General features: G+C 51.1%; 4 protein-coding genes across 5 annotated transcripts; 1 reads left to right on the forward strand and 3 right to left on the reverse strand.

The window, feature by feature from the left end:
- Window positions 1-2,339: 2,339 nt before the first annotated feature.
- TICAM1 (TIR domain containing adaptor molecule 1) lies at window positions 2,340-4,712 on the reverse strand (the record flags this gene model as incomplete). The annotated part of the gene is made up of 1 exon (XM_079702805.1): window positions 2,340-4,712. The coding sequence occupies one exon, from the start codon at window positions 4,710-4,712 to the stop codon at window positions 2,589-2,591; it is 2,124 nt and encodes a 707-aa protein (XP_079558931.1). The 3' UTR covers window positions 2,340-2,588.
- A 23,593-nt stretch (window positions 4,713-28,305) lies between these two features.
- On the reverse strand, window positions 28,306-50,481 carry PLIN3 (perilipin 3). The gene is made up of 7 exons (XM_079702568.1): window positions 50,401-50,481; window positions 46,382-46,580; window positions 46,121-46,203; window positions 40,036-40,333; window positions 33,881-34,080; window positions 31,737-31,862; window positions 28,306-29,095 (listed from the first exon to the last, which is right to left on the reverse strand). The coding sequence occupies exons 1-7, from the start codon at window positions 50,464-50,466 to the stop codon at window positions 28,751-28,753; spliced, it is 1,317 nt and encodes a 438-aa protein (XP_079558694.1). The 5' UTR covers window positions 50,467-50,481; the 3' UTR covers window positions 28,306-28,750.
- Window positions 50,482-53,556: 3,075 nt separating this feature from the next.
- ARRDC5 (arrestin domain containing 5) lies at window positions 53,557-83,024 on the reverse strand (the record flags this gene model as incomplete). Its single annotated transcript, XM_079701454.1, has 5 exons — window positions 53,557-53,796; window positions 60,041-60,292; window positions 69,876-70,379; window positions 81,101-81,309; window positions 82,772-83,024. 5 exons carry the CDS (start codon window positions 83,022-83,024, stop codon window positions 53,557-53,559), a joined length of 1,458 nt encoding a protein of 485 aa, XP_079557580.1.
- A 4,818-nt stretch (window positions 83,025-87,842) lies between these two features.
- On the forward strand, window positions 87,843-119,297 carry UHRF1 (ubiquitin like with PHD and ring finger domains 1; the record flags this gene model as incomplete). 2 transcript variants are annotated; one of them, XM_079703082.1, is made up of 16 exons in its annotated part: window positions 87,843-87,995; window positions 96,703-96,975; window positions 97,598-97,758; window positions 99,890-100,105; window positions 104,738-104,838; window positions 104,931-105,117; window positions 105,667-105,790; window positions 105,882-105,989; window positions 106,250-106,354; window positions 107,396-107,502; window positions 109,900-110,062; window positions 110,135-110,272; window positions 112,114-112,255; window positions 112,349-112,491; window positions 114,209-114,307; window positions 117,789-119,297. In XM_079703082.1, 16 exons carry the CDS (start codon window positions 87,843-87,845, stop codon window positions 117,933-117,935), a joined length of 2,367 nt encoding a protein of 788 aa, XP_079559208.1. In that variant the 3' UTR covers window positions 117,936-119,297. The 2 variants fall into 2 exon arrangements, with proteins under 2 accessions (XP_079559208.1, XP_079559207.1); XM_079703081.1 differs by having other exon boundaries at window positions 112,114-112,491.
- Between the last annotated feature and the right edge of the window lie 2,599 nt (window positions 119,298-121,896).

The following is a 121,896-nucleotide window of genomic DNA, read 5'->3' on the forward strand; positions in this document are numbered from 1 at the left end:
CCGCAACTAGAGAAAACCCATGCTCAGCAACGAAGACCCAATGCAGCCAAAAATTAAAAATAAATAAATTTATAAAAATAGATAAATATACTGGGTTGACACAGGGACATGTAGGTACTGGAGTTCCAGACTGGAGGTCACTATGTCCATGGTACAGGTGAGAAAGATGAGGCCTGGAAAAGGGCTGTGACTTGCGACTCACAACATCTCAGGGATGAAATAGGGGCTCACATTCTGAATGGGCCCACTTCTCCCTCCTCTGCCTCCACCTGGTCCAGCCCCCATCCTCACTGGCCTGGACCAGTCCCCTCTGGGCCCCCAGCTTCCACCCTTGCTCCCCAGTCTGCCCTCCCCGCCCCAGCCAGGGGTAGCCCATGAACACCTGAGTCAGGCTCTGCCCCTCCTCTGCCCACAGCCCTCCATGGTCCCACCTCCCTGGGGGTAAAAGCCCAAGTCCTCCCTGAGACCCACAAGGTCCTGCATGAACTGCTCCATCCCCTCCTGGTCCTCACCACCCTCTCTCCTCCTCACTCACTCTGCCCATCCTTGCTGTTCATGCAACAACGCAGGCACGGTCCTGCCCCAGGGCCTTTGCACTGCCTGTTTCCTCTGCCCAGAAGATCTAACCCTTCCTTCCCAAGCTCTTTCTCCAGGTCTCGGCTCTAATGCCACCTCCTCAGAGAGGCCTTCCTGGTCACCTGGGCCAAAGTTCTTCCTCCTGAGGCACCCCCATCACCATGCATGCCCAGTTTATTTCTTCTGAAGTCTCCTCAGTTTCTGAAATTATCTTGCTTCCTCATTTGATGATTCATTCACCGCTCCCTTCCCTCCGCCTCTACCTGCGATTGAAAAGAGAGCAGGGGATGGTTCACATCTGTCTTCGTGCCCACTGCACCCCAGTGTCTGGGACAATCCTGGCACACACTAGGAGCTCAATAAATATTGGTCAACTGCAAAACTGGCCTGTTAACTGCAGCTGACTCTAGCCTTAGTGACCCGAAACCGTCTGTTTGGGAATTCCCTGGGAATTCGGCATTTTCACTGCCGTGGCCCAGGTTCGTTCCCCGGTCGGGGAGATAAGATCCTGCAAGCCACGCCAGAGCGGCCAAAAAGAAAAGAAAAGAAACTGTCTGTTTCCACAACCCCACCCGGAGAATCCAATCTCCCCAAGTTTCATGTCATGGCAGGGAAGCCGGAAGCAGACCTTCGACAAAATCTGAGTCAGCGACTAAAATAGTAAGTGGTGCGTGACAGTCTGGGTGACTCACACCAGGCCCGCCCTTTGGGGTGGCTGGTGGAGGAGGAAAGGACATGCTAAGTCAGTGTTCAAATCACGATGTTGGGCGAGAGGAGGCCTGCAGCTTCCTGGCTCACCTGGCCCACATACGCCCTTCCTGGGCTGGCTTTCATTCCCTCCCTTGGAAATTCGACTACTTCACTGCAATCTCTCCACTTCCAATCTGTGTGACTTTGGGGACCAGAATTCACCTCTCTCTGCCTCGGTTTTCCCCATCTGTAAAATGGGGAGCAGCAACAGAAGCTTCTACCGTGTGGGGGGGTCATTTTTGAGGATTAGAAGACGTTTAGATGGGACTTCCCTGGTGGTCCAGTGGTTAAGACTGCGCTTCCACTGCAGGAGGTGCGGGTTCAATTCCCTGGTCGGGGAGATCCCTGGTCAGGGAGATTCCGCATACCGTGTAGTGAGTCCAAAAATTTAAAAAGGTTTAGATTTAAAGCCTCCAAGATGGATAAATTGTGAGTGCTCAACAGATATTAATTCTATTCTTATTCTCAAAAGGTCTGAGACCCTGAAAAAGATTAATCCCCTTCATACCGGGCACAAAGTTAATGAGCACTTACACTGTCCCTGGTATTTCACTGTTATCGCACACGATCTGCTGATGACCTTGGAACAATGGCCTCATAAACCCATTTCTCAGATAAGAAAGCAGAGGCTCAGAGAGGTGAAGGCACTTGCTGAAGATTACACAGTGTGATCAGAGCCCAGCATTGGTGGGAGCATCAAAGCAGACCCCCGCTTCCCCCAAAAAGGGCTGCAACAGAAACAGCTAAATGTACTCACAATGTCTTTTCTGTCCACCTTCTCTGGCATTAGAACCAACACTTCTGGCAAAGCACGTGACCCATCAGAAGACTACATTTCACAGCTTCCCCTGCAGCCGGAGATGGACCATATGACTATATCCTGACCAATGAAATGAAAGCAAACATGCACAACTTTTGGTTCCTGTCCCTTTTATGGCAATAGCAGCCACATTTTTATCCTGACAAATGGCCAGGCAGAGGTCTCCCAGAGGACAATGGCGCTGTCAAAGCATTCAATAAATATTTATTACAATTAAAACACCATACCCATACCCCCAACCCATTCCCCACCACCACGGTCCAGAGAGAGGGAGGGATTGACTGAGAATTTGTAAACACATCCAATTCTGGCTATCTCGAGGGCCAGAAAGTCATGGGGTCAATTTTCCCGGCAGTGTCCTGAAAGTAGCAAATGACCCCATGTTCCACTGACCCCTGGAGATGGGGAATCAAGGCCGAGGCCATCAGGTCCAGTCACTTGGTCATTCCGTTTCTGGCGTCTTGTCCTCGGGCGCCTGCGCCCCTCTCTGGTTCCACATGTGGTTGTTGAGTCCCAGTTGTACCATCTGTGCATGATGTATGATGAGGGGCTGCAGGCCAGGGTTCTGAGAGTGCCCGGGTGAAGTCTGTGGGAAGTCCGGGGGCTGCGGGAAGGCCTGGGGCTGCGGGAAAGCCACTGGGGGCTGCGGGAAGGCCGGTGGGGGCATGCCCGCCAGCCAAGGAGGGAGGGGCGGCAGCTGATGGCCCGCCCAGGTGGGAAAGGGTGGTGGTGGGGCTCCGAGGGGCCCCGGTCCCCCAAAGGGCACCTGAAGCACAGAAGGCAGTTGAGTCCCAAATGGCATGTAGCTCTCGAAAGCTACCTGGAGCTTCTCCATCTGCTTCTGGTAGGACAGGTAGTTATGGAGGCAAGCTGAGTGCGCGGCACCCCACGCCGCTGCCTGCTGCCGCTCACCCTCCAGGTGTTGGCTCTTCTCCTGCAGGGCCCGGACATCCTGTTCCTTCCTCCACTTGGCCTTGCGGGCCCGCAGCTTCTGGGACTTGAAGGTGTTGGCCACCTTCCTGGCGAAGATCGGGGAGTGCTCGTCCAGCCACACCAGGCCGGTGAGCAGGCTGGACGTGCTGGGGCTGAGCTGGGTCTGGGAACTCTCCAGGGGCAGGAAGGGGATCACGCAATCCTGCCACCCGTGCCGCGTGAGGCTGCTCATCAGAGACTGGTTCGCCTGGTGCTGGCTCAGCCGGCAGTCGAAGTTGGAGGTGAGCAACAGGATGGTGAAGGCCGAGTGGTCTAAGGCGTCCTGCAGGCAGTGCAGCTCGCCGCGCCCTGGCACCTGGAAATCTTCGCAGAAGGTGGCGCCGTCGCTCACGCCCAGGGCCTCCAGCCTCTCGCGCACGCGCAGCGCGATGTGCTCGTCAGCGCCAGCGTGCAGCACCACAAAGTTATAGAACTTCTGGTCCGGCGACTCCAGCTCAGGAGGAGGGGGCTCCGGCTTTGAGATGGTAGGGTGAACCTTAGGAGGAGTCGATGGAGACGAAGAGGGCGGGGACGTTTGGGGGGCCGATGGAGTCTGTGGGCGTGGCTGAGCCGCCGGGTAAGTGGTGTCTTCCTCTGAAAGTTGGATTGGCGTCTGATCCGCGACAGGGAAGGCGTTTCTGGAAGGCGAGGGGAGAGATTTGGGAGCTGCTGGCACATCCGTGCACTCCACCGAGTAGTGACTGCTGGTTTTCGGAGCTTCCGGGTGGTCGTGCAGGCTGGCGGGGCATGCATCTGCGGCCACCTCAGGAAGCCTGGGGGCTGGGCTGTTTGGCCGCACCGGGGACCTGGCAGCCTCCACTGATGGGGGCCAGCTCATCTCCTCGGGCTCCTGGCAGCCCATAGGGGCAGGCTCGGGCACCGGGCTGGCCCGGGGCTTGTCACACAGCTTGCTGGGCACGTGGGGGCTGTGGTGACTGCTGAGGAGGGCCACCGTGGGCGACTGGCTAATTTCCAAGTTGCTGGCCAGGGAGGCTGGGCTGCCGGTGGATCTCAGGGAATGCCCTCTGCTCCAGTCCGAAAGGTCCTCGATGGGCCGTGGATCGCTGCGGGTCCCGGAGGGTGATGCCGAGGACGGCGGGAGGCACCCCAGATCGGAGTGGAGAGTTTGGATGGCCCCCAGGTCCCTAAGGACGTCCCATCCGCACCGGTCTCGGGCCTCTTCCTGGAGCTCCCCCAGCTGGGGGTCGTCCCTGGACCTGAAAGCACGGACGGCTGCCCGGTAGGCCTCCTCCCGCATTGGCGCTGGACACAGCCTCTCCTCGGCAAGAAGGTGGTACACCCTGGCAACGGCCCGGGACACGTCTGGGGGCTCCTCTGGGGCCTCAGTGCTGTCCACACCAGCCCACTGGCGGGCCACCAGCTTCGCCACAGCGTCCGCCTTCAGCGCCTCCAGGGAGATCCTGGCCTCGGTCTCCTGGCCCAGCTTTAGGAGCACCATGGCATGCAGGAGGTCCGCCCCCCGGCAGCCTGGCCGCAGGGTCTTCAGCTTGTGCTTAAGATACAAGAGCTTATCCTGGCCCGCCGCGCCTAGAATGTCAAAGGCGCCAGAAAGCGACGGCCCTGTGCTGGCCATGGGCGCAGGTGGGTGTGGCCTCCGGCGGCGGGAGAAGCACTGGGTGATGGAGTCATGTTCCACACGCCGCCCCCCTGCGCTGCAGGCCCGGTGTCCCTACCTGCTCACGGGTACTAGGTCCCCTGGGGGCTGCAGAGCAGACCTGTGAAGCAGAAAGACATGGTTATCACCAGAAAGGGGGCTCTGGGAGGCGGCCCAGACAACGCACCCCCTCCATGTCTTCAAAACCCACCAGACCTATCACCAGACCTTGACCTTGGGCAAGACTTCTTACCTCCCCCACCTTCCCTCTCCTCCTCTGCAAGAGGACAGCAGAGGCACCTGCCTGGTGTCACCCAGCGGGTAGCTGCTGCTATTTTCCCCATTCACAGAGGAAGAAGGTGAGCCAGAGAAGTGAAGTCATTTGCCCCAAGTCACACAGCCGGTGACAGATCTGGGATTTGTTTGTTTGTTTGTTTTGTCCAAAAGGCATGCGGGATCTTAGTTCCCCAACCAGGGATCAAACCTGCACCCCCTGCAGTGGAAGCATGCAGTCCTAACCACTGGACCACCAGGGAATTCCCAGAGCTGGGATTTGAGCCCAAGCTGTCTGGCTCTAGAGGCTGAGGCTATGTGCATAACTACAAGACTGTACTGCCTATTAGGATGATAATAAGCCCACTTATGGGATTGTTTCAGGGAGCTGAGTTGCGTTAACGTATGGAAAGCTCTGAGCCCAATGACTGGAAGTCACTCAGGAAGGGTCAGCCTCCTAGATAGCCCCCAGTGACCCCACATCCTGGTATTCAAGCCTTGGGTCATCCTTCCAATGTTGTCCCAGAGTTCTGTGAGATCGATAGAATATGGCAGAAGTGATAGGGTGTCATCTGTGACATTAGGTTATAAAAGACACTGGCTTCCTTCTTAGTCACTCTCTCTGTCACTCTCTCGGGGGTAAACAATGATGTGAGTGGCCCTATGGAAAGGCCCACCAGGGGAGGAACTGAGGCTTCCCACCTCCAGCCACATGGGGGCGCCAATCTCAGACTCCAGCCCCAGTTAAGCCTTCAGATGAGGCAGCCCCAGCAGACAGCCTAACTGCAGCCTCATCAGAGACCTAGAGCCAGAGCCACCCAGCTCATCTGCCACCAGATTCCTGATATTCAGAAACTATATGAGATAATAAATATTTGTTGTTTTGAAGCCACGAAGTTCTGGGGTAATTTGTTCCACAGCAATAGCTAACTGATACAGGTTGCATTATTACTATGATGAGTTAACCATGACCAAGGGCCAGATCTATGCCTAACACTGCTGCTAAGCCCTTTGGAGGCTCTTTCCTCTTCTCTCCATTTCTTGAAAAATGCCAAGCTGGTTCCCACTTCAGGATCTTTGCATGCACTGTTCCCTCTGCTTGGAGCACCTTACCCCAGACCTTTGCCTGGGTGACCTGAAGCTCATCCTTAGCCCCCAGGTACAATGGTGCAACCTCAGGGAGCCCTCCATGACCACCCCGGTTCTCTATCCCAGTCTGTCTCTCCATGTCCCCCCACAACAGAATTGGCCACTGGGTGACCTTTTCCTGTGTGTTAAACCTTCCACATCTGTCTGCCTCCCAGTCACTACGGGCATCAAAGGGTGAGGGTTTGTGGAACCACACAACAGGTACCTAACAAATACTTGTTGAATGAATGAATCAATGTATGAATGGGGCCAGCAATATTTCCTTCCAATACTGTTGATAAGAAAACAGGCACAGGGCTTCTCTGGTAGCACAGTAGTTAAGAATCCGCCTGCCAATGCAGGGGACACGGGTTCGAGCCCTGGTCCAGGAAGATCCCACATGCCGCGGGGCAACTAAGCCCGTGCGCCACAACTACTGAGCCTGACCTCTAGAGCCCATGAGCCACAACTACTGAGCCTGTGTGCCACAACTACTGAAGCCCGCACGCCTAGAGCTTGTGCTCTGCAACAAGAGAAGCCACCACAATGAGAAGCCCGCGCACCACAATGAAGAGTAGCCCCTGCTCGCCACAACTAGTGAAAGCCCGCGTGCAGGAACAAAGACCCAACACAGCCAAAAATAACTAACTAAATTAAAACAAACAAACAAAAAAACCCAATCCCTTAAAAAAATAAAATAATATAAACTCAAAATGGTTAAAGACCTAAATGTAAGGCCAGAAACTATCAAACTCTTAGAGGAAAACATAGGTAGAACACTCTATGACATAAATCACAGCAAGATCCTTTTGGACCCACCTCCTAGAGAAATGGAACTAAAAACAAAGATAAACAAATGGGACCTAATGAAACTTCAAAGCTTTTGCACAGCAAAGGAAACCATAAACAAGACCAAAAGACAACCCTCAGAATGGGAGAAAATATTTGCAAATGAAGCAACTGACAAAGGATTAATCTCCAAAATTTATAAACAACTCATGCAGCTCAATAGCAAAAAAACAAACAACCCAATCCAAAAATGGGCAGAAGACTTAAATAGGCATTTCTCCAAAGAAGATATACAGACTGCCAACAAACACATGAAAGAATGCTCAACATCATTAATCATTAGAGAAATGCAAATCAAAACTACAATGAGATATCATCTCACACCAGTCAGAATGGCCATCATCAAGAAATCTAGAAACAATAAATGCTGGAGAGGGTGTGGAGAAAAGGGAACACTCTTGCACTGCTGGTGGGAATGTGAATTGGTACAGCCACTATGGAGAACAGTATGGAGGTTCCTTAAAAAACTAAAAATAGAACTACCATATGACCCAGCAATCCCACTACTAGGCATATACCCTGAGAAAACCATAATTCAAAAAGAGACATGTACCAAAATGTTCATTGCAGCTCTATTCACAATAGCCCGGAGCTGGAAACAACCTAAGTGTCCATCATCGGATGAATGGATAAAGAAGATGTGGCACATATATACAATGGAATATTACTCAGCCATAAAAAGAAACGAAACTGAGCTATTTGTAATGAGGTGGATAGACCTAGAGTCTGTCATACAGAGTGAAGTAAGTCAGAAAGAGAAAGATAAATACCGTATGCTAACACATATATATGGAATTAAAAAAAAAAAATGTCATGAAGAACCTAGGGGTAAAACGGGAATAAAGACACAGACCTACTTGAGAATGGACTTGAGGATATGGGGAGGGGGAAGGGTAAGCTGTGACAAAGCGAAAGAGAGGCATGGACATATATACACTACCAAACGTAAGGTAGATAGATAGTGGGAAGCAGCCGCAGAGCACAGGGAGATCAGCTCGGTGCTTTGTGACCGCCTGGAGGGGTGGGTTGGGGGGGGTGGGAGGGAGGGAGATGCATGAGGGAGGGGATGTGGGAACAGATATATATGTATGACTGATTCACTTTGTTATAAAGCAGAAACTAATAATAAAAAAAAAAAAGAAAACAGGCACAGGGCTTCTCTGGTAGCACAGTAGTTAAGAATCCGCCTGCCAATGCAGGGGACACGGGTTCGAGCCCTGGTCCAGGAAGATCCCACATGCCGCGGGGCAACTAAGCCCGTGCGCCACAACTACTGAGCCTGACCTCTAGAGCCCATGAGCCACAACTACTGAGCCTGTGTGCCACAACTACTGAAGCCCGCACGCCTAGAGCTTGTACTCTGCAACAAGAGAAGCCACCACAATGAGAAGCCCGCGCACCACAATGAAGAGTAGCCCCTGCTCGCCACAACTAGTGAAAGCCCGCGTGCAGGAACAAAGACCCAACACAGCCAAAAATAACTAACTAAATTAAAACAAACAAACAAAAAAACCCAATCCCTTAAAAAGTAAAATAATATAAACTCAAAATGGTTAAAGACCTAAATGTAAGGCCGCACACTATAAAACTCTTAGAGGAAAACACAGGCAGAACACTCTTTGACATAAATTGCAGCAAGATCTTTTTTGACCCACTTCCTAGAGTAATGAAAATAAAAACAAAAATAAAAATATGGGACCTAATTAAACTCAAAAGCTTTTGCACAGCAAAGGAAACCATAAACAAAACGAAAAGACAGCCCACAGAATAGGAGAAAATATTTGCAAACGAAGCAACTCACAAGGGATTAATCTCCAAAATATACAAACAGCTCATGCAGCTCAATAACAAAAAAAAAAATCCAATCAAAAAAATGGGCAGAAGATCTAAATAGACATTTCTCCAAAGAAAACATACAGATGGCCAAAAAGCACATGAAAAGATGTTCAACATCACTAATTACTAGAGAAATGCAAATCAAAACTACAATGAAGTATCACCTCACACCAGTCAGAATGGCCATCATCAAAAAATCTACAAACAGGGGCTTCCCTGGTGGCGCAGTGGTTGAGAGTCCGCCTGCCGATGCAGGGGACACGGGTTTGTGCCCCGGTCCGGGAGGATCCCACATGCCACGGAGCAGCTGGGCCTGTGAGCCACGGCCGCTGAGCCTGCGCGTCTGGAGCCTGTGCTCCACAATAGGAGAGGCTGCAGCAGTGAGAGGCCCGCGTAACACACACACACACACACACACAAATCTACAAACAGTAAATGCTGGAGAAGGTGTGGAGAAGAAGGGAACCCCCCTACACTGTTGGTGGGAATGTAAACTGGTGCAGCCACTATGGAGAACAGTATGGACATTCCTTAAAAACTAAAAAGAGAGCTACCATGTGATCCAGCAATTCCACTCCTGAGCATATACCTGGAGAAAACCATAATTTGAAAAGACACATGCACCCCAATATTCATTACAGCACTGCTTACAATAGCCAGGACATGGAAGCAACCTAAATGTCCATCAACAGAGAAATGGATAAAGATGTGGTACATATATACATAATGGACTATTACTCAGCCATAAAAAAGAATGAAATAATGCCATCTGCAGCAACATGGATGGACCCAGAGATTGTCATACTGAGTGAAGTAAGTCAGACATAGAAGGACAAATACCATATCATATCACTTATACATGGAATCTAAAAAAATGGTACAAATGAACTTATTTACAAAACAGAAATAGAGTTACAGATGTAGAAAACAATCTTATGGTTATCAGGGGGGAAAGGCGGGGAGGGATAAATTGGGATACTGGGATTGACATAGACACACTACTATATATAAAATAGGTATATATATAGGTATAATATAAATATAATATAATAGGTATAATATAAAACTAATCAGGACCTACTGTATAGCACCGGGAACTCTACTCAATACGTTGTAATGACCTATATGGGGAAAGAATCTTAAAAAGAGTGGATATATGTATATGTATAACTGATTCACTTTGCTGTGCAGCAGAAAGTAACACAATATTGTAAATCAACTCTACCCCAATAAAAATTTAGAAGAAAGAAAGAAAACACACACAGAGGAAAGGTCTTTCCCAAGGACACAGAACAAAGACACCATGGAGAGTGTCCCAAACCGCCAAATTTAAATCCCCAGGCGCTCAATTTACGTCACATTCAGACTTGGAAAAAGCATAGCCTCACGTCCAGTCCAGGGGGCCGAGAACACTTTCTCTGCCCCTCAGCTAGGCCTCTACGGCCTGAAACCCGCTGGTGCCCACGTTGGGATCTGCCCCACCTCCGAGCCAAGAACAGTGCATCTGCACCAGGGACAACTCTATCCCCTCAGGGGACACATGGTGACATCTGGGGACATTTCTGTTGTCACCACTGCGTGGAAAAGTGCTCCTGGCATTGAGTGGGTGGGGGCCAGGATGCAGCTCAACATCCCACAGTGCCCAGGACAGCCCTTCAAGAGAATGACCGAGCCCCAGATGTTGCTAAGCGCTGACATTGAGGATGCCTGGTCTAGATGAAGAGCTGATTCATCCATCAACCCCCTGTGCTGATAAATCACAGACGTCACTGTATAAATGACTCAGCTTTTTTTTTTTTAAATTCATTCTGAGCGGATGTCAAATGGCCCAGGACCAAGGTCGATGGTTCCAGAGGTGTGACGGGGATGTGACCGAGCAGAAAAGTGGCCAAGAAGTGTCAGAGAGAGAGAGGCGGGGCAGAGGGGTGGTGGTGGTGCGGGCCGGGGGAGGAAGGACGCAAGGAGATGAGCGGCTGTCTGGCTGTTTCGAAATTGAAAGCGGCCTGACATATTGAAATGCTGCCTGACATATTGAAATGCTGATAGGGACGGGGAAATAGCAGAGACCCTAAAATGGAGCTGACTTCCTAGTATGGGGAGACAAATGATCGGCGGATACATAGTGAAATTCATGATATATCACAGTATAAATGCCGTGGAGAAACGAGGGAAGGAGAGTCATAAACTCCAAGAACGGGGGGAAGGGGTGCAGTTTTTGGGTTTTTTTGTTTTGTTTTGTTTATTTGGTTGTGCCGGGTCTTAGTTACGGCACGTGGGCTCCTCAGTTGTGGCACGCGAACTTCCAGTTGTGGCATGCATGTGGGATCTAGTTCCCTGACCAGGGATGGAACCCCGGGCCCCCTGCACTGGGAGTGTGTAGTCCCAGCCACTGTGCCACCAGGGAAGTCCCTGTGTGCAGTTTTAAACAACATAGTTTAGGAAGGTCTTGATGAAAAGAGAGATTTTGACAGGACATAAACATGGGGAGAGAGTGGGGACATCTGAAGGAAGAGAGATCCAGGCAGAGGAAACAGCCCGTGCAAAGGCCCTGGGGCAGGACCATGCCTGGTGTGTTGGAGGAACAGCGAGAAGGCCTGTGTGTCTGGAGCAGAGTGAGTGAGGGGGAGAGAGGGAGGAAGGGAGGGCAGGGAGGGGACGGGGCAGGTCGTGCAGGAACTTGTGGGCCTGAGTAGGGGGAAAGGGGGGTACTTGGGCTTTTACCTGAAAACCTAGAACCACCTCGACCTGTCTAAATGCCGTGGTCTTGCCTCATGTGTGTTGCCGAGAAGGAAAATGGGCTCAGTGGGACCACATCTGCTAACTTTTCAAGAGAAGCCAGAAACTCAGATTTTCAGAAATCTGCTCAGTTGTGTCAAGTTAGCAATCGATTCAAATATTTTAAAGAGACCTTGTGAGCCTAAAAGAAAAAAAAAAAATGCAAGCCAATGTGCCATCCGCAGAGTAAAAACTCTGAACATATTTGTTGCAAATAATAAATAAATAAAGTGTGTGAAGAGGCGAAAGTTATACATACACAGTATTCATTCATTCATTCAAGAAGTAATTTTCCAGCATCTGCCATGTATTGGACACTGAATGTATCAGGACAGAGAGAAGAATAAAACAGGAATCCTCTTCCCTCTTGGAGCTGACAGTCCTCCCAAAAAAAGAAGGAAGATAATTATTGCTTAAGTGCTTCCTTAGTTCCTGAATTATTTTTCCATAAAGAAAGACTAAATATGAGCCATATATTACTGCAGAGAAGAGTTCCTTTTTTCTTTTCATAAACTTTTTTGCTTCTTTCAAAAACAAATATCAATTTATGGCAACAAAGTGGGTATATGTATATATAATATTACAACCTAGTATATCATATCTCTTAATTGCCCCACTGGCCTTCCTGCTATCCTTCAAACTTGCCAGGCACAGTCCTGCCTCAGGGCATTTGCACTGGCTGCTCCTTCTGCCTGGAACACTGTTTCCCCCATGTATCCCCACAGCTCACTCCCTACCTTCCTTCAAATTTTTGGTCAAGCCTGCCCTGATGACACTGTGCACAACTCCCTAGGAAGGGGTCACAAAGTATGGCCCATGGGCTGTTTTAGTAAATAAAGTTTTCTTGGAACACAGACACGCTCACTCATTTACACAGGATCCATGGCTGCTTTGAGACTACAATGGCAGAGCTGAGTAGCTGCAACAGACACCATGTAGCCCATAAAGATGAAAATATTCACTCTCTGGTCCTTTCCAGAGAAAAGTTTGCCAACAACTGGGCTACGAAACAGGCATATGATTTTTTCCCCCCATTCCATAGAGGGGCAAACTTAGACTGCACAGCTAACGATGGGCAGAACAGCCCCATGGCACCAATGTTTGTAACCCTAAGACCAGATGCCTGTCTCTTCAGCCCATATAATTATTACGGGGGATAACTGGCTGTTATTGGTTGAACTGGGTTCCCCCCTCACCAAGTTCAGATGTTAAAACCCTAACCCCCAGGACCTCAGGATGTGACTACATTTGGAGATGTGGTCTTTACAGAGGTAATCAAGTTAAAATGAGGTCATAAGGGTGGGGTCCTAATCCAATAAGACTGGTGTCCTTATAAGAAGGGGAGACTAGGACACAGACACCCACAGAGGGAGGATCATGTGAGGACACAGGGAGAAGACAGCTGTCTGCAAGCCAAGGAGAGAGGCCTCAGAAGGAACCAACCCTGCTGACACTTTGATCTTGGACTTCCAGCCTCCAGACTGTCAGGCGATAAATTTCTGGTTTTTAAGCCCCCCAGCCTGTGGGACTTTGTTATGGCAGCCCCAGCTCCATGTGGCTACTGAGTACTGGAAATGTGGCTACAGCTACCGGGGAGAAAGTAAATATTAAATTTTATTCATATTTAGTTCATTAAAATGGAAAAACTGGGGCAGTGTAAAAAAAAAATGTTCCCCAATTAAACCCAACTTTGGGGACTTCCCTGGTGGCACAGTGGATAAGTCTCCACGCTCCCAATGCAGGAGGCCCAGGTTCGATCCCTGATCAGGGAACTAGATCCCACATGCATGCCACAACTAAGAGTTCGCATGCCGCAACTAAGGAGCCCGCCTTCCACAACCAAGACCCGGTGCAACCAAATAAATAAATAAATAGATATTTAAAAAAATAATTATCAAGGCTTTACCATGTGTAAAATACAATGCATTTATATAATTGTATGTATTAAAAAATAAATTCTGTAAGTACTATTATCTCCTCTTTAAAAAAAATGACCCAACTTTGTTTTCGTAGGATCAGATTTCACTTAAAATGTTAAAAATGTAGCATCTGAATTGAGATCTGAAAAAATACACACCAGATCTTGAAGAATTAGTCGAGAAAAGGTATGTAAAGGCCACAGCTGGATTGGAAGCCAGGCTGCCTGGCCCTAGAACCCACTGAGCCTGTGGTCTCCAAAGTGTATCGTCAGAGATTCCAGCTTACATGGACCTGGTTATATGGCCTGAGAAACAGACTTATCTAGTTTTAATTGAAACAGTCCCTGAAATGAGCTCATGGCCAGACTCCTGGAAGAAAGTGGAGGACAGACGTTGTTGCCATAATGCAGGCACAAGTGAGCAGTAAGAGAAAGGCAAAGTGGGGCTTCCCTGGAGGCACAGCTGTTCAGAATCCGCCTGCCAATGCAGGGGACACAGGTTCGAGCCCTGGTCCGGGAAGATCCCACATGCCGTGGAGCAACTAAGCCCGTGCGCCACAACTACTGAGCCTGTGCTCTAGAGCCCATGAGCCTAGAGCCCATGCTCCACAACAAGAGAAGCCACCGCAGTGAGAAGCCCGTGCACTGCAACAAAGAGTAGCCCCCGCTCGCCAGAACTAGAGAAAGCCCGCGCAGCAACAAAGACCCAACGCAGCCAAACAATAAATAATAAAAATAAAATAAATTAATTTAAAAAAAAAAAGAGAAAGGCAAAGTGTATAGTTTCTCTTATCTCTGATGTGAGCTTGCTGTCGACAACAAAATGGGATAAAAACGATGACGATCAGGTGGGACCTCAAGTCAGCCAAAACTTACTGAAATATCAAAACTCCTTGAAGTATCAGATATCTCCCTCTACAGCAATGACCCTCAGATCAACTGTTCTTTCCACCTGTCAGTGGCTACTGGGAACAGCTGCGTGTATAGTAACTTAAAAAGAAAAAATCACTGGGAACTCTACTCAGTACTCTGTAATGACCCATATGGGAACAGAATCTGAAAAAAGAGTGGATATATGTATATGTATAACTGACTCACTTTGCTGTACAGCAGAAACTAACACAACATTGTAAATCAACTATACTCCAATAAAAATTAATTAAAAAAAAAAGATGGATGGACCTAGAGACTGTCATACAGAGTGAGGTAAGTCAGAGAGACAAAGACACATGTATATTAACACATATATGTGGAATCTAGAAAAATGATACAGATGAACCTATTTGCAAAGCAGAAATAGAGACACAGGTGTAGAGAATAAACGTATGGCCACCAAGGGGGGCAGGGCAGGTGGGATAAATTGGGAGATCGGGACTGACATATATACACTACTATGTATAAAATAGATAACTAAGGGGACTTCCCTGGTGGTCCAGTGGTTAAGACTCCATGCTCCTACTGCAGGGGGCCCGGGTTCAATCCCTGGTCAGGGAACTAAGATCCCACATGCCATGCCACGCGTTCCAGCCAAAAAAAAAAAAGTTAAAAAAAAAAAAACGTAAGTAATGAGAACCTACTGTATAGCACAGGGAACTCTACTCAATGCTCTGTGATGACCTAAACGGGAAGGAAATCCAAAAAGGAGGGGGTATATGTATACGTAGAGCTGATTCACTTTGCTGCACAGCAGAAACTAACACAACATTGTAAAGCAACTACACTCCAATAAAAAAAAGAGAGAAAATCAATCACGTGGTGACATGCACCCTCCAATTTTTAACGAATAAAGGGCACAGCTGGTAAAGTGTGAAGGACGGGGCATGAATGGGGCCAGACATTAAGTTCTGCATCACGCACTGTTCACTCTGAAAATTCAAGTTCAGTACTTAGGATCTGTGTCCTATTCTGAATTCAGGTTCTAGGTCAATAAAATGTTAAAAGGAAGAAAAGTTCACCAACTCCTGCAACTACACCACGGGCAGCAGTGTGAGAAGAAAATTTGAATTAGCTGCCAACGCTGAACAGAGGAGGTGCTGTGTGAAACTCTGGTGTTCTGGGTTCTCTTGGAATCCAGACAGTCAGCAAGAACAGAGTGGCAGCTGCCCTTGTCCTGCCCTTGGTCACAGCCTGCCCCCTTTATGGGACACCCACCCGAAATGAGTCAGCTCCAGGGCAAGAGAGCAGTGGGTGGGAGCATGTGCTTGGGGTTCAAATCTCAGCCGTATGGCTTCCCAGCTGTGACCTTGGACAGGCCAGAAGCACATTGGTGCCTCAGTCTCCTCCTTTGTGGACTGGGTACGAGGATGAGCTCTTCCTGCGAGGACCGCCATAGGTCGAATGAGTTAATCCGTGTAGAAATGGCACAGAGCAGTGCCTAGCACACCCTCGGTGCGCCGTGAGCCTTAGGGTACCTGACAGCTGTCTGCCCCCAGCAGCACCCGAGCTGGAGGCTCCCGCAGCAGAGGCTCAGGGCTGGGCTTGTGGAAAAGCTCACAGCCAGACTCAGAATCAGCCAAGCAGGGACTTCCATGGTGGTCCAGTGGATAAGACTGTACACTCCCGGGGACTTCCCAGGTGGCGCAGTGGTTAAGAATCCGCCTGCCGATGCAGGGGACACGGGTTCGAGCCCTAGTCCGGGAAGATCCCACATACCGCAGAGCAACTAAGCCTATGTACCGAGAGCCCGTGCTCTGCAACAAAAGAAGCCACCGCAATAAGAAGCCCGCGCACCGCAACAAAGAGTAGCCCCTGCTCACCGCAGCTAGAGAAAGCCCACGCGCAGCAACAAAGACCCAACGCAGCCATAAATAAATAAACAAACAAACAAACCCAATGCAGGGGGCCCGGGTTCTATCCCTGGTCAGGAAACTAGATCCGCGTGCCGCAACTAAAGATCCTGCGTGCCGCAGCTGAGACCCACCGCAGCCATGTAAATAAATATTAAAAGAAAAAAAGAATCAGCCAGGCAGGCCCTCCCCTGCCTGCACTCCTGGCAAATTGCCTAAAGTCACACCGTGTTTCTCCTCCATCTCCTGGCCCGCCAGCCTGAGCCCCGACGCAGCGCCCCCTCCCCAGACACTGTGCCCTGGCATGTCCCCCGTCCACTCCATCTGCCCTGCCCAGCAGCCACCCCAACCTTCCAGAAACCTGGCTTTCATTCTACCCAACTTCCACAGCCTCCAGGGCAAAGTCCACTCTGCACCTGACAGTGGGTGCTGGGGACAGCGGGGTGGGGGTGGGGGAGCACCCACCGGGGTGAGGGACCCGGCTCTGCCACCTGCCAGCTGGTGGAGACTGTTTTCTCAGCCTCAGTTTCCTCGTGTGTAAAACCAGCAGGAGAGTGGCCCTCGTCCTGAGCGAGAGTTCAGAATAACAATATAAGAATCTGTACAAATCAGAAATAAATACTGGCAGAGTTTCTTTTTTCTCTTCTTTTTTATTTGTTCACCAAATCTGGAATCTGCCTACCCTCTCCTCTCCTGTCTACACTCTTGAGCAATCTCTTCACACACAGAGGGAATATTGAGCACCTACTGTGTGCCAAGAGCTATTGTAGGTGCTGCTGCAGACCTCCGGCCATCTTGGAGCTCACAGTCTAGTTGGGGGAGACCCGGGATGAATGAGAAAGTAGTTCATTGCAGAGAACGGAAAGAGCCATCAAGAAAATGAGCCAGGGTGGGGGAGGAAGGCAAGGACTGGGGGAAAGGCTGCTGAGAACTGGAGATCAAGGGAGACCTCTGGGAGGGAGTGACACACGGGAGCTGAGACCTGAAGGAGGTGAGGGAGCAACTCAGGTGCAGATCTGGGGGAAGAGAGTTTCAGGAAGTGGGCACAGCATGTGCAAAGGTCCTGGGGTGGGACTGGACCTGATGTGTTGGAGGAACAGCGAGGAGGCCCACGTGTCTGGAGCAGAGTGAGCGAGGGGGAGAGAGGGAGGAGGGGAGGGCAGGGAGGGGACGGGGCAGGTCGGGCAGGAACTTGTGAGAAGGAGGAGGGAGCCCTGGGGAGCTGCATGCAGAGCTGGGAGGGGACCTAACTCAGGTGCTCACAGGTGCCCTCTGGCTACTTCAGTGAGGGCAGATTTGGGGGTGGGGTGGTGAGGGCAGGAGAGAGGGTGGGAAGGAGACATGGATGGAGGTGACCACTGGCTCAAGCAAGCAATGATGGGATCCAGACCAGGTGGTGATCTCCAGGAAGGATCTCTGGAGACCAGCACACAGTAGGTATACTTACATAAATAAATAAGTATACCTTATAAATAAATACTTATTGGCTGAATAAATCAGTGAGTGGACAGAGCAGTGCCTGGCACACAGTAGGCACCCAATAAATGTTTTCTGCTTGAATCCTTCCTCCCCAAGAAGACAGCCTAATCGGCTCCTACCAGGACTGGCACATAGTAGGGGCACACTTCACTCCTTTTGGCTAATTAAGAAATGTTCCAGGGGACTTCCCTGGTGGTCCAGTGGCTAAGACTCCACGCTACCAACGCAGGGGGCCCAGGTTCCATCCCTGGTCAGGGAACTAGATCCCACATGCATGCCACAACTAACAGCTCTCATACCACAGCTAAAGATCCCGCATGCCGCAACGAAGATTCTACGTGCTGCAACTAAGACTCGGGGCAGCCAAATAAATATTTTTTAATAAATAAGTGTTTGGGCTTCCCTGGTGGCACAGTGGTTGAGAGTCCGCCTGCTGATGCAGGGGACACAGGTTCGTGCCCCGGTCCGGGAAGATCCCACATGCCGCAGAGCGGCTGGGCCCGTGAGCCATGGCCGCTGAGCCTGCACGTCCGGAGCCTGTGTTCTGCAACGGGAGAGGCCACAACAGTGAGAGGCCCACGTACCGCAAAAAAAAAAAAAAAAAAAAAAAAAAAGTGTTTACTGAGCACCTACTATGTGCCGGGCGCTGTGCAAAGCAAAGGACAACGCTGCGAGTTAAGACTATTTTGACTGCCTGTTTACCAGTAGAAAAGGGAGGCACAGAAAGGTGACTTGCCCGGGATCACACAGGTAGAAAGTAAAGGGGCAGTAATTTAAACCAGGCAGCGTGGCTGCAGGGCCCCTGCCTTTATTCACTGAGCACCTATTATGTGCAGTACCCCTCCCATGCCTGGATCTGAGGAATCCTCAAGCCTGGCCAAGGTACCGGACAGCTGCCCTCTGCATTTGGCACACATTACTGTGACAGGTCACACTTTTGCTTCCTGTGGCTCCATGAGGACACTATTTGTCCCCTACTGTGTGCCCAGGGTACTGAACAGTGTCTCCTGGCACGCAGCAGTTGCTCCATAAAAGTTTGTTGAAGAATGAATGAATGGCCCTTATTCGGAGAAGAACACAGAGGCCCAGGCAGGTTCTGCAGCCTGGGGCACCTACCAACCCTCCCCCAAACTCTGGAATCCAGACCTCAGCCTGCCTGGGTCACACTGTGGTGTCCCCTCCCCCAAACGCCTGCCTCAGCCGCAAGGAGAGGAAAGGAACACAGGTACCCTGAAGAAGTCCTGGGCCCAGCCAAGTGGTGCCAGCGGCCTGGGCAGACTTGGATCGACTCCTGGGCAGGTACCAACCAACTCCGTTCCCCATGGGAAGGGGTGGGGAGTGGGGGGTTGGAGATTCCCCGAGACCTATCTCAGCTGATGGATGGGACCCGCTGAGGGAAGCGCGCTTCCCCAGTGGGAGGGGGGGTCACGGAAGCCCCTGGATAAAATGGGGATTCGGGACCCTGGAGGAGCTGGGGGAGCGGCAGTGGGGGATGGCGATCACCGGGCAGGAAGAACCGGGGCTGGGGCAGAGAGAGCGCCCAGTTTGGGAAAGAAATCAGAAACGCGGAGGAGGAAAGCAGTATTGGAAGGTAGTACGTCATGTTGGGGTGGATTCGGGGTGTTGGGGAAGAGTTGGGGGGGAGGACTTGGGCCAGGGAGGGGAGTTGGAGCATTGGGGGGCGGGGGGCACTGAACACGCGACGCAAGGACGTCCAAAGCTCCCAGTGTGGGGCAGCTGGCTTCGAACCCTGGCGAGGGGCGCGGGCAGCCGGGCCCCCTGTAGGCCTGCGGGGGTCCCCTGCCCCTCCCCAGCCGGCCTTCGCCCCTTCCTCACCTACCAGGGATCGCGGGGGCGGCTGGCCGCGCCGCTCGTGTCCTCGGGGCTGGGGCTGGTGGCCGGACGGCCTAGCGGCGTGCCCGCGGATGGCAGAGAGCGAAGGGCACGCCGGTGGCTCCAGGCGCACGGCCTCCGACCGCCCCTTCCGCGTCCGGAGGGGAGGGAGGAAGGGGGTGAGATCACGCTTTCCCAGCGGGACCGGGAAAGTCCCTGAGACGCCCCGAGCGACGCCCTCTGTCCCTCCGCCGGCTGCCACTTAGGGGACGTTTGGGCACCTCCGGGGTGGCCGGGCGCTGGGGACCACAACGGGGGTCAAGGGTTACAACAGCCCTCGCGAGCCCACCGTCTAGTGAGAAAGAACCACAGCGTTTAAATTAGTTCATCTCAATTAGTAATTAATGTTTTCCAGGACACCGAACAGAGGGGATGGGATAATTGGGGGGGGGACGGGGGGGGGGAATCATGGCCACCCTGGAGGGATTTGGGGACGCCCATGTGGTTGGAAAAGGGACAGCAAGATGGCATACCTTTTTGGCCGCGCAGTGCAGCTCGCTGGGATCTTATTTCCCCCACCAGGGATTGAACTCCGGCCCTCCGCAATGAAAGCGCAGAGTCCTAACCACTGGACCGCGAGGAAATTCCCAAGATGGCATATCTTGAAGATGCAAACATGAAGTTTTAAAATTCACAGGGAGCAGAACTAACTAAAGCCTTTAACTAAAAAATAAATAAATAAATATATATATATATATAAAATAAAATTCAGGGGCTTCCCTGGTGGCGCAGTGGTTGAGAGTCCGCCTGCCGATGTAGGGGACACGGGTTCGTGCCCCGTTCCGCGAAGATCCCACATGCCGCGGAGCGGCTGGGCCCGTGAGCCATGGCCGCTGAGCCTGCGCATCCAGAACCTGTGCTCCGCAACGGGAGAGGCCACAACAGTGAGAGGCCCGTGTACCGCAAAAAAATAAATAAATAAATAAAATAAAATAAAATAAAATTCACAGGGGTCCTGAACCCAGGGCTTACATATCTATTGGGCAGAGTTAAATCACGGTGCTCAGAGCCCGTCATACTTCTGGGACCCACGAAAATGTTTTCATTTCTCTTAAAATCAGAAAGGAAAAAAAAAAAAAGAACAGAAAATGAATATAATCCAGCCTAAATTATATGTGTCTTTATACCAACACAGTTGTAAAATGTAATTTTTTTTTTTAAATATTTATTTATTTATTTATTTATTTATTGGCTGTGTTGGGTCTTCATTTCTGTGCAAGGGCTTTCTCCAGTTGCGGCGAGCAGGGCCCACTCTTCATCGCGGTGCGCGGGCCTCTCACTGTTGCGGCCTCTCCCGTTGCGGAGCACAGGCTCCAGACGCGCAGGCTCAGTAGTTGTGGCTCACGGGCTTAGCCGCTCCGCGGCATGTGGGATTTTCCCAGACCAGGGCTCGAACCCGTGTCCCCTGCATTGGCAGGCAGATTCTTAACCACTGCGCCACCAGGGAAGCCCCTGTAAAATGTAATGTAATTTAATTTTTTTTTTTTTAGTGGAGGAAGAGGCCCACAAAAGCCATAAATAATATACCTTTGGTTGGGCCACTTTGTCACCCAGAACCTCTTGTCAAAATAGCATTTGCTATAGAAAACAAACTTCTTGTTACCAAAGGGGAAGGGGGTGGGGGGAGGGATAAATGAGGAGTCTGGGATTAACAGATACACACGACTATATATAAAATAGATAACCAGGTCTTCCCTGGTGGTCCAGTTGCTGAGTCCGTGCTCCCAATGCAGGGGACCCCGCCCAGTTCGATCCCTGGTCTGGGAATTAGATCCCACATGCTGCAATGAAAGATCCTGCCCGCAGTGACGAAGATCCCGTGTGCCGCAACTAAGATCTGGAGCAGCAAAATAAATAAATATTTTTAAAAATAATAAAACAGATAACCAACAAGGTCCAACTGTACAGCACAGGGAACTATATTCAATATCCTGTAATAATCTATAATGGAAAAGAATCTGAAAAAAATATATATATATATAAAACTGAATCAGTTTGCTGTACATCTGAAACTAACATGACATAGTAAATCAACGATACTTCAATTTAAAAAAAATACCTTTTGTTAGATGCATCAAGCCCAATATAGGAGGTTACAGGGAAGTCCATTATGTTGAAATATACTTATAAAAAATTTCTTTAGGGGCTTCCCTGGTGGCGCAGTGGTTGAGAGTCTGCCTGCCGATGCAGGCGACACGGGTTCGTGCCCTAGTCCGGGGAGATCCCACATGCCGCGGAGCGGCTGGGCCCGTGAGCCATGGCCACTGGGCCTGCGTGTCCGGAGCCTGTGCTCCGCAATGGGTGAGGCCACGGCAGTGAGAGGCCCGCGTACCGCAAAAAAAAAAAAAAATTCTTTAACAACAACTTAGTGATCCATCCTTGGATGAATGGGGTCCACCCACACAGTGGAATATTATTCGATGTTAAAAAGGAAGGAGAGCTTCCCTGGTGACGCAGTGGTTGAGAGTCCGCCTGCCGATGCAGGAGACACGGGTTCGTGCCCCGGTCCGGGAAGATCCCACATGCCGCGGAGCGGCAGGGCCTGTGAGCCATGGCCGCTGAGCCTGCGCGTCCGGAGCCTGTGCTCTGCAACGGGAGAGGCCACAACAGTGAGAGGCCCGCATACCGAAAAAAAAAAAAGGAAGGAAATTCTGACACAGGCTACAAGGTGAATAAACCTTGAAGACATTGTGCTCAGTGAGATAAGCCAGAGAGGGAGGGACAAACAGTGTGGTTCCACTCACAGGAGGTCCCTAGGGAAGTCAGATTCATAGAAACAGAAAGGAGGTGGTGGGTGCCACCAGTTCGGAAGAGGGAGACATTGTTTCATGGGGACAGTTTCAGTTTGGGAAGATGAGAAAATTTTGGAGACGGATGGTGGGGATGGTTGCACAGCAATGTGAATGTGTTTAGTGCCACTGAGCTGTGCACCTAAAAAGGGTTAAAAGGTGGTACTTCCCTGGTGGTCTAGTGGTTAAGACTCCTACTTCCACCACAGGGGATATGGGTTCAATCCCTGGTCGGGGAAATAAGATCCCATATGCCACACTGTGCAGTCAAAACCAAAAAAAAAAAAAAAAAGGTTAAAAGGTGAATTTCATGTTTAGTATATTTATTTTACCACCACAAAAAATTGTTTTCAAATACTTGCAAGACAGTCACTTCAAAAAGACTTTTGAAATAGAGCTATACCGAAACAAACAAACAGGCTTAGGGTTCTACCTCTGTGTGTATCACCACATTAACTAACAAAATCTAATCCCCACAGTGATTTTTCAGTAATAACAAGGGTCAGCTGTATTTTGAGCCACCTGCAGCAGTGTGATCTGATATGGAAATGCCTGTGGTTTTCTACCAGAAACAAAGCCACAAGTCCTTCATTCATAATTGAGGAAATGGCAAATATCAGTTGAGTCAGTGCAAATAAAGATGTGAGGGTTTTTTCCCCTCGATTCATTGGGCAACCTGAATTTTATCATCAGCTCTCGCAAATGGTGCATGGATTCCAGGCCAAAGTTCACTGAAAGGTTCTTGGCAGGGAAATGCAAATGGTAGTTATCAGGATGCTAAGTCCCCCACCCCCGCCCTGTCCTCCCACCTCAGTGCCTCATTTAGTGCCTGTCGCCTGTGAGGGAGAAATTTTCTTGAACGCCTACTGTGTGCCAAGCATGTCTAGGTTCTGGGGATACATCGGGGTGGGGATGGGGGAAGAAGTGGTCCCTGCCTTTAGGGCCTCCTGAGCTGAGGCGGAGCAGGCATGAAACCCATCTTCCCATATGCCTCTCCACCCCACAACCATCACCAATTTTTGGAGCGTCCATTAGGTGCCTGTTTCCAGGCCAAACACATCTTGGTAGTCATCTGATCAATGTCTTTTATTTATTTATTTTTTTTTTGGTTGCGCTCTGTGGCATGTGGGATCTTTAGTTCCCCGACCCGGGATTGAACCCGTGCCCCCTGCAGTGGAATTGTGGAGTCTTAACCACAGGACCGCCAGGGAAATCCTTATCCATGTCTTAAAACAACTGTTCCTGGTAGGTTTGACCGTGCCCATTTTATAGGTGAGAAAACTGAGGCTCAGAGACGGTAACACGGCTGGAACATCCGAGGTTTCCACGGGAAGCCATGGGCTGCAGACGGATAAATTTGACCACCTGTAGACAGGTGTGGTTGTGCACCTCCCTTCATTTAAAGAAAAAAGAAGGTCCTGGTTGAGGTCCACATTCCTACTCCCACTTGGGGGCCCATTCGTTCCGTTTTCCGCTTTGGCACACACGTTTACACGCATCCATGAATGTGATATTTAGTATCCTTTGGTCTGGCTTTGCTTTTTATTCAAATTGGCCAGAAGTCAGCAAACTTTTTTCTGTAAAGGACCAGCTAGTAAAATATTGTCGGTCTTAGGCACCATAGTGTCTTTATTACAACTACCTATGCTGCCGCTGTAGCCCCAAAGCAGTCACAGGTGATACCTCAGTAAATGGGTGTCAGCTGTGTGTCAATAAAACTTTATTTACAAAACCAGGTGGCAGGGACTTCCCTCATGGCGCAGTGGTTAAGAATCCGCCCGCCAATGCAGGTTTGATCCGTAGGGATTCCACATGCTATGGAACAGCTATGCTGGTGCGTCACACACAACTACTGAAACCCGCGCACCTAGAGCCCGTGCTCCGAAACAAGAGACGCCACCGCAATGAGAAGCCTGCACACCGCAACCAAGAGTAGCCCCCGCTCTAGAGAAAGCTGGCGCACAGCAACAAAGACCCAAGGCAGCCAAAAAAAAAAAAAACAAACAAACAAAAAAAAACACAACAGGGCTTCCCTGGTGGCGCCGTGGTTGAGAGTCCGCCTGCCGATGCAGGGGACACGGGTTCGTGCCCCGGTCCGGGAGGATCCCATGTGCCGCGGAGCGGCTGGGCCCGTGAGCCATGGCCACTGAGCCTGTGCGTCCGGAGCCTGTGCTCCGCAACGGGAGAGGCCACAACAGTGAGAGGCCCGCGTACCGCAAAAAAAAAAACAAAAAACAAAAAAACAACCAGGCCGCAGGCCAGACAGTGGCCGTGGTTTGCTGGTTTGCTGACCCTGGATATAGATGGTATCAATACTTAGCTTTATTCTGTTGAAGATGTCTCCAACATTTTTCTAAGCCAATATATGTAGCCTGACCTTGTTCTTTTTTTCCTTTTTTTGGCTGTGCCACGCGGCTTGCGGGATCCTAGTTCCCTGACCGGGGATCGAACCTGTGCCTCCTGCAGTGGAAGCATGGAGTCTTAACCACTGGACCTCCAGGGAAGTCCCCCAATCTTGTTCTTTTTAAGTGTATTATGGTCTCACTAAGCATTGCCATATCACAGTTTGTTGAGTCCCCTATCATTGGACATGCTGGTTCCTGCCACTGTTCCCCCCAGGCAGGCATTAACACCTTATAAGTTGGTGGTTATGAACAGTGGGGGGAAGGGGTGAGGGGGAGGGTAGTCTGAGTGCTGGGTTCAAATCTTATTCTGACACTTGCCATGAGGTGGGGCCACAGGGGGGCCCGCTGAACCCTGCCTCAGTTTCCCTCTCTTGTAACACAGCGATCATTACAGCACCTGCCTCTTGGGGTTGATAAAAAGGATTAGGTGATGGGACTTCCCTGGCGGTGCAGTGGTTAAGACTCTGTGCTTCCACTGCAGGGGGCATGGGTTCCATCCCTAGTCTGGGAACTAAGATCCTGCATGCCTTGGGGCCAAAAAAAAAAAAAGGATCCTGAGATCACAGGATCCCTGTGACTCCGTTGACAGGGTTTCTCTAGGGTGGCTGCAGAGAAAGGGAACTTCTAGGACTTTTCAGACATGGAGTACATTCTCACTCTTACTAAACACCGCCAGATTTTGTGCAAAACAGTGTCCCTGTTTGCACTCCCCCCGGAAGTGAACAAGAGGGCTCATTTCCCCCACCGCCACCTCATGCTACTTTCTCTGTCTTAATTTGTGTTGACGTGTAATTCATAGGCACCAAAGTCTATAAAGCTTAAAGGGACAGACAGCTCAGTGGTTTTTTGGGGTATGTACACACTCCCTGTAGCCAACTCCCTGATTGAGATATAGAGGTCATTTCCATCCCCTAGAAGTCCACAAGGGCCCCTTCTCCATCCCTACCCACTGGGAAACCACCCTTCTGGTTTCTCATCATAGTTTAGGTTTTTTTCTTTATTAATTGAATTATTTATTTTTGCTGCGTTGGGTCTTCGTTGCTGTGCACAGGCTTTCTCTAGTTGCGGCGAGCGGGGGCTACTCTCTGTTGCATCGCAGTGCAAGCGGTTCTCGTTGTGGTGGCTTCTCTTATTGCGGAGCACGGGATCTAGGCCAGGGGGCTTCACTAGTTGTGGCGCATGAGCTTAGTTGCTCCGCGGCACGTGGGATCTTCCCGGACCAGGACTTGAACCCATGTCCCCTGCCACATTGGCAGGCAGATTCTTAACTACTGCACCACCAGGGAAGTCCCATAGTTTAGTTTTGATTTTGAAACTTCATCAAAAGAGAGGGGCTTCCCTGGTGGCGCAGTGGTGGAGAGTCCGCCTGCCGATGCAGGGGACACGGGTTCGTGCCCCGGTCCGGGAAGATCCCACATGCCGCGGAAAGGCCGGGCCCGTGAGCCATGGCCGCTGAGCCTGCATGTCCGGAGCCTGTGCTCTGCAACGGGAGAGGCCACAACAGTGAGAGGCCCGTGTACCGCAAAAAAAAAAAAAAAAAAAGAGAGAGAATCAGCGTGTGGATGCGTTTGTGTCTGCCTCCTCTCACTCAGCATCATGCTTGTGAGTTTCAGTCACATTGCTGTGAATATCAGTAATTCACCCTTGTTCACATCTTCTGTGGACTGGGAGAAATAGTTAAGTCTAAGCAGTAAAATGTAACAGGAAGAAGTCCGGTACAGTGGTCTCAAAACAGGTTGGCAAGCTATTCCTATAAAGGGTTAGATAGTAAATATTTTCAGCTTTGCGGGATACAGGAGGTCTGTGTTGTGTATCTTTGTTTGCTTTAAAACCCTCTTAGCTTGTTAGCCATGCCAACAGACAAACAAACAACTCTTTGGGTACTTTTGGCCCTCAGGCTATAGTTTGCAGACTTTTAGTCTAAATCATTTTACCACAGTGCCTGACATACAGCAAGTATCTATCACTAAGTGTCGACAGGCAGGTTTTCTGTGGCACCTAATTTTGAATTTGTCATTGCATGTTCTTTTTCATACTATTTCCCCCAAATGTTTAACCTTTTGTTTGTTTTCTTTTAAGATGTAATTGACATACAACATAGCATTAGTCTTAGGTGTACAACATAATGATTTGATATATGTATTCAATATATATCTGTGAAATGACCACAATATGTCTAGTTAACATCCATCATCTCACATAGTTACAAATATTTTTCTTGAAATGAGAACTTTTAAGATCTACCCTCTTAGCAACTTTCAAGTACACAATGCAGGGACTTCCCTGGTGGCGCAGTGGTTAAGAATCTGCCTGCTGATGCAGGGGACACAGGTTCGAGCTCTGGTCCAGGAAGATCCCACATGCCGCAGAGCAACTAAGCCCGTGCGCCACAACTACTGAGCCTGCGCTCTAGAGCCCGCAAGCCACAACTACCGAGCCCGCCTGCTGTGACTACTGAAGCCTGCATGCCTAGAGCCCCATGCTCCGCAATGAGAAGCCACCACAACGAGAAGCCCGAGCACCGCAAGGAAGAGTAGCCCCCGTTCGCCGCGACTAGAGAAAGCCCGTGCGCATCAACGAAGACCCAATGTGACCAAAAATAAATAAATAAAATTTTAAAAAATTAGCAAATACACAATGCAATATTGTTAACTGCAGTCACCAAGCTGTACTTTATAACCCCAGACTCGTTCATCTTTTTCTAAAAAATTAATTTATTATTTATTTATTTTTGGCTGCACCAGGTCTTAGTCGCAGCATGCGGACTTCTTAGTTGTGGCATGCAAACTCTTAGTTGCGGTATGCATGTGGGATCTTAGTTCCCGACCAGGGATCGAACTTGTGCCCCCAGCATTGGAAGCACGGAGTCTTAACCACTGGACCGCTGGGGAAGTCCCCCAGCCTCCCTCTTAAAAGGACCCTCGTGATGATGTTTAGGGTCCACCCAGATAATCCAGGACCATCTCCCCGTCTCCAGATCCTTAACTGAATGCCATCTGCAAAATCTCCTTTGCCACGTGAGGGAATGTAGTCACAGGGCCCAGGGATCAGGTCGTGGACATCTTTGGGGGTCGGCCTGCCACACGGTTCCCCAACATGGCCAGGGAGGCCCAGGACAGGAAAAGCAGCAGGCTTTCTCACTTCTGCTGGCTGAAGAGAACGTGACACAGGGGGTAAGACTCTGGCACGTGGGCGGGGGGAGATGAAAGACCCCCACAATCTGGTTCTCTCCAAGCCAAGCAAGCATGGTGAGTGCATCTCTGACAACCCAGACAGGCCTTGTTCGAGGCACTGGGCACAGGCCTTCAGGCCCGGCCCTGTCCCGTTCACGCCCTTGGGAGCAAAGCAAAGAAGGGGCTGAGAAGGTCACACAGAGACCCCAGAGTTGTTTAGCTGCTGAAAAATAAACACACACACATACAACCTGGACTTAGCTGCAGGTAAAATTTATCAAGGCAACACTGAAGCCCCACCAGGCAGGCCTCAGCCCCCTTCAGCTCTAGAATGAGTATCAGCTGCTCTGCCCCTACCCCATGCCCAGGAGGCCCACTTCACAGAAGCCCAAGTCCCTTAGCTCAAGGCTGATATCCAGGAGCCTTGATGTAGAAAAAGGAGTGGATGTAAGAGCTATATTCCTGGTTTTGGAGGAAGAAAAAAAAAGTTTTGGAACCTTCTAGAAAAAAAATTTTTTTTTTCTGGAAATCTCGTCCTAATGACCACTGTGATGCTCAGGACATGCTTCCTCCAAAGCTCAGACAGGGTGAGGGACTGGTTGGTTTTGAGGACCTCGGTTTCCCAAGGTGGCAGCTGAGGTGAACTGGAAGGGTTAGAGACGTGTGTTCCCAGTGAGGGGTCCCGGGCCCTAGGAGCCTCCCTCCTGCTTCTCCTATTTCTTCTCTTCTGGGGCTTTCTCGGTGATTCCGGGGGCGAAGGGTCCCACCAGCCACGTGATGGGCGTGTTCTGGGCCACATACTCCACCATGTGGTCGAGGGCCTCTCGGGCCCTGGCCACCTGCCCGCGGCTCTGCGTCAGGATGCTGCTGGACAGGTCCTTGAAGGAGTGGATGCCGGAGAAGGTGGCTTGGAGGTCCTCCACCTGGTGGCGAGCCTGCAGCGCCTGGTCCTTGACGTGGGCGGGCAGCCCCTGGAGGCTGGAGCCCAGCGAGGCGCAGGTGGTCTGCAGCTGCTGGGCGATGTCACGGAACATGGTGAGCGTCTGGGACTCAACCTGCTGAGAAGGCGTGGAGGGCGACCATCAGGACCCTTTGAGTTGGGGGTAACTGCACCCAAAGCCCGGGAAAGAGAAAATGGGGGTTCTACCGCCCACCTTGGGGAAAACCTTTCCCCAGGAGAGGATGTCGAGTACAGGTGGTTCAGAATACGGGCTCTTTGAGTGTCAAACTGTGCGAGATAATCACTGATCAAATTGAAAAACAGGTATAGACATTTTTCCAAAGAAATACGCAAATGGCCAAGAAGCACATGAAAAGATGTTCAACGTCGTTAATCATCAGGGAAGTGCAACTCAAACCCACAGGCAGATACCCCCTCACCCCCGTGCTGACAAGGATGGGGAGAAATTGGAACCCTTGTATCTTGTGGTGCAGTCACTTTGGCAGATGGTCTAGCAGTTCCTCAAAATGGTAAACTGTAGAGTTACCATATGACCCAGCAATTCCACTAGGCATCCACCCAAGAGAAACGAAAATACACGTCCATGCAAAGACTCATACACAAATGCTCAAAGGGGCATTATTCACAGTAGCCAAAAGTGGAAACAACCCAAACTGGCAAATGGAGACACAAAATGTGGTCCATCCACACACGGAACAGTCTTCAGCCATAAAAAGGGGTGAAGCACCGACACTCACTACAATGTGGACAGGCCTCGAGAACACAATGCCCAGTGAGAGAAGCCAGACACAGAAGGACCCACAGGGTGTGATTCTGTTTACATGAAATGTCCACAGAGACAAAGTACATTTGTGGTTGCCAGGAATGGAGGAGGGTGTGGAAACGGGGCCTGACTGCTATTGGGGAGAAGATCTCCTTTTGGGGTGATAGGGATGCTCTGAATTACAGTGATAGTAACACAACCCATGAATTGTACACTTTAAATGGGTAAATTGTACAGTATGTGAATTATACCTCAAAACCTTTTTAAAGTACAAGATTCTGAATTTTATATCTCCATAAAATTGTTTTGTTTTGTTGTGTTTTTTTTGTGGTACGCGGGCCTCTCACTGTTGTGGCCTCTCCCGTCGTGGAGCACAGGCTATGGACGCGCAGGCTCAGTGGCCATGGCTCACAGGCCTAGCCGCTCCGCGGCATGTGGGATCCTCCCGGACCGGGGCACGAACCCGTGTCCCCTGCATTAGCAGGCGGACTCTCAACCACTGCGCCACCAGGGAAGCCCAAATTGTTTGTTTTCTTTTTAAGTTAAAAAAAATGAGAAGGTCTGGAAGAACTTTCTAGGCAGAAGTTATAAGCAGTGGGGGAGGCTGCAGTTGAGATTGGGTCCTTGAAAATTCCCCAGGCCGGGGAGGAGATATAAGCAGGCTGGGAGGCAAGACTTTGCCCTGAGCCTGCTCACCTGAGGACTCTGGCTTTGAACCTGGCAGGGAGGTGCCGAGAGAATCAATATCTATTTTCTGGCTGCTGCGTTCAGCAGTTGAGGGGGGAAGGGAGACGGTTTTCCGCAGTTGGGGTCTGAATGCTGAACAGTTTTGCACTTATAGAGACATTCACTATACCTTATAAATATTATTTTTTAGCACTTACTATGTGCCTTACATGTCAATGTGTGTGTGTGTATATGCATGTATATAAAATAACTCACATACCAGAAAATTCACCCTTTTAAGTGTACATTTTTTAGTACATTTACCAGGTTCCGCAACCAGCACCTCTAATTCCAGAACATTCCATCACCCCAAAGGAAACTCCCTCTCCATTCCCCCTCTCCCAGCTCCCAACAACCACTAACCCACTTTTTCTGTGTCTATGTATTTGCCTGTTCTGGATGTTTCCCATCAATGGAATTACACACTGTGTCCTTCTGTGTCTGGCTTCTCTCACTGAGCATCATGTTTTCAATATCTGTCCTTTTGTAGTGAGTGTCAAGGCTTCTCTCCTTTTCATGGCTGAGTGACGTTCCCGTGTGTGGAGGGACACATTTGTTTGTCCATCATCTGTTGATAGACATTTGGGCCGTTTCCACTTTTTTGGCTGACGTGACTAATGCTGCTGTGAACATGCGTGTTCATTTCACCTTAACAACCTGGCAGACAGTCTTATATCCCATTCACAGATGGGGAAATCAAGGCCCAGAGAGGTAAAGCTGAGAAGCTATTGTGCTAGGATATTATGAGTCCCTAAGAGAGAGGGACTATGGTTCAGAATGAGGCATGAGAATTGTCTAAGGCACTGATTCAGTGAAAGCTTAGATGAGTGACAGCACAGGTGGCAAAAGTCAGGGCTCCTTCAAGAGGCCAATGCCTGGGATAGATTGGAGGGGCCAGAGCACGTTAGTGAGAAGCTGACACTCAGAACCGGGCAGGTGAATTTGAAGGATGTGACGGGACACTGGGATGGAGTAGGGAAGGAGTCAGGACTCAAGTAAATGGGACATGGCTTAGAATTCAGCAGGTTGAGACCCATCACTATCAGGCGTCCCATGGTTCAGAAGCAACGCCTATACCCAAGAGTGGAAATCCATGCAGGCTTCCTGGAGGAGGTGTCATCAGGTCCTGAAGGCAGTTAATGGGAGGCGAGGCTGGGGAAAGCATCCCAGGCAGGTAGGTCCATCAAGCAGAGGTGGGGAGAGGGAAGTCAGGGCCCCAGGTATCCCATGCCGCCCCCGTGGTGGGTACCTCTGGCTTGGCTGCATCCTCCTCTGGGCCCTGGAGCTGCTTCTGGTTCCAGCTGAGCCACATCTGGTGTAGTTTCTCCTGACCCTCCACTAGCTTCTGGTCGACACCCTGCTTGACGGTTTCCATCTGGAGTACAGAGAGAGAGGGTGGCTGCCTTGGCGCTTGACCAAAACCAGCAGAGTGCAAGGGAATCCACAGGAATCCTGGGAGATGTGGGATTCCAGAGGGAGCAGGGGCGGTCCTTTCATCTGAGATGGGGAGAGAAGGGGGAGGGATGCTGCTTTTCTCACAGAGTGTTTCCACAGCCTGTGGGTTTCAGGGTCATCAACATGCTTGTGCCCTGTGTGGTACTTGCAAAGAAAGTGGCCACAGATTCTCTGCAGCTCCTCCCATCTTGCCTGTTTCTGCCCCCCCCGCCCTGCAAGTGGGCCTGGCCACATGACAGGCTTTGGCCAATGGGACACAAGCAGATGGAGCGCAAGCAGAGGCTTAAAAAGCACTTGCAATGGAATATTTTACTCAGTCTTAAAAAGGAATGAGATTCTGACACTCACTACAACATGGATGGACCTGAGGACATGGTGCTCAGTGAGAGAAGCCAGACAGAGAAGGACAAATACTGTCTGATTCCACTCACAGGAGGTCCTAGAGGAGTCACATCCATTGAGACAGGAAGTAGATGGTGGGGGCCAGGGGCTGGGGGAGGGGATGGGGAGTCAGGGTTTCATGGGAACAGAGTTTCAGTTTGGGAGGATGAGAAAGTTCTGGAGATGATGGTGGGGATGGTTGCACAACAATGTGAAGGTACTGAATGCCACCGAACTATACACTTAAAATTGGTTAAAATGGTAAATTTTATGTGGATTTTAGCACAATTAAATTTTTTTAAAAAGAGAGAGGAGACAGTACTGAGTAGAAGCTAAGCACACAGGGAAAGAAATTAGAAATTTCCCTCTTTAGAGAACAGAAAAATTAAAAACTTCAGGGGGCAGGATTTGACTGCAAAGAAGCAGGAGGAAGGGGGCTTCCCGGGTGGCACAGTGGTTGAGAGTCCGCCTGCTGATGCAGGGGACACAGGTTCGTGCCCCGGTCTGGGAAGATCCCACGTGCCGCGGAGCGGCTGGGCCCGCGAGCCATGGCCGCTGAGCCTGTGCGTCTGGAGCCTGTGCTCCGCAACGGAGAGGCCACAACAGTGAGAGGCCCGCGTACTGCAAAAAAAAAAAAAAAAAAAAAAAAAGAAGCAGGAGGGAACTTTTGGGGTGATGAACATGGTCCACATCTTGATTGCAGTGGTGGTTACATGTCTGTTTATATTTGTAAAACTCCTCAAACTGTATACTTTAAAAGGGGTGATGTTCATTGTATGTAAAATGTAAGTTATACCTCAAATAAAACTGACTTTAAACAAACAAAAAAAGTGCTCATCCCGAGTGCCACAACTAGAGAGAAGCCCGCGCACCGCAACGAAAGATCCCGCGTGCCGCAGAGACCTAACACAGCAAAAATAAATTAAAAAAAAAAAAAAAGTGCTCACGTGTTCCCACTGTACCTGGATCCCTCAGGCCACAGCTGGGGGAGAGCCTGAGGTACCCTAATGGAGGAGGAGACCACACCGAGAGACCCAGCCTCCAGCCAACCTGTCATGGGCTGAACTGTGTCCCCTCCAAATTCATAGGTTGGAGCCCTGACCCCCAGGACCTCAGGATGTGACTGTATTTGGAGATGGATCTTTAAAGAGGTAATTAAGTTCAAATGAGGTCATTAGGGTGGGCCCTAATCCTATATGACTGGTGCCCTTATAAAAAGGGGATATTAGGACACAGACATGCATGGAGGGATGACCAGGTGAGAACACAGAGAGAAGACAGTCGTCTACACACCAAGGAGAGAGGCCTCAAAAGGAACCACCCTGCCAACACCTTGATCTTGGACTCCCAGCCTCTAGAACTGTGAGGCAATAAACGTCTGTGTTTAAGCTGCCCAGTGTGTGGGACTTTGTTTCAGCAGCCCCAGCAATTCATCCAGGACCACGGCCTCGTGAGTGAGCCCAGGCGGATGTGTGGGGAGGAATAAGCCACTAGGCTGGGGAGGGGTTCGTTGGCACACACGCTGCTGGCCAGCGCCCCCACCACCGCGGGCCTCACCAGGCTGAGCGTCTGTGAGAGCTGTAGCAGGGCCTCCTGAGCCCTCTGCCTGGTGCTCTGCAGTTTGCCCAGAGAGTGTTCATAGGCACGCTGGCGCAGCCTCTCTGACAGGGAGCCCAGACGCACGAAGTAGCTCTGTTCCTGCCGCTGCTGGGCCACTGAGGCGATGTCGAAGCCCTCCAGGGATGTGGCGAGGCGGGCTGCATGGGGAAGGCAGGAGAAGCACTGTGAAGGCCAAGTTTGTGCCCCGGGTGTGCAAGTGGAAAAGGATTTCCCTGCCTTGGTTTTCCCCATCTGCGAAATGGGTATGATAGGGACTGACTATCCCAGGATTAAGAGGCCTTATACTAGGGACTTCCCTGGCAGTCCAGTGGTTAAGACTCCACACTTCCAACGCAGGGGGCACGGGTTCGATCCCTGGTCAGGGAACTAAGATCCCACATGCTGTGAGGCATGGCAAAAAAAAAAAAAAGAGGCCTTAGACTAGCGTGAGAGTCTGAAAACTACGGCCCTCGGGACAACCCGACCCATGAATACAACCGTCTATGTTCATTATACGTTGTCTATGGCTGCTCTCAAACAACAGAGGTGGCCTCTGGAATATGTGGCCTCTTAGCCTGCAGAGATTAAAATATTCATTATCTGGACCTTTACAGAAAAAGTTGGCCAGTTCTGCCTGTATTAGCGCCTAACATATATTAATAGTGGCCAATCTTTCACAATGTTCTAGGTGCTTTGTGGGCATTCTTGTTAAATCATAACAGTTCTAAGAGGGAGACACCATTATCCCATTTTTACAGATGGGGAAACGGGGACTCAGAGAGGTTAAGCGACTTGCCAAAGGTCACATAGCTGGGACGTCACAAATCAGGATTTGAAGCCAGGCCCCACATTCTTAACCATGATACCTGACGGGAGGAGAAGTCTGAGCCATAGGAGAACCATCTTCACAGCCTAACGGGAAAGTCCGGACTATCTAGTCCAGAAAATACTCATAAAGTTACAAGGCAACAGGATGGAAATCCACCTGTCTTGATAATTTGATCCTATCTTATCCTGCTCCCTTTAGACTTTACTATAGTAGTGATAAAAGTTTGAGCTTTGTAAGTAACCCGATCTGAGTTTAAATCCGGTCCTAATAAATCACTGGCTTTGTAAGGCCCTATGGCAGGGTCTGCAAACTACAGCCCCTGGGCTGAATGCCACCTGCCTTTATCAATAAAGTTTTATTGACACAAAATCACAACCATTCATTTACCTACTGTCTATGCTTTTGTGCTACAATGGCAGAATTGCATAGTTGCGACAGAGACTGTATGGCCCAAAAAAGCCAAGATTATTTATTACCTGGCCGGTCAAGAAAATGTTTGTGGCCCCCTAGATGCAGAAGTGATTTGGCCAATAAGCCTCAGCCTCCCTTCTGTACCACCCGCGTTAGAAATGCCTAAAATGTGAAATCTGGGGAATTCCCTGGCAGTCCAGGGGTTAGGACTCCACGATTTCACTGCCTTCAGAAAGGCACACAAATGAACGAGTGTTTAGCTATTCTTATTACCTATTTGTAGTTTATCTGTTTATAGTAAGTGATAAAGTTCCCTTTCTAAAAGAATCTGGCAAAGTTGATTGAAAGAATAGCAAATAAACAGAACAGGGAGTACACAGGACCAAGATAACACAAGAAATGTGCTCTGGTCAGGCAGGAACAGTGGGGCTGGTATGATGAGTGAGATCTCCACTTTAGCCACCTAAATACGTCTCTCCTTTGGATTGGGCACTGTTCCAGAAATGAAAGAAAGGGGAAAATCAAGCAACAAAATTCCACATGGTGCCATCAACCCCTTGCTCAATCAAGGTAAGACTTCAGTCAGGGGAATTCAGTTGTTTCTATTGATAAAAGAAATGTTCACATATTAAGATATAGATAGGGAAGTCATTCTGGCTTATACCTGAGTTAACTTGAATTTGATGCTACCTAAAATAGCCTTTTTGTGGCCTATCAAACCTACATTGTACATCTGCTTTAATTATTAAAGAAAAGAGCACATTGGCCAGAAGTAAAGAATGTCCATGTTCAAAATCAAGATTAAATGCCTCCCTTCCTGGGACACCAAAATGCTGGTCCTCCTTTGATGATAAGATTCCTTCCTAGGTGGCAAGGCCATACTGACTCGTGTACATGCTGGTCTGTTCCTTTTTTTCTTTCTTTTTTTGAAACCTTGAAGAAATGTAACCCTGACTTGTTTAATGTTTTTTGTTCTGACAAGATAAAAAACTGTGCTGAAATCTCTGCTTCTCAGGAGCAGTTTCTCAGAGTTATCTGGTAAGCAGGCTTCCGGGGTATAGTTCTCAGTTTGGCTCAGATAAAACTCTTTTCTCTTCTTATTATTGGCTGTTTATTGATTTTCATTGACACTATAAACATTACAAAATTCTGGAAGAACATACTCTTATCCAGGGATTAATAAACTTTTTCTGTAAGAGGCCAGTTCAGTCAATATTTTCAGCTTTGCAGGCTCTACTGTGCAATTAATCAACTCTGCCATTGGTATTCAAAAGCAGCCATAGAGTAAATGTAAATGAATGGGCGTGCCTGTGTGCCAATAAAAGTTTATTTACAAAAGCAGGCAGTGGGCCGGAGATGGCCTGGAGGTAGTCTAACATAGTCAGCTGGGGGACAACGATGTCACAGAAGAGTCACTTCATGATGACATTTTAAAAACTGAACAAAATAGATAACCAACAAGGACCTATGGTATAGCACAGGGAACTATATTCAATATCTGGTAGCAACCTATAACAGAAAAGAATCTAAAAAAGAATAGATATAACTGAATCACTTTGCTGTACACCTGAAACTAACACAACATTGTAGATCAACGAAATTTCAATTTAAAAATTCTTTTTAATTAAAAAAAAATAAAAATGAATTACAAAAAGATTAAAAAATAAATTAAAAACTGAACAAAAAACCCAAACACCTGGGACATTTAGAGGCAGCGAAAATAAAAGCTGGCATCTTGGGAAAAACAGACTCTGCCCCATTCTCCCACCAAAGGCAGGTTTGCAAAGACTAAACCCAAACCAGCAACATTTTGAACCCATCCCAATGGCCAGAACTTCTCCTCCACGGTCCTCTGGGAACCCGGGAGCTCTGCCCTTGGAAGTGAAAGCAGCTTTGTTATTTAGGCCAAGGATGTCTGGCAGAGCCTAGGCATGTCAGAGCAAGCCGGCAGGGCCCCTGGAGGGGGGCGGTGCCCTTGGCAAAGGGGAGAACTGGGGGAGGGGGGAGCAGGCTGTGCTCCTGCCCCGAGCCCACGAGTAATATCCTAGCTCTAACAAGGCACCTTTACTCACAGACCTCCCCAGTACCTCAAGCACCCCTGTGCACAGTGATTTCACCCTTAGTGGATGGACACAAAGGAAAGCGCAGAAAGTCAAAGCTGCTCAGACAGATCTGTTCTCTGAAGTGGCTCCCAGGCTTGCTTCACAACTGCCTCCCAGCAAACCCTGCTTCTCCCCCTACTTTTGGGGGCCAAGACCCATAGCCAAGTGTTACTTGGTCTGAGCACTACAAGAGGCCAGCAGGCACTGAACTTGGGATACAGGACGGAAGACATTAGCCAGGTCCCTTCCTTCAAGAGGTTTGGAGTCAAGTTTTGAAAACACAAAGGACAAGCGACACGCTATGCTCAAGCCACACGCTGCAGGGCTTAAGATCATTTGCCTGGAACGTCGCCCCACCAGGAACATCACCCCACCTAGAACATCGAGTTTCTCCAGAAGGCAAGGGACCATGACTTTCTGCCGAGGATTCCCAGGGAGAATCATGGGGTCTCAGAGTCAGCTCAAGGAGGGCTCCAAGCAATCGAAAATAATAGGACAAGTGAAGCGTCAATAAAATAAATACCTCGGATCGCAATACGTCGTGTTAATCTTCATGTTCAAACCTATAATGTAAAAACTCACTACGCACTCTTGGAGGGTGCTGGTGAACCAGGCTGCGATGCCACAATAAATAAAAAGGGGGAACGTTAACTACTTGCCCTGCTTTTCCTCTATAAACCGTACCTTGGGGTAATCAAGATTGCAACCAAGAACTTTGTTCATGGAAGTTTTCCAGATAACAGCTAGAACAGTGACACTTGCAATCCCAATGGAAAAAGAGATTGGAGATGATGATTAGGAGCTGTCTACCCCCAAGGGAATCACGATTCTTCTTTTTTTTTTTTTTTTTTTTGGCTGCACCATGTGGCTTGTAGCATCCCTGACCAGGGATCGCACCCGCTCCCTCGTCAGTGAAAGCGTGGAGTCCTAACCACTGGACCGCCAGGGAATTCCCATATGATTCCCTTTATATGAAGTTCTAGAACAGGCAAAGCACTGGTTCTCACTTGGGGGTGATCCTGCCCCCAGGGTATACTGGGCGATGTCTGGGGACATCTGTGGTTGTCACAATTGGGGGTGCTCCTGGCATCGAGTGGGTGGGGTCAGGGAGGCTGCTCCACACCCCACAGTGCCCAGGACGGCCCCCCACAGAGGATGACCTGGCTCCAGTGACAGTTGGGAAACCCTGATCTAGCCTGTCTTCAACTCTTTCCAGTCATCCCAAATATTTGGCATCTCATTCAAACAAACCAGCTCTGGCTAAATTTGGCCGGAGCCGAGAGGCTGCTCTCCCTGGACAGAGCATGGTGTCTGGTTACACATGGCCCTCGTGGGCCCCTGCTGCTGTGGGCACTGGAGTCTGCAACTGCTGGCCCGGCTGGAAGTTGCCGGTATGTGTGCAAAGGAAGGCCATCTCTAGAAGGCGGGGTCAAGGCCAACCCCAAAAGCCATGCGTATGAGACCATGAGTAAGACTGGCTGCTTTGTCTCAACACTTTTATCCCCAGTTTGTCTATTTCTCTTTATTCCTACCACCACCTGGTCCAGCCCCATCACAGCTCACCTGAACCCGGATTCCCCTGGCTCCCACCCTCTCCTCACCCGGAGTCTGTCCTCCCAAAAGCAGCCACCAGAGGGCGTGAGTGAGTACCGAGTCAGGCCCCGCCGCCCCCGCCCCCTGCCCACAGCCCTCCAGGGTCCCACCTCCCTGGGGTAATAGCCCAAGTCCTCCCCGTGGTCCACAAGGCCCTGCACGACCTGCCCGGTCCCCTCCCTGCCCTCCCCCTCGCTCACTGCTCCAGACACACGGGCCTCCTTGCTATCCCTCCAACAGACCAGGTACGCCTCTGCGCCCGGGTCTGTGTTCCCTGCGTCTCTGCCCTGACATCTGCACAGCTCATTCCCTCCCTCCATGCACGAAAGGGCAAAGTCACCTCCTCAGAAACATCTCCTTAAATCTGATTGCTGTACACGTTAGACTTTAGGTTCTACGAAGGCAGAACTTTGTTCACTGACATATCCCTAGGACCTAGAGAGGGCTTGGCATACAGCCAGTGCTCAAGGAACATTTGAACAAACAAATATATGCCTAGGGTGGGGTGGGGGAATGATAGAGAAGAGTTTGAGTGATTTTGTTTGGGGATTTCAGCACCTGCTAAGTGCCAGGCCCCGTTCTAGACTCAGGAAGGACACAGCTTCTGCTTTGTGGAATTGACGACCAGTGCTGAAGAGAAAAATCAGAGCCGGGCCTGGGGGGAGGTTTCAGGACACAACATGCATGAGGGACGGTGCAATTTTAGAGGCCTTATTGGGAGGTGGCATTTGAGCACAGAGCTGGAGGTAGAAAGAACAAGACATCTGGATGTCAGGGCAGAGTTCCTGGTAGAAGAAACAGCCAGTGCAAAGGCCCTGGGGTGGGAACACGCTCCAGGATGGGCAAGAAGGCTAGTGTGCCTGGAGTAGAATGAATGAGGGCAGGCAGGTAAGTACAAGGGAGCTTCCAGGAGGATTTGGGCTTTTACCCACCGGAGGTGGGAGGCTTGGAGGGGCCTGACTTGAGTGCTCACAGGCGCCCTCTGGAGGCTGCTTCAGGGAGGACAGGCACCACAGACCAGGGCAGAGGGAACCGAGCTGGTCCAGGTGGGCTAAGATAGATGGGAAGAGGGGGCAGGGATGAGATGACAGCATGTGATGGACAGACTCCTGGTGGCCGAGAGGGACCCCACGTCGGGTGGTCTGGGGAGGGGTCCCAGCCCTGTGGGCTGCACTCACCAAGCTCAGCGTCCGTCATGGGCAGGTGGTTGTCCACCCACTCCTCCGATTTGCCCAGCACCGTGTCCACCCCGCTCAGCACCATCTGGCCCACACGGGAGCCCATGACCGAGTGGACGCCACTGGTCACCATGGACTTGGTCATGTCCACGCCACTCTGCACAGCACCCCGGGTCACCTCCACCACCTCGGTCACCCGGGAGGCCATGGTGTCCTTGGCGCTGGACACGGTGTTGGACACAGCTTCTCGGGCTCCCGACACTTTGGACGACACGAGCTCCTTGGTGTCCTCCAGGACCTACGAGAAAGGGCAGCGTCAGCATCTCCGTCCTCCCTGCGTACCTGGGTACCCCCACCCTGCACCCTGGGCCGAAGGGAGGAGTTCCAGCTCCAGGACGACCCTGAAGGGTGAAAGCAGTTAAGATCATGTGCTCTGGAGCCGGACAGCCTGGTTAGAGTCCTTGGCTTGATATATCCTAGCTGTGTGGCCTCAAGCAAGTCACTCGACCTCTCTGGGCCTCCACTTCTTCTCCCCATGGTGTTATGGGCTGAACAGTGTTGAAGTGCTAACCCCCAGGACCTCAGAATGTGACTGTATTGGAGATGAGACCTTTAAAGCAGTAAATTAAGGTAAAATGAGGCCATTAGAGTGGATCCTAATCCAGTCTGACTGGTGTCCTTATACAAAGAGATTAGGACACAGACACGCACACAGGAGTGACCACATGAGGACACAGGGAAAAGATGGCCATCTACAAGCCAAGGAGAGGAGCCTCGGAGAAACCAGCCCTGCCGACACCTTGTCTCGGAATTCCACCCTCCAGAATTGTGCAAGCACGAATGTCTGTTGTTAGGGGTACTTGTTACAGCAGCCCTAACCGGCTAAATCACAGGGTTAGAACAGTGCTTGGCTCAAGCATTGAATCAGTGTGACACCGGCAACTAGCGACATCCCTAGAAGGGACCACTACAATCCCGTACTAAGAACTGCAATCCTGTTTGAACAGGTAATCAGTATGTTAAGTCCCTCAGGACAGCACTACTCATCCAGGGTGTTTCTGCCCCCAGGGAACACTGGGTGGTGTCTGGGGACATCTGTGGTCATCATGACTTGCCGGGGGGAAGGGCTCCTGACATTGAGCGGGTGGGGGCCAGGGATGCTGCTCAACACCCTACAGCTCCTGGGATGGCCCACACACAGAGAATGACTGGCCCCAGTGTCAGTGGTGCTGAGGGAGAGGGACACCCCCTTCAGAGTGAGACGCTCAGAGCTACACTAAAGCAACAGGAGGGGAATTCCCTGGTGGTCCAATGGTTAGGACTCTGTGTTTCACTGCCGAGGCGGCAGGTTCAATCCCTGGCTGGGGAACTAAGATCCCACAAGCCGCGTAGTGTGGCCAAAAAAAACCCAAAAGCAGGGCTTCCCTGGTGGCACAGTGGTTAAGAATCCGCCTGCCAATGCAGGGGACACGGGTTCGAGCCCTGCTCTGGGAGGATCCCACATGCCGCGGAGCAACTAGGCCCGTGCGCCACAACTGCTGGGCCTGTGCTCTAGAGCCCACGAGCCACAACTACTGAAGCCCGCACACCTAGAGCCCGTGTTCCACAACAAGAGAAGCCGCCGCAATAAGAAGCCCACGCACCACAACGAAGAGTGGCCCCCACTCACCACAACTAGACAGAGCCCGCGTGCAGCAACAAAGACCCAATGCAACCAAAAAAAAAAACCCAAAAAAACCCAAAAGCAAACAAACAAACAAACAAAAAAAACACCAGGAGGGATTTTATGCACCTGCCCAAATAACCAAACGTTTTGTCTCCATTAACTGCCAATTTAACACGTCAACTACCTTAAACTCCCCATTGCGAACTGGTGACGTGCCCAAAACATCAGAGCATTTTGTGGACCCCCGAAGCCCGTATCAAGACGTGAAGAACCAACACTCAGTAGCGGGCGATAAATTGGGAGATTGAGATTGACATATACACACTACCATATACAAAATAGATAACTAATAAGAACCTACTGTATAGCACAGGGAACTCTACTCAATACTCTGTAATGGCCTATATGGGAAAAGAACCTAAAAAAGAGCGGATATATGTATAACTGATTCACTTTGCTGTACACCTGAAACTAACACAACATTGTAAATCAACTATATGCCAATAAAATTAATTAAAAAAAAGAACCAACACTTAGTTTGTTCTCGGCCTTCAGGTGATGAACCTAACCCACTTCAGCAAATCTCCAAGACACAGGAGTGTACACATTCCCCAGAAGAGAAAGCAAGGCCAGGGGAGGCTGAGCAGCTTGTGTTGAGGGCTGTCTAGCTGCTAAGGAGCAGAGCCTGAATCTTAACCTCGTATTTTGATTCTCCTGCCTGTAACCTTGACTGGTTAAAGGGGGTCAGCAACTTTCTCCAGGAAAGGCCAGATGGTAAATATTTTCAGCTTTGCAGGCCAGAGGGTCTCTGTCCCAACGACTCAAACCTGCCAGTGTTCAGGCAAAAGCAGCCATAGGGCTTCCCTGGTGGTGCAGTGGTTGAGAGTCCGCCTGCCGATGCAGGGGACACGGGTTCGTGCCCCGGTCTGGGAGGATCCCACATGCCGCTGAGCGGCTGGGCCTGTGAGCCATGGCCGCTGAGCCTGCATGTCCGGAGCCTGTGCTCCGCAACGGGAGAGGCCACAGCAGTGAGAGGCCCGCGTACCAGAAAAAAAAAGAAAAAAAAAAAAACAGCCATAGATGATGCGTAAGCCACTGTTTGCGGCTGTGTGCCAATAAAACATTATTTACAGAAACAGGCAGAAGGCCAGATTTGCCCACCTCTGGACTAGCTTTGCATTGCATCCTTGGAGAAGCCGCTTGAGCACACAGTGGGCACTGGTTGATCCATGCCTGGTGTTCTCGAGTCTAAGTCTTTAAATAGATCTCTACCCACAGAGCACTCTGGAAAGTTAAAAACCATGCCCCCTCCCATCCTACCCTTCTAAGCTGGCGCCCCTCTTAACACCTAAACCCTCCTATTCATGGGAATCAGTCTCTTTTTGGGGGGAGAGGGCACGGTTGTCAGATTTGAACACCAGCCCTAAGCTCACTGAGCACACAGTGGGGCTGTCACGTAGCTCACGCTGGCCCGGGTTCAAATCCCAGCTCTGACAACACTGTTGTCCCACAGGACCAGGCAGAGCTACCTCGTTCTGAAGGGGAACCTCACAAGGCCCAGAATCAGGACAGCCTCCCACAATGGGAATTCCCTGGTGGTCCAGTGGTTAGGACCTGGGGCGTTCACTGCCAAGGGCCTGGGTTCAGTCCCTGGTTGGGGAGCTTAGATCCTGCAAAACGCAAGGCAGGGCCAAAAAAAAAAAAAAGAAGAAGAAGAAGAGAGAGGCTCCCAGGAAGTCAGGAGCTCAGAGCGTCCGCTCTGTTGGACAACCTTGTCCAATGTCACCCTGAGCTCATCCCGTCTATAAACAGAAGGAATGCTGGCCTGGTGACACCCGCAGGACAGGAGGAGAATGCAAGCACTCAGCCCTAAGGAGGTGGCTCCTGGGCGATGATCCTCCATCCTTCTTTGGATGTGGCCGTTTTCACCTTCCACATGCCCAACTTGTTAATACCCTTTGTGGTAAGATATGGGTTCAGGTTCTGTTCCAATGCTCCCCAGCCCACTCCGTTTCTGTGTAACGGGGCTGCCCTTGGGGGACATGACATATCGCGGTCCCTGGCCAACAGGAGGCGCTTGAGAGCTAGCGGGTGAATAAACTGCCTGACAAAGTAGGTGGTCTCAGCAGAAAGCCTAAGGGAACTGGAGGAGTGGTTGGCGTGTCCCACTGCCCCCGACCAGGGAAAACCTATTTCTGGTGGGAAGATTCTCAACGTGAACAGGTTTGCCTTAGTGCGGCACTTCGGTCCCACCAGGAAAAAGGGGCAATGAAGCACCTGAGTGTTTAATAAGCATCTCCTACGTGCCAGGCTGTGTGATGGGCACTTGGCACAGCAACAAAGCAGACAGTCTGTGCCCGCACTCCAGCTGGGGAGACAAATAAGCAGTTATGTAACACACTATCTGAAACGTTTTTTAAAAGTTAATGCATGGAATTCACTGGTGGTCCAGTGGTTAGGACTCCGCGTTTCCACTTCAGGGGGCCGGGGTTCGATCCCTGGTCTGGGAACTAAGATCTCGCAAGCTGCGTAGCACAGCCAAAAAAAAAAAAGTTAACGCAACTGGTGAATGCTGCTGCAATGAGCATGGGTATATAACAGCCCAAAGGTGAAAACAACCCAAGAGTTCACTGATGGAAGTATGGAGAAACAAAATGTGGTCCACCCAGAAATTCTGACACCTGCTACAACATGAACCCTCAGGACGCGATCTTTAGTGAAATAATCCAGACACAAAAGCACAAATACTGCCTGATTCCACTCACAGGAGGTCCCTAGAGGAGTCAAACCCACAGAGACAGAAAGTAGATGGTGGTGGCCGGGGGCTGGGGGAGGGGAAGGAGCTAAGGGATTTGGGATTTGTTTTTGGGGTGATGAAAATGCTCTAAAAGGGATGATGAAAAATAAAATAAAATAAAATAAAAGGGGTGATGGTGGCTGCACAATCTGAATGCACTAAAACCACTGGGTTGTACATTTCAAATGGGCGAGATATATGGTACATGAATTATATCTCAGTGAAAGCTGTTAAACCAAAAAGCTGGAGGGGGATCGGTGGGATGAACTGGGAGCCTGGGATTGACATATATACACTACTATGTATAAGATAGATAACTAATGAGATAACTAATGAGAATCTACTGTACAGCACAGGGAACTCTACTCAGTGCTTTGTGGTGACATAAATAGGAAGGAAATCTAAAAAAGTGGGGATATACGTATAACTGATTCACTTTGCTGTACAGCAGAAAAGTAACACAACATTGTAGAGAAACTATATTCCAATAAACATTAAAAACAAACAAACAAACAAGCTGATGTAGTGTGAATGATGCTAATACGGGAGCCACAAGCCACATGTGGCTATTTCAATTTAAAATAATTAAAATTAGCTTTTTAAAATTTTAAAATAATTAAAACTAGGGACTTCCCTGGTGGTGCAGGGGTTAAGACTCCACACTCCCAATTTGCGGGGGCCTGGGTTCGATCCCTGGTCAGGGAACTAGATCCCACATGCATGCCGCAACTAAGAGTTTGCATGCCACAACTAAGAAGCCCTCAAGCCACAACTAAGGAGCCCACCTGCTGCAACTGAGGAGCCCGCCTGCTGCAACTAAGACCCGGTGCAACTAAATTTAAAAGAATAAATAAAAATAAATTTTAAAAAAGAGAATAATCCCAATGTTAAAAAAAAATAATTAAAATTAGTATTTGAGTTCCTCAGTCACACTCGCCACATTCTAAGGGCCCAGCAGCCACATATGGTTATTGGTTTCCATATTGGATGGTGCACAGAAAGAAGGTGTACAGAAAAAGTTCTACTGGGCAGAGCTGAACTGGAAGGACCTTCTTTAAGAGGGAAGGGAAGGCCTCTGAAGAGGTGAGATTAGAACAGAGACCCAGAAGCCTGGTCCACGAAGAAGGAACAGCAGGTGCAAAGATCCTGGGGTAGCACTGAGATGGGTGTGTTCACTATTTGCTTTCCCCGCTTCCCTGGAATGAAAGTTCCATGAGGGCAAGGACTCTGTTTCCATCACCGTGTCTGGTACCTATGGACGCTGATGTGACTGAACAGGAGGATGGAGGCCAGCGCAGATGGAATGGAGCAAGTGAGGTGGGCAGGGAGGGCAGAGAGGCAGCGGGGCCACATTTGGTGGGGCCATGAGTAAGGCTTTGGCTTTTGCTCTGGGCCAGGTGGGAGACACGAGGGGGTTTAGGGCACATCTGGCTGGTGTTCAGAATGCTCCTGCAGCTGCCTGGTGGGGGTCTGGGGACAGACAGAGGAGGGGTCAGGGAGGAAGCTGTCCCACTCATCTGCTCTGGTTAAGGTAGGACCACAGACTCGATACCTAGGCAGGCCCCCGTCTCAGCTGAGCATCCCACCCCCCTCGCCTCCCCCCACTGGCGGCGGTCAGTCACCTTCTCCGGTGGCTGCTGCAAGATGGGCAGATTCTCCTCCAGTTTGTCCAGCCCCCTGTGGGCGTATTCACTGGCCGATGTGACTGCGGAGCGGCGGGGGGCGGGGAGACAGACAGCTGATGTTACGGCGCATGCGCATCCCTCTGGCCGGGCAGGTCCTCAGGCCGCCTCCCCGCGCCCCGCCTCCCCCACCCCCACCCCCGCCCTAGCCTGGGAAATAGCCAGGAGGGGCGGGTTCAGGCTCTCCCAGGCTTCACTCACGCTGGGGCTCCAGTTTGGACAGGATGGGCTGCGCCCCGCTGACGGCGACCGCTGTGAGGGTCTTCACGCCCTTCTCGGCTGCATCGCACACAGTCTTGACGTGGGGGTGGCTCTCCTTGGTGGACATGTAGGTGGCGGACACCATGTGGCAGGTGGAGCTGATGAGCGGCATGCCGGCCACGCGGTCCACCACGCTGGGCTACGGGCAGGGCAGTTCAGGCCAGTGAAACGGCTCGCCTCCCCTCCCCCTGAACCCACGCGGTTGCACAAGTCAGGAACTCCGGGGTTCCGCCGGGCACTTCCTGTATCTTGGTCCCCACCTGAGCAACTAAGCCCGTGTGCCACAACTACTGAGCCTGTGCTCTAGAGCCCATGCTCCGCAACAAGCCCACTTGTTTGAACATGACCTTGCCACCCACTGTGCGCCAGGCAGTGACATGACACAAGAACCTATTGTCCTGGAGCTCAGGGTCTACAACTGAAGCGAGGAAACTACGGACCCCTGGGGGCAAAGTCCCGTCCACCGCCTGATTTTTTTCTTCTTGCCTGTTTTTTTTTTCCTAGCAGCACTACTGAAATCTAGTTCACAAGTCATAAAATTTCACCATTTTGAAATGCACAAGTCAGAAGTTTTTAGTGTATTCACAAGGTTGTGCAACATTCACTGTCTAATTCTAGAACTTCTTTATCACTCCAAAAAGAAACCCTGTCCCCACTGGCTGTCACGCCTCTGCCTCCCAGCCCCTGATAACCATGAATCCACTTTCTGTCTCTGTGGATTTGCCTGTTCTGGACATTTCACATCAATGGAATCACACATGTGGCCTTTTGTGTATGACCTCTTTCACCGAGTAATATTTTCAAGGTTCACCCACATAGTAGCGTGTCTCAGTGCTTCATTCCTTTTTTTAAAAAAGTGTGGCAAAATACACATAATTTAAAATTTACCATTCAAATAATTTTTAAGCGCACATCAGTGGCATTAAGTACATTCACACTGTTGTGCAACCATCCCCACCATCTGTCTCCAAAACTTTCTCAACTTCCCAAACTGAAACTCTGTCCCCATGAAACACTGACTCCCAAGCCCCTCCCCCAGCTCCTGGCCCCCACCATCTACTTCCTGTCTCTATGGATTTGAATCCTCTAGGGACCTCCTATGAGTGGGATCACACAAGATTTGTCTATTTGTGTCTGGCTTCTCTCACTGACCATATCTTCAAGGTTTATCCACATTGCATTGTGTGTCAGTACCTCATTCTGTTACGTGGCTGAATAATATCCCACGCTACCTGGTTTTGTAAATAAAGTTTTATTGGCACATGGCCACACCCATTCATTTACATATTGAATATGGCCACTCTTAGCCTAGAAGAGCAGAACTGAGTACTCAGGACAGGCCTTCTGAGCCTCGGTTTCCCAATCCATAAAATGGGAAGTCATTTCTGTCCTGAAGGAGTTGCAAAGATGACCCGTGTGAAGGCACAGGCAGAAGACTTAACTCTCACAGGGGCTATTTGTAGAATTTGTGTTTTAGCTCACTTAATTGCCAGTCCCGGGAGATTGCGAGTATTATTCCAACATTATGGAAGGGTAAACTGAGGCATGGAGAGGCTAAGGAAGTCACCCAAGATCACAAAACAAGCCAGTGGGAAAGCTGGACCTTGGACTCAGGCAGTCCTCCTCCAGGGTTTGCCCAGGAGCTCTCTTCAGAAATTAATGACAAACTTACCACACAATCTAGCTCCTAAGATTCTACCCTAGAGACAGGAAAACACACGTCCACATAAGACTCGTACACGAATGTTTGTAGCTGCCTTATTCACAATGGCCAAGAAGTGGAAACAACCCAAATGGCCATCAGTTGGTGAATGGATAAAGAAAATGTGGTCTAAAGCATGTTTTTAAAAATACATAGTCTCCAAATGGCTAACAGGTACAAGAAAAGATTCTCCACATCGCAAATCATTAGGGAAATACAAGTCAAAACTACAATGAGCTACAACCTCACACCCTGCACTCGCTGGGATGGCTACTATCAAATGAACAGAAATTTAAAAGTAATGGTGAAGATGTGGAGGAATTGGAACCTTTGTATGATGTTGGTGGGAATGCAAAATGGTGCAGCCATTATGGACAACATTATGGTGATTCCTCAAAAAACTAAAAGTAGGGACTTCCCTGGTGGCACAGTGGTTAAGAATCCGCCTGCCAATGGAGGGGACACAGGTTTGAGCACTGGTCCGGGAAGATCCCACATTCTGCGGAGCAGCTAAGCCCGTGCGCCACAACTACTGAGACTGCGTGCCACAACTACTGAAGCCTGTGCGCCTAGAGCCTGTGCTCTGCAACAAGAGAAGTCACTGCAATGAGAAGCCCGCGCACTGCAACAAAGAGTAGCCCCCGCTCGCCGCAACTAGAGAAAGCCCGTGGGCAGCAACGAAGGCCCAACACAGCCAAAAATAAATACATAAACAAATTTATTTTTAAAAAAAGGCAATTCTGACAAGATCTACAACATGGAAGAACCTTGAGGACATTATACTCAGTGAACTAAGCCAGACACAAAAGGACAAACACTGTATGATTCCACTTATGTGGTACCTAACACAGAAGGTGCTACTTTTATAAAATGATTCCACTTATTCTACTTATATGAGATGTCCAGAAAAGGTAAATCCATCAGCAGGAAGCAGATTAGTGGTTGCCAGGGGCCGGGGGAGAGGGGAATGGGCGTGACTATTAATGGATATGGGGTTTTGATTTGGGGTAATGGAAAACTTCTGGAATTAGATAGTGATGATGGTTGTACACTGTGAATATACTTAATGCCACTGACCTACACACTTCAAAACAGTTAAAATAGTATATTTTTATGTTATGTGTATTTTACCACAAGTTTGAAAAAGGAACACGATAGTTAATAAGAACCTAATGTACAGCGCAGGGAACTCTACTGAATATTCTGTAATGACTTAAATGGGAATGTAATCTAAAAAAGAGTGGATATATGTATATGTATAACTGAATCACTTTGCTGTACACCTGAAACTAACATAACATTGTAAAAATAACTATACTCCAATAAAAATTAATTTTAAAATAAAAATAAATTTAAAAAGGAACAAAGCACCGACAGATATTACAATGCAGATGAACCTCAAAAAGATTACGCTCGGGCTTCCCTGGTGGCGCAGCGGTTGAGAGTCCGCCTGCCAATGCAGGGGACACGGGTTCGTGCCCCGGTCCGGGAAGATCCCACGTGCCGCGGAGCGGCTGGGCACGTGAGCCGTGGCCGCTGAGCCTGTGCGTCCGGAGCCTGTGCTCCGCAACGGGAGAGGCCACAACAGCGAGAGGCCCGTGTACCGCAAAAAAAAAAGATTACGCTCAGTGAGAGAAGCTAGGTACAAAAGGGTCTCATAGTGTATGTTTTCATTTCTATGAAATGTCCAAAATAGGCAAATCCATAGAGACAGAACCCAGAAGAGGGGTTCCCAGGAGGAGAGAAAATGGGGAGCGACTGCTAATGGGTATGGGGTCTCTTTTGGGGGAGATGAAAATTTTCCAGTGTGGTGGTGATGGCTGCATAACTGGGCAGTTTACTAAAAATCACTGAGTAGTACTCTTCATAAGGGTGAATTTTATGGTATATGAATGATACCTAACTTAAAAAGCTGCTTATTAAAAGGGCTTTTATTTAAACTGGGGAAAGGAGGTGAAATAGAAACTGGCTTCCTAAAAGGAGGACCCTAAGAGAACCTGTAGAGACAGGGAAGGTCTGCCTGGGGGGAGCCAGGCAGTTTCAAACAGAGCTGTACCCCTGCTCTCCCAAGAGCCCTTGGAATCCCCAGTTCTCCCACCTCCACCTATTAGTGGGGCACCTGTTAGGGGCTAGTATAATGGCTCTGCCCAATCCACTCAGAAGGGTGTCTCTTGACCCACCCTGTGCTGCCATCAGCTCCCTGCCAAGGCACCACCAGGTGGGAAGCCTCATCCCACAGATCCCAGACCTTCCTCACCTGCTGTACCGGTTCTTCCGCTGACACCTGGGTGCTGGCAGTGGCTTCTGTCTCGTTGGTAGACATTTCTCAGAAGCAGGCGCTGTGAACAGAAGGGCCAGTCAGGGTACAGCCTGCTCCTCTCTTCCCTCCAGGGGGATGTCCGGGTTCACACCTGCCCTCTGACCACCCCTGCCCCCAATTTCCTAGAGTCCTACCTCTCAATTGTTGACACATACCTGTGAGCCTGTTCAAAACAGGTGCTCATTCAGCAGAGCAAAAGTCTAACAAGCTCCCAGGTGCTGCTCATGCAGCTCATCCCGGGGCCACACCTTAAAGGGCAAGGTCTGTGCACAGCCCTCCAAGGGCTCACCTCTATCAATACTATGGTGCAAAACCCCTGTAGATGGCAATTTGTCGATTACTATTGGGTTTTTGGGTTTTTTTGTTTGTTTGTTTTTTTGTGGTACGCGGGCCTCTCCCTGTTGTGGCCTCTCCCGTTGCAGAGCACAGGCTCCGGGCACGCAGGCTCAGCGGCCATGGCTCACGGGCCCAGCCGCTCCGCGGCATGTGGGATCTTCCCGGACCGGGGCACGAACCCGTGTCCCCTGCATCGGCAGGCGGACTCTCAACTACTGCGCCACCAGGGAAGCCCCCTACTACTGGGTTTTAAGAGGCATCTTCCCTTTGACCCAGAAACCTCACTGCGGGGACAGTCCCACACTGGTACTGCCATGTGGACAGAGATGTGTGTACCTGTGTTGGCCACAGACACTGGAAACAATCTGATTGCCCAATAGAAGGGGACTAAAGGAAATAACAGTGGTAGCCCAGGGCAGTGGCTTAAGTGTGGAAGCTTACATGTAATTGACTGGGACCAAGATATTGTTAAGGGACAAAAGGTGTGAGTAGGGCTAAAGTTTTTGCTTGTATTTGACAGAATCTTTAAAGAGACACAGGAAACTGTTACAGTGGCCACCTTTCAGGGAGGAAGATCGGGTAGCTGGGGCAGGCCTCTGGCTTTTTGAGCCAGGTAGATAACATTACCTGTTCAAAAAAAAAGTTAAGTTTTTTTTTTTTTTTTTTTTTAAGTTAAATTAAAAAAAAAAAAAGAGGGGCTTCCCTGGTGGTGCAGTGGTTGAGAGTCCGCCTGCCGATGCAGGGGACACGGGTTCGTGCCCCGGTCCGGGAAGATCCCACATGCCGCGGAGCGGCTGGGCCCGTGAGCCATGGCCGCTGGGCCTGCGTGTCCGGAGCCTGTGCTCCGCAACGGGAGAGGCCACAACGGTGAGAAGCCCGCATACCGCCAAAAAAAAAAAAGAGAGAGAGACTGTTCCTGGCCCCTCTGCAGACGGTCAAGTCAGTCTCAGGGATGTGGGGAAGGCAAGGGAGGCTCCTCCCTGGGTGAATCTAATGCACACATTTGCAGGCAAGATGGCAGCCACATGTATGCTCCATTTTCCTGGCCAAATGAGATGAGACAGCTAGAGCACTGTCAGATTAGGTTTCAGGAGTCCCAGCTCTACCCATGCTGTGCTATGTTGGGCAAGGAGCTTCCTCCCCCCTAGCCTCAGTCTTCTTATCTGTAAAAGGGGGCTAAGCCTGCCTTAAGTCTGGTTCTCCAGGTCCTTTTTCTTTTCTTTTTTTTGGCTGCACTACACAGCATGTGGGATCTTAGCTGACCAGGGATCGAACTCATGCCCCCTGCAGTGGAAGCACAGAGTCTTAACCACTGGACTTCCATGGAAGCCAGCCCACCCCAGGTCATTCTGGGATAAGCCTGTGGTGAACCCCTGACCTTGAGTTTGAGCATTTCCTTCCAGACACCGTGTTTTGCTATCCCCCAAATGGAACCCAGCAAACTGATGTTTTGAGAGCACCAGTCCTACAGTCCAAACTGGGTTCTAATCCCAGCTTTGCAACTCCCTAGCTGTGGGAGATTGGGAAGGCAGCACCCCCTCTCGCAGCCTCACTTGCCACGTCTATGAAATGGGGATAACCGTTCCTAGCACAGAGTCCCTGTAGACTGGAGGAGAGTCTGGAACGTAGCTTGGCGCCTGGCACACAGTAGGTGCTCAATAAACAGATCCATTTCACACCACTCTGCCTGCCACAAAGAAACGGGTGAAACTAGCCAGGATTGAGCTTCTGCTTGGTACAAAGGTCCCCCAACTGGGAAGTGGGGCAAGGAGGCACATCTACCCCTAGTGATCATCACCTGGCTCCTGTTCTTCCCCTAACCTTCCCTGCAGCCTGAGCTCACCTGGGCAGCTCAGAGGTCCTCCCTCCCATCCCTTTTCTCCATCAACTCCTTTGGAAATGGTTTAACCAAGGACGCCCATTGCAGATGTCAGCACCCCCATTAAAGTCCTTGGGGTCAGCAACCTGCCTGCAGCTGGCCCCAGCAGCGAGAGCAAGAACTGGCTGAAACTGGCTGGAGTCACGCAGTCGTTCAGCTGCAGCCAGGGAATCCAGGGAATGTGAAGATCCAACTTCCGAAGTTTCCGGGACGGACCCCAGGCCTAGGCTCTGGTTTTACAGAGGTCCCAAGGACTCAGATAAGGGGGTAGGCCTTCCCACCACCACTTTGTGCAATCCACTGGCCATACCCACCCAGGAAAAGGGGGCGGGATTTGCCCCAAGACCTCGCCAGGCTCAGCTGGGGGGCGTCAGAAGATCAAGGGAGGGGCCGAACCCCCAGGCGGCAAAACCGTTTGGAGGGGGAAGGGCTTTGCTAGGCAGAGAGACTGCCCCCTGTTGCGGGGAGGGAGGGGGCCCGCTCTGAAGACCCAGAGAGGGAGGAATTCCTGTGCGGAATGGGCTGTGGCTTGCCTCCAAAGTGCGTTTGCAAAGCTCAAGAGAATGTGGTTGGGACTGAAGACAACCCTCCCCCACCGCTTGATACTACCACTTCTAGGGGGCTCTTTCGCGCACCGCCCCCCCCTGGAAAGTCCTAGATATTGAGAGGAGAGAGTCTGAAAGTCTGAGCCTGTTCCAAAAGTTGGATTTTTTGGCGGGGGGGGGAGGTGTGCTCAGCCCAGGCTGGAGACCCCTCCCCAGGCCGCGAAGACAAGCAGAGCCCCCAGGAAGACCTTCCTGCCCTTCCTCCCCTGGGGCACCCCAGGACTCGGCGGCCCCCGCCCCCACTTAATCGGGGGCCCTCGCCTCTCACCCTGGTCAACGGGACGTCCAGGGAACGGTGACCACTACTTCAAGGCCAGCTCCAAAACCGTCCTGGGCCAGCCCAAGGCAGGCTTTTATGCTTGGGGGCGGGCGCCCGGGACTGACGGGCTGAAGGACCAATCTGGTTGGGGGGGCCGCCCGCCGCCAGGCCACGCCCCTCGCCCGGCTCCGGACGTTGGAGCAACAAGTGAAGTCCGGGAAGGGCCGGAATTTCGCGGGCGCGCGCCCTGCCAACTGTACACCCAGTGGGCGACCCCTATACGACGCCGGATCCAGCCAAGGGACGCCCCTCCCTGCCAGGGACCCTAGGAATTCGGCCCTGGGAGGTGAGTGCGATCCTGGGGTCCCCCGCCCTTCTTTCTCCAGTGGCCAGATCGAGGCAGTGGGAACTCAGAGAGCATCGCGTAATGCCTCCCGCGTGTCAGGGGCCACCCCTCCCCCCTCCTCCCCCTCCGCCCCTCCTCCCCCTCTCCCCACTCCGCGTGAGGGTGATGGAGCCAACCTGGACCCAGCATTACGAGCAACTTGCCCTGACCTGCGTCATGCCACTTTATCCTCCCAACACTGTGTATCACTTTATCCTCCCAACACTGTGTATCCCTTTATCATCCCCATTTTACAGATGAGAAAACCGAGGCCCAGAGACAGTCATCCAGGGACAGTGCAGGGGCCAACTCTTGGATCTCTGACTCCTGGATCAACCCCTTCCTGAAGGTGCTCACTTGCATTTTCACCACCCCCCACCAAAAAAAAAAATCCTTTATTCTCTTCGTCTATAAACCAAGCTCTCAAACTCAGATGGCCCCAGGGGCCAGGCAGGAGGTAAAAAAGTGACAGCATGCCCTGCCTAGAGGGAGCAGAGCTTTACCTTGGGGGAGACCCACCCAAGTATTTACAGATCCATGGAGATTCCAGACTGTAGACAACGTGTCCTGCCTCTTAAAAAAAAAAACCTCTGGACCAAATAAAACCCAATGGAGCCATATCCAGTCCAGGGGCCACAAGTTTGCCACCTCTGCTAAATTATGTGTGTTGGGGTAGGAATTCTGGAACCTCCGGAAAGAACATGGAAAAAATTGGGTGTCTGTGACTAGTGCATTTGTTTTCTTTTTTTTTTGAGAGGGTCTATACTAGCACTGTGTGATAGAGCTTTCTGAGATTAGAGGAATGTTCTAGAACTCTGTGCCACCAATATAGTGGCCACTGGCACCATATGGCTGCTGCCCACCAAGAAACTGAATATACATATTTAAGTAACCACATGCAGCCTGTCCGATTCCTAAGTGACTCTGAAACCCCCAAATGATTAAAGCAATTATATAAAATTATAGCAGATAAAAATTTCACATATGCGGCAGGCCTTTTTTCCCACTCATTCATTCATTTTTCCTACTCATTCATTCAACAATTCTTACTGAGCTGCTGTGCTGGGGAGGGGAGCACAGAAGTGAGTAAAATAGATCCCAGCCTTGTGATGCTCACCACCCAGTGGGGAAATGGATGATAAACTAGATAAATGAGTGGAATGCATAACGGGTCAGGTGTTGGTAAATGCTACCAAGAAAAGCAAAGAACTGGGATTAAGAATGTGGGGGCTACACTTTTTAGTAGGGTGGTCGGGGTGGCCTTTCAGAGTGCCATTTGGGCACAGAAATGAGGAAGGAGAGGAGGCAGCCCCGTAGAGATCCGGAGAAGAGTATTCCTCATGACGGCAACAGCACGTGCAAAGGCCCTGAGGCTGTACCATGCCTGAATTGGAGATGCAGCCAAAACCCTATGTGGCTGAGGCAGAGTGAGGGGAGGGAGAGCACTGGAGGAGAACGGGTCTGCAATGTGTAGAGCTCAGAGAGGTAAAGTGACTTGTCCAAGGTCACACAGCTGGAAAGTCACCGGGAGATATGCCTGGTAGCCTTCAGCTTCCAAGTGGCCTTCAGTGCTGGGATGTGGTCAAAATATCCCTGGTCAAGGGGATGTAACTCAATTCTGATTTGGAATATAAAGTCCTGATGATTTTGCCCCACATCTTCGGAACAAAAGGAGAACAGCCTTGCTCACCTTCTTCCCTGGTGTGGAGATCAACCCCACCTCCAGTCCCTTGTGAGCCCAGTCAAGGGTGCACATGTAGGTGGGGGAGGGGAAGGAAAGGTGGCCACACCATCAGCTCTTAGCACCACTGCCCCTTCCTCCTGGAAGCCTTCCTGCCTGCCTCCCCAGGCTCCCCCAGGCTAAGGTTGCCAGATAAAATACAGAATTCCTGATTAAATTTGAATTTCAGGTCAACAACAAATACCTTTTGGGAGTTTAAGTGTATTCCATGCAATATTTCGTATATACTTATACCAAAAATTTATTCATTGTTGATCTGAAATTCAAATTGAGATGGGCATCCTATTTATTTTGTTGTTTTTACTAAACCTAACAACCCTACCCCCAAACCCATGTCCACTTCTCTGCCCCAGCCATGTCTTCATGAAAACTCTGTCACTTCCCAGCCTTGGGGGACTCCTTGAGGACAGCACCTGTCCAGGAGTCCTAGGGTGGGTGGTAAGAAATAGCTGCTGTTTCTGAGCTATTTCATTACGTTATTCAGAGGCCAGATTTGGATTTCCCCCATTTTCTAGATGAGGAAGCTGAAGAATCAAAAGATGATGTAGTTTTCCCTGGGACACACAGCCACAAATGGGTGGCTGTGGGATTTGGACCCAAGGTCTTCGTTTCTAAGTTCACTGCCTGCTGCTTCCTCCTCCTCTTCCTCCTCCTTTTCCTCCTCTCCATCCCCTTCCAGTGGAAAGCCTCTGAAAACTCACCAGAACTTTTCCACTGAAACCTAAGCGGGGGAGAGGCAGGCAAGCAGTGTGCCACAAGGCGGCGCTGCTGGTCCCAGATTGGTGTCCTGGTCAATCTGCCTTCTGACCCTCCATCCATCCATCCATCCATCCATCCATCCACCATCCATCCATCCATCCATCCATCCATCCATCCATTTATCAAGCATCTCCTATGATGTGTGAGCCAGGCCTGGCTGTGAGGACCCAGCGATTCACTGGATATTCAGTTATTCAACACAATTATTAAGTGCCTGCTGTATGCCAGGCCACTGCCAGGCAGCCGTGGGGACCCAGTCTCGACCTCTGCCTTTGCAGCACTCATAGTCCAGTAGGGAGACCTACATGGGATCAGCAGGGCCCCTTTAAGAACTTCACGGGGGAATTCCCTGGCGGTCCGGTGTTTAGGACTCCAGGTTTCCACTGCAGGGTTCAATCCCTGGTCAGGAACTAGGATCCCACATGCCACAAGGTGTGACCACAAAAAAAAAAAACCCCAAAAAACCCAAAACAACAACAGCAACAAAAAACCTTCATGGGCCTGAGGCATTTGACGCCTCCCTTCATGAAAAAATATTACAAATGATCTCTTACAATTGAATTGGTACTATTTTATTCATTGTTTCTTTTGATTTTAAGAGAAATTAAAATGAAGCCATTTTGTGGGTTCCTGAAAGTGCTGTGGACCCGGGGTCTCCTTTGTCTGATGACAAGTTGCCTCTGGTGACCAGGTGGATAAAATAGAAGTGGTCAGGGCTGTGATGGGGATGCTCAGGCATGGTGGAGCCCAGAGGAGGTGCTGGACTTAGGTTTGGGTGGTGGTCCTGGAAGGCTTCTAGGAGGAGGTGATGTCTAATCTGAGGCCTGAGAGATGAAGTCAGGTGAAGGTACTGGAGAAGCTGTTCCAGGCGGAGGGAACAGAGAGGGTGAAGGTGCAGAGTGAGGCTGGAGGGTAGACCATGGCCAGGGGATGGGGAGTATCGGTGAGGGAAAGATGGAGCTAGACAGGTTGGCAAGGGCCAGGCTAACAGAGTCCTGAGGGCACTGGAGAGCCACAGAAGGTTCTGAAGCAAGGTCAGCAGGGGCATGCTGGAGCATTCGAAAGCTATCTTGGGCCATCCTGTGGATAAAGGAAACCTGGGAGAGGAACACGAGCCCACCTGCTTCAGGTAAGTCTCGAAAGGTGGAAGGGGGTGTGCAGGAGGCTGTTCCAGAAACAGTGATGGTTATTCATTCCAGAAGTATTTATTAAACACCCCTTGTGTACCCTGCTCAGGATATAGCAGTGAACCAAACAGAACATCCCTGCCCTCACGGAGCTGACGTCCTAGTTGGGGAGACAGACCACGTGCAACAGTCAATGCATAGTATATTAGAAGATGATAAGAGTTGTGGAGAAAAATAGAGCAGGAAAGGAAGATGGGGAGTCGGGGTGGTTTACAGTTTTAAATAAGGTAGACCAGGGACTTCCCTGGTGGTCCAGTGGGTAAGACTCTGCACTCCCAATGCAGGGGGCCCGGGTTCGATCCCTGGTCAGGGAACTAGATCCTGCATGCATGCCACAACTAAGAGTCTGCATACCGCAACTAAAGATCCCGCGTGCTGCAACTAAGACCTGGCGCACCCAAATTAAATAAATAAATAAATAAAATTTTTAAAAGGTAGACCAGGGAGATCTCACCAAGGAGGTGACAGTTGAGCCGAGACCTGGAGGAGGGAAGGCTGTTGGACTGTGTAGCTTTTAGGAGGAAGTGTGCTCCAGACAGCAGTAACACCATGTGCAAAGGCCCTGGGGCAGGACTATGCCTGGTGTGTTTTAGGAACAGCAAGGAACCTGTGTGTCTGGAGCAGAGAACAAGGGGGAAGAGAGGGAGGAGGTAAGGGCAGGGAGGGGACAGGGGCAGGTCGTGCAGGACATTGTGGACCCTGGGGAGGACTTAGGTTTTTACTCTCAGGAAGGTGGGAACCATGGAGGCCTGTGGGCAGAGGAAGGATGGGACCTGACTGAGGTTGGGAGTGACGGGCCATACCTGGGGACCTGAGAGAACAGGCAACTTTTGGGAAACCACAGCTCATTTGAGGAGGGGGGCGCTGGGAGTTGGGTATAGGGGTTTGTTGGAGCCCTGCTGGGGAAAGGGCTTCCAATGTCCAGCAGAGGTTTTGGGCCTTTATTGTGGGAGCAGTGGGGAGCAACTGTCGGATTCAGAGCAGAGGAGGGGCCCCGTTCAGATCTCTGGGGATGGAGGCATGGAACCTTTGAGATTCAGGGAAGGGGGCCCAGATATCTGGGGGGCAGACAGGAACTCATGGCCCCCTCTGCTGAGGATGAGGGGCAGATGGGAGAGAGACTGCAGCGGGAGAGTGACGGGCCAAGGTTTGGAAGGTGAGGCTTACACGGGCCTCTGGCTGGGAATCCAGTGAGGGGTGAGGGTGGAGGGACAGTGGGACCACCCCTGAGGCTGGGACCAGCAGAGGAGCAAGTCTGGGGGGATCTCGGTAAGCAGTTTTGCTTCTCCCAGAGCCCCTGGCGTCGGGTAGTAGATTTAGCAAGTAAAAATATAGGACCCCCAGTTAAATGTGAATTTCAGATACACAGTGAAATTTTTTTTAGCATAAGTATGTCCCAAGTACAGCAAGGGACATACGCTGAGTAATTACTTGTTTACCTGTGGGACCTGTACTTTTTTCTGGCAACCCTACCCCAGCCAGGACAGATCTGCCCACGATGTCCCCCCAAACCGCAGCTCTGGCCAGTGGGTGGACAGCCTGACCGATTGTGGCCCCAATGGCCGGAAGACAAGGTTTTGTCTCCTTGGCCCGCTCGCAGCAGGAAGCTGGGGGTCTTTTAACATGCAGGCCCTGGCCCGTCCCCGCCCTGGTGGCGCCAGCTGCCCGCTGCCCCCTGCGTGGCTTGGGGGAGGGGAGCTGCTCCCAGAGCCACTGTCCCCTGGGCTGGCCCCTCCCGGGCTGGGGTGGGGTGTGGTGTCCCACTGGGTACCCCCAGCCCCGGAATGCAGGGCCAGGGGTGCGGGCAGCAGCAAGGCCTCCACGTGGCCTTTGTCCCCCTCCATCCTGGTGGCCCATCCAGCTCAGAGCCCGACATCGGAGGCCCCCTGGCCTTTCTGTGAAGTTCTGCAGGCAGAGCCAGCAGACTTCCTCGTCAGAATGTACTGGAAGGACAGAGGCCTACGGGCAGCTGACCAGGAACCAGATCCCTCGGGACGGCAGCCACTCCATCCCAGTGCTCCCATACTGAGTGGCGTTGTGTGGGGTGGCCAGGCCCAGAGGCTCTGGCCCAGCCCTCCGAGTGCCAGCTGCCAGGATGTGCCAGTCACGTTGTCGGGGAAAGAACATGCAGTCCTTGGCTCTCCCGGCCTCCCCTTTGTTCCCGGGAAGAGGAGGGGGCTTTTGTCCTGGCAGCCAGCCCCTCCCTCCTCAAACTGTCCCTTGAGGTGAAGATCGGAGGCACCTCGGGTCTGGGGGTTCTGGCCAGAGAGGGTCCCTTGTCACCCAGCATGGCAGAGGAGTCCCCTCCCCCCAGCCAGCCCTGCCTGCTCAGAGCTCCTGTGTCTGGACCTTGGGGGAGGCCAGGTCACCCCCTTGGGATCAGAATGCCGGAGGTGGCAGCAGCGGGGGGTTGGGGGGGGACATACCCAGCGGGACAGGCGCCGTGGTGGCAGCTGCTGGCCCCCGCCTGTCCTGCGTCCCCTAAGTTGGAGGCTGCAGCTGGCGCGGGTGGCTTTGGTTTGGGGGGGCATGTTATTTTTGGGGTGGTGGCAAAGGAGCGTGAGAGGCGCCTCCACCCAGGGCAGGAAGTGGGGCAGCCCCAGCTGCGTTCTCCCGTTGGCACACCTGGCCCAGCGGGCACTGGTGGCCACCGCACAGGAAGCGTTCCCAACGCCCGCCTGTGTGGTCCCCCAATCGGAGGCCCGGAGGGGAGGCGGCCAGCAGGGAGGGTGCAGGGGCCCGCTGTTGTGGGCCAGAATCTTCCAGAAGACCCCCCACTGGGGTAGCAACGCTGCCTCTGGAGTGAGTGCTTACTGTGGCTGATACCGGTTATAGACGTTAATCCAGAGACTTCGGGAGGGAGGGGCTGTTGATGCATCCGAGTTCTACAGATGAGGAAACTGAGGCTCAGAAACGGAAGCGACTCCCCCAAGGTCACACAGCACAGAAACTGGAGAGCTGGGAATCTCAGTAGCATTTAGTATCAGATATACTAACTCAACATAGGCCTCCAACCTGATAGTGTGGACAGGGGGTCCCAATCAGGGCAATCCTTGGGGTGTCTGGAGACATTTTGGTTGTCTCGATTGGGGGTACACCTGGCATCCAGTGGGTGGGAGCCAGCGATGGTGCTCCACACCCCACAGTGCCCAGGACCCCTCCCACAGAAAACGGTCCAGCCCCAAATGTAGAGTCTTGCTGAGGTGAAAAGTAATAATAATATTATTAATTATTATTAAGTATAATCTTCATTTTATTTTATTTTTAAACAAGGTTTGTTTGTTTCTTTTGGGGCCACACCTCACAGCTTGTGGGATGTCAGTTCCCTGACGACCAGACATTGAACCCAAGCCCTCGGCAGCGAAAGTCTAGAATCCTAACCACTAGGCAACCAGGGAACTTGCTCATCTTCATTTTATTTATTTATTTTTTAAAGTCTTTATTGAATTTGTTACAATATTGCTTCTGTTTTATGTTTTGGTTTTTTGGCCGCGAGGCATGTGGGATCTTAGCTCCCTGACCAGGGATCAAACCTGCAGCCCCTGCACTGGAAGGTGAAGTCTTAACCACTGGGCCGCCAGGGAGGTCCCCTTAGTCTTCACTTTATTTTTTTTACTTTTTTTTATTTTTTATTTTTTTTGTGGTACGCAGGCCTCTCACTCTTGTGGCCTCTCCCATTGCGGAGCACAGGCTCCGGACGCGCAGGCTCAGCGGCCATGGCTCACGGGCCCAGCTGCTCCGCGGCATGTGGGATCTTCCCGGACCGGGGCACGAACCCGTGTCCCCTGCATTGGCAGGCGGACTCTCAACCACTGCGCCACCAGGGAAGCCCAGTCTTCACTTTAAAGATGAGGAAACTAAGGCCCAGAGAGCCTGTGTTTTGGACTCCTGGACCCCAGGTACCCATTTCCCTTGGCTGCTTCCTTACTGTCCTTTCAAGCTTTGCAGTAAGGGAAACTGAGGCCCAGAGAGGAGATATAAGTGAAGACTGGAACCCACAGCCCAGCACAGGCCCCTCTGCTCCTTCTCACAAATCGAGCCTGCAGTGGCTGTGTGGGCTCAGACTCTCCAGGGTCCCCATCGCAGCTCAGCCACTCACTGACACCCAGGGACCCTAGCAGGCAATGTCAACGGCCTCAGCTGTGTGTCTTCCTTCTCAGCTGAAGCAGTAATGATAACCACTGTGGTTTATGGAGAAGCAGCATGTACAAGGGTTAGGGCATCTAATCCTGGCTGCAAGCACTTGGGCAAATCACTGCTCTTCTCTGAGCCTCAGTTGTCTCAACTGTAAAATGGGGTGATGATCATTGTCCCTAACTCACAGATGATGGAGGGGATCAAATGAGGTAACACCATGAGCTTAGCATGGTGCCTGGGACATGGGAAGCACCATATAAGGGTTGGATATTAAAAAATAAATTTTTTAACTGTGGTAAAATACACAGAACATAAAATGTATCATTTAAACCATTTTAAAGAGCACAGCTCAGTGGCATTAAGCACATTTACATTGTTGTGCAACCATCCCCACCCTCCATCTCCAGAACTTTCTCATCTTCCTAAACTGAAACTCTGTCCCCAGGAAACACTGACTCCCCAGCCCCTCCCCCAGCCCCTGGCCCCCACCATCTGCTTCCTGTCTCTGTGGATCTGACTCCTCTGGGGACCTCCTGTGAGTGGGATCACACAGTATTCGCCCTTTTGTGTCTGGCTTATTTCTCTGAGCATCATGTCCTCAAGGATCATCCATGCTGTAGCAGGTGTCAGAATTTCCTTTTTTTTTTTTTTTGCGGTACACGGGCCTCTCACTGCTGTGGCCTCTCCCATTGTGGAGCACAGGCTCCGGACGCGCAGGCTCAGCGGCCATGGCTCACGGGCCTAGCCGCTCCGCAGCACGTGGGATCTTCCCGGACCGGGGCACGAACCCGCATCCCCTGCACCGGCAGACAGACTCTCAACCACTGCGCTACCAGGGAACCCCAGAATTTCCTTTTTAAAGCTGAGTAATATTCCATTGTATGGATGGACAGCATTTATTTATTCATCCATTGATGGACACTCGGGTTGCTGAACCAGGGTGGTGATAAGGGAAAGGGTAATAGTCTAGAAGGAATTTGAAAGTGGATTCAATAGAATTTGCCAAGGAATTGTTGGGGAATGTGGTTTTTATTTATTTTTTTATTATTAATTTTTTAACATCTTTATTGGAGTATAATTGTTTTACAATGGTGTGTTAGTTTCTGCTTTATAACTAAGTGAATCAGTTATACATATACATATGTTCCCATATCTCTTCCCTCTTGCGTCTCCCTCCCTCCCACCATCCCTATCCCACCCCCTAGATGGTCACAAAGCACCGAGCTGATCTCCCTGTGCTATGCGGCTGCTTCCCACTAGCTATCTATTTTATGTTTGGTAGTGTATATATGTCCGTGCCACTCTCTCACTTTGTCACAGCTTACCCTTCCCCCTCCCCGTTTCCTCAAGTCCATTCTCTAGTGGGTCTGTGTCTTTATTCCCGTCTTGCCCCTAGGTTCTTCATGACCTTTTTTTTTTTCTTAGATTCCATATATATGTGTTAGCATACGGTATTTGTCTTTCTCTTTCTGACTTACTTCACTCTGTATGACAGACTCTAGGTCCATCCACCTCACTACAAATAACTCAGTTTCGTTTCTTTTTATGGCTGAGTAGTATTCCATTGTATATATGTGCCACATCTTCTTTATCCATTCAACTGTTGATGGACACTTAGGTTGCTTCCATGTCTTGGCTATTGTAAATAGAGCTGCAATGAACATTTTGGTATGTGACTCTTTTTGAATTATGGTTTTCTCAGGGTATATGCCCAGTAGTGGGATTGCTGGGTCATATGGTAGTTCTATTTTTAGTTTTTTAAGGAAGCTCCATACTGTTCTCCATAGTGGCTGTACCAATTTACATTCCCACCAACAGTGCAAGAAGGTTCCCTTTTCTCCACACCCTCTCCAGCATTTATTGTTTCTAGATTTTTTGATGATGGCCATTCTGACCAGTGTGAGATGATATCTCATTGTAGTTTTGATTTGCGTTTCTCCAATGATTAATGATGTTGAGCATTCTTTCATGTGTTTGTTGGCAATCTGTATATCTTCTTTGGAGAAATGTCTATTTAGGTCTTCTGCCCATTTATGGATTGGGTTGTTTGTTTTTTTGATATTGAGCTGCGTGAAGGGAATGTGGTTTTTAAAAATATGTCCACACATTTTGGACACTGCTTTAACAAGGTGGAGCCTAAGTCTATTCCCTGTGAGTATGGGCTGAATTTAGTGACTTGTTTCTCACAAACAAAACATGGCAGAAGTGATTGTGTCTAATACCCATGAGGCTTCTGAAACTAGGTCATAAAAGGTACCATAGCCTTCTTGCTCTCTCTTTCTCTCTCTCTCTCTCTCTCTCTCTCTCTCATGTCACTCGCTCCAGGGGAAGCCAGGTGCCATGTTGTGAGGATACCCCAGAAGCCCAGGTAGCAAAGAACTGAGGTCTCCCACCAACAGCCATGTGAGGGAGTCTTCTTGGAAGCAGCTTCCCCGACCCAGCTGAGCCTATAATCACAACTGCGTTTTGAAAAGCTGTCTCTCTGACTGCTGTGTGGAGAATGGACTGTAGGGGGCAGGCATGAAAGCAGGGCCACCTGGGAGGTGGCTACTGCAATAGTCCAGGCAAGGCTTGATGGTGGCAGGGGAGATGGAGAGAATTAGATGGACGGATTTAATAGTTATTTGGGAAGTAAGACAAACAGGACTTGGGAGAATAAAAGGTCAGTGATGACCCTCAGGTGGGGTCTTCAGTGAAACGGAGGGAGGAGCAGGTGGAGGCAGGGATGGAGGAAGATACGATGGCAGGTTCAGCTGTGGCCACATTGAGTCCATGTCCCCAAAATGTGCAAGGGTGTCCATAAACTTAGCTACTTGCATGATAAGAATAGACTAGAGGCTCTCCACTGGGGGTGATTCTGCCCACCCAGGGGACATTTGACAACATCTGGGGAAATTTCTGTTGTCACAACTGTGGCCGGGTGGGGGTGGGGTGGGGTGGGTGGGGATGCTACTGGCGTCTATTGGGTAAAAGCCGGAGACGCTGCTTAACATCCTACAATGCACAGGGCTGTTCCCCATAAAAAGATTTATCTGACCCCAAATGTCAATTGTATGGAGGTGGAGAAATCCTATGGCTGGAATAAGAAAATCTACGATGTGGTATGTATATATATATAATGGAATACGACTCAGCCATAAAAAAAAGAACAAAATAATGCCATTTGCAGCAACATGGATGCAACTAGAGATTATCATACTAAGTGAAGTAAGTCAGAAAGAGAAAGACCAATACCATATGATATCACTTATATGTGGAATCTAAAATATGGCACAAATGAACCTATCTACAAAACAGAAACAGACTCACAGACATGGAGAACAGACTGGTGGTTGCCAAGGGGGAGGGGGTGGGGGAGGGAGAGATTGGGAGTTTGGGATTAGCAGATGCAAACTATTATATGTAGGATGGGTAAACAACAAGGTCCTACTTTATAGCACAGGGAACTGTATTCAACATCCTGGGATAAACCATGATGGAAAAGAATATTAAAAAAAAGAATGTATGTGTGTAACTGACTCACTTTGTTGTACAGTAGAGACTGGCACAACAAACTATAGTTCAACTAAAAAATAAATAAAGACAATCCCAACTTCAGTGGAGGTCGTTTATTCAGTAAAGTTTTATTTCTTGGATATGCAACAATCAAGTACAGATCGAGTTTCCTGGGCAGCTCGCCTCCAAACAATCTTCTCCAAGCAGCTGGCAAAAGGGGAAAGAGCGAACAAGTCTCTCAGGGGAATACTTTAAAGGATCAAGCCGGAAGTGACTTTTATCACTTCCTCTTACACCCCATTGGCCAGATCTGTCCCATGGCCTTGCCTAAGTGCAAGGGTTGCTGGGAAATGTAGTCCAGCCACGTCCCCAGAACGAAGAAGGAAACTGATGGAAAAGGAGCCAGTTTGTGCCATAGTATTATTATCATTGTCCTCATTATTTCTGATGTTATTCCGACCTAGCGGCTTCCTGGATGTATTGTATTCCATCCACAGGGTCAGTGGAATGATTTTTCAAATCTCCTTTCTCAAATCCTCACTCTCTAGCCCGTCTCCAAAGAAAAGTACTCCAAACATTTCCGCATAAGCCATAGGATCGAGTCCAATGCCCTTGACCTAGCATTTCCAGAGTTCAAAATGTTGACCAAGCAGTGGGATATGGATGTCTGCAGAAATGAACCCTGAAGCTCATCTATGTTTCAGGACCTGGTGGAGGAGGGTGAGAGGCTCTGCTTGGCAAGACTGGAAGGCTTCCTGGAAGAGGAGGCCTGGATGCTGTGACTTTGAAGAAAGTAGAAGCCCCTTATCCGAAATCCGAGGAGCGGGAGAAGAATGAGAAGGGTGTGGCATCAGTGAAGTCAAGGGAAGTGGATGTTTGCATAAAGAGGAAATGGTTGGGACTTCCCTGGTGGCGCAGAGGTTAAGAATCCCCCTGCCAATGCCGGGGACACAGGTTGGAGCCCTTCTCCGGGAAGATCCCACATGCCACGGAGCAAATAAGCCCGTGCGCCACAACTACTGAGCCTGCGCTCTAGAGCCCGCAAGCCACAACTACTGAAGCCCGCGCACCACAACGAGAAGCCACCGCAATAAGAAGCCCACGCACTGCAACGAAGAGTAGCCCCCGCTCGCTGCAACTAGAGAAAGCCCGCATGCAGCAATGAAGACCCAACACTGCCAAAAATAAGTAAATAAACTATATTAAAAAAAGAAAGAAAACAGTATACCAAGTCCTCAAAAAATTAAACATAGCATTGCCATATGATCCAGCAAGGCCACTTCTGCGTATGTACACAAAATAATGGAAAGCAGGGTCTCAAAGAGATATTTATGTGTGTACCGTGTTCGTAGCAGCGTTTTTCACAGTAGCCCAAAGATGGAAACAGATGTCCACCGATGGGTGAATGGATAAACAAAATGTGACGTATACAGACAATGGAATATTATTCAGCCTTTAAAAAAAAGGGGGGGCTGGTGGTGAGGGGAATGGGGAGTTAATGGTTAATGGAGACAGAGCTTCAGTTTGGGAAGCTAGGAAAGCTAGTTGTGGTTGCACTACAGTGTGAATGTGTTTAATGCCACTGAGCTGTACATCTAAAAAATGGTGAAGATGGTAAATCTTATGCTGTGTGTATTTTACCACAATAAAAAAGATACATATTGGAAGAGTGAGGATATTGGAATATGGAGTACATATAGGTGAGAGGATGGAACTGCCCTGGGAGTGATCGTGTTATTGTGATTATCTAGACGCTTCTAATTCTCAGGGTACTGGAAGAAGTGCAAAGTACAGGGGCCCAGCACCGTGATGCTACAATTTACTGCAAAACAATCTGGGAGAGAGAAAAAGAGGAAAAGAGCAAATATGGCCAAAATCAACAACAGGAGGCTCGAGGTGGATGATCACCTGTCTATTGTATCATTCTTTCAAGCTTTTTCCATAGGAATTGGAATTTTTCCAAATAAAAAGTCTAAGAAGGACAAGGGCAGTGAGGTGACCCTAGGCGCAGTGACCTGGAGGTCACTGAGACCTGACTGGTGAGCTCTTGGAGTTGGAGAAGTCCATGGAAGGGAAATAAATCCTAAAACTCATAATTAGCATCTGGCTGGCACTTACTGTGTTCCAGAAGTTCTCCTAAAAGCGGTGCACGTACTAGCCCTTTTATTTTAAGTTTTTGGCCGCACAGCAATATGGGATCTTAGTTCCCCAACCGGGATGGAACCCTTGCCCCCTGCAGTGGAAGCGCGGAGTCTTAACCACTGGACTGCCAGGGAAGTCCCTAATCCTTTTAATCTTCTCCAAACTCTAGGGGTAACAACTTTTGTTTTTTCCATTTTACAGATGGGGAAACTGAGGCCCAGAGAGGAGAAATCCCTTGTCCCAAACAGAAGGAAGTAAGGATAGTATGGTGGGAAAGAATCGGAGGCCCCCCCGCCGGGTTCACAGGCGCCCCCTTCCGGCCTGATGACACCCCAGCTGTGAGGGGCAGTCACCAGCTGACTTATGACCCACCTCTGGGATTCTTGAAACGCTCTGTCCCACCATCCAAGAGGAGCAGAGTCACGAACACTGTTGTTATACATTAACAATCGCTTGTTATATCTTTAACAACCACTTGGGGGCTGGAGTGGTGCTGGTGCCCTGAGGAGGACTCTGCTGTGATATCCCCACCTTAATTTCCCCCCCACATGGAACAGAGCTGGACAAAGGCCTCTGTGGTGTATGAGGTCAGGACCAGATGGAGGAAGTGTGTGGGACTGGGGAGCTCTTTGGAGGGCAAGAGGCATGGCTGGAAGGCTTCCTGGAGGAGGCGACATTGGCTCTGCAGCTTTGAAGAACACAGCCCTTCTGGAGCTAGTTCTGGGGAGGTGGGGATGGCCCAGACCTGGTCTTCAGAGCCTCAAGGATGCTCAGGCTGGGGCCAAGGACATTATGGCAAGCAATATCATCCTCTTCCTCCCTAAAATAAACCTTTTTGAATTTTTGGGAAGCAGGGCAGCGCAATGACACTGCCTCAGGGTTGCATCCTTTTGTCCACTGCAAAAGGAAGATTCCATACCCAAATCAGCAGGGGTACATCCCCACCCAGGCCCAGCAGTAACCCCTTCCAGGGAGCCAGGACTGCCACAGAAGCTCTTTTGGAGACACCTTGTAAACGTGGCTGAAAGTGAGAGATCTCTCTTGTGAAAAAAATTTTTTTAAAGAGAGAAATAGCAAATTAAATCTGTGCATTCTATCTGCACCGCCTCCCCTCAAAAAAGTTTGATCTGAAACAGCATCTCAGAATGTTCCGGGATGCCTTGGGCCCGCCATTCAAGTGTATATGCCTCTCGTCTGTCTGCATGGTTTATGGAGGGCCTGCGGCAGGGGTGAGGCAGGTACGGGTATTTTGTCCCCTGCGGGTGCTTGGAGAAATATTTTAGAGTCATTAGCCCAGAAGAAGCACTCTGGCCCATTCCTTCATTCCTGACCACCCAGGACCTGGTGGGCTGCAGCGGGTGCTTTGGGGACCCGACGGAGGTTTAAAAGATTTTAAGCCGAGGAGTATGGTGGCCCGATTTGTGCGGAGAGTCTTTTAGTTGCTTGGGGAATCGGATGACCAGATAAAACACAGGATGTTCCGTTAAACTGGCATATCAGATAAACAACGAATGAGTTTTTAAAGCATAAGTAGACACCAACTGTGGTGAGGGACATACTTATGCTAAAAAATTATTCTTCTGAAATTCAAGTCTAATTGGGGGTCCTGGATTTTTATTTGCAGGAAGGACAGAACGTGGGGATCCAGGTCAGGGGTCAGGAGACCCAGGTGCAGGTGACCGCCCTGGTCCAGGGGATGAATGGGAGGAAAGCTGGATGCAGAGGAGGGCAGAGAAATAGGAGGATTCTGGGGAGATTTTGGAGAGGGGCCCCTATGGCTTGCTGATGGATTGGACGTGGGTGGATGTGCTGGGAGGACTTGGGCTTTTACCCTGAATGAGGTGGGGGAGCCGGGGAGGGGGACTGAGTGGAGGAGGGATACGACTTGGATAAGAGGCTCCCAGACCCAGCCTGGGGACTCAACAACCATCTGTCCCCATAAATGGCCCCAGCCCGGGTCTCCCCACCTCGGCACTGCTGACATCTGGAGCTGGGCCATTCTCTGTGGGAGACCGTCCTGGGCACTGTGCGGCACGGAGCAGTATCCCTGGCCCCCACCCCCTGGATGCCAGGAGCGCACTCTGCTCCCCTCAATTGGGGTAGCCAATACAGCCAGGCTTTGCCAGTGTCCTCTGGAGGGCAGAGTCGCTCCCAGTTGGGGATCCCTGGTCTTGGCACTGTAAGAGCCAGCAAGCAGATGGGTCTGGGGTGCTAACTGGGGTGCGGACCTGGAAGGCTTTGTCAGTCTGGAAGGCTTTGTCAGTCTGGGAGGCTTTGTCCTCTACCAGTACTGAGTGATCTTTCTTGGGATGGGAGAAATGGATGACCGCACGGCTGGAGCTTGGCAAGTTTCAGACTACATGCTGCCCAAGCCTGGACTCATCTGAAGGCCATCTGCACAAGGCAAAGGAAGGAACTGCCTTAGAGTCTGATAAAACTTTAAATATTTAGACGTTTGGGCATTTAATTCTGATGATCCAGGCTCACAGTAACACTGCTCCCGTCTAGCAGCCCGCAGCCGTCTGAGTCCACGGGGGCTCTGGTGATAATGATGGGCACCTTGACCTTGACAGTGGTCAGGGACCAGGGCAGGTGGACGGTGCTGACCAGCTCGTAGTGGGTGTTCATGATCTCGCTGCCCTGTGTGCCGCCGCTCACGGACAGCACGGGCGGGAGGTGGAAAGTGCTGACGATCTTGGTGGTGTTGAAGGGTGTGATTTGGGTGTTGGCCTCCTGCCGAAGCAGCTCACTGCTGTCCACCCTTGAGTGTCGCTCTGCATTGGGTGTGAAGCCCTCATACTGCACGTGGGCGTAGAGGGCGAAGATGACCGTCTTGATGCACTTGCTGGTCTGGTTGTTGATTTCCGTGGTGAAAATGACCCTCTCGCCTGGCGTGAAGGTGTTCTTTTCCATCTGAATCTGCAGGCAGATGGTGCCCCGGCTGCAGCAATTGTAGGAGATCTTTTTCTCGGCCTCCACGAACAGAGGATTCTAGAAGGGGGTGGGGGGAATGGACAGTTGTGAGGCATTGCGGCCACAAGAGCCACTTGCTCACCCAACAGTCCACCAAAACCTTGAGCCTTTGGAACTCTCCTAGTAAGAGGCACTGGGGTGGAATCTGGAGTCTTGGGGATTTTGCAGTCCAAAGTCATTCCCAGCTTTGCCATTTAATCAAAATCCTTTGCCATTCTGATTGTCAATTTCCTTGTCTGTAAAATAGACCTAAGAAATTCACAAGACCCTGGCTTTATCCCCAGCTCCATAACTCACTTGCTGTGTGACCTTGAACCAGTGCCTTGACTTCTCCGAGTCTTAGTTTTCTGGAAGACAGAGAATGTCTTATGGTCTAAGCCCAGACCTAGGGTTTACCCAAGTAGTTCAGACTTAAGGAGAAAATATTATGGGCTCTGAATCATGAAAACTGTAGAGTTGAAATTATGTAACGTGTTTAAATAGAAGCTTCAAAAAGCAGCCTTTATATCAATTGGTTAGCTGCTGGATTGCAAATAAAGTCACGTATACGTTATGTTTAATGTGTGGCTTGGGTAACATTTGGCTTTTTATTTGTGGATACCACTGTGAAAGATTCGAGGGAATTCTCTGGCCGTCCAGGGGCTAGGACTTGGTGCTTTCACTGCCGAGGCCCAGGTTTGATCCCTGGTCAGGGAACTAAGATCCTGCAAGCCATGTGACCAAAAGATAAATAAATAAATGAAATAAAATAAAATAAAAGATTTGATGTGACGTGGGGTGCACTTACAGTGATTTGCTGTCCGCTTCTGCTGACTTCCTGTATCTTCTTCCAAAGGAACTTGATACTTTTACAGGCGTGTGTGTGTGTGTGTGTGTGTGTGTGTGTGTGGCATTTGTCATGCTCATGCAAATGCTTGTATTGTTTAGGAATACATTTATTTATTTGTGGTAGAAGTACACAGTATTGTTTGACATATTTGAATGCTTTAAATAAATCAAGCCTCATATCTTTTCCAGCAACCTGCTTTTCTAGCTTAACATTCTGTGTTTGAAAGGCATTCATGTTGGTGCCTGTCATTCTGATTCATTTGTTTCCACGATGGCAATGGAATGTGCTGCAAAATAGTTAATTTACCCTTCCCCCTCCATGATAGACACACACACACACACACACACACACATATATATAATATGTATATTTTATGTATATATATAGTTTTTTTTGGGGTTTTTTTTGTTTTTGTTTTTTTGCCGTGCTGTGCGGCATGCAGGATCCTAGTTCCCTGACCAGGGATTGAACCCATGCCCCCTGCAGTGGAAGCACAGAGTCCTAACCACTGGACCGCTAGGGAAGGATAGACATTTATATTGTTTCCATGTGTGCTTGACATCATAAAAGAGCTGGAAGGAGCATCTGAAGACACTTCTTGGGCTTACATACAAGAAAGAGTTGCTCTACCAAAGAAGATGTACAGATGGCCAATAGGCACATGAAAAAAGACTCAGTGTGGCTAGTCATCAGAGAAATACAAATCAGAACCACAATGAGATAGCACCTCACACCTGTCAGAATGGGTATCATTAAAAATTCTACAGGGCTTCCCTGGTGGTGCAGTGGTTGAGAGTCTGCCTGCTGATGCAGGGGACACGGGTTCGTGCCCTGGTCTGGGAAGATCCCACATGCCGCGGAGCGGCTAGGCCCGTGAGCCATGGCCGCTGAGCCTGCGCATCCGGAGCATGTGCTCCGCAATGGGAGAGGCCACAACAATGAGAGGCCCGCGTACTGCAAAAAAAAAAAAAAAAATTCTACAAATGACAAATACTGGCCAGGATGTGGAGAAAAGGGAGCACTCGTACACTGTTGGTGGGAATGTAAATTGGTGCAGCCGCTGTGGAGAACAGTATGGAGGTTCCTCAAAAAACTAAAAGTAAAGTCGCCGTATGATCCAGCAATCTCACTCCTGGGTATATAGCCGAAGAAAACAAAAACACTAATTTGAAAAGATATATGCATCCCAAAGTTCATAGCAGCATTATTTGCAATTGCCAAGCTATGGAAGCAACTTAAGCGTCCATCAACAGATGAATGGATAAAGAAGATGTGTCATATATAGGGAATGGAATGGAGTACTACTTAGCCATAAAAAGAATGAAATTCTGCTATTTGCAACAACGTAGATGAACCTAGAGGGTATCACACTTAGTGAAATAAGTCAGAAAGAGAAAGACAGACACTCTATATTATCACTTATATATGGAATCTTAAAAACTAGTGGTTGGGCTTCCTTGGTGGCACAGTGGTTAAGAATCCACCTGCCAATGCAGGGGACACGGGTTCAAGCTCTGGTCCGGGAAGATCCCACATGCCGCGGAGCAACTGAGCCAGAGCACCACAACTACTGGGCCTGTGCTCTAGAGCCCGTGACACAACTACCAAGCCCACACGCCTAGAGCCTGTGCTCCGCAACAAGAGAAGCCACCACAATGAGAAGCCCGCACACTGCAACGAAGAGTAGCCCCCGCTCACCACAGCTCGAGAAAGTCCGCAGGCAGCAACGAAGACCCAATGCAGCCAAAAGTAAATAAATAAAATAAATAAATAAACCCAAAAAAACCTAGTGGTTACCAGTAAGCAGAGGGAAGAGGGGAGGGGCAAGATAGGGGTATTGGATTAAGAGACACAAACAAACCTATGGTCACCTTATCTATGACAAAGGTGGCAAGAATATACAATGGAGAGGGACTTCCCTGGTGGTGCAGTGGTTAAGAATCCGCCTTCCAATGCAGGGGACGCAGGTCTGAGCCCTGGACCGGGAAGATCCCACATGCCACGGAACAACTAAGCCCATGTGCCACAACTACCTACACGGAGCCTGCATGCTAGGGCCTGCAAGCCACAACTACTGAGCCCACGTGCCTAGAGCCCGTGCTCCGCAACAAAGAGAAGCCACTGCAGTGAGAAGCCCGCGCACCGCAACAAAGAGTAGCCCCTCCTCGCCGCAACTAGAGAAAGCCCGCGTGCAGCAACGAAGACCCAATGCAGCCAATAAATAAAATAATTAATTAATTAAAAAAAAAAAGAATATACAATGGAGGAGAGACAGCCTCTTCAATAAGTGGTGCTGGGAAAACTGGACGGCTACATGTAAAAGAATGAAATTAGAACACTCCCCAACACCATACACGAAAATAAACTCAAAATGGGTTAAAGACCTAAATGTAAGACCAGACACAATAAAACTCTTAGAAGAAAACATAGGAAGAAAACTCTTTGACGTAAATCGCAGCAAGATCTTTTGTGACCCACCTCCTAGAGTAATGAAATAAAAGCAAAAATAGACAAATGGGACCTAATGAAACTCAAAACTTTTGCACAGCAAAGGAAACCATAAACAAAACGAAAAGATAACCCACATAATGGGAGAAAATATTTGCAAACAAAGCGACTCACAAGGGATTAATCTCCAAAATATACAAACAGCTCATGCAGCTCAATATCAAAAAAACAAACAACCCAATCAAAAAATGGGCAGAATAGACATTTCTATTCTATAGTCTATTCCTAAATAGACATTTCTCCAAAGAAGACATACAGATGGCCAACAAACACATGAAAAGATGCTCAACATCGCTAATTACTAGAGAAATGCAAATCAAAACTACAATGAGGTATCACCTCACACCAGTCAGAATGGCTATCATTAAAAAGTCTACAAACAATAAATGCTAGAGAGGGTGTGGAGAAAAGGGAACACTCTTACACTGTTGGTGGGAAGGTAAATTGATACAGTCACTATGGAGAACAGTATGGAGGTTCCTTAAAAAACCAAAAATATAACTACCATATGACCCAGCAATTCCACTCCTGGGCATATACCTGGAGAAAGCCATAATTCAAAAAGATACATGCATCCCAATGTTCATTGCAGCACTACTCACAATAACCAGGTCATGGAAGCAACCTAAATGTCCATCAACAGAGGGATGGATAAAGAAGATGTGGTACATATATACAATGGAATATTACTCAGTCATAGAAAGGAATGAAACTGCACCATTTGCAGAGACGTGGATGGACATAGAGACTGTCATACAGAGTGAAGTAAGTCAGTAGGAGAAAAACAAATATCATATATTAATGCATATATGTGGAATCTAGAAAAATGGTATAGATGAACTTATTTGCAGAGCAGAAATGGAGACACAGACGTAGAGAACAGACATATGGATACCAAGGGGGGAAGGGGAGGGTGGGACGGATTGGGAGATTAGGGGTGACATATATACTCTACTAGGTATAAGATAGATAACTAATGAGAACCTACTGTATAGCACAGGGAACTCTACTCAATGCTCTGTGGTGACCTAAATGGGAGGGAAATCCAAGGAAGAGGGGATACATGTATACATGTGGCTGATTCACATTGCTGTACAGCAGAAACTAACACAACATTGTAAAGCAACTATACTCCAATTAGGAAAAAAGAGAGAGACACAAGCTACTATATGTAAAGTAAATGATGAACAAGGATATATTATACAGCACAGGGAAATATAGCCATTATTTTGTAATAACTTTAAATGGAGTACAGTCTATAAAAATATTGAATCACTTTTATATTGAAATATAAAAATATTTCACCAGAAATGAATATAATATTGTAAATCAACTATACTACAATTTAAAAGAAAGAGTTGGTCTAGGGCATAGAGTTGATGAATTTTTTTCTGTAAAGAGCCTGATGATAATAAATCTTTTAGGGCTTCCCTGGTGGCGCAGTGGTTGAGAGTCCGCCTGCCGATGCAGGGGACGCGGGTTCGTGCCCCGGTCCGGGAGGATCCCACATGCCACAGAGCGGCTGGGCCCGTGAGCCATGGCCGCTGAGCCTGCGCGTCCGGAGCCTGTGCTCTGCAACGGGAGAGGCCACAACAGTGAGAGGCCCGTGTACCGCAAAAAAAAAGAAAAAAAGAAAAATAAAATAAATCTTTTAGACTCTACAGGCCACACAGAGTATTTGTTACATATTATTCTTTTTTTAAAAAACACAACTCATAGTTAAAACATAGATTTTAATATTGTGGCGAAAAACACAAATCTATATATCCATCGACATCTAAATCTATGAAAGAGAAATAAGTTTCATGAAATAATGCTTATCCTTGCTACATGTCTGCTGAGAATTCCTCTTCTATCCTATTCTATTCTATTTAATCTATTCTTTTAAAAACTGTTGATTGGACCCTCTGAATTGATTTTTCTGTTATTTCTAGTCTACTTACACTATTCTACTCTATCATTTTGTTTTATATAAAACGAAAATGTTGTAACCCACCAAATTTATTTTTTCTGGTAAATTCTAACCCCTTTTACTTATTCAATACTATTCTATCCAGTCCTACACATTGATTTTATAAAAACAAAGTCTGTTGCAAGCCACCAAATTTATATTTTCTGACATATTCTATTCTATGTTTTCATTTTAAAAAAATTAATGGCAACCCACCAAGTGGAGTTTTTCTGATATTTTCTATTCTACTTATTTTATTCTCTGCTCTGTTTTCTTATTTTATGTTAAGAACAACAACGTTTGCAACCCACAAAATTGATATTTTTTGATATTTTTCTATTTTGGTCCTGCCTATCCTTTCATTTTGTAGAGATATGCTTTGCAACTTGCTAAATGGATTTTGCACCCCACTAGCAGGTCATGACCTGAGGTTTGAAAAACACTGTTCTAGGTCCAATGCTCTTGGAGACCTCAGGCTGACCCCCCGACCCCTTCAGCCTCACCTCCTACGCTCTGCCTCTGGCTCCTGCCTACCTTCAGCCTTCCCACTCTTTCCCTCCTCTTGGAAGGCTAATTGCAGCCCATTTCATTCTAAACCCCTCCAGTCTTATTCGAAAATTCGTTGCATGCGTTAGGACCCTGCAGGCATTAAAGGACTCACTGCTCTAACTCAAGGCCAAGCCAGCAGTTCTGTCCTGGTCCTGAAGGAGGTGCCGAGAGGCATCAGGGGTGGCCCATCAGAGAGACCCCCGCACCAGGCCAGGTGGGGTGGCCACAGGGCTCTGATTTCCAAGAATATTAGGGCAAAAACTCAACATTGATCTTCCGTACCCAGGAGTTTTTTGGGACCTCATATTCCTTTGGCATATATGAAACTTTGGGGGGATTCATTCATTCAACCAATATTCGTTTGTATCAACTTGGTGCAAAGTTCAAGGAAAACCCATAGCAGTGAAGACCAGTCCAGTCCCTGCTCTGGTCTGGAGATGGACATATAAATGGTACATTCCTTTTTTTTAATGGTACATTTCTTCTGTTGTCGTTGTTGTTTATTTATTTATTTATTTTTGGCTGCATTGGGTTTTTGTTGCTGCGCACGGGATTTCTCTAGTTGCGGCGAGCGGGGGCTACTCTTCGTTGTGGTGCGCGTGCTTCTCATTGCGGTGGCTTGTTGCGGAGCATGGGCTCTAGGCACACGGGCTCCATAGTTGTGGCTCATGGGCTCTAGAGCGCAGATTCAGTAGTTGTGGCACACAGGCTTAGTTGCTCTGCGGCATGTGGGATCTTCCCGGACCAGGGCTTGAACCCAGGTGTCCTACATTGGCAGGTGGATTCTTAACCACTGCTCCACCAGGGAAGCCCTAATGGTACATTTCTGATAGGGATAAGCTATGCGGTTAGGCAAGGGGGTGAGGTAAGGGGAGTCAGGACTCCGACTCTTTCAGACTTCTTGGTTAGGAAAGGTCTTGGGGACATGTCCTCTACACAGTGGTACTGCTTGTTGGAAAAGGCAATAGGTCACGTCTTTCAAAATTCTAAAGGTACACAGATAGGAGTGAATGTGGAAAAACTGGAACCCTCGTTCATGGCTGGTGGGGATGTAAAATGGGGCGGCCGCTGTGGAGAAGATTCTGGCCGCTCCTCGAAAGGTAAAACATAGAGTTACCATCTTTCCCAGTTCCACTCCTAGGTGTCTACCCAAGAGAAATGAAAACTTGCGTCCGTGTAAAAACTTGCACACGTACGTTAGTACCATGGTTTCTAATAGCCAAAATGTGGAAACAATCCAAGGTCCATCAAGAGGTGAAGGGAGGGACGTCCAGACCAGGCAAATCCACAGAGACAGAGAATGGATTTAGTGGTGGCTGGGGGAGGGGACAGAGAGGTTTGGGGGTGACAGCTAAGGGGTGCAAGACTTCTTTGGGGGATAATAAAAGTGTTCTAAAACTGACGGTGGTGAGGGCTGTACAACTGTGTGAATGCACTAAAAGCCATTGATTTGGACATTTTATTTTATTTTTATTTATTTTTTATTTGGCCGCACCGCTTAGCACATGGGATCGTAGTTCCCCCACGAGGGATCAAACCCACACCCCTTGCGTTGGAAGCATGGAACCTTAACCACTGGACTGCCAGGGAAGTCCTGATTTGGACATTTTAAAGGGGTGAATTATAAGGTATGTGAGCTGTATATCAATAAAGATGTTAAAAAAAAAAAGTGGAAGGGGAAAAGTTTTGCCCCTCCCTTGCTCCCTCCCAGGAGGCAGTGTCTGTTGCTGGTTTCTCTGGTCTCTGGAAAGAGACGTTTGTTTGTTACACCTGCAAGGAAGTTCTGTGCATTTTTTGTTTTTACCACCAACGGTGCAGGATAGACACGCTGTTCTGAACTTTGCTTTATTCATTCAACCCAGTAACTTGGAGGTGCTGAGAGGGAGAGCTGCCTCATTCTCTGTCTCTGTCTGTGTCTTGGTCTCTCTTTCTCTCTTTGCTGTATCTGTAGGGTTGACTTTTGTGTACTGCTACTTTAATTGACTTAGCAACAAACATTTAAGCTGTTGCCAGTTTCTGGCCACCACAAACAGTGCAGTGAGAGGTCATGTCACACACGTGAAAGGATAGCGATGGGAGAATTTTCTAGAAGGGAAATGGATGGGGCAAAGTGCGTGTTCATTTTAATATGGATATTGCCTTCTGTGGGGGTTGTGGCGGTTCATTGGTGCATCAGCAATGCCGGTGATTGAAGACCTGGCTTCTGAGCAAAGATCTGAAGGATGAGGGGGAGGGATAGGAAGATCCTATCACAGGGTTCCAGGCAGAGGGCACAGCCTGTGCAAAGGCCCTGGGGCAGCACCATGACTGGCGTGTTGGAGGAACAGCCAGGAGGCCTGTGTGGCTGGAGCAGAGTGAGCGAGGTGGGGAGAGGGAGGAGGGGAGGGCAGGGAGGGGATGGGGCAGGTTGTGCAGGGCCTTGGGGGCCGCAGGGAGGCCTTGAGCTTTTACCCCGTGGGAGGTGGGAGCCCTGGAAGCCCGAGCAGTGTCATCACCCGAATCCTTTCAGCTGCTATGAGAAGGACAGATTGTAGGAGTCAAGACTCCGTGTCTACTTGAACCAGAGCAGCAGCTTCTGCCCTGGTCCACCAGCTCCTGCCCTCACCCTGCCCCCTACAATCTGATTAAAACAGTACTGAGTAGCTGAAGAAAACACCATATTTTTGTACTCTCAAAACATATCTGTAGGGACTTCCCTGGTGGTGCAGTGGTTAAGAATCCGCCTGCCAGTGCACGGGGCACGGGTTTGAGCCCTGGTCCGGGAAGATGCCACATGCCATGGAGCAACTAAGCCAGTGTGCCACAACTACTGAGCCTGCACTCAAGAGCCCGCGCTCTAGAGCCGCAGCTATGGTGCCCGCGCACCACACTACTGAAGCACGCACGCCTAAAGCCCGTGCTCCGCGACAAGAGAAGCCACCACAATAAGAAGCCTGCACACCACACTGAAGAGTAGCCCCCTGCTCGCCGCAACTAGAGAAAGCCCGTGCGCAACAACGAAGACCCAATGCAGCCATAAGTAAGTAAGTAAGTAAATAAATAAATAAGAAAACATATCTGTAATAACTCCCTTTGCTGCTATAATAACGATTTGAGCTCTTCCCACTTACCAGGCATCCCCTATGTGTACACATCGTGCTGGGTGCTTTGTGATCCCCACAATCGAGGAAAGATTATTATTATTAGTAGTAGTAGTATTCCCATTGTACAGATCAGGACAATCGAGGGTCTGGGAGATGCTGTTAATTGCCCAAGGCCATCGGCTAGTGAAAGATCTGGCGGCAGAGATCTCAAGCTAGGTCTGGTCCCATACCAGCATTTTGCCCCAATTCCTACCTTGTGCCCCCTGCACCCTAGATTAACTCTTGAGGGAAGAGCCAGAGAAGGACCAGAGCCCGCTCAGGGTCACACAGGGAGCAGGTGGCCAAGCAGGCCTTGAGCTCAGGTCTGCTTCATCTGATCCACCCCTGTAAGCATCTACCCCCCTGAAGTAGGCCGGGCTAGAGATGGTCCTTGTTATACAGATAAGACAACCCAGGACTTCCCTGGCAGTCCAGTGGTTAAGACTCCATGCTTCCAATGCAGGGGGTGCGCGTCTGATCCCTGGCCAGGGAATTAAGATCCCACATGCCATATGGTGCAGCCAAAAAAAAAAAAAAAAAGCCTACTTGTGGCAGCGGCAGCAGTGACAAGATTTATGGGGCCTAAATATTCTGGGGCTCTCTCCTACCACCACTGCCAGCCACAGTGCAAGGTCCAGAACTTGCATGAAGTCCACTCACTGCTCCTTCTGAGATCTAGGGGATAGGCACCATCTCTGTGCCCATTTGACAGATGAGGCAATGCAGGCACAGAGAGGCCACATCACTTGCAGAGGGTCACACAATACGTAGGTGGAGATGCTGGGCTTTTTAACTTGGACCTTGAAAACTAAAATGCCAGCCCTCTCAGCCACAACACTCTGATGACAGATGGGTCCCCAGGGAGGTGAAGTGACTTTGGCCAATGTAAGTCCACCCTCCCTTACTTCCACCTCTGCACCTGGCCTCCAGAAGCTGTCCAAAAACTTCCTCCGCTCAGGTGACTGATGCCACAAGGCCCTTCCTTCCCCCTGAATGGAGGACATCCCCTTTCCGTGCTTCTTGGTGGGGGGCACCACCTCCATTATCAGCTCCTGGAGAGTCACCGAGCACCCAGGACCCTCAGTCAGGGGTCACAGCGGGGCCTCTGCTCACTTTTTTTTTTTTTTCCTAAATACATTTATTTATTTACTTATTTTTGGCTGCGTTTGGTTCTCTTTGCTGCACGCGGGCTTTCTCTAGTTGGGGCGAGCCGGGGGGCTACTCTTCATCGTGGTGCGCGGGCTTCTCACTGCGGTGGCTTCTCTTTGTTGCGGAGCACGGGCTCTAGGCTCAAGGGCTTCAGTAGTTGTGGCGTGCAGGCTAGTAGTGGTGCACGGGCTTAGCTGCTCTGCGGCATGTGGGATCTTCCTGGAACAGGGCTCGAACTTGTGTACCCTGAATTGGCAGGCGGATTCTTAACCACTGCACCACCAGGGAAGTCCCTCTGCTCACTCTTGTTTCTCGAATGTCAAGGACATTCAGGGCTCGTGTCATTCTCTGTGGGGGGCACTGCAGGGTGTGGAGCAACATGCCTGGCCCACACTCTCTTGATCCCACTCATCCCCCCTCCTCAGTTGAGACAACCCAAAATGTTCCCAGACGTCTCCCAGTGTCCCCCACAGGGGCAGAATAACCCCAGTTGAGAGCCGCTGGTTTAGTTCCTGCCCTGGTTTCTGAGTCCCCATTTGCACGGCCTCCCCTGTCTCCTGGCTGCCCGCCTCCCCCTGCCTCCGGGGAGCTTTGAGGACATGCCCAACCCCTGCTCCTTCTACATCACTACCTGCAATGGGTTTTCTGCGTGGAAATCCGAAGAAGTCCCTTGAACCAACAAGTACCTTCTCTTCTTGGCTAGAATGTGCTCCCGACCCATGCAGGAGGCCTGCACGTAGTAAAAGACGTGGCCAATTTTGCTGGTGAAGGTAGAAGGCAGCCCGGGAGGTAAGTTGAAATGGAAGTCAAAGGTGCGGCTGCCTGCACTTAACCAATTATCTGAAAGCAAAACACACCGATGCCATCAGAAGGTTCTAGAATCTTTTCTTCCCTCTTTTCTTTCTTTATTGTTTTGGCAGGGAGCTTGTTCTGGACCTGGCCTGTTTGTCCCTGAGCTAGGCTTAGCTCTGTGATTTTTAGGGATCTAAGAAGCCTAGGCCCATAAATATTAGGTCTCAGCTGGGCTGGAGACTGATGCCCTGGGTAGGCGATGCGACTGGGGTGGTCACCCAAAACCACCGACCAGGACTTGCTCACCCCTGCTCTGGGCCTGGGAAACTGGAGGCCCGGCTGCAGGATTCGATCGCATATTCATTCAACAAACACATCTTGGGTCCCAAGGCAGGCAAATCTCCCTGCCCTGGCAGAGCTTGGCCTTCAGTGCACAGCATACAGTAGGTGCTTAATATTTGTTGATTGACTGAGTGGTGACGGAAGACCGGGGAGGGACTCACACTGCCCCCCCATCTCTGTGACCTCCCTGTTTTATATTTTTTTTTGCACTTCTCCCAAACCCTCTTATTAGAGTGTTTTCCCTGCCTGATGGCAACCCCAGCGACGCCAGGGACCCTGTCTGTTTTCTTCGCTGTTGTATCCCCAGCCTCTGGCATGGTTGTTGTGCACAGTAGGTGCTTAATACATGTTTGTGAAGTAAATGAGTGAACCCATCGCAGGCTTGGGGCTGATGCTTCTGAGGGGAAAGGATGCTTCCCTTGGAAATGGAGAAGGGTGATAGCTGATAATGTGGGTGGTGAGGGGCGGGGGAGTGTTTTGGTTGAAAAAACGAACACCTAACAAGCACTTACTGTATACCCCTCCCCCCCCCCACCCCGCTATTCTGAGCCCTCCCCTCGACATGCCATTAAATCATTAAGTCCTCAAGACTGTCTTAGGGGGCAGGACTTTTTCCTATTCCCACTTTCCAGGTGGGTTAACTGGGACACAGAGAGGCAGCCTAATTGCTGAGTATGAAGGCCCAGCAGGTTGCCGTTCCTCCCTTGGATATCTGGCAGGTCCCCCTCCCATCACTAGATCTGAGCTTGGTAGTCACCTCTTTGGAGAGACCTTCCCAGGCTACCCTATCTAAAATTAAAAAAAAAAAATCTACAATTGAACTTCATTCAGCCAAGCATTGGCCAAGTATTCTGCTTGACTGTGGACTACCCGGAAACACCCCCATGGACACATTTTGGAAAGGACATATAGTTTTCTGGCAGCTCAGGCTTCCTGATGTCTGTCCAGACTTTAGATTTGAACCTGGCAGAGTTGGGGGCTAGTCAGTCCTTCCCACGGAGAGCTTTCCTAGCCTTCTCCCTCCTATCTCTTTCCCTGTGACCACGGGAACCAGGCCTCTGCCCATTTCTGATATCCTCGGGGGGTTGTTGATTGACTAACAGACGTGTTTACCTTTCAGACCCCGGTTCCTATTCTGGCTAAGGTTGGCGGCCGGCCTTGTCCTTACCCTCCACTGGGAATGTCTTTGTCTTGTGCACATAGTCAGCCTTGTTGTTGCAAATAACATCTCGGCTATAATCGCGGGATGCCCCAATTTCTTCATTCCACTCCACATAACCTCTTCCCACGAGCTCCACCTTCACGATGGGGTCCACCAGGGTGCTGTTCAGAGTTAGAACCACCTGCCCTTTTATGCTGGAGCCGGCCAGGTAGACTGCATCCTTGGGCAGCACTAATTCAATGGACTTCACCACAGACATAGGGGTTTGGAGTGAGAACATCCTCCCCCCTCCCCTGTGTCACTGAGATCCCCGGTTCCTTGGCTGCAGTGATGTCATCCGTCTGTGACATCATCCAGCCAGGGTTCCGGGAAGGGGTTCCCAATGGCCAGGATGAGAGGCAAGGCTGTTGGGAGTGGGCGGCCGCTTGGGAATCCCAAAGTCCTCACTGGTTGGTGAAATGGTAGCCTGACCTCTTTTTCCTAGGAAATAACGAACAAGAAAACCACAAGATCCCAACATTGCTGCCGACTAGGGAACAACGGTCATCCTGCCAGAGGTCTAGGGCCCTGGGTGCAAAGAATTCTTCCAGGTCCTGTGGTGAGGCAGGCATCATGAGCTCTATTTACAGATGGAGAGGCACAGGGCCTGAGCCCAGGGGTATTTTCTGCCCCATCCGATGGCCCCCAAATGTGGGTGCATGCACCCCCTTCTCAGGGTTCACAGATTGATGCTGGGTCCTACACAGATAATCGTTTTCACCTTTTGTTTGTTTGTTTGTTTGGCCACACCATGAAGCTTGTGGGATCTTAGCTCCCAGACCAGGGATTGAACCCGTGCCCTCAGCAGTGAAATCTCGGAGTCTTAACCACTGGACTGCCAGGGAATTCTGTCATTTCCACCTTAATAGCTCTAGATTTATATCAGTGTGTGTTAGAAGGAAAATGATAGCCATGGCCAGGACATGGAATCTGCTGTGTCTTGAAGATGCTCAGAGCACGGTGGGCTCCATGTGAATGTGGATACCACCACGAAGCATTCTCTCTGCACAGCTGACACTTGTCTTTATGCCAGCGTCTCCTCCACTGGTTGGGAAGTCCCTCTAGGGCAGGACTTTGTTTGCCGAACCCAGAGCCTGGTTCAGGCAAGGGAGGACAATTAAAGTTTGTTGAATGACTTAATGGCTGTCGAGAGCATATTGTTCTGCAAAAGGGAAACTGGGGCCCTTGGCATCCTAGCAGTTATTCGTGTTGCCCAATTCGCACGTGGGCCGGTGCCTAAGCGGGGGGAGGGTCTGAAGCAGAAGAGGCTCTACAAAGTATCTGTTCTCCAGGCTCTGGCAGGCCTCATTTACTCTTTGTCGTATCTTGCTTTATTGGATGTGATGTCTTTTGCGGACATCGATGTCTTGTCTTCCTAACTGGTTACTAAGCTTCTTTTGGAGATGCTTGGCATAGTCTCTTGCTCATAGTTAATTAACCCAAGCAACCCCTCTGACTTTCTCGAAATGACTAGAGAAATGGGGCCCTGCATCCCCGCCACTCCAGGTCTTTTCTTCAGGGAAAGCCAGACACCTCTTTCTGTGTCACTTAACCTCAGGCATCCAAGGAGCCTGGGCTGTGCCCTGCACCAAATGTACATGAAGAATATACGGTCTATTTCTTCTTTCGGCCACGTTGAGTTTTAGCAACAGCAGGCACAAATGGATGCTATGCTCTCGCCAGGAACAGGCTGGGTTCCTGGGGCAGGTGTTGTCAATGTGGAAGATTTCATCTGCCTCACAAGCTCTGGGAGGCCTGCCCACCTGTTCACACCTGTGACGTGGCTGATGGCTGGGCATCCAGAAATGCAATCAGTTGCATTGAGGAAGTCCTGAAGGTGGAGAAAATTAACAGGAGCACCTGGACTTCGTGAATTGGTGTGTATTAGTTTCCTCTGGCGGCTATAACAAATGTCCACAAAGTCTGTGCTTTAAAACAACACAAATTAATTCTCTTACAGTTCTGGAGGTCAGAAGTCTGAAATGGAGCTAAAATCAAGGTGTTGGCAGGATTACATTCTAGGGTTCTAGGAGGGAATCTGTCCCTTGCCTTTCCTAGCTTCTAGAGGCTTCTCACATTCCTTGCCTTTTGGTTTCATCACTCCATCCTCTCTTTCCATCGTTATGTCTCTGGCCCGACCCTCCCGCCCTTTGTCATTTATTAGGACCCTTGTGATGACACTGGGCCAGCCCAGATAATCTAGGTTAATCTCCCCATCTGACAATCTTTAATTTAATCCCCTCTGCAAAGTCCCTTTTGCCATGGAAGGTTCTATATTCACAGGCTCCAGGGATTAAGATGTGGACATCTTTGGGGGGGCCATTAATCTGTCTACCGCCAGGGGAAACAAAAGCAGAAGTACAAGCTCCAAGACAGAAGGAACTCTACATGTGGCGAGAGAAACCTTGTAAAAACATAAATTGGAGCTCATCGCTTTTCTGCTCACAGCCCTCCCATGCTACCCACTGCTCTCAGGAGAAAGACCAAAGTCCTCCCAGTGGCCTGCAAGGTCTTATAGACACCCCTCTGACCTCCTCAGCTCCCGCCTGCCCTCCCCTTTGCTGTGTCTGCCCTGCTCTCCGTCCATCGCTAAGCCTTTTCCGGCCTCTGAGTTTGCTCTTCCCGCCTTGACCCATCTGTCCTTGGTTTCTCATCTCAGATCTCAGCTCAAATGTCATCTGCTCAGACAGGCCCACCTCTCCACCCTAACCAGAGTACCCTCTCTCCCCACCCCCCATATGGCCGCTGGTCACTCTCCAGCTCTTGTCCTGTCTTCATTGCATGTGCGGTATCTGAAATGATTTGCTTTATTTATTCATTTCTTGCTGGTCTCCCCAGATAAGAATGTAATGTCCCGGGAGACCACCAACAGGGTCGACCTTGCCCACTCTTGCGCTCCCAGCTCTGAGCACCCTGTTCAGGCACTTTGTAGGTGTCTAGCATGGGTCACTGTATGCCCGCCAAGACTGGCCAGAGCAGAGCAGGCAGGGCGGAGGGGGGAGGGCAGCTCTGCCCGCCTGGACAGCCCGGAGAAGGCGGGAAAACGAGGCGGGAAAAACCAGCAAACAAGCCCTGCGGGTGGGTAGGGTGGGGAGCGCTGGCGAGCCCTGACGCTAGGAAATCAGGCTGGGGCGATGAGGCCCGTCATCGGGTGCAGGCGGTCTCCTGGGGGGAGTTCCCCCAAATTCTCCTGCAGAATTTAGACATTGATTCCCGCCTTCCTGCCCTACTGGTCAGTGCATGCCTGGGGAGAGGGGCTGAAGCAAAGGACTTAGGAGGTCGGGGGTCTCTACGCTGGGGGCCCCTGCCCCCGGGGTATCCCTAGGGCTCCTGAAGGGCACCCATGGTGGAGGGGACTCAGGTCCCGCCACCCGACCCCATTACACGCTGGGCGCGCCCAGCAGAGCGCGCAGGGCTGGGCGGGGCCGTGGCCCGCTGGGCGGAGGGGGGGGTGGACAGAGGCGGGGGCGCCCCCCACCCCCTTTCTCGCTTCCCGCCACTGCAGCGGCCAATCACCAGGCAGGCGCCCGCCCCCGGCGCGGCCTCCTGTGGCCCCGCAACTCCCAAACGCCAAGTTTTCGCGGGAAAAAAATCAGAGCAGCTGGCAGCGCAGCGGGCAGTGGCGGCTGTCCGGGGGCTCGGGATCGCACGCACGTCCGCGCGGGGTCCCAGCCACACACGCGGTTCCTTTGCCATCCTCAGAAGGGCCGGCGCACAATCAGGCGAGTGGATCGTGAGCAGTCAGGCGGATTGGGGTGCCAGCCCGGGCCAGGGCGCGGGTGGGCGGTGGGGGCGGGCAGGACTCGGCGCACCCGGCGCCTTGACTTTGCAAAACTTTCCGGGACTCTCGGCCAGCACGGGCGCACGCGTCTCCCGCGCCAGGGCTGCCCTACACGCGGTCTCGGGCTCTGCCCCCAGCCCTGCCGGCCTTTAGGAGTCGCCCCTGGCAGCCCGGGCTCGGGGCAAGGGCGAGCGGAACATCCCTGGCGCCCCGCGGGGGTCGCGCCGGCTGGGTGGGGGAGGGCCCGGCGAGCCGCGGGGGAGGATGTCAGGCTCCGCGCCTGCGCGCGGGGTGCCCCGCGATTCAATTGTCGCGCCCGAGCCCGATTTCGCGCGCCCTTAGTTCCCCGGGCGCGTCTGGGCCAATGGGGAGCGAGCAGGGCGGGGCGGCCGGCCGTGGCGGAGCCAATGATCGAGGCGGCTCAAGTGAAGGGGGGCGGGACTTGGCGCGCGGGCCCCTCGGCAGGTCCTGGCGGTGGGGGTGGGCGTGGGCTCGCCGGCTTGGCCCGCGCGGGCGGGCGGGAGAACAAGAGGGGCTCCGGGGCCGTGCGTCGGGGTCCGGGAAACGCAGGCTGGAGCTCGGGACAGCCGTGGGGCCGAGGTGAGTAGCGCTGCGCGCGCGGGGGCGACCGGGACGGGGCGGCCGGTTGCCATGGCCACCGCGGGGCGGGTGCGTCGCGCACGCGCGCGGGGGCGGCGGCGGGGGGCCGCGAGCACCGGGGGTCCCGAGCTCCCGGGTCTCTGGTGGGCTTCTTCCTCTTCGGTCACACTTAGTTGAGTTCCCTGGGACTTCTGAAGTTCCAACCCGAGCCGGACTTTTGGGTTCCTCTTGCGTCAGTATTCATCCAGGGAATGAATGAATGGATGAATGAACAAACTCGGCTCCTGACCGTTTGGCTGTGTCCCCCTTCCTCCTCTGGACGCTGGTGGTTTTTTTTTCCCTCTGAAAGGCAGGGTGGGTTGACTGAGTGGTCCAGGATGCTTTTTCCTCTCCGCTAATTTCCCCTCCCTCCTCAATCCTCAACCGGTGCTACTCATTAATGCATTAACTCCTTAATTCACTCAGCCAGGCCCAGGCCAGCCGTGGCAGTCTAGGGGGATTACGGGGCTGGGAGGGCGTTCTGGGAGTTGCCTGGTGTCCACAGTCTGGACAATAATAGCAAGGATGACCTGAGTGTGGCACAGCCCGGTGGTGGTGGTGACGGCAGAACTGACCGAGGGGTCCTGCTCTCTTGTCCTCCTACCACCAGCAGGCACCATGTGGATCCAGGTTCGCACCATGGATGGGAAGGTGGCCCACACTGTGGACTCCTTGTCCAGGCTGACTAAAGTGGAAGAGCTGAGGAAGAAGATCCAGGAGCTGTTCCATGTGGAGCCAGGCCTGCAGAGGCTTTTCTACCGGGGCAAGCAGGTAAACACGCCCTGCAGGCTGCCCGCCCGCTTGCCCGCCTGCCCGCCCAGCACCTTTGTTCTTGCCTCAATCCAGGCACCGCACACACACTCTTCCCCCCTCGTCCGGTCCGCTTCTCCACAGAAACCTCCAGTGTCTGAGCGAGGAACAAAGGCTCTCGACTCCTAGACTGACACATCAGGCACTCGAATCTGTTGCGCCTGGGGGCTTTTAAACTCCCAGCCCACCCACCCCCGCATTTTTTTTGGACCCTCCCCTCAAAATAATTTCTAGAAAAAATAAATTGGAGGTGGCCGATGGAGGTCTGATGAATTCGAGGAAGAGCCTAGAATCAATACTCAGATGCTAGGACGGAAGGGACCAGGTTTTTCTTTGAAACACGCACACTGATGGCCCACGGTCTGCACCTATTTAGCTTTCGACCCCCACAGGGTTTTCTAGAAATTTGGATCAGCTTATTCAGAGTCAGAGATGGCGCTTGCTAATCGGGAATTTCCGCCACTTCTGGGCCTCCTCTCTGGCGGCAGCGGGGCCGCCCCTGATCAGGGGTTTGTGCTTTCCGCGGGCTCAGCTGGCCCTGCTCCTAGGTTTCCTTTCTTCGAGGTTCCCCCACCCCACCCCCAGCCCCTGTAGCAATTGAAAATGGCCACCCTTGGTTTGTGGGCTGCCCACTTTGGGGACATATTCTCTAGTGGCGCCCCTGAGGGTGTCCATTCTTGTTGGTGCGTGGGCAGGGGGGACGGCAGGCCAGGCTGTGAGTGGGATTTCCCTGAGTGGGAGATGGTCTGACAGAAAGTGTTGTTCCCATCTGCTGGGGCCACCCTGGAGTTGGGTGGCCTGTAGGGACCTCGGCATAGACAGCGCATGGGATTAAAAGTGTTCAGTCGGGCTCTGACTTTGTTGTCGCGTTTTGAACTGGGTGCTGCCGCCATCTGGTGTCTAGATTGAAAAATAAATGCTCCCCGCCTGGCCAGGATTTTTTGGGGGCTGGGAGGATCCTGCCTGTCTCCTGGAAATGAGACCTGATGATTAATTTCTTGGGCTCGAGGCGCCCTCCGAGACCTTTAGCCTCCTTCCTGTGCGAGATACGAGGACTTGAATGTCTTAAGCATCTGAGTTAACGCCCCCGCCTGGGGAGGGAAAGCCGAGCTGGCGAACTCGGGGATTTGACCGCGGTCATGTGCGTGGCGCGGGTGGAGAAAAGGCAGGGCCGTGAGTGGAGCTCCCCTGGGATGCTGTTTCTCTCCCCTCTCCTGCAGCGGGGGCTCATTTTTGCAGCATCCAAACTGATTTCGATTTGCCTCTCAGTCTTTGTGTTCAGCAGAAGGTCCTTCCACCGAGTTTCTGAAGACCGCCTGTGGGCACCGGCTGAACAGTTCGTGGCATCATCCAAAGGCGGGTTGAATCGAGTCCTCTTAAGTACAAGGCAGTGAATATTTCTGGGTGGGCTGGGCACCGTGCATTTTAATCTTTACATTCAAAGACATGGAGAAAAGTTCAAAGAGCCATGAACACCTAAACACCTACCCGTGGCTTTTAGCACTGACAGTTCCCACGTTTGCTTTATCACTGCAGCTGTCTCCCTTGCCTCTATCCGTCCACCAATCCATCTTATTTTGGGGGATGCATTGCAGAGAAAGTTCCAGGCACTGGTTCACGTCACCCCCTAAACCCTTCATCATTGCCTGTCCTTAACTGGAGTACAGTGTTTGTTTGTGGTTCTTGTTTCTTTAGATGTAATTTGCATATAGTGAGAGACACGTCTTAAGTGGACTTTTTGGAGTTTTGACAAATGTCTACACTCATGTAACCAAACCGCTGTCTCCCTGCATCAGGAACGTAATAGGTGATCCACATGAAGGCTTACAAAAGCCTTCGTAACGTCTGTGTGAGTTACAAAGTGTGATGATAAGCATTGTGCCTCTAATCATCAGTATATCGGCGCTGAGAGACAGCTCTGAACCCTTCCTTTCTTCTCGCAGCACAGCTTTTGAAGTTCTCAGAAGGTTCCACGTTCCCACGGGACCTCTAACTGCTGCTCACCCCCTTCCCTGCGCTCACTCTGCGTTCAGCCCGCTCAGCGGGCCGATGCGTAGCCAGTTCTGTCTTCCGGGTAAGGAGGCCAGGCCTCAGCCGTGATGCAATTTCCCCAAGGTTCCGCGACCAGGAAGTGGCCCAGCCTCACAGGAGGTGTGGACAGTGCCAGGAGGGTGGGGAACAAAGGCACCCAGCAATAGCACCTTGAAGCAAGTCAGGTCTACAAACAGACTGGGCTAATCATGATAGGAAGCAGTGCAATTTCCAGCGGGTGCAAGAGAGCTGTTGTTTTTACGGAATGTTCTAGAGAGTGTTCGAGATCCTTTCCCTTCTTTTGTTTTTCCTTTATGAAGAAATGGCATCTCAGTCCAAGGTCTGCAGTGAGGTCGACGGAGCCAGTAAAGCAGAACAAGAGTTGAGTCTTTCTTCAGGATATGGGAGGGTTTCGTGGCGGCTTGCTTAGGCTGAATAGGTTGGCAGTTATGTCACTTAATTGGCGGAAATGCAGGGAGCCGAATGGGGGAAGGGACGCCAGGCGGCTGGCCCAGCCTGGGCAAAGGCAAGAGGCATCCGGCGCCTCTTTTTTTTTTTGGCTGCCCGGAAGAATAGCAGTAGCTGTCGTTTGTGGTGCCTTTAACGCAGTCAGGTACAGTGGTTGCGCTTAATCTTCCCAAGTGCCCTGGCCAAGTGTCTCTGGCCAGGGACAGTCTCTGTGCCTTCCCATCGGGTGTGGCTAATTGCGGACCCACCACATGTGCACAGTGAGAATTCAGTGAGGGTCATGGATGCAGGGATGTGCGGGGAGGGGGCTGGTGTTTGAGCTCCGCGCCTGGTTCACGGTAAAGGAGCAATAAATCATTTGTTTCAGGGCCTTCCCCTGGGCACTGCTGACATCAGGGCCAGATCATCCTCCGCTGGGGGGCCGTCCTGGGCGCTGTGGGGTGTGGAGCAGCCTCCCTGGTCTAACCCACTTGATGCCAGGGACCCTCCCCCAGTCATAAAAGATCACAAAGTCCCCAGATGTTGCCAAGTGCTCCCTGGGGGCAAAATTGTCCCCAGTTGAGAACTGATGATTTAGTAGGTAATTTACTTAAGGAAAGCAGTCTGAAAGATCAGGTGAAATGGCATCCTAGGAATGGCCTTTGGAGGGTCACTCATGTCACAGTGCCTCACCAGATGTCCCTGCTGGATTGGCTTTTCCTGAATGTCAGCCCGTTTTCCCAAAGGACAGGGGTAGGCGGCAAATAAGACAGTCTCCTCCTGGAGACCTGTCCTTCCGGCTGGGCTGCATGAGGGAGGGTCCCTTCCTCCCCACCCCCAGACCTCCTGGCTGGAGACATGCCCTCCAGGTCAGAGATTAGCAAACCCTTTCTGTTAAGGACCCAGTGGTAATGTGGGCTGTGCGGTCTGTCCGCTCACCTCTGCCATCGAAAGTCCTGAACTGAACACCGAGGGCAAATGAATGGGTGTGTTCCGATCAGGTCGTAGTAGAACTTTATTTACAAAACAGGGACAGCTGCAGACTTCCCTGGTGGCGCAGTGGTTGAGAGTCCGCCTGCCGATGCAGGGGACACGGGTTCGTGCCCCTGTCCAGGAAGATCCCACATGCGGCATGTGGGATGTGCTGGACCGCGTCTCTCTCCAGGGCACGGGTGCTCACGCTGTTTGGACTGAGGACCCCTTTCCACTCTCCAAAGCGATAGAGGACCCCAAAGAGTGTTGTGGACGTTCACTGTGTCTTGTCGTTTTTTATCCTATTAGAAATTGGAAGCTGAGAAAAGTTCACAGCTCGAGAGAACATGAGGGCACGTTCCCTTAGGCACAGGCTTTGGTACTCCTGCAGGATCTGGAGGCCGAAGATGGCCAGTGACATCACAATGTCACCACACGATAGATAGCCTAGGCCTTGCAGACCCCCGAAATGCCACTCCAGGGCATAGCCTCGGCTGTGGCCTGGCGGGGGGGGGTCAGAGAGCAGAGTTCACTTGTCAGGACCTACCCGTGGATGGGCTGGGACGTGAAGAGAGGGTCAGAGAGGGTTGTGCCTCTGTGTAGTGTCCCCCCCCTGACACCGCCACCCCGCCCTGGTGAGAAATGTGCCCCTGTGCCACGGCCAGGATCCTGCTTCGTGCCTTTTCTTCCCTCCCCTCTCTGTCCATCCATCAGTCTGTCTGGCCTGAACCCCAGATTGCTGCGGAGGCCTGGAGGCCTAGATGGGAAGGTGTGGGCTGGGGCCATAGCCCCAGGACGGGAGGCTGCGTGGTGTCTCAATTGCTTTCTCTCCCAGCCCGGCCATCGGGCGTTACAGACCCCCCTGCCCTCCTCTGGCCGGAGGTCCATCTCGGCCTGGAGCTCACGCGCCCTCATCGGGGGCCTGCTGTCTGGTTTACACCCTCCACTGCTCCTGATGGCTGCCTCTAAGCCTGCAGGAGAGCCACCCCTTGCCAAGCCCCTCAGGGGTGTTTATAGCCTGTGCTCTTTGCCTCTGGGCAGCAATCAGCGCCTGTAAAGTATCCCCACAAAATGCCCCGAGGGGGCAGAAAGTGAGCCTGACGTGTCACTGTGGTGAGCTTTGAATCCAGGCTTCGGAGAGGAAGCTGTGTTGTCTAGCGGTCTCTGTGTTTTATTTCACTTTGTGCCACGCGTGTGCCCAGAATTCCAATGTCCGGGAAGCTTCCCGATTAAAAGAGAGGGATGTGATCTAAATGCCCTGGGCGGCTTTGCCTTTACACCTGAATCTGCCTAGCAGGGTCACCTGCCCCAAACCATGTGTATATGTTTTACTACAGGCAGTTTAAGGGATTTTCACCTGGAATTTTGGTTATGCAGGATTTTAACCGCACGGTTAATTTTAACGTGAGAACCTGCAACCTCAGGTACAGCTCGCCTGTCATTCACTCTGCGCAGCTTTTATTAATGCCTGTAGCCTCAGTTGGAGTTTTAGCGTCTTAGAAGGAACCTAGACTCCGCACATTTGGTCCCCTTGCCTGGGGCCAGCCCTCCCCCCGCACTTACCGACCGGCTGTGCACAGCTTCGGGCCAGAGCGGCACCCGACACACACCCTCTCACCATGGCAAGCGGTTGTGCGAGTGCCTTCCTGCCCACTGCGGGGCCCTTCTGGAATGTTCCAGAGGTGGTCCCAGGAAGCAGTCAGACCAGCCCGTGCATTCTGTCCTGTAGGCAGAGCCCGGGGCCAGCCTGGCCCAGCGCGTGGCCCCTTCCGTACCCAGCCCACCCTGCTTGTGCCTCTATCCGCTGTGCCCTTGCACTGGGAGGGGGAGTGTGTGTGTGTGCGGGTGTGCGGGTGTGAGTGCCTCTTGTCTCTCTGGCTCTCAGACCCGTCACAGATGTGTGGGGCTGGCATCGTGGGTAGAAAATGCCGGGAGAGAGGAGACGAGTGGGTATGCAACCCGGCTCCTCCACGGCTCCCTCAGGATTCCCCCCCCCCCACCCCGTCTTTAGCCACAGGTCCTTGGCCCGGTCCTGACCACTGCTGCTCCCTGCTGCTCCCTGCACAGCCCCGCTGCCATTCTGGTGCATTCCGCTAACCCCCTTTGCTCTGCTGCCCCATCTCCTGCTTGATCTCCGTTCCAGTGCTCCTTGCAGAACAGAAGCCCGACCGCGCTCCCTCCCGGGCCCCGGCTCTCCCCTCCGCGGCCCCCCCACCCCACCCCCCGCCCCGTCCGGGTGCTTCCGTTTATTTCCCACTCTCTGAAACCATCCTCCCTCCCTTGATGTGTGTGGTAGACGCATCTACTTTCCTGCGTTTAACTGTCACACGCAGCTGTGTAACATGCCTTGGTAGGAATGAGTTACGGTTTTGCTTGCAAACGATGCTGCCGTGAGCATAGTGGGCGCTGGGCTACCTGTCCCTCCCGTGCCCACCTGAGGGCCTCTAGCTCAGTGGTTCTCACCAGGGGCCGTGTGGCCCCGCTGGGGACACTGGGCGGTGTCTGGGGACGTCTGTGGTTGTCACGACTGGGAGGCTGCTCCTGGCATCGAGTGGATGGGGCCAGGGAGGCTGCTCCACACCCCATGGTGCACAGGATGGCCCCACACAGAGGATGACCGGCCCCGAATGTCCACAGTGCTGAGGGGTGTCTCCCTAGCTGTGGAGGCACTGGGCACCGGGTGCCTGCATCCTGTCATCGTTTTTAATGACGTTTGGTTTACTCTCTGCTGGTTTCCTTACGATAGTGGTGCTGGAGACACTTGTCTTTCTCCATCTATTTTATTTTTTCCATCTTTTTTTTTTTTTTTTTAGAAATTAACAAACTTCATATTTTTAGAGCAGTTTTAGGTTCACAGCAGAATTAAGAGGAAGGTACAGAGATTGCCCATATACCCCCTGCCCCGCCCACCCCCCCGCCCACTGTGCACACCTGTCTCTCACCAGATGGTGCATTTGGTACAACTGATAAACCTATGTTGACATATTAACATCACCCAGAGTCTATAGATTACATTTGGGTTCACTTTTGGTGTTGTACACTCTATGGGTTTGGACGAATGTGTAATGATGTGTATCCGTTATGGTGTCATAGAGAATAGTGTCACTGCCCTAAAAAGCCTCTGTGTTCCGCCTGTTCGTCCCTCCCTCCCTCCCTCCCTTTACCTCCTGGCCGCCACTCATCCTTTTAATGTCTCCATAGTTGTGCCTCTTCCAGAACGTCTTATAGTTGGCATCATACAGTCTGTAGCCTTTTCAAATTCTTCTTTTAAAAAAAAAATCTTTATTGGGATATAATTTGCATACCATACAACGTACCCATTTAAAGTGTGCAATTCACTGGTTTTCAGCGTATTCACGGGGACTTGAACCATCACCACAGTCGATTTGGGGACATTTTCATCACCTTCAAAGAAAGTCCTGCACCGTTTATTGATCACTCCCTTACCCCCCCAACCCCCGCCCCAGCCCGTGGCCACCGCGAATCCAATTTCTGTTTGATTCCTCTAGGGACGTCCTATCCGTGGATTCTGGCAGTATTTGGCCTTTGGTGTCTGGCTTCTGTCTCTGAGCATCGTGTTCTCAGGGTCCATCCACACTGTAGCAAGTGTCAGTGCTTCACCCCTTTTTAGGGAGGATGGCCACACTGTGTTGATCCATTCGTCCATCAATGGGTTGCTCCACCCTTGGTCTTCTGTGCGTCATGCTGCTGTGACCACACGTGTCATCTCTCCCCGCTGTCACGGCTGTCCTGGGTCGGCCCCGTGTTGGAGGGCTGGCGCTTTCTCACTCCCTGGCCCCCTCTGACATCTGGGCAGTGCTGGGCACATTGGAGGCTCTTGCTGGGCTCCGGGTAAACAGGTAGCGTGGGCCCGGATGTCAAGGGTGGGCTTTGGAGGGACCCTGGTGGCCCCTGCAGCTGCAGCCAAGTGTTGGTGTGTTCAGATGTGCCTCTCTCCGGAAGAGGGGTCAATCAGCCATCTGATTCTCAGGTTAGCAATGAATAAGATGAATAAGGATTAACAACTACTGCAGCGAGTGCCCTGGAACTTGTCTTCCCTGTGACCTCGGGTGCTGTTTGCATATTAATGGAAATCAGCCCTTTGAACCACCAGCTTTGGGTTAAAAAGTGGGAAGGAGGGAAAGTCCATCTTTTGTGTGTTCTTCCTTCCTTTAGGGCACCGCTTCTGAGCCAGGTTGTTCTGCCTGGGGACACTGGGTGATGTCTGAGGCCATCAGTTGGTGGTCACGACTGGGGTGGGGGGGTGCTCCCAGCATCCAGGGGGTGGGGCAGGGGTGCTGCTCAGCCTTCACCCCCTGCGGTGTTCATGAGGGCCCCCCCACCAACAGAGAGTGATCACCAGAGGTCAGCAGAGCCTGCCTTAGGGTCTTCTGGAGGCTGAGGGTCCTCGTTGGGTGTTGGTAGAGTGCCCTGGGGCAGTTTCTAATAAAAGCCCCAGTACAAAGCCTTTTGTGTTCTAGGGGCGCCCTAGAGATGTAGCTCAGAAGACAAACACCTTCACACACCTGATGAGTCACGCCTGGTGCAGATTGTAGAGCCCTGCCGGCTCCCCAGCTCCCCATCAGCCAGTGACTAGTGTGGGTGGAATTCATTAGCACAAAGGAGTTAATAGAGAGGTGGCCTGAGTGGATGAGGTTGGAGCTAGAGCCTTATAAGGCACCTGATGGATGTCACGGGGCACCCACCCTTTGGTTCACGCAGGCCAGCTTCCCCCGCCTTGCCCTCCCCGGCACTGCGGACATCAGGGCAGGTCATTCTCTGTGGGGGCCGTCCTGGGGATCCTTAGTGCCCCCAACCCCGTCATGACAACCAAAAATGTCCCTAAGGCATCGCCCAACGTCCCCTGGGGGCAGGATCACCCTCGATTGAGAGCCAGGGGTACAGGTGATGCGTGTTTACTGTAACAGAAGTTCCAGAGCACATAAAGTATTAACACCACCCCTGATACCCGATGCGTAGCCATGGCACAGCGGGGTTAGGCGGTGTGCTCCCGGGCAACGTTCCCCGACTGGCAGCAGCCGTCCTCACTTGAGAGGGCCTGGGGACCCTGAGGAAGGGGTCAGTGGGCACCCCGGGGCGTGGGCAGGCTTCACTTGCCGGTGGTCTGTTCCAGGGCGGGGCCTCCGCGAGGGCTGGTGCGGTCCTTCGCCCATGGTGAGCTCTCTGTGTCTGCTGACCTAGTCCCGTGTCCCTGCAGATGGAGGACGGCCACACGCTGTTTGACTACGACGTCCGCCTGAACGACACCATCCAGCTGCTGGTCCGGCAGAGCCTCGTGCTGCCTGCCCCCAGCGGCGGTGGCACCGGTGGCAGTAAGGAGAGGGACTCTGAACTCTCCGACACGGACTCCGGCTGCTGCCTGGCCCAGAGCGAGTCTGACAAGTCCTCCAACAGTGGCGAGGCCGCGGCCGAGCCGGAAGGGAAGGCCGACGAGGATGAGTGGGATGAGACGGAGCTGGGCCTCTACAAGGTGGGGCTCCTGCGGAGGCCGGGGTCGGTGTGCTCCGCCCGGTTGGCGTCTGTACCCCGGGAGCTGCCCCCAGCCCTCCATCCCCGAGGCTGGGCACCCCCGTCCTGTTGTGACCATCTCCCCAGGGTTCCTTGACGGAAACATAGGTACTCAGGGATTCCTTCCTAACCCCTAAAGTAGAATCCCATGTCCGGGCCTGTGGGTGTCTTCCCTGTGGTCCTCGCAGGGGCTGACAAAGTCCTCATCCGCTGCCATCCTCCCCCTAAGATCATGGCGTTGCACGGAAGGATCTGGATTCCCAGCTTCTGTGGAAAGATGGGCAGCTCTGGCCTCCCTGGGCCACGCGGCAGGGGTGCTCTGCCCCCAGGGACACTGGGCGGTGCCTGGGGACATCTGTGGTCGTCATGACTGGGGGTCGCCTGGCGTCGAGTGGGTGGGGCCGGGGATGCTGCTCCGACCCCCGCAGGGCCCGGGACCGCCTCCCTCTGGAGAACAACCCAGGCCCCGTGTCCTCAGTGCCACAGTGAGAAGCATCCGGGCCCAGGAACCAAAGCAGGCTCTTGGCGGTTTGCTCGTCAGGCATCCCTACCCTGGGCCGAGTGAGAGCTCTCTGCCCCCGCAGGCTGGCGAGTACGTGGACGCGAGGGACACGAACATGGGCGCGTGGTTTGAGGCCAAGGTCATCAGGGTGACGAGGAAGGTGCCGGCCCAGGACGAGCCCTGCAGCTCCACCTCCAGCCCGAAGCCGGAGGACGACATCGTCTATCATGTGAAATACGACGAGTGAGTATCTGTGGGGCAGGGGGGCCTGGGGTGGCGGCTCCATGGACGTGGGACCTGGAGTTTGGAACTGCCTTGGAGGTGATGATCGGGATCCAAGACCCCACCCTCGTGCTCCCAAACCACACAGAGGCCCCCCCCACCCTGAGGACCAGCATCGGGGGGACCTCGTCGGAGAACCCTGCGCAGTCGTCTCCTCAGGGTTGCAGTCTCCCTGTTTCCTGTGCCATCTTCTTCATACCACATAGCACTGTGTGAAACCATCTTCGGTGTCCTCTCTCTCCTTCGCCGGAATACACAGTACTTATGGAGCACTCACTGTGTGCCAGGCCCTGCGATAGGCATGGGGGATTCCTGTCTGTGAACACAGAGGGTGTCTGAGTGGGCTCTGGCAGCTGTAACAACATACCGTAGCACAGGCTGAGTGGCTTCAACCTCAGACGTTTATTTTCTCACGGTTCTGGAGGCTGAGAGTCCCAAGATCAGTGTGCTGTCAGGGTTAGTTTCCAGTGAGGGCTCTCTTCCTGGCTTGTAGACGGCTGTCTTCTCACTGCATCCTCACATGGCCTTTTCTCTGTGTGCACGGAGAGAGAGAGAGAGAGAGAGAGAGCGAGCTCTGGTGTCTTTTACTCCTCTGATCCTCTGATAAGGACACCAATCCCCTTGGATTAGGGCCCTGCCTTTTTGACCTCATTTAACTTTGATGACACCCCCTAAAGGCCCTGTCTCCATATACAGTCACATTGGGTGTTAGGGCTTCAGTGTATGAATTTGGGGGATACAGTTCAGTACCTAACAGAGGGCAAGCGTGTCTGCCTACAGGGAGCTCACATTCTGTGGTTCTCTGCTCGGTCCCTGCTGTCTACATCGGTTTCTGGCACATCCTAAGCTTAACTCTAAGAATTATGGGAGTAATTGGATGAGCGAATCACAGTTTTTGCAACATTCCCATCCTCTTGGTCAGGGGTTGCAAACTCTAGTTCTCAGACCAAATCTGGCCCACAGCCTGTTTTTGTAAATAAAGCTTTATTGAAACACACCAATACCCATTTGTTTACACCTTGTCTGTGACTGCTCTCGTGGTAATAGCAGCCGAGTTGAATATTCACAACAGACACCTACCGATGACAAAGCCAAAAATATTGACTGTCTGGTCCTTCACAGGAAAAGCTGGGCAGCCCTTGTACTTGGTGGTTTATTAGCAAAAATAATGAGTACCAGGCTATAGAGCTAGTCTCAATAGATTTGGGGTTGTCCCCCTCACAGCTGAGGCTTAACTCTGTTGCTAATAGAATATGCTACTTTTAGCTCAATTATTTTATGCCTTTTTTGAGGCTGCTGGAATATTCCTGCATATCCAGAATAATGACTTCCTATCATTTTCTAATCTCTAGTATGTTGTATTTACATAAACGAAATAATGTACATCCCTTTACAAAAATCACTTTCAACACATGTATGTGGAAGAAGTTAAGTTCTTCCCTCCCCGCATTTCCTGCTGTCTTAGTTTCCTATGGCTGCCGTAACAAAGTACCACTAGCATTGCTCTGGCAGTTTATTCTGTCACAGTCCTGGAGGCCAGAAGTCCAAAACTAAGGTGGTGACAGGGCTGTGAATCTTGTAGAACCTGAAGGGGAGAATCCTTGCTGCCTCTTCCAGCTTCTGGTGGGACCGGCAGTCCTTGGCTTGTGGCCACATCCCGCCAGCCTCTGCCTCCTCTTCCTGTGTCGTTCTCCTCTGTCTGCATCTCATCCTCTCTTCTTGTAAGGACATCAGTCACTAGGTTTAGGGCCACTCTATTAGGACGTCATCTGAACTCCTTATATCTGCAACGACCCTATTTCCAAATTAGGTCCCACTCCAAGGTGCCAGGGGTTGGAATCATAACATAGGTTTTTAGAGGATGTAGTTCAACCCACAACACCTTCTGTAATTGGAACGTGTCACTCTAGCTGCGTGTTTTTGACACCAGCAAATGAGATCGTGGGGAGGGGGCTTTCCAGGCTGCTGTGATGAGCACAACCCAAACCTGTATACCAGGCGGCCCTCTCTGCCTGGCTTCTCTCTCTCGTCAAGGGAGTGAGGTCCCCTGACACCTGGGGTCTGAGCGTGGGGCTTTCCCCCCGTCCCCCAGCTACCCGGAGAACGGAGTGGTGCAGATGAACTCACGGAACGTCCGGGCTCGCGCCCGACACATCATCAAATGGCAGGACCTGGAGGTGGGCCAGATGGTCATGGTCAACTACAACCCTGACAACCCCAAGGATCGCGGCTTCTGGTACGACGCGGAGATCCTGCGGAAACGTGAGACCCGGACGGTGCGGGAGCTGCATGCCAACGTCAGGATCGGGTGAGTCAGTGCCTGCCGGCCTCTGCCTGGCCTCCACCCAGCCTCTGCCTGGCCTTCACCTGGTCTCTGCCTCCTCTCTGGGTCTCCACACCCCACCTGCTCACCCCGCCTAGGGAACTGTCTCTGGGCCCCAGGCAGGGATTTCAAGCTTCCTTGTTCTCTTTTTTTTTTTTTTTTTTTGGCCGTATGCGGGCCTCTCACTGTTGTGGCCTCTCCCGTTGCGGAGCACAGGCTCCGGACGCGCAGGCTCAGCGGCCATGGCTCACGGGCCCAGCCACTCCGCGGCATGTGGGATCTTCCCGGACCGGGGCACGAACCCATGTCCCCTGCATTGGCAGGCAGACTCTCAACCACTGCGCCACCAGGGAAGCCCTTCCTTGTTCTCTTTTGTTTGTCGTTTTGAATTTGGCAAACAGGTGAAAAGTCTAAAAGGGGCAAAATTCAGAAAGTACTGAAGGCCACACAGTTAATATTCTCCCGTCTCTTCTGTCCCCTGGTCACCTGGTTCTCCTCTTTCTGGAGACATGATGGTTCCCGGCACCTTCCAGGGGTACTCTGTGCACAAACAGGCGTGAACGTACACCGAACTACATACACCCACATGGAGGTGCCCTTCACATCAGGAATCAGCAGGCTGCTGGCCGCAGGCCGGAGCCGGCCCCGCCCCTGATTGGCAAATAAAGTTTTATTGGCACCAGGCCACGCCCATCTGTTCACTGAATCACTGTGGCTGCTCAGTGTTAGGAGGACACTGAGAGGACAGCTGGGTAACTGTGAAACAAACCGTGTGGCCCACAAAGCTGATAATATTTACCATCTGGCCCTTTGCAGAAAATGTTTGCTGAGCCCTGTTCTTCCTTGCCTCTGCGTGTGTAGAAAACTTATCATCTTACCCGTTTTTAAGTGCACAGCTTGGTGGCATTAAGTACATATGTATTGCTGGACAACCATCCCCACCATCCATCTCCAGAACTTTCTCATCTTCCCAAACTGAAACTCTGTCCCCAGGAAACACTGACTCCCCAGCCCCTCCCCCAGCCCCCACCATCTACTTCCTGTCTCTATGGATGTGATGACTCTAGGCACCTCCTATGAGTGGGACCACACAGGACTTGTCCTTTTGTGTCTGGCTTTTTTCACCGAGTATAATGTTCTCAAGGCTCATCCATGTTTCGTGATGAATGTCTTTTTTGGTGGCTGAGTAATACTCCATTGTATGTATTGTATATAGACATGATTACTGGGGCAACAGTGTCCTGAGCATAGGTACAGCAAGTGCAAAGGCCCTGGGGCAGGACCATTCCTGGTGCATTTGTGGCCTTGCGAGGAGGCCAGTGGGCTGGAGTGGAGGGAGAGAAGGGAGGAAGGAAGCATTCAGGGCATGGCCGGGAGTGGTGTGGAACTGGTGGTGTGTATTCTCTGTTGCTGGCAGCCATCAGAGCTGAAAGCACTGGAGCCACAGGCTTCGACCTATGATTAGGAATCATCACTCGGGCAGCCGAGCTGGGAATGGACTGCAGGGGGCAGCATAGCCGCAGGGAGACCAGGGAGGAGGCCGATAGGGGCGTTGAGGGGCAAGGGCCCGGGGCTCGGCCCTGGTACAGTGATGTGATCGTTAAGAAGTAACCTGCTTTTTGTTTTGTTTCTTTTTTATGTTTTCTTGTTTTCCATTTCTTTGATTTCTGCTCTTTTTTTTTCTTTAATATTTTTATTTATGTAGTTAGTTAGTTATGGCTGCAGCATGTGGGATCTTAGCTTCCCGACCAGGGATCGAACCCATGCCCCCTGCAGTGCAAGTGCGGAGTCCTAACCACTGGACTGGACTGGACCACCAGGGAATTCCCTGGTCTCATCTTTGTAATTTTCTCCCTTCTCCTTTCTTTGGGTTGATTTTGCTTTTCTTTTTCTATTTTTTTTTTTTTTTCTTTGAGGTAGCAACTTAGATTATTGTAGGTCCGCTATAAACATTTATTTATTTATTTATTTTTAAACATTTATTTATTTATTTTGGCTGTGCTGGGTCTTAGTTGTGGCATGCGGGATCGTTTAGTTGTGGCGTGCGGACTTCTTAGTTGCGGCCTGTGGACTCTTAGTTGTGGCATGCGTGTGGGATCTAGTTCCCTGACCAGGGATCGAACCTGTGCCCCCTGCAGTGGAAGCCGGAGTCTTAACTACTGGACCACCAGGGAAGTCCCACTTGGCATACATTATTGACCCTTGAACAACTCGGGGGTTACAGATGCTGACCCCTGTGCAGTTAATAAGAATCTGAGCATTAACTTACAGTCTGCCTTCCATCTCTGCGGTTCATTGTATCCGTGGTTCCGCATCTGAGGATTCAACCGACTGGGGATTGTGTGGTACTGCCATATTTACTATTGAAAAAAATCTGCCTATAACTGGATTCGTGCAGTTCAAATTCATGTTGGTCAAGGGTCAGTTGTATTTAGACCATTTACATTTAAGGTAATTATTAGTATGTTAGGGCTTGAGCCTGCCATTTTGTTATTTGTTTTCTATTTGTTTTCTCTGTTTCTTTTTCCTGTTGCTCTTTTTCTGTCCTTCCTGTGGGTTATGTAAGCATTTTTTAGGAGTTTATCTTGATTTATTGATGGTCTTTTGGAGTGTATTGCTTTATACGGTTTTCTTAGTGGTTTCTCTGGATTTTCCCGTATAAACGTGTGACATACTGGTATCTCTTTTCCCACTTTGAGGGAAGTGTGGAAATCTTTCTTCCATTCACATTCCTTTATAGTCACTGTCTTGAGCATCAGATGGTGTTATGGTTTTTATTTCAATCATCATATATGATTTAGAAAAGCTGTAAGGAGCATAATTTATTGTATGGACCCATATTTCTGCTCTTTCTATTCTTTCTTCCTTCTTTTTCCTCCAAGATGCTTTCCTTTTTTTTTTTTTTTTTTTGGTGGTACGTGGGCCTCTCATTGTTGTGGCCTCTCCCGTTGCGGAGCACAGACTCCGGACGCGCAGGCCCAGCAGCCATGGCTCACGGGCCCAGCCGCTCCGCGGCATGTGGGATCTTCCTGGACCGGGGCACGAACCCGTGTCCCCTGCATCGGCAGGCGGACTCTCAACCACTGTGCCACCAGGGAAGCCCGATGCTTTCCTTTTTAATTTCCTATCTATTTGAAGAACTTCCTTCATTATTCTATAAAGGTGTGTTGGCTAGCAATGAATTCTTTTAATTTTCCTTCATCTGAGATTATGACCACCGCCGTTATATTGAAATAACTCCCAAGCATCGACTCATTGTATCTGTTAATATTTTCAAGTATATTTCTTCAAAATGACTCTTTTAAAGGGACATAGTTTTAATGCTATTATTACAACATAAAAATTAACTAATTTCTTAACATATAGCCAGTCATTGTTCAGCCTTCCAATTAGCTCACTCTTTTTTAAAATTATTTGTTTAAGATCTAAGTAATGTCCACAGATTTCAGTTAGGGTGGCAGATATTTCTCTCTTTTTAAAAAAAATTTATTTATTTTATTTTTGGCTGCGTTGGGTCTTCACTGCTGTGCGCGGGCTTTTCTCTTGTTGCAGCGAGCATGGGCTTCTCACCGTGGTGGCCTCTATTGTTGCAGAGCACGGGCTCTAGGCACGCGGGCCTCAGTAGTTGTGGCTCGTGGGCTCTAGAGCACAGGCTCAGTAGTTGTGGTGCATGGGCTTAGTTGCTCTGCGGCATGTGAGATCCTTCTGGACCAGGGCTCAAACCCTTGTCCCCTGCATTGGCAGGCGTACTAATTTATTTGTTGGGGAAGCCTGGTTGTTTGTCCCACAGAATCTGCACAGTCTGGATTTCCCACCGGCATCCTCACAGTGTCATTTCCTCTGTTCCTCTGTCCCTGTGTTTCCTGTGAACTGGTGGGTAGATCTGGACCTTCCCATCTGGCTTCACAGCCACGAGCCACACGTGCTGCCTAGCCCTTGAAATGTGGCCAGGACACATTAAGATGCGTCGTGAGTGTAAAATGCACAATGGATTTCAAAGATTTAGTGCTGAAAAAGAATGCAAACTAGCTTGTTAATAATTCCTTAATGTTCATTACATGTTGAAATGATATTTTGTATACATTGGGTTACATAAAACATCCTCAAATTGATTCCACCTGCTTTTACTTTTTGAATGTGGTTCTCAGACAGTGTGAAATTATACACCTGACTTGCATTTGCTTTCCCTAGATGGTTGCCGATGATGTAGGTGGTGGGATGATCTGATGGAGGTGGTGAGATGATCCCTGGGGTCGTTTTAACTTAGAGGAGATTTTGTATTTTGATCAGGACCTACTTTATTGCTTTTGCCTGTTGGGCCTTGTTAAATGGGCCTTGTCTACCCGCAGGTTAGAAATGATTCTCTCAAATGCATCGTGTGATGAAACTCTGGTTTGTCTGTTGTTTTCACCTTGTTCCTGATTTGGTAGGACTTGAATTTGCAAGGGGAGTAGCTAATCGAGTTCACAGTGCCCTGCAAAAGCCTCTTCTCTGATGCAATTAGAGGCGGAGCTGTTCACGGGCTCTGAGAACTGTGTTGACGTGGCGAAGTCTTCTCGGGCGGGCGCTTTGGCAGGGCCGGCCCCGTGGGATGTCCTAACGGCCCGTCTCTCACAGGGACGATTCTCTCAACGACTGTCGGATCATCTTTGTGGACGAGGTTTTCAAGATTGAGCGCCCTGGCGAGGGGAACCCCATGGTGGAAAACCCGACAAGAAGTGAGTTCTGATCCCGCCCCTCTGCGGTGGGCGGGCAGGGCGCCCAGTGTGGTGGGGTCTTGCCCGAACTGACCCCATCCTCCTGTGTCCAGGGAAGAGCGGGCCCTCCTGCAAGCACTGCAAGGACGATGAACGGAAGCCGTGCCGCATGTGCGCCTGCCACCTGTGCGGGGGCAAGCAGGACCCCGACAAGCAGCTGCTGTGCGACGAGTGCGACATGGCCTTCCACACGTACTGCCTGTGCCCGCCGCTCAGCAGCATCCCCACCGAGGAGGAGTGGTGAGTGCCCGGAGGCTGCCGGTGACCACGCGATGACGGTGGGGGGCGGGTGCGAGGCCTGGGCCCTGGCTCCCTGCAGGGAGGAGGCAAGGCGGGCAGGAACGCAGTGGGTGTCCCTGGCGCTGGAGGGGATGGTTGTGACGCTCGGCTGTGGTCTGAGGACCCCGACCTGCTAACGGCAGTGGCTGTCGTTTGCACTGTCCCCTCCCCGTGGAGATGGGGAAACCGAGTCCACGGCAGGGAGCAGGTGCCGTCGAGCTGCCCTGTGTGTTTGCCACGTGCCGGCTGGACTTGGCCTTACTGTGGGAGGCACTGCCATTACCAGCGGGAGGGGGTCAGGGTCCGCCGTCCACCACGGGCGCCACCCGCCACACGCGGCTACTTCAGATGTGGCCCGTGCGACCGAGGAACTCGCTTTCTTATGTCACACTCGTGGATTCAAGTTCAGCCCCCTGCCGCCGCCCCGGTCTTGGACGCACAGGACAGCAGGGGGCCGGAAGGAGGTGGCCGTGCCGTCACGGGCAGAGGGTGACGTCCCTGTGGTCGCAGGTACTGCCCCGAGTGCCGGATCGACTCCAGCGAGGTGGTGCAGGCAGGCGAGAAGCTGAAGGAGAGTAAGAAGAAGGCGAAGATGGCGTCGGCCACGTCGTCCTCGCAGCGGGACTGGGGCAAGGTGAGGGGGCCCCGCGCCCCGTGCGCCCCTGCCGCCCCCCACGCCCCCGCGACCGTTCACGCTGCTCTCCCCTCTGTTTTGGAATGGACAGGGCATGGCGTGCGTGGGCCGCACCAAGGAGTGCACCATTGTGCCGTCCAACCACTTTGGCCCCATCCCGGGCATCCCCGTGGGCACCATGTGGAGGTTCAGAGTCCAGGTACCTGCAGACGTCGGGCCCCGGCCTTCCAGGAGCCCCTCCACTGGGGAGGGCTATCCCAAGGGCAGGAGGCTGGGGATTCACGCCAAGTCCTTCCCTGGTGTGTCCAGGACTTGGTCTCTCGGGGGCAGAGGTTCTCATAACAGGAGCGATGCTTTCAGTGGAAGAGTCAGGCGCTGGCTCCAAAGGCGGGAGCGAGGAGGGCCGTCGAGCAGCGGCTGGTCCAGGAGGTGCCGCTTATTTCTCGGTGGTGTTCACAGGTCAGCGAGTCTGGGGTCCATCGACCTCACGTGGCAGGCATCCACGGCCGGAGCAACGATGGGGCGTACTCCCTGGTCCTGGCTGGAGGGTATGAGGACGATGTGGTGAGTGTGGGAAGCTGGTTTTGCTTTTATGTAATTGTGGCAAATACTCAGTGTAAAACTGAACCATCTTAATTATTTTTAAGAGCACAGCTCAGTGGCATTAAGCACATTCACACTGTCATGCAACCATCCCCACTATCATCTCCAGAACTTTCCCAAACTGAGACTCTGTCCCCAGGAAATGCTGACTCTCCATCCCCTCCCCCAGCCCCTGTCCTTACCATCTACTTCCTGTCTCTGTGGATCTGATTTCTCTAGGGACCTCCTGTGAGTGGGATCACAGTATTCGTCCTTTTGTGTCTGGATTATCTCACTGAGCATCATGTCCTCAAGGTCCATCCACGGTGTAGCGTGTCAGAATCTCCTTCCTTTTTTTTTGAGGTACGCGGGCCTGTCACTGTTGTGGCCTCTCCCGTTGCGGAGCACAGGCTCCGGACGCAGGCTCAGCGGCCATGGCTCACGGGCCCAGCCGCTCCGCGGCACGTGGGATCTTCCCGGACCAGGGCACGAACCCATGTCCCCTGCATCGGCAGGCGGACTCTCAACCACTGCGCCACCAGGGAAGCCCTCTCCTTCGTTTTTAAGGCTTAACAATATTCCAGTGTGTGGACGGACCACATTTTTGTTTATCCAGTCATGCATCAGCGGATGCCTGGGTTGTTTCCACATTTTAGCTACTGTGAGGAATGCTATGAACCTGGATCTGCAAAAATCTCTTTAAGTCCCTGTTTTCAGTTCTTCTGGATATAAAGAAGTGCGATTGCCGGATCACATGGTGATTCTGTTTTTAGTTTGTTGAGGAACCTCCATACCGTTTTCCACAGCAGCTGCACCATTTTCCATCCCCACCAGCTGTGCACAGGGTTCCAGTTTCTCCACATTGTCACCGACACTTGTTATTATCTGTGTTTTTGGTAGTTGATCCTGACATCCTGATTCTTTGACGGTTGACATCCTGACGGGTGTGTGTGGGTTTGTTTTGAGTGGGTCTCTCCTCTCCTCTGCGCGGAGGGTTCAGCTTGCCCTCCGTATCTGTTTCAGGACCACGGGAACTCGTTCACATACACAGGTAGCGGTGGACGAGACCTTTCCGGTAACAAGCGGACTGCAGAACAGTCCTGTGATCAGAAACTCACCAACACCAACAGGTTTGCAGAATCGAGTGTTCCTATTTCTTCACCAGCACATGTCTGTCTGCCTTGTCCTCTGATGGCTTCACAGGGGAGGGGATGGGTCCCGTTTGGGGCTTTCATGTGCAGGAAGTTAGATTCCCATTAACAGTGTGATGGAACGTAGGGACCACAAATGTCCATCTCTTCCCTACTCTGTCCACCTGTGAGTCATTCAGATGCACTGAAGCAAACTTTTCCCCCAAAAGGCCAGATAGTAAACGTATTTGGCTTTGCGGGCCGCACGGTCTCTGTGGCAACCACTCAACTCTGCCGTCATAGCACGTGAGCAGCCACAGAGCACATGTAAAAGAGTGTGGACAGCCCTGTTCCAGTAGAACTTTTATCTGCAACACCACGAGGTGGGCAGGAGTTTGCTGAGCCTCGATTACAGGATGGGATAAAGCATAAACAGCATCACAGAGCCCAGAGGAAAAGACAGAGATTTGATGACCTAAGTATTATAAATTACACCAATAAAACCCATAAGTACAATGAAAAGGCAGGTGACTCTTGGGGGAAAAGTCTGCCACAAACATGACACCTGATGATGGTTATGCCTTTATATGTAAAGAGCTGTGTTGCAAATCAATAAGAAAAACTAACAGAAAAAAGCAAAGGACATGCAAATCATTCTGCCAAGTAACACAGATCTACAGTGGCCATGAAAATTTGTTCACCTTTAGTGATCAAAGAAATACACGTTGAAGTGATGATGAGATACTATTTATTTACCCTGTAAAGTTGGCCCCAAATTCTCCAGTGTTGAGAAATGCCAAGGCATAGACTAGCGTTCCACTGTTGGTAGAAATACAAATTGGTATTTCTTACTTTCCAGAAAGCTCTTTGCCTAAATATCTTTTTTTAAGAAAGAGGGAAGCGTTCATTTTCGTGCATGTATTAGTCTAGTAGAATATTTAAATTTCACTAGCCATTTAAAAAATCTCATTTTTGGGACTTCTCTGGTGATCCAGTGGTTAAGACTCCGTGCTTCCACTGCAGGGGGCGCGGGTTCGATCCCTGGTTGGGAAACTAAGATCCCGTGTGCCACGTGGTGCAGCCAAGAAAAAAAAAATCTCATTTTTGGAGGAGATTTAATAGTGTGAGGAACTGCTCATGAGCAGTGATAAAAGTCCGGACTTAAAACTCTAAGAAATCCGTTCTTTAACAACTGCCATCTGCACGGGAGAACAGCTGTGCGGTGGCAGCTCTCTTTCTTGTTCACCTGAGGAAGGTGGCGGCGTTGCATCAGATGCTGAGCTGACCTCCGGTCCACCGACCCCAGGCCGCTGTGCCCTTTGTCGGGACAGGCCTGCCGGCCCAGCCCGCGTTTGTGTGCCACCTGCTTTCTCCTGGGTGACATCTTCCCCCACATCGTTGTTAGTGTCCTGTGGCTCTAGTACCAAAACACCGCAAACTGGGTGGTTTAGAACAACAGGAATTTATTCTTGCCTAGTTCTGGAGGCCCAGAGTCCAAAGTCAAGGTGTCTCGGGGCTGTCCTCCATCTGGAACCTCCAGGGGAGGGTCCTTCCTTGGTGTCCCTTGGCTTGTAGATGTGCCACTCCAACCCCTGCCTCAGTCTTCATGGGGCCCTGTCCCCTAATGTGTCTTTTATTTTTTTATTATTTTTAATTTTTATTTTATTTATTTATTATTTTTTTAAAAATAAATTTATTTATTTACTTTTGGCTGCGTTGGGTCTTCGTTGCTGCACGCGGGCTTTCTCTAGTTGCGGCGAGCGGAGGCTACTCTTCGTTGTGGTGTGCGGGCTTCTCATTGCAGTGGCTTCCCTTGTTGCGGAGCACGGGCTCTAGGTGTGCGGGCTTCAGTAGTTGTGGCACGCAGGCTTCAGTAGTTGTGGCTTGCAGGCTCTAGAGAACAGGCTCAGTAGTTGTGGCGCACGGACTTATTAGTTGCTCTACGGCATGTGGGATCTTCCCAGACCAGGGCTCGAACCCGTGTCCCCTGAATTGGCAGGCAGATCCTTAACCACTGTGCCACCAGGGAAGTCCTAATTTTTATTTTTAAATTATTTATTTTTAAAAAATTTTCTTCTTTTTTTTTGGGCCATGTCTCGGTGCGGCTTATGGGATGTGGGATCTTAGTTCCCCGATGTGGGATCGAACCTGGGCCCTCGACAGTGAGAGCGCTGAATTCTCACCAGGGAACTCCCTCAGTTTCCCTTTCCTTATAAGAACACCGGTCATTGGGTTCAGGGCCCACTCTAATCCATTCTGACTGCCTCCGAACTTGACTTCATCTGCAAACACTGTCTTTCCAAAGAAGGTCACATGTTCATGGGGCGGGGGGCTTGGGACGCGACCCCCTCTCTCTGGGGGACGCAGTCCAGCGTGTGGGCCCGGCTCTCCCCGCAGGGCGCTGGCTCTGAACTGCTTTGCCCCCATCAACGACCTCAAAGGGGCCGAGGCCAAGGACTGGCGGTCGGGGAAGCCGGTCCGGGTGGTGCGGAATGTCAAGGGCCGCAAGCACAGCAAGTACGCCCCCATCGAGGGTAACCGGTACGACGGCATCTACAAGGTGAGTGGGGGCCCCCGTGCCTGCCCCCCGCCCCTGGCCCCCAGGTCACTGACCCCACGCTTCTTCCCGCAGGTCGTGAGGTACTGGCCCGAGAAAGGCAAGTCTGGCTTCCTGGTGTGGCGCTTCCTCCTGCGCAGGGATGACGTCGAGCCGGGACCCTGGACCAAGGAGGGGAAGGACCGGATCAAGAAGCTGGGGCTGACCATGCAGGTGCGTCTAGGCCTGTGCTCACAGCTGGAGCTTGTGCCCAGGGCCTGAGCGGGGAGCCATGCTCTCTGGGGTTTTTCTCATCCCGGACGATTTCCAGGCTGTGAGCTGGTGACACCTCGCTGGCTGTACCATCCCTGTCCTTCAGCCAGTGGATATAGGGGAGGGGTGACTCGGGCAGGTTCGCCTCTTTGCTTTCGTGATGTTAGAGCTGAGAGCTGGGCTTCCTTATCTGAGCTGTGTTTGAAGAGCTTATCCAAAATCAATCTGGAGTCCTGTCTCCTCTCTCTTGGCCAGTCCCCTCCCGTCCCCTCTCCTCCTCCCCCTCTTCCCTGTCTCTTTGTTTTTTTGTTCTTTTGTTTTTTTTGACCGTACCTTGCAGCCTGCAGGATCTCCCTGACCAGGGATTGAACCTGTGCCCCCTTCATTGAAAGGTGGAGTCTTAACCACTGGACCTCCAGGGAAGTCCCTCATCTCTCTTTCTCCTGTCTGTCCATCACCCCTCCCTACCCCCAAAGCAGACAAACCAATAAAATTGGTCTAAATATAGAATAGAGCAAGGTCTAAATGTAAAGATAGGGTGGACTGATTCCCCGGAGCAATCACTCACCTCTTTATAGCAGCAGAATCCTCCATCTTCAAGAGTTCACCCAGTGTGTGCAGAGTACGGCTTTTTTGCACTATAATTATGGTGTTTTCTGTTCCTCCTGGTGATCCTGATTTCCAGCTGATAAGTCGTGGTGGGACTATTTAAGGAATCTTAATTGCGGTTGAGAGTCCGATAGCACCTACCCCGCCCCGGGAGGCCACAGAGAGTTGCCTTTTGAACACACTGGTTGTTCCACAGGGAATTTTATTTTATTTTATTTATTTTTTCATTTTTTTAACATCTTTATTGGAGTATAACTGCTTTACAATGGTGTGTTAGTTTCTGCCTTATAACAAAGTGAAGCAGCTATACATACACATATGTCCCCATATCTCCTCCCTCTTGCGTCTCCCTCCCACCCTCCCTATCCCACCCCTCTAGGTGGTCACAAACACAGGGACTTTTAGACGTGGAGGAACTGGGGAGAGAGAGCCGTGGGTCAGGCACACTGTTTTATTTAGAACTTACGTCTTTGTTGCAAGTTTGTGTTGCTAGAAAAGCTTGAGGGTTTCTTGATGAAACACTGGAGAATCGGATGTGGTTGTAGGTGCCTTAGAACCCCGTTTCTAATTAGATAATGCCTGATGAGGCTCAGAGGAGTCCAAGACCCATCAGAATCAGGTTGTGGAGCTAAGGCCCTGGGCCAGTGGTGGGTAAACGAAATCTTCCTGGGGCCCGAGCCACGCCCATTCAATCCCACAGGGGCTGGGCCGGCTTTTGTCCCCACAGAGCCCGAAACTTTTACTGCCTGACCCCTGGCTGGAAAAGTTTGCCTACTTCTCATTGAAATGGAAAGATACCAGGACTGTCTTGGGAGTTCCCTGGCCGTCCAGTGGTTAGGACTCGGCGCTTTCACTGCTGAGGCCAAGGGTTCAATCCCTGGTCAGGGAACCAAGATCCTATCCTACAAGCTGCGGGGCACGGCCAAAAAAACCCAAAAAATAAAACAAAAGGAAAAAGACTGTCTTCTTTGCTTGATCTGATGGTGGGCCTCTACCGCGCGTTATCTCTCATTATCTCGCTCACTGCCGCTGTGCCATTAACGTTTGTTCCTGTGAGTTTCTGTGCTTAGTTACTGCTCCAGAGTTAAGTTGGTGGAGGCCTCTGAGCTGAGGCCAAGGGAGCACAGAGTCTGTCTCTGGGGCCCGGCTGGGGACCGGGTAGGGGTGACTGTCCTGTCTTCTCTTCCTCGCAGTACCCAGAAGGCTACCTGGAGGCCCTGGCCAGGAGGGAGAAGGAGAAGGAAAACAGCAAGAGGGAAGCCCTGGAGAAAGAGGACGACGGAGAGGAGGACTTCACGTCCCCCAGGAAGGGCAAGCGGAAAAGCAAGTCGGCTGGTGGGTGTCTCCACGGCCGTCCTCGTACTTGGGACCCCATCCTCGTGCTCGGGGGGGGGGGGCTCCACCCTCACCTGCCCTGCTCTGTCCCAGGCGACGGGTCCTCACGAGGGGCACCCAAGAAGACCAAGGTGGAGCCCTACAGCCTCACCACCCAGCAGAGCAGCCTCATCAAGGAGGACAAGAGCAACACAAAGCTGTGGACGGAGATCCTGAAGTCACTCAAGGACGGGCCGGTGAGCCCCCCTACCCTCCCCGGGGCCTGGCCGGGGCCTCTTTCTTTCCATTGTGATAAAATAGAGAAAACATGAAACTGACCATCTGAACTATTTAAAGTGCACAGCTCAGTGGCATTAAGCCTGTCGTGCAACCATCCCCACCATTGTCTCCAGAACTTTCTCATCTTCCCAAACAAACTCTGTCCCCATGAAACACTGACTCCCCAGCCCCTGGCCTCCACCATCTACTTTCTGTCTCAGTGGATCCGACTCCTCTAGGGACCTCACATTGAGTGGAATCAGACAGTGTGTGTCCTTCTGTGTCTGGTTTCTCTCACTGAGCATCATGTCCTCACGGTCCATCCGTGTTGTGGCAGGTGTCAGACTCTCCTTCCTTTTTAAGGCTGCGTAATATTCCACTGTACAGATGGAATTTGTTTATCCATCATCTCTCAGTGGACCCTTGGGTTGCTTCCAGCTTTTGGCTGTTGTGAACAGTGCTGCTGTGAACACAGGTGGGCAAGTCTCTGCAGCCCTGTCTTCAGTTCTCTTGGGCATAAACCCAGAAGTGGGATTGCCGGATCATAAAGTCATTCTGTGTTCAAATTTCTGAGGAACCGCCAAACCGGCACTGTCTTTTTTTTGACCCTCCTGCCTTAGTGGGGTGAGTGACATTGATGGGTCACTGGAAGTGAGTGGCTCAGCGTCCTCTGGCTGCCCCTGCCTGGTGGGGATTGGCTCTCCATGGCTCACAGTCAGGGTCAAACCAAGATCCTCTGAGCCCTGGGCGAGCGGCCCGTTACTGCTGACGTCCTCTCCTTCTGGACTCTTCCTCCTGGTCATGCCATTGCACGGCCTCTGCCCTCGTGGGTTTCTCTTTGGGGAAGTACCTTCCACCCCAGCCCTCCTGGCTCAGTCTCCCTCCGGCATGAAATCACTGTGGCTGCCCTAACAGGTGAGCCTTTAGGGGTAAAGTCCAAGTGTGGGCAGGGCTGGTCCTTCCGGAGGCTCCAGGGGAGCATCGGTTCCCGCCTTTTCCAGCTTCTAGAGGCGCCGCATCCCTGGCTCGCGGCCCCTCCTGCATCCTCACAGCCAGCAGCGCAGCATCTCCCGTCTCTCTCTGCCTCTGACCCTCCCGCCTCCCTCTTATAAGGACCCCTGGGGATTCCAGGGTCATCCCTGTCTCAAGGGCCTTAACCCCACCTGCGAAGTCCCCTCTGCCCCATGAGGTGACACGTTCACAGGTCCCGGGATTCGAACGTGGACATCTTAGGAGGCTGTGATTCAGCCGCCCCGCGTCCTTCGGGTCTCTCTGCTGACAGGTCACCTTCTCCACGGGGGGACTCTGACCGCTCTCCTTCTGGGGCTCCCTGCTATCCTTTTCCCAGCACTGCTATGACCTTTCTGTCTTTCACCTGCTTAATCTCTGGTCTTCCCTGCTGGGCCCCAGGCTCCAAGAAGGCAGGCGTTTCTCTGTCTCATCCACCGCTGGAGCCCGGGGTCTGAGCAGTGGGCGGCAGGCAGGCTGTGCTGTGTGTCGCAGAGCTGGGCTCTGTGCCGAGAGAAGCGCTGATGGAGTGCGGTCTTGATCTCCAGCCTGCGTGTGCTCTGGTGCCAGAGGATGAGATTCGGGCCAGGGCGAGGGCTAAGCAGGGAGTCTGGGGACTTGTCGTGCTCGTTCACTCTGGGGAACTGAGCCTTTGCAGGGCTCATGCACCCTCTCCTCTGCTTCCAGAAATTCCTGAGCAAAGTGGAGGAGGCGTTCCAGTGTATTTGTTGCCAGGAGTTGGTGTACCGCCCGATCACAACCGTGTGCCAGCACACCGTGTGCAAGGTGAGTGGGCACTGAGGGCCCCGGACGGGAGGTCCTGGAGGGGTGATCGGACCCCCGCTGCCAACCTGGGCTTGCCGGTTTTGCTTCTGCACCTCCCGCCCCCGGCCCTTTGAGGGGCTTGAGGGTCTCTTTTCCGGGCGACCTGGGTTACAGTAGCACCCCAGCCTTAATCACAGGCGCCCGTCACTTGCTTCCTGCTCCCCACCCTCCTGGTGCCCCAGCACCCAACGCAAACTCCACGCCCAGCCACTGCCCACCCTCCCATTGTCCCGAACCTCCAGCCACACCGGCCCTCTGCTGTGCCTTCAACAGGTCGGCGCCTGCTTTCCTTAGGGGCCATGCACTGGTCCTCTCCAGCCTCTTAGGTGCCTGGAGGTCCGGTGTGGGAGAGGATGGGCTATTGTCCTGGCCTGGGATCTGGTCATACTAAATGATTAAGTGGGCTGGGCTGGTGAGGCATGAGGCGCTTATCCCCTAGAGGAGCAGGGAGGAAGGCTTCCTGGAGGAGGTGGCACTAACCTGCCACCTGAGGCGGGCCTTGGGGCAGCATCCCAGGTAGGCAGAGTGACCTGTGCAGAAGCTTAGACCCACAGGCATGTTGGAGTAGCCAGGGCCTGTTGGGGAAAAGGGCAGGGGAGGGCGGCCAGGTGGCGGGGCTGGAGGGCTCTGGCCAGTGGTCAGTCTTGGGAGGGAAACAGTACCCGATCTGATGCTTTTGAAAAAAGAGATTGGGAGGGGCTGAGATTGGGCCAGACCAGGGTCTCGCCAAGCAGTGCTGACGTTTGGGGCCGGGTCGTTCTCTGTCTTGGGGTGAACGACACCAGAATGAACACACCATGGGGTGTCCTGGGTGCTGGGGGGCTGAGCAGCATCCGAGAACCCACCCACTCGGTCCCAGGGGTCCCCCAACTTGGGAAGCGCTGGTCTGCGTGTATGGTGTCTTTGCAGTGCCTTCTGGCCAGAGTCGATCAGTAGGAACTCATGGCAGTGCAGGCACGTAATTTAGAAGGGACTGTCCCTGCCTCCCGGTCACCCTGGGTCTCTGAGCTGCTCTCTCGCCTCGGGGCCATCTTGGTCCAGGGCGTCGGGTCACTTATTAGACCAGGGGATGGACTCTGAGAACATGGACACTTGGGCAGCAGTCGTGCCATGTGGCCTGACCGAGGCCCTTCAGCTGTGTGGCCGGGAGAGATGCCCCTGGGTGTCTGAGGCCGTGTGGAGCCCGAGGGGGCTCAGAGGCTTGGCAGAGCGGGGTGAGAACACATCATTGGGGTCGGCAGTGTGGCTTTGACCCCCGGCTTTGCCCTTTCTGGCCGTGTGACCTTGGAAAGGCTGTAACCGTGCTGAGCCCCTTTGCCCCGTGGAAAGGGGCATCGCAGCACCCTTCTGGCTCTGAGGTGTACCTGGCCAGCGTGCAGCCGGACACTGAGATGCGGGGCACGTGTGAGGTCAGGCCGAGCGGCTCAGGGAGTCACCACACCTGCGGCCGCCGTGCCGCCAGTGTGAAAGAGGTGGCCCTGGCGAGTGCGTGTCTGTCCTGGGCATCCTCACGACTGTCGTTCGTCTCCAGTGAGCTCAGCGTCTGAGGGGCTGTGGGGAAATGGCTTTGACCCTCCACCCTGATGTCCCAGCATTTGATTTTGTTTTTACTCTATTAAAATATTTTTACTGTGGTAATATACAGATAACATAACCTTTACCATTTTAACTATTTTTTAGGTGCACAGCTCAGTGGCATTAAGTACATTCACATTGTTATGCAACCATCCCCACCATCATCTCCAGAACTTTCTCATCCTCCCAGACTGAAACTCTGTCCCCATTAAACACTGACTCCCCAGCCCCTCCCCCAGCCCCTGGCCCCCACCATCTACTTCCTGTCTCTGTGGATCTCACTCTCTAGGGACCTTGCATGAGTGGAGTCAGACAGTATCTGTCCTTCTGTGTCTGGTTTCTCTCACTGAGCATCGTGTTCAGGCTCATCCATGTTGTCACGTGTGTCAGAACCTCTTTCCTTTTGAAGGCTGAGTCACATGGCAGCGTGTGGATGGACCACATTGTGTTTAGCCATCATCCGTGGATGGACTCGTGGTGTTTCCACCTTTTGGCCATTGTGAATTGTGCAGCGGTCCAGAACCTGATTTTGAACCCAAGTCTTAGTGTGTTGAGCAGAAAGCACTATCTCTTGTGCCTGGGATCAGGCTATAGACTTTATATTGGAAAAGAACACAGGAGTTTATTTATTTATTTATTTTTGTCTTTGTTGTATTTTTTTGACTGTGCTGGGTCTTCGTTGCTGTGCTTGCACTTTCTCTAGTTGTGGCGAGCGGGGGCTATGGCTTCTTTTGTTTCAGAGCACGGGCTCTAGGAGCGCGGGCTCAGTAGTTGTGGCTCGCGGGCTCTAGAGCGCAGGCTCAGTAGTTGTGGCACACGGGCTTAGTTGCTCCGCGGCATGTGGGATCTTCCCGGACCAGGACTCGAACCTGTGTCCCCTGCATTGACAGGTGGATTTTTAACTACTGGACCACCAGGGAAGTCCAGGACTTTTTAACTATAGGGATCAAAAGCAGCCACCTGCATCCAGCGGTAGCGGCCGTGGCAGCAGCAGGTTTTCACCAGCTTGGTGTTGCCCCTCACCCACCTGCCTGGCGCCATCCTTCAGGTGTGTGCGCCTGTGCAGGTGCCTGCTCCCCATGGCGTCTTCAGCCTGTTGCTCCAACGGGGAGGTAGGGCCTGTCAGCCTCACAGCTCGGGCTCCACCTGGCTCTTCCCCTGGCATCGCTGGGTTGATAAGTGCGTTCAAACCCAGAAGTCTGGCTCAGCGTCCAGACTCCCTCCTTCCTCCCTCTCCTCCCGTCTTCTCACCAACACGTGTTCATTGAGCACCTACTCTGGGTTGGGTCCTGTGCTTGGTGCCAGGAGATTCAGGGAGACACAGCCCCCATCTTGGGGAGTGTCTGGTGTGTTACACGCCAGCAGGTTAGTCGACAAGATGATTCCAGAAGGCGGAAGGTGCTGTTTTGAAAGCAGACAGGGTGAGGTGAGGCGGGGATGTTCCAGGGGCTTCGAGGAGGGGTCCTCTGAGGAGGGGACTTGAGCCGAGGCACGGGTGACAAGCCAGGGCACGGACCTGTCAGGTGGTGTGACCTGCAGGTACAGGGGCCTGGTGGCCGGGGTGACCTTGGAGTCTTTTTTTTCTTTTTCTTTTTTTTTTTGCCACACCGCTCGGCTTGTGGGATCTTAGTTCCCTGACCAAGGACTGAACCCGCTCCCATAGCAGTGAAAGTGCGGAGTCCTAACCACTGGACCGCCAGGGAATTCCCGACCTTGGAGTCTTTGAACCTGGGGCAGCTGGGCTGGTGATGGGCAGCCAGCAATGGCAAGTGAGACTGAGGTTCAGGAGGGGCCTCTGGGCTCCTGACACCGCCCCAGGGGGACAGTGGGTGGCCAGGAGCACCTCTCACCACCCGCTCTCCCGCAGGATTGCCTGGACAGGTCCTTCAGGGCCCAGGTGTTCAGCTGCCCGGCCTGCCGCTATGACCTGGGCCGGAGCTACACCATGCACGTGAACCAGCCGCTGCAGGCTGTCCTCAACCAGCTCTTCCCTGGCTACGGGAGCGGACGGTGATCCTCAAGCACTTCTCGCCGGGTGTTTTTTTAAAAAAACGTTATCGGGGGGGTCTGTGGCCCCCATTTTGTTTTTAGTGAGCTTAACTTAAACATGTAGTTTTTCCTCCACTCCCTAAAAAAAAAAAGCCTCGTCTTCCCGGTTTGGGTTTTTTTTTTTTTGATCTATAAAATTTTCAGGAATTTGTATTGTGGCTCAAAGGAAGGAAGAAAGTCGGACTTCTCCGTGTTTTTATTTTGGTTTTAAAAATAAATAAATAAATAAATAAAAGGCTGCAATTTATCAGCGGAAAAAAAAAAACCCAAAAACCAAAAAAAAAAAAAAATTTGTTTTTCTTCTGAGGATGGAATTAGAAACAACTTGGCGTGAAGGCCACTGAAATTCCCAGCATCAGGTTCTCAGCTGTTCTGGCCGCCGACTCACAAGACGGCGCCAGGCTGCCCAGAACAATCTTTTCAAGGTTGGTGGGTCAGGCCCCCAGAGGTGAAATCCCGCCTGGCGGTGGCCCTGGGTGTGGTGTTGGCCCTGCATCGCCGGCAGGAAAGTGTTCAAAGGAAAAGCTGTTCAAAGGAAAAGCGGAGAAGTCCCGTTGGGCCCAGTTGAACCCCCCTGCCTCCAAGCCATCCCCCACTGGGCTGCTTCTGCGTCCCCACCGGCCACCCGAGCAGAGAGCTGGGGCCACACCGAAGCTACCTCCGCTGGACTCTTCCCCTCCATGGGGGCCGATGGGCGGCCCAGCGACGTCCCCTTTGGACGCCATGGAAGCAAACGCCTGGGGCCACGTTCAAGTGCCTTTGGTCCCTCCTTCCTTCTTCAACGCGGGGCTCTTTCTCAGCACTGGATTGTTGACAGTGCCAACCAGAATCTCAAACTGTGGTCCTCCAACGCCTCCCTGGAGACCCCGGGTGAGCGAGTGGGGACGATGGGACTTTTGTCGATCCTCGAAGTTGAATTTTCAACTCGCCAATTGGGAATTACAAGAGGGAAACGTTTAAAAAAAAAAAAAAACCTTTCTAAATGAAATTTTTTTTGTAGTTACTGTATATGTACCGAGAAAGCTAATAACTTAGGGTTTGGTTGTGTTTTTTTTGCGGGGGGGAGTTTTGTGTTTTTTGGAATGATTTGTTAATGTTTCTAACTTGACCAAAGTTTGCAGCTTATACCTCAACAGAACAGGGATATTTTAAATCACATAACTGCAGACAAACTGGAGCGATATTGTTTTAAAAGTTTCTCTTTTTTTCCTTATTATTAGGTGGTTAATGTATTAGGAATAAACGACGAAATCCTGTGTAGGCTTTTTCTATGAACTTCAATATTCTCTGTCCAGGTTTTAGATTCTCAGAATAAATGCCTTTTACAGATGAATTTGGTTGTGTCTTCTGTTTGCAAAGTGCTTTGTAGCCCACCAGGCACTTTTATAGCTTAGTAACACATTTTCTCCTTACAAAAACCCCGGGAGTCAGACTAGGCAGGTGGCATCATTCCCACTTTGCAGATGAGAAAACTGAGGCCCACAAGGTCCAAGTGACGTGCAGCGGTCCATAGGGGCCAAACCAGGCCTTCTAGCTTGGAGCCAGATGTCACTTAGTGTCACCAAGGTGGGTGGCACTGTCCCCATTTACATTAGAAGAAATGGAGGCTGTTGTGGTCCCCCACTAGGAGACTGGCTCTGCCTTGAGGGGGTGTCAGCAGCCTGAATCATCGGCTAAGGAGCTGCTTGACCCCAGGCGGCCCTTTGCAGGCCTGGGGAGATGGGGGTACATGGGGGTGTGGAGGCTGGACCTGAAATGCTGTTTCCAGCAGGAGTCAGAGACCAAGGATGAGGCAAGGTTTTTTTGTTTTTATTTTTTAAATTAATTTTTATTGGAGTATGGTTGCTTTACAATGGTGTGTTAGCCTCCACTGCACAAGAAAATGAATCAGCCACACACATAGAGATATCCCATCCCTTTTGGATTTCCCTCCCATTTACCACAGTGCATTAGGCAGAGTTCCCTGTGCTATACAGCATGTTCCCATCATTTGTCTATTTTATACATAGTATCAATAGTGTATATGTGTCAATCCCAGTCTCCCAGTTCCTCTCACCCCACCCCTTTCCCCCTTGGTATCCATACATTTGTTCTCTACATCTGTGTCTCCATTTCTGCTTTGCAAATAAGATCATCTGTACCTTTTTCTAGATTCCACATATGTGTGTTATTTTATGATATTTGCTTTTCTCTTTCTGACTTACTTCACTCTGTATGACACTCTCTAGGTCCATCCACATCTCTATAAATGACCCAATTTCATTCCTTTTTATGGCTGAGTAATATTCCATCGTATATATATACCACATCTTCTTGATCCATTCCTCTGTTGATGGGCATTTAGGTTGCTTCCATGCCCTGGCTATTGTAAATAGTGCTGCTATGAACATTGGGGTGCATGTGTTTTTTTGAATTATGGTTTTCTCAGGGTATATGCCCGGTAGTGGGATTGCTGGATCATATGGTAGTTCTATTTTTAGTTTTTTAAGGAACCTCCATACTGTTCTCCATGGTGGCTGTACCAACTTACATTCCCACCAACAGTGTAAGAGTGTTCCCTTTTCTCCACACCCTCTCTAGCATTTATTGTTTGTAGATTTTTTGATGATGGCCATTCTGACTGGTGTGAGGTGATACCTCATTGTAGTTTTGACCTGTATTTCTCTAATAATTAGTGATGTTGAGCATCTTTTCATGTGTCTCTTGGCCATCTGTATGTCTTCTTTGGAGAAATGTCTATTTAGGTCTTCTCATTTTTTGATTGGGTTGTTTGTTTTTTTTGATATTGAGCTGTATGAGCTGCTTGTATATTTTGGAGAGTAATCCTTTGTCCATTGATTCGTTTGCAAATATTTTCTCCCATTCTGAGGGTTGTCTTTTTGTCTCGTGTATGGCTTTTTTTTTGTTTTTGTTTGTCGTCTTTGTTTCTTTCATTCTTTTTTTTGGCCATGCTGCATGGTTTGGCTTGCAGGATCTTAGTTCCCTGACCAGGCATCAAACTCATGCCCTCTGCAATAGAAGTGTGAAGTCCTAACCACTGGACCACCAGGGAATTCCCCAAGGACGAGGCGAGTTTAACAATCAACCCCAGGGAAGGTGATAGTGCCGAGTTCTGCAGATGCCATTACTCACACCAACCTATCACTGGCACCTTGTACGGATGGTTAGACAATGACGTGGGCAGATCTGATTTAAGAAACAGGGATTTCCCTGGCAGTCGGGTGGTTGGGACTTCGCCTTCCAATGCAGGGGACGTGGGTTTGATCCCTGGTTGGGGAACTAAGATCCCGCTTGCCTCGTGGCCAAAAAACTAAAACGTAAAACAGAAGCAATATTGTAGTGAATTCAATAAAGACTTTAAAAATGGTCCACGTCAAAAACAAATCTTAAACAAAAACAATAAATCTCTGCCTCTTTTGGACCTTCAAATATGTCCAAGTGTGTCCTTGAAAACATTATGCTAAGTGAAAGAGGGCAATCACAAAAGATCGTATATGATATGATCTCATTCACATGAAATGCTCAACACAGGAATCTGTAGGGACACAAAGCAGATTAGTGTAGCGATGCTTAGCCAGTAGGGAGGGAGAGGGGGTGAGAGCTAGAGGGTGCAGGGTTCTTTTTGGGGAGATGAAAATGTTCTAAATTTGGTGACGATTGCACATACCTGTGGATGTACTAAAATCCTTTGAACTGTACGGTATACGAGTTATATCTCAAAAAAAAATTATCAGTGTGAACATGAAATAAAAATAGGAAAGATGCCCAGCTATGAGGATCAGAGGAAACTCCATAAATGTCCCCAAGTGGGCCGCACACAGGGGTAGAACACCCTGAGGTGTGTTAATTGTGGAGATTGTGGAATTTTTTTTCTCACATAAAAGTTAAGAACAATGTCATTGTTAAAAACGAGCAAACCCCAGAAA

This window comes from Hyperoodon ampullatus (assembly GCF_949752795.1).
Source record: "Hyperoodon ampullatus genome assembly, chromosome: 4".
Classification (NCBI taxonomy): Eukaryota; Metazoa; Chordata; class Mammalia; order Artiodactyla; family Ziphiidae; genus Hyperoodon; species Hyperoodon ampullatus.

Bases quoted from the DNA above. Each gene is read 5' to 3' on its own strand.
- PLIN3 (XM_079702568.1), bottom strand. From the start codon at position 50,466: ATGTCTACCAACGAGACAGAAGCCACTGCCAGCACCCAGGTGTCAGCG. The intron at 46,204-46,381 runs GTGAGTGAAGCC...GCCGCTCCGCAG, and splicing joins GTCCAAACTGGAGCCCCAGC to TCACATCGGCCAGTGAATAC. The intron at 29,096-31,736 runs GTACCCACCACG...ACGCCTTCTCAG, and splicing joins AGGATGCAGCCAAGCCAGAG to CAGGTTGAGTCCCAGACGCT.